The sequence below is a fragment of the Phacochoerus africanus genome, chromosome 2 (genome assembly GCF_016906955.1).
Source record: "Phacochoerus africanus isolate WHEZ1 chromosome 2, ROS_Pafr_v1, whole genome shotgun sequence".
Lineage (NCBI taxonomy): Eukaryota > Metazoa > Chordata > Mammalia > Artiodactyla > Suidae > Phacochoerus > Phacochoerus africanus.
The window spans coordinates 189,630,227-189,761,688 of record NC_062545.1 but is presented as its reverse complement, the minus strand read 5'-3'; the positions used below and the strand labels follow the sequence as shown (position 1 = coordinate 189,761,688).

General features: G+C 38.2%; 2 protein-coding genes, 1 long non-coding RNA gene and 2 other non-coding genes across 8 annotated transcripts; 2 read left to right on the top strand and 3 right to left on the bottom strand.

Annotated features, from left to right (window-relative positions):
* Positions 1 to 15,859: 15,859 nt before the first annotated feature.
* Positions 15,860 to 81,807, bottom strand: ARID4A (AT-rich interaction domain 4A). Its single transcript, XM_047767444.1, is given in 25 exon segments — positions 15,860 to 17,707; positions 22,757 to 22,903; positions 23,722 to 23,788; positions 23,790 to 23,929; positions 26,736 to 26,840; positions 27,105 to 28,238; positions 30,461 to 30,602; positions 31,708 to 31,792; positions 34,824 to 35,021; positions 37,732 to 37,982; positions 41,316 to 41,547; positions 42,223 to 42,320; positions 42,473 to 42,567; positions 43,907 to 43,979; positions 55,663 to 55,829; positions 56,211 to 56,287; positions 58,549 to 58,628; positions 63,873 to 64,005; positions 66,018 to 66,115; positions 66,205 to 66,284; positions 75,463 to 75,553; positions 76,667 to 76,732; positions 78,277 to 78,387; positions 80,521 to 80,577; positions 81,671 to 81,807. Coding segments are annotated over 24 exon segments (3,780 nt in total). The 5' UTR covers positions 80,527 to 80,577; positions 81,671 to 81,807; the 3' UTR covers positions 15,860 to 17,603.
* LOC125121642 (U6 spliceosomal RNA) lies at positions 59,592 to 59,698 on the bottom strand. The gene has a single exon (XR_007133529.1). It is a non-coding gene; the product is annotated as a U6 spliceosomal RNA (small nuclear RNA).
* A 433-nt stretch (positions 81,808 to 82,240) lies between the features above and the next one.
* LOC125119877 (uncharacterized) lies at positions 82,241 to 110,470 on the top strand. Of its 4 annotated transcripts, none has more exons than XR_007133200.1 (4): positions 82,241 to 82,416; positions 83,433 to 83,487; positions 85,052 to 85,139; positions 110,066 to 110,470. It is a non-coding gene; the product is annotated as an uncharacterized LOC125119877 (long non-coding RNA). The 4 variants fall into 4 exon arrangements; XR_007133201.1 differs by having other exon boundaries at positions 82,241 to 82,515; XR_007133202.1 differs by lacking the exon at positions 110,066 to 110,470 and adding an exon at positions 94,853 to 97,280.
* Positions 96,619 to 123,853, bottom strand: PSMA3 (proteasome 20S subunit alpha 3). The gene is made up of 11 exons (XM_047767443.1): positions 123,720 to 123,853; positions 119,924 to 120,006; positions 112,825 to 112,948; positions 108,969 to 109,070; positions 108,815 to 108,888; positions 105,809 to 105,881; positions 104,457 to 104,522; positions 101,295 to 101,341; positions 98,567 to 98,634; positions 97,163 to 97,227; positions 96,619 to 96,774 (listed from the first exon to the last, which is right to left on the bottom strand). Exons 1-11 carry the CDS (start codon positions 123,738 to 123,740, stop codon positions 96,730 to 96,732), a joined length of 768 nt encoding a protein of 255 aa, XP_047623399.1. The 5' UTR covers positions 123,741 to 123,853; the 3' UTR covers positions 96,619 to 96,729.
* Positions 123,854 to 127,516: 3,663 nt separating this feature from the next.
* Positions 127,517 to 127,589, top strand: TRNAK-CUU (transfer RNA lysine (anticodon CUU)). The gene has a single exon. It is a non-coding gene; the product is annotated as a tRNA-Lys (tRNA).
* The last annotated feature ends 3,873 nt before the right edge of the window (positions 127,590 to 131,462 follow it).

Sequence of the window (131,462 nt, the reverse complement as noted above, 5' to 3'; positions counted from 1 at the left end):
CTGAGCAAGGCTAGGGATCGAACCCACAACCCCATGGTTCCTATTCGGATTCATTAACCACTGCGCCACGACGGGGACTCCTTTTTTTTTTTTTTTTAATTAATTTTTTTTCCCTTTCTCTTTTTTTTTCTCTATTCTTTTCCATAGGTCTGGACTCTATTCTGTTCCAAAACAACATTTTGATTACTGTACAACTCCATAAAAATTATTGAAATTAGGTAGTGTTAGGTCTCCAACATGGTTCTGATTCAGAGATAATTTGGCTATTTTAGGTCCTTTGCATTTCCATGTGAATTTTATAATTAGCTTGTCAATATCTACCAAAAAAGCCTCTTGGGATTTTTGATTGGGATTGCATTAAATTGGAGAAGCAAAGAAATTCTTCACAATATTAAGTTTTATGACCCACGAACAAGGTACATGTCCTCATTTACTTACACGTCTTTATCTCAGCAGTTCTTTGTAGTTTTCAGGTTAGGTCTTTCCCATTTTTTGTCAGATTTATTGTAACCTATTTCATGTTTCTGTGCTATTGTAAATGACATTTTAAAATTTCAATTTCTGGACTTCCCATCATGGCTCAGCGGAAATGAACCTGACAAGTACCCATGAGGATGCAGGTTCAATCCCTGGACTCACTCAGTGGGTTAAGGATCCAGCGTTGCTGTGAGCTGTGGTATAGATCGAAGGCGCAGCTTGGATCTGGCGTGGCTTGGATCTGGCATGGCTGTGGCTATGCCCGGCAGCTGTAGCTCCAGTTAGACCCCTAGCCTGGGAAGCTCCATATGCCACAGATGCAGCCCTAAAAAGACAAAAAAAAATTTTTTTTTAATTAAAAAAAAAAGTGACTACCCCAAGTCATTACAATAAAATTTTCAGTTTAATAGCATCAGTGTTTCAAAGAGGTATTTGAGAAATGTTTGGATATTAGAGGAAAGGAGTACATAAGTTACATAAGTTAGGTTATGTAGATTATGAGAAAAGTATTTGTTTATATTCAACAGTGAAAAATAATATATTGGGCCTATTATACCTATAGGAAGGAAGGAAAATCTTAAGATTTCTGCTCAGATGAAGGAAGCTCAAAAGGGTCAGAGCATATGTAGGAGGGAAAAAGCACAAATCTCTCCTTGCTTTCACCAGGCTAAAAACAAAACAAAACAAAAACCACTGACTTGACTAAACTTGAGTTCTACTCTAGCTAACTACAGTGACCTTGGGTTTGCATGTTCCTTATGCTTTTTTTGGTTTGCTTTAGAAGACTGTTTTATGTTCAGTCTGCAGACATTTAAACTATACACCGTCAGGAGTTCCCACCACCCGAGCGTAGCAGGTTGGGTTGCTGCAGCACTGTGGGTTCGACCCCCAACCCCATGCAGTGTGTTAAAAGATCTAGCGTTGCTGCAACTGCGGCAGGGGTTGCACATGTGGCTTGTATTCAGTCCCTGGCTTGGGAACCTCCATATGCTGCAGGTGCAGCCATAAAAAAATTTTTAAAAAGTATACACTTATTAATTTTTACATATATACACACCCATGAAACCATCACAACAACTAAGATAATGAACACACCATGATCCCCAGAAGTTTCCTTTGCCCCTTTGTAATCTCTCCCTCCCACCCCACCTGCTCCACACCCCCTACCAAGTTTCCAGGAACCCAGTGACTTGCATTCTGTCACTACAGATTAATATGTATTTTCTAGAATTTTATATAAATGGAATGATAAAGTGTATACTTTTTTTTTTCTTTTTAGGGCCACACTCATGGCACATGGAGGTTCCCAGGCTAATCAGAGCTGTAGCCGCTGGCCTACACCAGAGCCACAGCAACTCAGGATCCGAGTCTCGTCTGCAACCTACACCACAGCCACCACAGCTCACAGCGGTGCTGGATTCTTAACCCACTGAGTGAGTCTAGGGATCCAACCCGAAACCTCATGTTTCCTAATTGGATTTGTTTACGCTGCACCACGACAGGAACTCCTGTATACCTTTTTTTTTTTTTTTTAAAAACTGGCTTCTTTCACTCAGCATAATTATTTTGAGATTCATCTAATTTGTTGTCTGTATTCCATTGCGTGGATATGCAACAATTTATTTATCCATTCACCAGCTGATGGACATCTGGGTTATCTCAAGTTTTTTTATTAATAAAGTTGCTATGGGGAGTTCCCATCGTGGCTCAGTGGTTAACAAATTCGACTAGGAACCATGGGGTTGTGGGTTCGATCCCTGGCCTTGGTTAGTGGGTTAAGGATCCAGTGTTGCCATGAGCTGTGGTGTAGGTCTCAGATGCAGCTCGGATCTGGCGTTCCTGTGGCTGTGGTGTAGCCCAGCGGTTACAGCTCTGATTCAACCCCTAGCCTGGGAACCTCCATATGCCACCAGTGCGGCCCCATAAAAGACAAAAAAATTTTTAAAAATAAAAAGTTGCTATGTATGGATAGGCTTTCATTTCTCTTGGGTAAATATCTAGGAGTGAAATGGCCTGGTCATATGTTTAAATTTTTAATAAATTGCCAGAATTTTTCTAAAGTAGTTTTACCATTTTGTATTGTCACCAGCAGGGTACGGGACTTCTAGTTCTTCTGTATCCTCCCAACACTTGGTATGGCTAAGGAGAACTTACAGGGTCTGAGATTTTCCTTAACAGGATTTATAAGCAATCATTCCTAACTTAAATAAAAAATGGTGCAGTCACACAAACCTTACTCCTTGATGTTTACCTGAGAAGGGAAAAAAAAAGTATGCTTACACAAAGACCTCTATGTGAATATCTATAGTAGCTTTACTTATAATTATTAAATGTCTTGTCATAGAAAAGTTTTTAATTTTAATGCAGTCAGATTTAGTTTAGGGCTTTTTTATTTTTTTATTTATTTTTTTCTTTTTGACATGCCCATGGCATGCATAAGTTCCAAGGCCAGGGATCAAACCCATGCCATAGCAGTGACCCAAGCCACAGCAGTGACAACACTGGATCCTAAACCTGTTATACCACAGGAGAACTCCTAGTTTAGGTTTTATTTGAGAGTAGGTTTGGATAGGGATCAAAGATGTCTGAGAGTAGTTAGCCCTTGGTGAGAAAGATGCCCCATCAAAGGAACACTACCAGTAAAATCTGTGTTCACAACTATCCTGTCAAAGCTTAGCTATTATAGGGCCAATATCGGAGATGGCTGCATCATGGAAATGGTTCATTCTAGAAATCATTTACTGACTTCCCAGGCACATTTGTCCTTGGAAACCATGCAAAACTTCAGCAATTTATTATCCCCCACCAGAGACCAAGATTCTCTAGAAAATAATAAATATGTCTTCAAGTACAATAGTAAAGGAACTAGTTGTGGGATTTGCAAATACGAGATGTCCAGTTAAATTTGAAGTTCAGGTAAATAATTTTATATGACATACTTACACTAAAAAATTATCTGTTGTTTGACTGAAATTCAAATTTAACTGGGTATCCTGTATTTTTATTTGCTAAATCTGCCAAGTCTAAACAGGTGAGACTCTTGAATCAGATTGTCTTACTATAACTTAGCCTTGGGAAGAAATCTAGAAGGATCAGGATTGTACTCACCTCCCACAAACACATCAAAAAAACACATCTACATGTAGAAAGATTCTCACAGAACATCTACTGAACGCTGGCAGAAAAACTTAAACCTCCAAAAAGGGCAAGAAACCCTCCACATCACTGGGTAGAACAACAACAAAAAAAGAGAGAGAGAGAGACAGAAAAGGAATCAGGATGGGACTAGCACACGTGAGAGGGACCTATCAAAGAGAAAAGGAATCATACCCTGGTGACCCACCTTATCAACGGGGAGATCGGCCGAGACGGAGGGAACCTCAAAGTCGTGGAGAAAAGCACAGCAGCTGGACTGAGGAGGACAAAGCAGAGTGAGATCCATACAGATCATCTGTACCACCACCCTGGATACCACAGCCTGAGATGCTCAGTCGGGGCTGAGCACTGAGACTTAGGCTCTGGAGGTCAGTTCCAGGGGGAGCACTAGGGCTGGTTGTGTGGAGACAGCCTGAGGGGTTAGGGAGCAGTATTCCACAGGCTGGGGAGTAGTTGAGGGAAACTGAGAGGAAGTCTAGGCCTGCAGGAGAAGCAAGGCACCATTGTTAGGGAGAGCAAGGGAGGAAGAGGAGGACTGCCATAGTAATCTCTTCCCAGTGCACTCGTGGGCTCTCAGAGGGCAGGGTGTCCCTGGCGCAGGCTAACAGTGGTGAAGGACCACTTGCTGGGCTACAGGAGACTAGGGCCTTTTGTGTGGGCTATGGGTTGCTGGGGACCTCTTTCGTGGGTTAAGGGCAGCAAGGGCTAAGCGTGACACAGCGCCTCTTGGGTAATCTATAGGTGGTGGGGACAAACCACAGCAGTAATCTCAAAAACCAGAGAGGGGCGTGGCCAGCCACTACTAGGGGGTCTATGAATAGGCTCCACCTGCAGCTCCAGTCAACTCAGAGGTTGGCAAAAAAGAGGGCACTGCAGCTAAATACCACTCATTGTTGCTCTCACTCCCCTGGAAACACACCAGCCCTGCTACTGCCACTGTCAAATGCTCTGGGCATTGCTTAAATCTGCCTTAGGCTCATTACCACTTCCCAGGGCCCTGCAACTAGGAGTAGCCTGCACTACTTTCCTGCAGGTCCTTGCTACTGTCAAGAGCCCAGGAACCAGGCCCTGACTACTAGCCCTGCCCATTGCCTCCTTCTCCCTGGAAACACACTCAGTACCTTATCAAGGGGATGACAGCCTGCTCACACTGAAGAAAAACAGCAAATATCCAAACTCACATGCCAAAAATAAATAGTGACCCCCAAACAAAATACAAAGGGGTGTTCTTGAATAGAAAAAGCCCTCAAAGACTACAGTAGTTTGTTTCCCTAAACTCGCAAAAAAAGAAAAATATAAGCAAAATGAAGAAGTTCAGCTACTATTACCAGTTAAAAGAACAGGAGAATTCACCTGAAGCAGCAAACAATGAAACAGGCCTCTGCAGTCTCGTATACACAGAGTTCAAAAATGAGATAGTGAAAATACTGAAGGAATTAAGGGTGAATACCAAAGAATTAAGAGAGGATATAATAGTAATGCAGATTACTTTAGAAAGGAACTAGAAAACATGAAGAGGAGCCAAGAAAAATTAGAAAATTCATTTGTAGAGATTCAAACTGAGTTAAAGAGCAGACTGAATAATGCAGAGGAACGAGTTAGTGACTTGTAAGATAGAATAATGTAACCACCCAATCAGGACAGCAGACAGAAAACCAAATGAAAAAACATGAAAGCAATATAAGAAATCTATGGGAGATACTATAAAGCAAGCCAATCTATGAATAATAGGGATTCCAGAAGGAGAAGAAAAAGAAAAAGGGCTTGAAAATATATTTGAAGAAATTATGTCTGAAAACTTTCCAAATATAAAGGAAACTGATATCAAGATATAGGAAGCACAGAAGGCCCCAAACAACTTGAACCCAAATAGGCCCACACCAAGACATATTATAATAAAAATGGCAAAAGTTAAAGAGAAGATTTCAAAGGCAGCAAAAGAAAAAGCATTAATTATAAGGGAACACCCATAAGGCTATCAGCTGATTTCTCTACAGAAACACTACAGGTCAGAAGAGAGTAGCAAGATATATTCAAAGTTCTAAAAGGGAAACATTTGGAGCCTGGAATACTCTACCCAGCAAAAATATCGTTTAAAATAGAAGGAGAAAAGAAGGAGTTTCTTCAACAAACAAAAACTAAAAAGAGTACAGCAATACTAAACCCATTCTAATAGAAATACTGAAAGCGGCTTCTCTAAATAAAAAAGAAGAAGAAATAGGATGGAGGAACTCATAATTAAAAAGCAATCACTTAAGCCAGTATACAAATCTAAAAAAAAAAAAAACCTGTTGTAAAAGTGACAATAAACACAAGGAACAGCAAGAGGACAAACATATAGATGTTAAAGAAGGACTTCAGGGAATTTCCTTTGTGGCCCAGTGGAAACAAATCCGACTAGAATCCATGATGATATAGGTTGATCCCTGGCCTCACTCAGTGGGTCAGGGATCTGGCATTGCCTTGAGCTGTGGTGTAGGTTGCAGACATGGTGCAGGTCCTGCTGTGGCTGTGGCTGTGGTGTAGGCTGGCAGCTCTAGCTCCAACTGGACCCCTACCCTGGGAACTTCCATGTGCTGTGGGTGTGGACCTAAAAACCAAAAAAAAAAAAAAAAAAAAGGACTTCAAAATTATAAACTGGGGAACAGGAAGTAAGAAAATCTAGACTTTTTTTAAGAATATGTTTGAGCCTATGTGACTATCAGGCTAAAGCCAGCAGATTTAGGAGGGTGTTAACATACTTGGAAAAACAGGGCAACCACAAATCAAAACCAAACACAACATTCACAAAAACTAAAAGGACAAAAGCAAAAATAAAAGGAAATCACACAACCAAAAAAAGAAAGGAATGAAGGAGAAACAGAATCAACTAGAAAACAAGGTTTAAAATGGCAATAAAGGAGTTCCCCTAGTGGCTCAGTGGAAACAAATCCATCTAGTAACCATGAGGTTGCGGGTTCAATCCCTGGTCTTCTCAGTGGGTTAAGGATCCAGCATTGCCATGAGCGGTGGTTTAGGTTGCAGATGCGGCTTGGATCCTACGTTGCTGTGCCTGTGGCATAGGCTGGCGGCTGCAGCTCTGATTAGACCCCTAGCCTGGGAACTTCCATATGCCATGGGTGCAGCCGTAAAAAGCAAAAAATAAAATAAAAATAGAACGATATGGCAATAAATACATATTTATCAATAATTATCGGAGTTCCCATTATGGTGCATAGAAATGAATCCAACTAGGAATGATGAGGTTGCAGGTTCAATTCCTGGCCTTGTTAAGGATCTAGTGTTGCGGTGAGCTGTGATGTAGGTCACAGACATGCCTCAGATATTATGTTGCTGTGGCTGTGGTGTAGGCTGGCAGCTGTAGCTCCAATTAGACTCCTAGCCTGGGAACTTCCATATGCTGCGGCTGCAGCCCTAATAAGCAAAATAATAATAATTATTACCTTAAATGTCAACAGACTGAATGCTCCAATCAGAAGACGGCGGCAGATTGGATTAAAAAGCAAGAGCCTACAATATGCTGTCTACAAGACACTCACCTTAGGGCAGAGGACGCATACAATTTGAAAGTGAGGGGATGGGAAAAGATAGTTCATGCCCATGGAAAATATAGGAAAGTAGGAGCTGCAATACTCATACTAGATAAAATAGACTTTATTTATTTATTTATTTATTTATTTATTTATTTTGGTCTTTTTGCCTTTTCTAGGGCCCCTCCCATGGCATATGGAGGTTCCCAGGCTAGGGGTCTAATTGGAGCTGTAGCTGCTGGCCTACGCCACAGCCACAACAAATCCAGATCTGAGCCGAGCCTGTGACCTACACCACAGCTCACAGCAACGCCAGAAACTTAACCCACTGAGCAAGGCCAGGGATTGAATCCCACAACCTCATGGTTCCTAGTCAGATTCATTAACCACTGAGCCATGACAGGAACTCCAGATAAAATAGACTTTAAAATGAAGGCCATAAAGAAAGCCAAAGAAGTACACTATTTAATGATAAAAAGATTCATTCAAGAAGAGGCTATTACAGTCATCAATATATATGCCCCCAATATAGGAGTACCCAGAGACATACAATAAACACTAGCAGACATAAAAGGAGAAACTGATAGGAATATAATAATAGTAGGAGACTTTAACAACCCACTCACTTCAATGGACAGAACCTCTAGACAGAAAATCAATAAGCAACAGAGATCTTAAATGACACAACAGAAAGGCTTAGACTAAATTGACATTTTCAGGACATTGCATCCAAAAAGTAATAATATATATTTTTTCAAGTGCACATGGAACATTTTCAAGGACTGACCACATACTGGGGCATAAAACAAACATCAACAAATTTGAGAGTATAGAAATTATTTAAAGTATCTTCTCTGACCACAATGGCATGAAACTAGAAATCAACCCCAGGAAAAGAAATGAGAAAAAACTGACTACGTGGAGACGAAACAACATGCTACTAAAAAACCAGTGGGTCAATGAGGAAATCAAAAGAGAAGTTTAAAAATAACTCCAGACAAATGATAATGAAAACACAATGATTCAAAATCTATCGGATACCACAAAAGCAGTGCTTAGAGGGAAGTTCATAGCAATACAGGCCTTCCTCAGAAAATAAGAAAAATCTCAAATCAACAACTTAACCTACTACCTAAAAGAATTAGAAAAAGGAGAACAAATAAAACCTAAAGTCAGAAGAAGGAAGGAAATGATAAAGAGCAGAGAGGAAATCAATAAAATAGATATTCAAAAAACATTAGAAAAAAATCAATGAAGCCAAGATTTGGTTCTTTGAAAGGGTAAACAAAATTGACAAACCTCTGGCCAGACTCACTAAGAAGAGGAGAGAAAGAACTCATACAAAATAATGAAAAAGGAGAAATCTCAGTGGACACTGCAGAAATAAAAAAAAAAAAAAACCATAAGACGATAGTATGAACAATTACATGCCAAAAAATTTGACAACCTAGAAGAAATGGACAACTTTCTAGAGACATATAGCCCACCAAAACTGAATCAAGAAGAAATAAGTCAATTGAACAGACTGATCACCAGAAATGACATTGAATATGTAATAAAAACACTCCCTACAAACAAAAGTCCAGGACCAGATGGCTTCATGGGCAAATTCTACCAAACATACAAAGAGGAATTTATACCCATCCTCCTTAAACTTTTCCAAAAAGCTGAAGAAGGAACACTCCCAGAGATAGTCTATGAAGCCATAATACCAAAACCAGACAAAGATACTACTAAAAAATTATAGGCCAATATCTTTGATGAATATATACACAAAATTCTCAAGAAATTTTAGCCAGCTGAATCCAACAACATATAAAAAAGATTATAAACCACAACCAAGTGGGATTTATTCCAGGTTCACAAGGATGGTTCAACACATGCAAATCAATCAATGTCATACACCACATTAACAAAAGAAAAGTCAAAAGCCACAAGATCATCTCAATAGATGCAGAAAAAGCATTTGACAAAGTCCAACATAGATTCATGATTAAAAACTCTTACCAAAGTGGGTATAGAGGGAGCATATCTTAATATAATAAAAGCCACTTATGACCAACCCACAGCAAATATAATACTCAATGGAAAAAGCTGAAAGCCTTCCCGCTTAAATCTGGAACAAGACAAGGCACTCTCACCACTGTTATTCAATATAGTATTGGAAGTCCTAGCCACAGCAATCAGACAAACAAAAAAAATACAAGGTTTTCAAATTGGAAGAGGAGAGGTAAAACTGTCACTGTATGCAGATGACGTGCTACTATATTTAGAAAACCCGGGGAGTTCCCATCGTGGTGCAGTGGTTAACGAATCCTACTAGGAACCATGAGGTTGCGGGTTCGGTCCCTGCCCTTGCTCAGTGGGTTAACGATCCAGCGTTGCCGTGAGCTGTGGTGTAGGTTGCAGACACGGCTCGGATCCCGCGTTGCTGTGGCCCTGGTGTTGGTGGGTGGCTACAGCTCCGATTCGACCCCTAGCCTGGGAACCTCCATATGCCGAGGGAGCGGCCCAGGAAATAGCAAAAAGACAAAAAAAAAAAAAGAAAACCCTAAGGACTCCACACAAATACCACTCAAACTGATCAAGAAATTCAGCAAAGTAGCAGGTTACGAGATTAACATTCAGAATTTGGTTGCATTTCAGTATACTAACAATTAAATATTAGAAGAGGAATATATAAATACCTTCTAAAACTGCACTCAAAAAAATTTAAATACCTAGGAATTAACCTGACCAAGGAGGTGAAAGACATATGTTGAGAACTATAAAACATTAATCAAGGAAATTAAAGAGGATTCAAAGAAGTGGAAAGATATTCCATGCTTCTGGATTAGAAAAATTAATATTGTAAAAATGGCCATACTACCCAAAGCTACAGATTCAATACAATCCCTATCAAATTACCCATGACATTTTTCACAGAACCAGAACAAATAATTCAAAAATTTATACCAAACCATAAAAGACCCAGAATTGCCAAAGCAATCCTGAGGAACGAAAGCCAAAAAGGAGGCAACTCTCCCAAACTTCAGGTAATATTACAAAGCTACAGTCATCAAGACATTGTGGTACTGGTACCAAAATAGACATACAGACCAATGGAACAGAATAGAGAACCCAGAAAGAAACCCAGACACCTACAATCAATTAATCTTTTACAAAAGAGGGAAGAATATAAAATGGGGAAAAGACAGTCTTTTCAGTAAGTGTTGCTGGGAAAACTGGACAGCTGCATGTAAATCAATGAAACTGGAACGTACCCTCACACCATGCATAAAAATAAACTCGAAATGGCTTAAAGACTTAAATGTAAGACAAGACACCATCAAAATCCTAGAAAAGAATATAGGCAAAACATTTTCTGACATCAACCTTACAAATGTTTTCTAAGATCTACCAAGGTAACGAAATAAAAGCAAAAATAAACCAATGGGAAGTAATCAAACTGACAAGCTTTTGCACAGCACAGGAAACCATCAAAAAAAAAACAAACAAAAAGACAACTTGCAGAATGGGAAAAAAGTTTCAAATGATGCAACTGACAGGGGCTTAATCTCTAAAATATACAAACAACTTATACAACTCAACAGCAAAAAACCAACAACCCAACTGAAAAATGAGCACAAGACCTGAGTAGACATTTCTCCATAAAAGATATACAGATGTCCAACAGGCACCTGAAAAAACACTCAACATGATAATTATTGGAGAAATGCAAATCAAAACTACTACGAAGTACCACCTCAAACCTGTTGGAATGGCCATCATTAAAAAAGTCAACAAATGGGAGTTCCTGTCATGGCTCACTGGTTAATGAATCTGACTAGGAACCATGAGGTTGCAGGTTCGATCCCTGGCCCCGCTCAGTGGGTTAAGGATCCGGCATTGCCATGAGCTGTGGTGTGGGTCGCAGATGTGGCTTGGATCTGGTCTTGCTCTGGCTCTGGCAAAGGCCAGCGGCTACAGCTCTGATTAGACCCCTAGCCATATGCCATGAGTGCAGCCCTAGAAAAAGACCCCCGCCCCCCCCAAAAAAAGAAAGAAAAAGTCAACAAATAACAAATGCTGGAGAGTGTGTGGAGAAAAGGGTACCCCCTATGCTGTTGGCGGAAATGTGAATTGGTACAACCACTATGGAAAACAGTATGGAGGTACCTCAGAAAATTAAATATAGAACTACCATGTGACCCAGAAATCCCACTCTTGGGTATATATCTGGAGAAAGCCTTCCTTGAAAAAGACACATACACTTGTATGTTCACTGAAGCACTATTCACAATATCCAAGACATGGAAACAACCTAAATGTCCGTCAACAGATGAATGGATTAAGAAGATGTGTTGGGAGTTGCCATTGTGGCTCAGCGGAAATGAATCTGACTAGCATCAATGAGGATGCAGGTTTGATCCCTGGCCTTGGTCAGTGGGCTAAGGATCCAGCGTTGCCTTGAGCTGTAGTATAGGTCTCAGACATGGCTCAGATCTATTGTTGCTGTGGCTGTGGTGTAGGCTGGCAGCTACAACTGCAATTCAACTCCTAGCTTGGGAACCTACACATGTTGCAGGTGTGCCCCCACCCCCCAAAAAAGGAAGTGGTATATATACACAACGGAATTCTACTCAACCATAAAAAGAGAACAAAATAGTGCTATTTGCAGCAACATGGATGGAATTAGACACTCTCATACTAAGTGAAGTATGTCAGAAAGACAAATACCATATGATTTCATTTATATTTGGAATCTAATATATGGCACAAATGAACCTTTCCACAGAAAAGAAACTCATGGACTTGGAGAAAAAACATGTGGTTGCCAAGGAGGAGGGAAGAGGGTGAGATGGCCTGGGAGTTTGGGGTTAACAGATATTGCATTTGGAGTGGATAAGCAATGAGATCCTGTTACATAGCACATGGAACTATATCTAATCACTAGTGATGGAACAAGATGGAGGATAATGTGAGAAAAAAAAGACCTATATATATATGGGTCACTTTGCTGTACAGGAGAAATTGACAGAACACTGTAAATGAACTATATTGGAAAAAATAAAAATCATGAAAAAAAAGAAATCTAATCCTTGCACAGAACAATCATTCATTATATTTACATAGAAGTTCCTTAAGTTTTTCAAAAGTAGAGCTTTTCAGTAGTTCCCATCGTGGCTCAGCAATAATGAACCCAAACTAGTATCCATGAGGACATGGGTTCAATCTCTGATCTTGTTCAGTTGGTTAAGGATCTGGCTACAGCACTGATTTGATCCCTAGCCTGGGAACTTCCACATGCTGCAGGTGCACCTGCAAAAAAAAGTTTATTGTGTTTTTCAACAAAGAAAAATATCATATGATTTTGTTAATAAATATAATGGACTAAAAAATATTTCTATGCTGAAAATGCTAAGTATGATGTTGTTAGAAATTCCCTTAGTGCAGACTCCATTTTAAGAGTCATTCAACCTTCAATAATGATGACTGCTATCACATACTGTAGTCTTCCTGTAATGGGATAAAAAGCATACTTCCATATGACCCCGCAATCCCACTCTTGGGCATCTATCCAGACAAAACTCTGCTTAAAAGAGACACGTGCACCCGCATGTTCATTGCAGCACTATTCACAATAGCCAAGACATGGAAACAACCCAAATGTCCATCGACAGAGGATTGGATTCGGAAGAGGTGGTATATATACACAATGGAATACTACTCAGCCATAAAAAAGAATGACATAATGCCATTTGCAGCAACATGGATGGAACTAGAGAATCTCATACTGAGTGAAATGAGCCAGAAAGACAAAGACAAATACCATATGATATCACTTATAACTGGAATCTAATATCCAGCACAAATGAACATCTCCTTAGAAAAGAAAATCATGGACTTGGAGAAGAGACTTGTGGCTGCCTAATGGGAGGGGGAGGGAGTGGGAGGGATGGGGAGCTTGGGCTTCTCAGACACAACTTAGAATAGATTTACAAGGAGATCCTGCTGAGTAGCATTGAGAACTTTGTCTAGATACTCATGTTGCAACAGAAGAAAGGGTGGGGGAAAAATGTAATTGTAATGTATACATGTAAGGATAACCTGACCCCCTTGCTGTACAGTGGGAAAATAAAAAAAAAAAAAAGGGAAAAAAAAGCAGTGTGTAAAACTACATGACAGTAATGGAAGAGGGAAGAAAAAAACAAAAAAAACTCATCAGTTTAAGAATATGTTAAGTTGGAGATTAGACTGTTAATCAAGTTTTAAACACTTTTTTTTTGTCTTTTCTAGGGCCACACCCGTGGCATATGGAGGTTCCCAGGCTAGGGGTCTAATTAGAGCTGTAGCCACCGGCCTACACCACAGCCACAGCAACTCGGGATCCGAGTCTCGTCTGCGACCTACACCACAGCTCATGGCAACACTGGATCCTTCACCCACCAAGTGAGGCCAGGGATCGAACCCGCAACCTCATGGTTCCTAGTCAGATTCACTAACCACCGAGCCATGACGGGAACTCTAGTTTTACACTTTCGAATGACTTTTTTTCTTTTTTTGGCTGTACATGTGCATATGGAAGTTCCTGGGCCAGGGATCAAACCTGCATCAAAGTTGCAAACTGTGCCACAGCTGCAGCAATGCTGGGTCCAGATCCTTAACCTGCTGCACTATGAGGGAATTTCCTCAAATGATATTTTAAAATCCCTTTATGAAGGGAACACCAAAGACAACTTTTAAATGTCTGACTTTGTGTATAAGGATTACTAGTGAAAAATAATAGCAACTCAAATGTAATTTTACTCAATTTAAGTTTCTGACCATCTTACTAAATTAAATGTTAGATGCTGGACCAGGCACTTTAATGGGATAAACTGGTGAGTGGATGTACTTAAGGAACTAAACATCTAACAGAGCAGAAAGACACAGGCACAAGTAAGTGTAATACAAGATCATTTGTCAAGTAAAATAACACATATTGAAAATGCTATCAGAGCATAAAAGAGGGTGATATTCTGGAGGCGGTAAGAAATCAGCAAAAAAAATTCTTAGAAAAGTGGCTCTTGAAATAACTTTGTACACATAGGGATGAGAGTGGTAGGGGAACAGAAGAAGCAAGAGGCAGAGATGGGCAGGTTCAAGATTAAGGCAGTGCCTGAACAGCTTTGCTTGACCTGGCTCCTGCCTCTTCTGCCTCAGCTCTATTCTGTTACCACCAGCTTCTCCTCCTCCTCAATGTGCCTTCAAATTTTACTCTCCTCCTCTTTTCTCCCATCTGTCTAGCCAATCTATAATCCTCCCTGGGGCTCGATTTTACTGTTGCTTTCTCTGCAAAGCCTTTCCAGACCACCTGGACCTTCAAATTAGTTGGGCTCTGCATCATTTTCTTGTGGCATGCCATAACTTCATATGCTAATCACATCTGCAGTTAAAAATTACCTGGGTTAATTGTTCAACATGTAGCTCATTAGATTATACTGTCCATGGATAGAGGGACCTTTTTCTGTCATGTTCACTATTATGTCTCCTGGGCCTTAGGACAGTGCCTTAGGACAATGCCTGGCACATAGCAGATGCTTGATAAGTTGTTGATGAATAAATTCTAAGAATATTTTTTATGTGTGGTTGAATATACCTTCAAATGCTTTCACAACATTGATAGCTGTTAAATTATAGGGCATTAAGAAAGGTATATAAGCAAATTAACAGCATGACGCATAAAGATTCCAAATTTAAAGCAATTCTTTAAGACATAGCATGTATGTGCTAAGTACAAATATCTTTCTTAATGAAGGACAGTAAAATTAGAAATCTAACATAAACAACAATAAAAGCACATGGTGCAATATTGAAACAAATCTCCATAATTTTCAAATAATTTGATTTTATCGATAGCCCCTTCCTTTTTTTTTTTTTTTGTCTTTTTAGGTCCACACCCATGGCACATGAGGTTCCCAGGCTAGGGATCAAATCAGAGCTGTAGCTGCTGGCCTACACCACAGCCACAGCAACACCAGATCCGAGCCACATCTGCAACCTACACCACAGGTCACAGCAATGCCAGATCCTTAATCCACTGATCAAGGCCAGGGACTGAACTCACTACATCTCATGTATACTAGTCGGGTTCGTTAACCACTGAGCCACAATGGGAACTCCACCCCTTCCACTTTAGACTGTAAAGACTATCTTAAAAAAAAATTTTTTTTTGAGGGTTTGGGATGGAAATGCTGTAAAATTTCGTTGTGATGATTGTTGTACACCTATAAATGTAATAAAATTCATTAATTAAGAAAAATTTTTTAGTCACATACAAGAGCTATCTACTAAAAATTTGGCTACATTCCAATGTGACCAATATCTGAATTTAATACCTAATCAGTACTCTTTCAAAATTAAATTACTTTCGTAATCCTTTCTAGCCCTCCAAATAAAAGGATTTCAACAGTGTCTATATACCCATTCAATAAATATATAATTTTCCTTTGTGTAGCAAGGTTCCAATACTTCATTACCAGATTTATACTGATTAGAAAGGACAAGATTCAAGCTGATAAATCATTAGAATATCTAATGTATGAATCTAAGGTTGCCTCCTGGTTCCAACAGTATTTGAATGACACTTTATATTGAATATGCTTTGTTTTGTGAAATCTGGTACAGTTAGAAAAAAAAACAATCACTTAAATGAAAACTAAAAATATAAAGCCTATGTTTAAAACATGGCCTTTATTAATACTGCCCACTGAGCTCCATTTTTATTTTACATTGAAATACTTCTGCTTTGCAAAGAAAAGACAGAAAAGTGCATTTTACAAGAGTACTTTTTTGTTTTTAATTCTCTGCGAAAATGGAAGGAATCTGAATCACAAGTTCACAATGTGGTAAAATGAAATTAAGAAACAATGATTTCAGTAATGCTATGCCATCACTAGTGTTTGGCTCTGACTTTGTTCTTGTAAATCAGATCCTGATATACAGTCTAGAGCATCTAGGTTATTACTCTACAGCATATTAAACACAGAAAAGGCGGTTTAAAAAAAAACCCCTTTCAATGTACAAACATGAATTTAAAAACTGATTTAAAAAATCACCTTTTTACATAATGTATATGGCAAAACTGCTTTAAATACATGATTTTGGAAGAATTATTTACAAAATGTATCAGTCTGTGAAACAATTCACAAACAAAGCATACATAGTTGCTTTACTTAGTTGTTGCATCTCAACTTTGGGAGATATAAATTTATTCGGCAGTATAGCAAACATAAAAACTGTGACAAAATATCTTAAGGGCAACCAAAAATTTGATCCTCAAAACAGTTTGAATACTAGGACTGCCAAAGTTTCTAAACGAGGACATACTTTAATGATCCAGATGCCCATTTGTAGTTCTACACTGTTAGAAGGACTGAGACAGACTCCCTTCAATACAGGCAAGCCGCTGCAGGCAACCTCCTGTAAGAGGGACAGCTGAGAGCTATTGTCATTCGAAGAGTGAATTAACCTAGAATTTTCTTTTTTTCAATTTTATTAATATTTTAAAAAATACATAAAAATACAACATCCAATGTCTGAATAAATATATTTAACAAGTTGCAAGATAATACCTTATTTTACACAAAATTTTCAGCTTTAGAAATCTTGTTAAATAACTTCATTGTTGTTATATATTTCATTTTTGTATTTTGTAACAAAATAAAAACTCTGAAATTACATAGAAAAAAGACAAAATATTTTTGTCAAGGGATAAGATAGTCCACTGAAAACTTATTCACAATTCCACTGTAAACATTAATAAACATTAAAATATTTGCATAATTGTGTGCTCAAAAATCCTATAAAAAGTGGAAGACTTATTACAACTGTAGTTTTCAGTCAACTACACTTCCTTTCACAATTTATTTTGTCCCATTTACACCTTAAACCTGGGCACACTGCTGAACATATACTTTGGCAGTTCTAAATAGCAAGTGCTTCCACAAAAATAAAAACAACAACAACAATAAAAAAACACAACATAAACCCCCTACTCACCAAGTGTTCAAATACATCTCAGTGAAAGTGCAGCAGTAACTATTCAGCTGGATAATATTTTGATGTTTATCATGTGCACTTGCTTGTCTATGATTTCTATAACACCTGAAAGCTTTATTATACAAATTCAAATTTGCTAAGTGCCCTTTTTCTATCTTCACAAAAAAAAGAAAAAAAGTTAAAAAGGAAAAATTATGACAAATATGGCAGGCTGCCTAAACTTCAATTATTAATCAGCTTATTTTTTGCAACAGAGAAAAAGAAAAGAGAAGGGGATAGATACAATTCAGCCTGGAGAAGTGTACAGGATATACTTAGCAATGTCAAACCAGTTGAGTGCTTTCTGTGGTTGTATTTCAGGGTTTGGGGATTTATGTCCATGGCAGCAAACTGCTGTGAAGGCAGACAAAATGTTTATCACCTGCATTCTACAGCAAGGACATTCTGGGGGGGCGATGAGGAGGAGGGACTCATTCCAGTGTCTGAAGAAGCAGATGACATGGAGGCTCCTGCATGAGACACTGTGGAATCAAAAAAGCTATATTAGACAGAAAAACTTCACACGCAGATAGCCAGTCACTGGCAAATGAGAAATAAATTTCTTAGTATTATTCACTTCAATTACAGTCTTCTTTGATGATGAGTGAAGGAATAACAAGATTTTGTCAGCAAAAGTTTTGTTTGGCTCAATTAAGTGGAATCAGTCTCTGGTCAGTCAAGCAAGTAACTCAGTTCAAAAAAGGCACGATAAAATATAAAGCTTAAAGAGATATAAACTCTTAAATCACTGCTTGCAAGAACCGTGAAACTCACCTTGTCCTAAACCAGAAGCAAGATCAGCCTGAGATAAATTCTCACTCTGGCAAATTCCTGCTTTATCTCGGGGTTACAGGACTATAAAATAATCCATTTATCCTAGAGAATTTCCTGTAACCAGTTATCCCACCCCAATACACCAATGGACGCAACATTCTCATCAGCACAAGTAGTAATGTAGGTCAGGAATTAGAATCATGGGATTAGGATGTAGATGTGGGTGAGAGTGATTAGGAAAAAAGTCCCCAAATGACTTGAACATAACTCTCCAAGAGCACGAAACATGGATTAAGGATCACCACTTGTACAGGTGCTTTGCCATTTTTTAGTTTTACTTTTATCTTCTTTGCAGAGATCTCCTGCCTCCTCCCAATTTTTGCCCACTTATTCCTATTTTACTTAAAGTTTTCATTTTTGTCTATTTAAGTACATCTCCCACAGGGTGTGTACTGCCAACATGTAACTCCTTACTACAAATTCTACTATGTATTCTAATATGAGAAGTTGCTCAGTGTCTCCCTTAATAACTCACTTCACACACAAAAAATTAGGAAAAGAACAAAGGAAAGAAGACTGTAAGGATATAATCTTTCTAGTTGTCTCAAACTGATATGACCTTTATAGGAAACTCAAAGAAGCTGAAGGTTCTCTGAAGAAATTTCAATTTGGTAACGTGTTCTTTCTTCTTCTTGTGTTTAAAAATTCTATGAAGACCTCTTGTTATTTACATCTTTTAAGAAAAGGACAAACTGGAGTTCCCATCATGGCTTAGCAGGAACGAATCTGACTAGCAGCCATGAGGACACAGGTTTGATCCCTGGCCTTGCTGAGTGGGTTAAGGATCCGGCATTGCCGTGAGCTGTGATGTAGGTCGCAGACGCAGCTCAGATCTGGTGTTGCTGTGGCTGTGGTGTAGGCCAGCAGCTATAGCTCTGATTTGACCCCTAGCCTGGGAACCTCCATATGCCTCGAGTGTGGCCCTAAAAAGACAAAATAAATAAATAAATGGACTTGTTCATTTTCTTATTTTTGATTTTTTTTTTTTAAGGGCTGCAGGTGTGGCATATGGAAGTTCCTAGGCTGGGATCGAGTTGGAGCTAGAGCTCCAGCCACAGCTATAGCCTCAGTAACTCAGGATCCAAGCCACGTCTTCGACCTACATACACCACAGCTCATGGCAACTCCAGATCCTTAACCCACTGAGCAAGGCCAGGGACCGAACCTGTGTCCTCATGGATACTAGTAAGATTTGATTTTGCGGAGCCACAAGGGGAACTCCCCCCACCCCCTGCTTTTTTTTTTTAACCTTAAAGAGACATCCCTCCTAGAGCCCTCTCCCCCAATCCATCCTAGTGCCAAAATAGCTGCTTTGCAGGCCTGCCATGCAGTGGTCATCCTAAGGCTTCCATCTTCCATCACCTTGAGATTTTCTTTACTATTCCCCTATATGCAATTCCAGTTTGTTGGATTTCATGTTATCGTTGTAGCTTGGCTTCTAGTTTTTAATGTTGCCATTGAGAAATCTGACATGAGAAACCTGATACTGTTTTGAGACCCAGTTTTTTTGTTTGTTTTGGGCTTTTTTTGGTTTTTTTGTTTTTTGTTTTTTTTGGTCTGCACCTGTGGCACGTGGAAGTTCCCTAGGCCAAAGATCAAAGCTATGCCGCAGGTGCAACCTATGCCACAGCTGTGGCAACACAGGATCCTTAACCCACTGTGCCACAAGGGAACTTCAAAGACCCAATTTTTGGTATGTCCCTTTATGGTAAGCTTTTAGAATCTTACCTTTATCCACAAGGTTCTGAAATACAATGTGCTTTTTTTTCTTCTTCTTTTTTGGCTGCCCTGCGGCATACGGAATTCCCAGGCCAGGGATCAGATCTGAGCCACAGCTGAAACCTACACTGCAGCTGCAGCAATTCTGGATTCTTAACAAACTGTGCTGGCCAGGGATTGAGCTTGTGACCCAGGGCTCCAGAGACACTGTTGATGCCATTGCACCACAGCGAAAACTCTGATAATGTGCTTTGATGAGATTTTTTTTTCCCCCATTTTTATTTTTATTTTTACAGCTCTACCTGCAGCATATGGAAGTTGAAGTTCCCAGGCCAGGGGTCAAACTGGAGCTGCAGCTGCAGGCCTACACTGCAGCCATAGCAACACCAGATATAAGATGCATCTGCTACCCATGCCAGATACTAAACCCACAGAACGAGGCCAGGGATCAAACCCACACCTTCACAGAGACATCAGGTTCTTGATCCACTGAACCACAACAGGAACTCCTCTCGCTACTTTTTAGAGGGGTCACAGTGAGTCCTTTCAATCTCATATCCTTCTGATTTCTTTGAGGACAACTTCTTCCTATATTCATCTACTCTTCTCTTGCCAGAAATCTTATGATTCAGAAGTTGGATCTCTCAGCCAGATCCTATACTTCTCTCAGTTATTCTCTTCTGTTGTCTTTCTGGCCTTCTACTGTGATTTCTTTAGCTTTGCTATCTAATCTATTAATTTTTTAATTTGTGCTATCATATTTTTAACTTTTAAGATCTACTTCATGTTCTATGAATTTCACTAACAGTTTTGGTTCAAGACTGCAATATCCTTCCTGTAACTATGGATGTTAGTTATAGTTTGTTGTTTTTATATAGCACATTGTCTTTTTTTTTCCAAGTTTTCATTCACATTTTCTGTTTTGGTTTCTATCTTTATGTAGAGGCTTTCCTCAAACATCTGGTCTTGTGGCTTCCATGTTTAAGACAGGAGCATTAAAAAGCTAATTGGAAACTGTACATGAGGATACAGGGCTTATAAATGTTGGGCACTGCACAGGCAGTGCACATGTAGTGATGTGCAAGGATCTTGCTTTTTGGTTTAGGAACCTCCAAATGCTAGTATCTATGTTAGATCATTTCTCTTGGGCTGACCAGTTTCTCCAGAGGAATCTTTCAGTCTCTTTTTTCAGGAAGGAGCATAAGCATGGTTACCAGCTTTCAAAGCACCAAGATAAGATCTTTGGTTGGAAAAGGGATAGGAGTCTCAGTTCAGTGCTGCAAACATGCACTCAAGCTCATTATTTTGGGTTTAGCACTTAATCCTCACCTTTAGCTGTGCTGGTGTTCCTGAGTCTGTCTCCCACCCTCCAACAGCTGAATCTATTTTCTGCTAGAGTTGGGGAAAAGGCAGTTTGCTTCACAGGGTGAGATGAAAGGATCCATTCTCTCCTTCCATTTTCAAACAATCTCCATTTTTCAGCCTCACATTTGACATTGCCTTCAGAACTTTTCTGAGGTGATTTTGCATGAATTAGCTTGTTTCTCGTTGCTTGTTTGTCCACTTCAAGGACAAACAAGCTTAGGATTTTAGCATTCTCTCATCTCCTAGGAAGTCAGAGTCCATCTGCTTCCCAGCTTCCAAAAGATAGTTGGCTGCTGACATTTTTTTTCTGCCATAGTCAGTCTGCTGTCCCATTCTCTTGTCCTTGTGGTTATAGGGCTTTTTATTTTTTTACTATTTTAGTGGGACCTGCTTTGAGGTTGATGATGATATGTCAATGTTTAACTAGAAGTCAATCCTATACATTTTTAGGGTTTAGATCAGATACTACTCTCTCTCTATGATTACTCCAAAGTCATCTCTGCTTCCACCAACTCCTATACTTTTTTTTTTCCATCTTTTAATGGTGGCACCTGCAGCATATGGCAAGTTCCCAGGCTAGGGGTCAAACTGGAACTGCAGCTACTAGCCTACGCTACAGCCACAGCTACATCTGCGACGTATACCACAGCTCACGGCAATGCCAGATCCTTTAACCCACTAAGCAAGGCCAGGGATCAAACCTGAATCCTCATGGATACTAGTCAGGATCTTAACCTGCTGAGCCACAACAGGAACTTCAGCTCCTATACTTGTTTTTTTTTTTTTTGGTCTTTTTGTCTTTTTAGGGCTGCACCTGTGGCATATGGAGGTTCCTAGGCTAGGGGTCTAATCGGAGCTGTAGCCGCCAGCCTATGCCACAACCACAGCAACGCCAGATGTGAGCCACGTCTGTGACCTACACCATAGCTCACAGCAATGCCGGATCCTTAACCCACTGAGTGAGGCTAGGAATCGAACCAGCAACTTCGTGGTTCCTAGTCGGATTTGTTTCCACTGGGCCACGACGGGAACTCCCTCCTATACTTGTTAATACCACTCCAAGGGCCCTTATCACACAGTTCTACTAGATATTAAGGCTTTGAGATCGAGAGCTGTATCTCATTCATCTCTGTACTTCCACCACCTGAAGGAGGGCCTAGCTATGGCATGTGTGCATTAATATTATAGAGCTGAATTATCTTCTATAGGAGTTGCTTAAGAAATGACTTATGATCCCAACAAGATGATCTCTTTGAAGATAAGCCATAAGCCTATTCATTTGATGAATCTCATCATAACAAATATAGTGACTCTTAACAAGCAACCAATAAATGTTTGTTAAACAATGAAAATCAGAGGGAGTAAGTGCTTTTTGAGAACCTACCACATGTAGTAAAGTCACATGTTTTGTACAATTGTTCACAGTCCCTGTCAAGAATCTCATTTTAAGTCTGTTGTTGATTGACTCACTTCAACAATAACAAAGAAAAAAAATAGGAATCTAAAAATAATAATAAAAATGTACTATATTCTTCAAAGAGTTACAAACCTAGATTTTCTAAAATGACAGTTTATCTGAAAAATAGGGAGAAGAAAAGTTATAATCAGATTACCTTCTCTGTCTTTCTTTTTTAATCTTTTTCTCCTCCTATCTATGGTTGCAACTTCAGACTTCAAAGACATGTAATATTTTCTGATTTCCTGTAGTTTTTCTTGGAGAAAAGAGATTCTCTCTGTACTGTTCATATTATCTAATTCATCTAAAAAGGAAAAAAAAAGTTATTTTGGATTTTAAAATAATTCTATGAGAAAAAAATGGCAGTTCTATCAAAGTCCAACTCATAAATCAACAAAAGCTTTATTTAGTTCATTAAAAACCTAACAGTAAACTAAATAAGGGTCTATAAAAAGGGAAGACATGGGAGTTCCCGTCGTGGCTCAGTGGTAACAAAACTGACTAGCATCCATGAGGATGCGGGTTCAATCCCTGGCCTTGCTCAGTGGATTAAGGATCTGGCGTTGCCGCGAGCCACGGTACATGTCGCAGATGCCATCTCAGATCCCATGTTGCTGTGACTGTGGCATAGACCGACAGCTTTGGCTCTGATTGGAACCCTAGCCTGGGAACTTCCATATGCCAAAGGTGAAGCCCTAAAAATATCCCAAATTTTCTATACTAAACATGTATACTTAATAATGAGAACAAGAAAACATCAACACACAGCAACCCTGCTCTATAATTGTAGTTATTTATCCAAATAGTGTCTTTGTATTGACGCTTCCCTCCATAATTATTTCCAATTGTCAGTACAAGGGTATTTAAGTTTCATCAATTAATATATATCCTGCATGTCTCATTCCACAACTAGAGATCTTTCTCTGATTAGTATTTATCAAGTTAGTATTATGAAAAGACAAAGATTTGTATTTAAGATAACCAGTGATTATTGATAAGACTATTTGGAATACCTAAATAAATGAAGTTGCTGCTAATCATTATTCCTTATTTTGACATTTTAAAATATATACTACTTCATAATATACATTCAAGTTTTCAAGTTTTCTATAAGCTTCTTACTGAGTTGAAAGCTCCACTTATATGTCCGAGGGGATGAATTCGGATGTTTTTCCTTCTGTTTATCTTTTTTCTCCATCTTTGATGTGAGGGGATATTCTTGCAGGAGACCGTACAAGCTTCTGTGGCTTTGATACACTAAGATGCTTTACTGGAGTACATTTACTTGAATTGTCTAGGGCAGGAAGATCTTCACTATCACTGCTTTGTCCTATAAAAAGAAAAAACTATAAATGATAAAAATCTCAAATATTAAAATGCACAGAACCAGCAAATAACACTTTTCAGTATCTAAAGCAATAAGGGCACAAATGTGCTAGGTTTATGACAATAAAAAGATGGAAATAATCTAAATACCCACCAAAATGGAAATGGCTTACAAGTATATACTATTGAATACCATGCTAAAGTTGCTAAAAAGAATGAGCTAGAGTTCCTCAGAATAAAAATGGCAGAACATCCAAAATATATTGTGAAATGAAAAAGCAAAGTTACAGAACCCAAGCACAGGACTGCCCCATTTAAAACAAAACATAAAAACAGCCCCAAAGGGGAACAACTCAAGCTATATGAAAAAGCACAAAGAAAGATCTTGATATATAAACATCCAACTTTTAACAGATGTGTAATGAAATGTGAACAGATTATTTGTTTGCAACTTTACATCTCTCCTCCCAAACCTGTACTTAGAGATGCTCTTGGTTTTCACTTAATAACAAATTAGACTTTTCTCTCAGTTTCAGCTCCTTTTTCCCAAATTCTACACCCTACTTCCACCCTCTTCAGCCACTCTAAACAGCACACTCTGCCTCATACTAAAAAGGCCAAGTTGAGAGTTACACACCAGTTTCCCAGCTCCTCCCCTGCCGTCTTTGTCCCTATCACCCTTTTTGGCCTCAAAAAGAGGAGACTGGTAATTCTGGGCAAACGACCTTCTTCAACTGTACTCTTGACACCATTTACTCCCAGCTCCTCTGGAATATCCCAATGTCATTCTGTCTTTTCTTATTTTCCCAGAATCTATGAACATGCTTAATCAAGCTTTCCCACTGGAAAGGGGGAGGAAAGGAGAGGTGAACCACCCCCTTCAACCTGGCTCTTTCCTTCTCTTTAGGGTCAAATTTCCCAAAAGAAAAATTCTTTGTTATCCTGATTTCATGTCTTCTAATCATTTGTCTCCTTGCTCTTGTTAGGGCCCCTGATACTTTCTGTTCACCAAATTCAATGAGTATATTTTAATCCTACTTGAATATTCCACTGCATTTGAAATGCCTTTCTTATTCAAACCAACTATTGTTTACTGATTTTCATTTATCTCTAATCAGCTTCTACTCCACTCTTCCTGGCCCAATTAAAGGGATATGCCACATAATTCTACTTGTTCCTTTTTCTTCTCGTTTTACAAATCTCCCACAGCAGCTTTATCATCTTGTAAATCCGTTGACAACTATCTTCGAAAAAACAGACTTTCTTCTAAGCTCCAGACTCTTATTTTCCCAATACTTATTTTCCCAAGCTCTAAATGTTTAACATTCCCTAAACTACTCTTCTAACAACCTGCTGCTTCTCCTGTGTGCCATGTGTCAGTTAACTAATTTCTCATAATCTAACTAATAATAATTGAGTCCTAGTGATTTTATGTCCCAATTCTCTTTAATTCATTCCTTCTTTTACTGCCTTAGTTAAGCCAACGATTCTTTTCAGAAAACGAAACTAGTCATCTCCTTTCTTTTTTCCTTTTTAATCTTTTCAACTTGCTATTTTGAGACAATCTTCAAACTTACAAAAAAGATGAACAGTCACCAAAGAATATTTTCTTGTCATTTGAGGGTAAGTTGCCTGCCACATTTGGGTATTTATAATGTTTATTTCTTACAAATAAGAACATTCTCCTTGTGTTAGTTATCTAGACATTAGCCCAAACCTTAGCAGTTCAAAACTACAAATGTTTAATATCGCACACAGTTTCTGAGGGTCGGAATCTGGGCACAGCATGGCTGTGTGGTCTGGCTCAGGGACTCTTGTGAAGTTTCAGTCATGCTTTAAGCCAAGGCTCTGGTCTCTGAAGGCTTGACTGGAGCTGAAGGATATGCTTCCAGGACGCCTCACTCAGATGGCATTAGTGCTGTCAGGAGGCTTCAGATCCATGCTGCCTGCTGGCATGACATGCTCAGCTGCTTACCATGTGGGCCTCTCCATGGACTGCTTGAGTGTCCTCACAACATGGCAGCTAAGTTCCCCCAGAGCAAGGGGATCCAACAGAGGGCAGGGAAGAATCTGCAGTGCCTTTTATGACCTATTCTCTGAAGTCATACTCCATCACGTCCGCTTTATTTTATTAGTTAGAAATGAGTCCCTAAATTTAGCCCACACTCAAGAGGAAGGAATTAGGCTTTGCCTCTTGAAGGAAAGAGTATCAATACATTTGTGGATATGTTTTTAAAACCACCACATTCCTAAAGAACTATAATACAACTGTCAAAGTCAGAAAATTAAAACAAGACATATTACCATCATCTACTCCTCAGATTCCATATAAGTTTCTCTACTTGACCTGATAATGCCTTTAGAGCAACAGGATCCAGGTGAGAATTACTACTGCATTTAGTTATCATGCCTCATAAATCTCCTTCAGTCTGGAACAGTTCCTCTTTAACTTTCATGACCTTGACAATTTTATTTTGTCAAGTTATTTCATGGAATATCCTTCAGTTTGAATTTGTTGCTGGTTCCTCATGATTACAGTCAGGTTATGCATCTTTGACAGGAATAATTTTTCTTTTATTCAAGATTCCTAAATACATTCCTCTAATATTAAACTGCTTTAAAAATAACTGCTATAAAAAATAACTGCAACTATCCCAGCTCTAAAGAAAAGCGACCAGCACCTTCAGATTAAAAACTAATGGAAAAATGGCTATTTTCAGAATATAAAAAACAAATTTTTTTAAAGACCAAGTCAACAAACTGTTGAAAATACTAATACCATATTAAAGCCAATACTGAAAAGCACCAACCTGCTCCATTCTTTTCATTTTTGGCTACAGCATTTGTTCGCTTTGGGGTTCGCTTCTGCTTTTTTGCCAGCAATCCACTAGTTCCATCGCTTGGTCTTTTCTGACCTGAAATAAAAGGAAAGAGAGAATTAGGGGGGAAAAAAAATCAAGAGCAAGTATATTCATTTGCCTGTCTGCTTCACATGAATTTCCATGTATATGTTTTTAAAAAGCGGGGAAGGAGGGAGGGAAGGGGAGGAAGAAAGAGAGGGAGGGAGAGAGGGTAGAAGGAAGGAAAAGTACTTAGCAGATCAACAATTCCTAAAACGCTTAGCTTACTAATTTTTGGATTTAATATAAAGGCTGATTTTCTCCCTAGGAAGTCCTTACCCTTCTCCCTGCTCTCTCTTTCTTGAACAATTATACTACAAGTACCAGAGGCAACACTGGTTTCAAATCCATTGGCTGATTCCCTCTCACAGAGACCTTCTTGAGATTCTTCAGCAATACTATCAACTTCAATGGTTATGTCACTCTCACTTTTTATACTTCGAGACTCATCTTGGCTGAGAGTAAGTGGTGAAGCTACTGAGAAGTTATGCTGTACTACAGGAGGTAGGGCAGGCGGAATAGAAACAAGAGAGTTAGACTCAGAGCTTTCCACTGCTACATCCTCAATGCTGGTCTTATCTTTTTCATCCAAATCATCCAAATCTACTTCATGGCAAACCAAGGTTTCAGGCCCAATCAGAGGCATTGCATCCTCCTCTTCTTTTAGTGGAATATTTACAGTTTCTTCAGCTGGACTATCAGATTTTTCCTTAGTCAATTCTTGAACACACTGGTTTGACTCTGCTATTAATGATGGCATGCCTTCATTTTCTATTTCAAAGTGTTGTTCAAAATTTAAGTTCTTCATTCCCTCAGATGCAACACAATCACTGGTCCTTTCTTGAGATATGCTATTTGTCATTTCAATTCCATTCTCAATTCTTATTTTTTTCTCTGGTGATGAGTGCCCCAGGATTTTACGTTTCAACTTTTTTTCTTTTGCACATTGATCAATTTCATCTTCAGCAGCAGAAGAAAAGTTTTTACTGTCTAATGAAAATTCTAGATTCTGAGCTTCTATATGAGGTTCACTTCCTGCTTCATCCTGGGTAAATGATGACACCTTGGTAATTTCTAAAGGAAGATCTTTTGTCTTGCTTCGCCTTCCCTTTCCTTTAGGAGATTTTTCTGCCTCTTTCTTAACTTCTTCTACTTGTTCCACTTTATTTCCAAAAATCTGTACTATTTGTTCATTCTCTTCAACTTGTAACTTCAAGGTTTCTAAAGGCTGCATTTGAGTCCTATCATTTTCTTTTAACATATGTGCAGCAATCTTTGGATTTTCTTCATCTAGTTTATCATCATTTAAATTTTCATTTTTTTCTAATTCTTCTTTAATATCAGGAGAAAGTTCTTCATTCATCAAATTCTTTTCTAAAAGGTCTTCTGTTTCACTATCAGATGAACAGGAGTCTGTTAAGAGGAAATATTACATTACAAATTACCAATATGATTTTATAATAAATACTCTACCAAAGAGAGAACTCTTTCGGCTGCACCTGCAAAGTTCCCGGGCCAGGGATCCAAACTGCACTAAGCAGTGACCCAGCTGCTACAGTGACAATGCCAGGTCCTTAGCCTAATGTGCCACAAGGGAACTCCCAAAACTCTTAATCATATACCTCCGAATACCTCCTTGTAGAAATTTCTGATATAAATCATACATTTGTGTCCAAAATGGAAGGGGGGATCTTAAATTAAAATCCATGTGAAAATATATTACATAGAAAACATTACACACTCTCAACTTCTTTAAGAGTTACTCTGCAATTTTTACTAGTGCCATATTTAGGCTACAATAATCCTTAGAAAAATCAGAGGACTTGTAAGATATGAAGTTAATATATTAAGTGGTTTGTTCTGACACCTAGAGGATACTGATTAACAAATGTGATGCCTCTTTTGTCATAAGAAAGGAATATGACACTCTACATAATTCTGAAAAGAAGATATGTACAAAATGAAAAGCTTGATTTCTCAAGATTTTAGAATTCCTCTGAATAAGAGACATGAACATATATAGGCCAGCTATACCTAAAGTCATTCTTTTTAAGTCAGAGGATTGTTTTTTGGTTTTTTTTTTTTTTTTTTTTTTTTTGCTTTTTAGGGCTGCACCCGCAGTATATGGAAGTACCCAGGCTAGGGGTCTAATCAAAGCTACAGCCGCTAGCCTGAGCTACAGCTGTCGGCCTATGCCACAGCCACAGCCACAGCAATGCCAGATCCGAGCCACGTCTGTGACCTACACCACAGCTCATGGCAATGCCAGATCGTTAACCCATTGAGCAAGGCCAGGGATCGAACCTGCAACCTTAGGGTTCCTAGTTGGATTCATTTCCGCTGCACTAAGATGGGAACTCTAGTCAGAAGATTTTTAAAATAAGAATTCTAGAAGCTGTGGAATATAAAAATTCTGCCCACATGGTGCTCCTGTTTTAAAGAAGTGCAAAAGAGCAAGCTTAAATGCACTTTTTGAATAAAAACATGTATAATTTTTTGTCGTATTATTACATACAGAATTTAAAATTAATTTTTTTCTCATGTTAAAAAAATGCTTTTATGAAGTAGTTTAGCAAGCCTACGTATAGTTTTGTAGGTTGTACAATGCACAGGTGCCCGAATCTAAGGCGGCGCCTTCCACCTTGTGGACATCTTCCATTTGTGTATTATGACAACCTTCCAGCAGATGGCAGTAAAGAGAAGGAACGATGCCCTTTTCTAACATGTATACAGTTCCACATGCACTCAGGGCAATCCTGCCATTCAGAAAAGCTTTCTTCCTAAAGGGAGGAAAATTCCTATATGACTATTTAACGTTTCTTAGATTACATGGAAAAATATACAGAGGAAGAAAAGTGGGAATAAAGGTAAAAGCGGAATAAAATATGTTCACCTATATTTATCACAAAACATGTTTCTTCCACATTAGTTTGTTCTCTCTTTGAAAAATACAGGCTCAGCTTTATTGAAAGATCCTAGGTAAAAAGCAGTAGATTACAGGAGACACTAATGCGTGCTTTGTAGGACAATGCAGCACATAGGAAGAGCCATGGCTTGTCAACCCACCCTCTATTAAAATAGAATAGTCCTATGATATTAACAAGAAAAGGTATTCCTAATTAAAGTAAAATGTCACTAAATTTAACTAAATGATATAGTAAAATAAACATTTTCTTCAAATCACACTTTGGAGTTTAAAATCATGTGAGATTCAGAGTTCTTGTCGTCGCTCAGTGGTAATGAACCCATCTAGTATCCATGAGGATGCAGGTTCGATCCCTGGCATCGCTCAGTGGATTAAAGATCTGGCATTGCCACGAGCTATAGTGTAGGTCACAGATGAGGCTCAGATCCTGAATTGCTGAGTGTCTGTGGAACAGGCCAGCAGCTGTAGCTCGATTTGACTCCTAGCCTGGGAACTTCCACATGCCATGGGTGCAGCCATTAAAGGACAAAAAACAAAATCATATAAAATTAAAAACCTAGATGACTTTCTATGAAGTTCTCACAAAAGTGAAGTTTTATTATTTTGATTACTGATTTTTTACAAATCAACAATCCTCAAAAGCGAGCACCTTCCATTCCATTTGACAGAGGTGAGCTGTCTGGCATATTGCTGCGAGCACTTCTGGTACCTGATTTTCCTTCACTGTTTGGCGTCTTAGACAAACCATACGGCATGTTTGGTGAAAGAGCAGATTTTAAAGGAGGTCGTCCCCGTTTTGACTTCTGCCTCTCCTCATCCCTCTTTTCATCCTTTTCACTGTCTTCTTTATTCTAGGTGGCAACGACAAAATGTATGAGAAGGACCTTATGAAAAATGAACATTCTACTTTTCCAAGGAAAACTATAACTCAGAAGTTAGTTATGTCAACTCCCGACCTATAATTATGGAAGAATTAAAAACAGTTTTCTAACATATTTTGTACTTATATGAATATGATGCTCTACAACTTCAAGCTGTAACACTGCAGTTACATTGTGAAGGTCAGAGTTCCTCATCACATTCCCTGAGGAAAAGAAAGATGTGTCGTTGTCTCCACAGCAAAGGTTGAAAATTGAGGGGGTGGGAGAGGGTACAACTGGCCAGTGAGTGCATGTTTTAAAATTTAGTATTAGCTTCTAGCATTTAAAAGTCAGATTTCATGTTTTAAAAAATACACTTGTCTTGAAAAATCCTAAAATCTGGCAATTCTGGGTCAGCATCCCACAGCAGAGTGGTTAGTTCCACCCTCTAGATGAGCAATATCACCTCTTTTTGTCATTCAGTCTTACTTGACCCCCTGTCTAGAGCACTGGAAGCCTGTGCCCTATCAGTCACTGTTTTTCCAAAACAGTGAAACTTTCCTGAAATAGTGTGGTTTAAATTTTTTTACTTTTTAAACCAGCTAAAACGGGAAAAATAAAAATCATTATAAAAATAGGAGTTCCCGTCGTGGCGCAGTGGTTAACGAATCCGACTAGGAACCACGAGGTTGCGGGTTCGGTCCCTGCCCTTGCTCAGTGGGTTAACGATCCGGCGTTGCCGTGAGCTGTGGTGTAGGTTGCAGACGCGGCTCGGATCCTGTGTTGCTGTGGCTCTGGCGTAGGCCGGTGGTTACAGCTCCGATTGGACCCCTAGCCTGGGAGCCTCCATATGCCACGGGAGCGGCCCAAGAAATAGCAAAAAGACAAAAAAAAAATTACTATAAGGAGAAAAAAAAATCATTATAAAAATAAATAATTTTTTTTACTTTTTAAGCTTCTGGCTTATAAGAGAGAAAAATCACAATTACTTCAAAAGCCTCAAGATGGATTATACAACCAAAAACAAGGTTTATAAAAAACACAATATGAATAATTCCTATACCTATCATAAAGGATATGGAACCTATGTACATACTTTAGCTTTTTTCTTCTGTTTTTTCTTTGGTCCACCTTTGTCCAATGGCCAGATTATCCTGTCGGCCTTCACCCATTCATCATACCTTAAAATAAAGAATATATTTTAAAAATCCGTAAGAATACCTTATTTGAAATGTATTCACCAAATAAAAACAACAAACTGAAGAGTCTGGTTCTAGTGTTAGCAGACATGGGAAGTGCACAGGTGCTGGTTGGCTGGTAACATGTACGCAAGCTGCCCTACCAGGTGTTTTGTGTACCTGCCATGAACAGTGCAAGGCAAGAGAAATTCTCCAGGCAAACAGGCTTAGAAGGAGAGCCAGCATAGGCAAACTCTAACTAGACTCAAGATTGTTTGACCTGCCTTTATTTCCACAACTCCCACACATATGAGCTTAATGAAATAAGCTGATTCTGCACTGAATTCATTCTGTTGTTTGAGTTATGCCAAAGTCAGTCAGGTAAATTCAAATTTGTTGTATGTTAAGTTCCCGACTATTTTACGAAGTCCTTTTCAACTCTTTTTCTCCCAGAACTCTCTCTAGCCTTCAATATTTCTAATAAAATTTTATTCTGAACTGTGTCACCTCTAAGATAAACTTTTTAGCCATTTTCCTTTAAGTTTATTCTTTTTACCTCAAGGTGAAAACTCATTTTTCCCCTTCCCAAAATACTGACATCACTTCTGAATTTCAGTCAATCCAAGTTAGTAATCAGGGGCAAATAAGAAACTGAACTTTCCAGAACCAAGTAAATATTCTTATATTATATAAATATTTAGGTATAAATCAAAATCTAAAATCTGAACATTTAAGCAAAAAAACTGCAGGAACCATGATGATGGAAGCAGACCTCACTTTGTTAACCCAGTCAATGATGAAGCCACACAGAAGGACAAGGTTCCCATATGCACAAGTTCAGCTCACAAGGTACCATGACTACTTGTACTATCTTTTAAAAACAAGCTCCTCCTAGATTAACCCAATATCTAGGAACACGGAAGGCCAAGGAAAAACCATCAACCATGTGAATAACCAGTTAGGTAACTAGCTAGGAAGATAACCAGTTGGGAAGAATATGAGCATATAACAAAATGACTGTTAAGAAGTTCCTGGGCCAGGGACTGAATCCAGGCTGCAAATGTGGCAACACCAGATCCTATAATCCCCAGTGCTGGGCCAGGGATTGAACCTGCATCTTCACAGCAACCAGGCCACTGCAGTTGGATTCTTAACCCACTGTGCCAAATCAGGAACTCCAACCTGTACTCTTTTCAATTGATGTGAGAAGATATACACTAAATTCCCTTTAATTTATTGAGCACTTACTAAGTGCCAGGCACTACTTGGCATGTTAATACAGATATTAGCACTACTTCTCACAACATCTCTATAGTTATTGCTTTGTTGTCCCCAGTTTAGAGAAGAGGGAATTGAGGCATAAGAGAGCATACACTGAGTATGTAGGGAAATGTTGGAGCACTCTGGCTCCAAGCAACTACAGGGCAAGCAGAGATACTGAACACATGAGACTTTCTAAAAGAGAGAAAAGCAGTCCTTGACATTCAGGAACTGGCCTGGTACTATCAGCTGTTGCTACAGAGCTGTTCTGGCCTTCACAGCCAGGGAGTGTTATTCTCCTGTTGAACATGAACAATTTCACAGAACATCAACATCAGACAGGCCTGTTTCCATGGCCATGATGGATCAAGACAAAAACAAGACCGCTCCCTACTCGTGTCTCAACACAGATAAAAAGGAACATTGTCCAAGCCACAAAAATGACCAAACGTCCTTTTTCCTTCTGAGTGACGGCTGCTGCTTTACCAATTATAGCACTAGCCTTGGTCTAGTCTTCTTTCCTTGTAACCAATTATATGGAATTACCCTCTCCACCTCTTGACAGCATCCCATCTAGAGCAAAGCCCATTTCTGTAAGCCCTCTCCAAAAATCACCTACCAGATGCTCAGCTCTAAGTCCTAAACATTTTTTTTTTTTTTTAGGGCTACACCTGCAGCATGTGGAAGTCTCTAGACTAGGAGTCCAATCGGAGCTGTAGCTAGTGGCCTATGCCACAGCCACAGTAATGCCAGATCCAAGCTGCATCTGTGACCTACACCACAGCTCACGGCAACGCCGGATCCTTAACCCACTGAGCGAGGCCAGGGATCAAACCTGCGTCCTCATGGTTACTAGTCAGATTTATTTCCACTGAGCCATGACAAGAACTCCTCTAACATTCTTTTTAAATTAATTAACCAATGTAAAATTATAACAGTGCTTGATAGGCTTGATTTCTCTTTTTTCTTTTTGGCTACTCCAATGGCATGAGGAAGTTCCCAGGCCAGGGATCAAACCTGTGTCACAGCCACAGCAGTGACCCAAGCCACAGCACTGATAATACTGGAGCCTTAACCTGCTGAGTAATGAGGGAACTGCTAGGCTTGATTTCTTTTTTTTTTTTGCTTTGTTTTAGGGCCGCGCCGGCAGCATATATGGAAGTTCCCAGGCTAGGGGGTCTAATCAGAGTTGCTGTGCCACAGCCACAGCAACACCAGATCCGAGCTGCGTCTGTGACCTAAACCACAGCTCACGGCAACACTGGATTCTTAACCCACTGAGCGAGGCTGGGGATTGAACTGCATCCTCATGGATCCTAGTCAGGTTCGTTAACCGCTGAGCCACGAAGGGAACTCCTGTTTTCTGATAAATGTAATAAACAAACAAACACACACACTCGTACTGTTGGGAGCCACAAGCTTGGTTTGCACAGGATCCTGGGCTCTTGTTGTTCCTAAAGATGGTACCCTGAGTTTTCACTGAGTCACCCTCTAATTGAGGTACCACGTGGTTCCCCAAGCTGTGTTCTCACCCACTGAACATGAGTAATAAAACTAACTTGTTCAACTATGGATGTGAACCTGGTAACCTCTGGCTGAAAGAACTGACATAGCTAGTAAAACAGTGAGAATGTTAGACATCTTGGAAAACCCAGATAGAAGGGATGCTTTATAAATACATATATACTGTTTGATTTAGTTCTTCAAAAGAGTAAACTGATCTTTTTGAATCAATGAAAGAAATTTCAAAAAAGATAAGACATTTCCTGCTTACCTGACGTTCCATCCATAGTAATGTACCAAATATAAAACTTCTCCATCATCAATTTCAGTGCTTTTAATACTGGCTTCATAGATTTTCTGTGTTTTCCCTCGTCCATATTTTACTTTCACTTTGGTTCCTGTTAGGCAGGGTTCTGTGTCTTCCTCATCTTCCTCCCCTTCAGAGTCACATTTGCTTTCAGTTTCTTCCCTGCGGCAAATTATAACATTGATAATAATACTAATAACTTAATGGAAAAGAATATAACTATGCTAAAAGAATCCAACATGTACAAGAGTCACAACCTAAGTGTCACCTTAATAACATGTCAGTGGAGGAGGAGAAGAAGGAGGAGAAGGAGAAGATTTTTATAGACTACTTACTAAAGAATTTATTTATTATGTAAAGGTGCACTGTGCCAAAAGTCAATCCATATTTCTTAAAGGCCAGTCAATAATCACAGTTAATGTGATGCAGGGTCAAATCACTTTTTATAAAATAAGAATGACATGCTTTGTAAAAGTTTCTAGGATTCATACTCAAGTGCCACCTTATATGTGAAAATGATCTAAACATAGTTTGTAACTTTCTGCAATTAAAATCTCCTTTACTATTTACTTTCTGCTCAATTCAGAATGGTTTTCAACTAAGACTAGATTTTGCTGGGCAAAATAGGGAGCAAGGGCTAACTCCATCTTTTAAACTAGTTTATATTTTAAAGGTTTCCCCATCCTAACAAAGAAACAATAGCTATTGCATATTAGTCACTGGTTAAGAACCATGGGATAATAGCACCAGGGGAACAAAGCTTTGCATATCTTGTTGGTTTCCATTTGTTTTACATGTCTCCCCTCAGTTTTTCCATGTTTTGATAATCAGGAATAAAGGAGACTCACACAGGGAGGTCCAACAGTATTTTTACAAATAAAACATTCTTTATTAGCCCTGCAAGGATTCAGAAGAGATCTGCATCAAAGGTCATTCTAGAGTTTTACAGGCTTAAGAGGAAGTACTGTGCTCTATGACAAGCATAGGGCATTCTTTAGGGACCACTGGGGGTCCCAACATGAAGAAATTTCAACAACCCATTAGCAGTGGGAATGTTTTCTTTCCAGGGGCACCTTCCAATTATATCCTGATAAGGTAATTTCAAAACACCACAAGAAACTACTTAAATCACAAATCTCTAAAGATAAAAAAGTTTCCCATTTCCATGATTCCTGCTATTGAATGAAAATACAGACTATATTGTATATTCAATTTTTATTTAATAAAAAGAAATGGGAATTTTTAATGAAATGTCAAGTATAGGACTTTTTTTGTCTCTAAAATACTTGTTTTATTTACATATTAAGGCTTTTTTTTTTCTTTTTTGCCTTTTCTAGGGCCACTCCTGCGGCATATGGAGGTTCCCAGGCTAGGGGTTGAATCGGAGTTGTAGCCTCCAACCTATGCCAGGGCCACAGCATCGGGGGATCCGAGCCACGTCTGTGACCTACACACCACAGCTCACGGCAATGCTGGATCCTTAACCCACTGAGCAAGGCCAGGGATCGAACCCGAAACCTCATGGTTCCTAGTCAGATTTGTTAACCACTGCGCCACGATGGGAATTCCCATATTAAGGCTTTTTAAACCACATCATGTGTTTATATGTGTATATTACATGCTTTATGTATTATAGAGATATTATAAAATAGACACATTGTGATGCTTATTTTTAACAAATCTTCAAACTATAATTAGGCCTTTTTCAGTGGTTTACCTTTGCATAAATTCATTGTCCAAATATTTAAAATACCACACTCATATTATTATACTCAACTCCAATTATTTCCTCCCACCTTCCCTAATCCTAATCATATTTCACTACAAAACTTTCTTTATTCACTAATCTAATTCACATGTAATTGTGATAGCTCCTGCACCTTTCTGTAATGAATCATAAAATTACATCTCCCACTCACCAATCATTCCTATTTTTCCAATTACATTCTCAATAGTTAATTTTCAGATGAGTGTCAGCCACTAGTGGAGGCAGCAGGCCACTTTCCCCAATTTTGCTTTAACAACTCAAATTTCTAGAAAATTTAGCATCAAATAGTCAAAAAATAACTATAGAGGAGAGCTTCTATACAAGTAAGTGTGTTATGCTGTTGTTGTGAATTAAAATTCATTTTTTAGTAGTATCTAAAAATTAGTAAATCCATGTGGCAACACAGAAATGGCCAACTGAACACAGTTGGACATTACTTTGATCTAGCTGGCCTGCCTAATCTTTAGTTATTTTTAAGTCAGTTCAGTCCATACATATATAATACATGGCAGAAAAAAAAAAAACAAAACCAACCAGTTTTCACTCAACAGCAAACAGGATGGACATTAAAAAGCCAAAATTTAATTGTGATGTGGGGAAAGAATGTATTTTCCAAACTAGAATCAGGGGTGCATGCCACTTATTCTAATACAGTAACTTGAAAAAGAAAAATATCTTAGATAAAGCTAACACACAGAAACATCTGCTAGTACTGTGCACCCATGTGCTTGTTAGCTTTCCCACATTGTACCTTTTTTAAAATGGAATTTTTGCTGTCGCTGTTTCCTCTTGTCCACTTCCTCCATTTTTCTCCAGCTCCCTTCCCTGCTGTCAACTGCAGGACCTTTCTTTTGACTGGGTGGCGCAGCCTTCTTTGAGGCCACTGTTTGGGGCACAAGTGCTATTAAAATGGTGCGACCAGTATATTCTCCAATTCCGTAAGGCAATACACATCATCTTCATAATGTGTCTCACCTTCATTAGACAAGAGGAACGGAAGTCCCAAGAAGAAAACATTCCCTCAAACCTGAATCTCTAAGCAGGAACAGAGCACTGCTGTGCCCCAAACAGGTGCTTTTGGAGAACAAATATAAGATAATGTACCTCTCTTGGCTTTTCTCTTCCTCTTCTTCTGAGTCTTTGTCAGAATCCTCCTGCTTTTTAATTTTCTTCTCCTTTTGCTTTGGTGTATTTTTTCTCCCCAGTAGCAGCTCATTTTCTTTTTTCTCTGCAGTTTCACAGTCATCATCTAAATCCTTATTTTCTGTATCATTATCTTTTAATTTGTCTTCTGTTTTCTCTTCCTCAATTTCCTTTTTAATAGAATTTGCATCTCGAGCAATTCTCCTTCGTCCCTAAAAGGTGGATAAAAGCTTTAAAATAACTATCACTACCAAAGAGGGAAGAAGTAGAAGAATGTATCTTTTTCTTAAACCTTCACAGCAAGGACTAGTCTTTTCTCTGGCTGGGACATGACACTGACAACCCATCAACTGCAATGTACTTTTGTCTTCCTGTCAAAAGCAAAAAAAAACAACCTATGTAAATTACTCAGTTGTGTCCAGGTCTACTATAATCCCTGGCTACGTGCTACATGAAAAATAAAAATTCTCTCCTTTGTTCACTATATTATTTTATCTCACTCTTAGTATTTCTCTACTGCAGTAAAAGTTATAAAAGAATTACTAAGTGTCAATGATGTAAGTTAATAATAATAATCAGTCCCTTAAATTATAGGCTTTTTAAAAGTTCTGGCATCTCTAATTCTGTTTATAAAGATAACATCTATGTATCACTGTATTTCAGTGTGATTACATTTTCAAAGGACAGAATTGCATCAATGGCCAAAAAGTGAGCTGATTTCTTTGAATAAGTACCTGGAGAGCTCACTAGGCCAGAGGTAACTCGTCAGACTTTATCAGCTTCTAGTTGCATGCTTATCTGACCAGGAACCTGTTTAGCCATAGTAGCATCTCCTAAATTCTCCTTCCGGCAGAGGCTTCTATACTCTGGCAGATTCCCCTCAACTGAGAATAAAGTGAGGACAAAAAAAAGCCAACAACTTTGGGAGCACTAGAATACTGTATAATTAATATTTTACTACAACAAATGTTTTGTCTAATTCCTGACTATGTGCTATTTAAATATCAAAAGTAGGTCTTCCCATCATGGCTCAGAGGTTAACAAATCTGACTAGCATCCATGACGATGCAGGTTCGATCCCTGGCCTCGCTCAATGGGTTAAGGATCTTGTGTTGCTGTGGCTGTGGCTGTGGTGTAAGCCAGCAGCTACAGCTCCAATTAGACCCCTAGCTTGGGAACCTCCATATGCTGTGGGTGCAGCCCCAAAAAGCAAAAAAGTAAATAAATATCGAAAGTAGAAAGAAAAAAAGAAAAGAACTTAAATTAAGTCCCACGAGGGCAGGAACTCTGTCTTATTCACTTCTGTATCCTCAGATCTAGACAGGGCCTGGTATGTAGCAGGTGCTCTTTCAATATTTATGAGTAAATGAATGAAAGCATCTGTTATCTGTCAAAATTGAGGTTTGTCCCAGAAATCCTATTTTTAGAATTCTGGCCTCTGTACTCAGATAAATGAGGAGGAGATTTTTACACTCATATTTATTGCAGCACTTTGTGTAATCATAAAAATTGCACAAAACCTCAAGGAAGGTAAATTTATGGTACATCCATACTATGCAGTACTCTGCAGATGTTTTACATAAAGATGAGGAAGGTCTTTATGTAACCACAAGAAAATACATCCAGAATACATATAATGGAGATACTATTCAGTCTTAAAAAGAAAGGAAATGCTGATGAAAAGATGGATGAACCTTATGATGAGTGAAATAAACCAGTCACAAAAGGACAAATACTATATAATTCCACTTATATTAAGTACCTAGAATAATCAAATTCATAATGACAGAAAGTAGAATGGTGGTTGCCTGAGGCAGGGAAAGGGAGGAATGCGGAGTTACTGTTTAACTGTACAGTTTTAGTTTTGCAAGATGAAAAATGTTCTGGAGATGGATGACGGTGATGGTTGTAGAGCAATGCAGTTAATGCCACTGACCTGTCCACGTAAAAATGGTTAAGGTGAGGAGTTCCTGTCATGGCTCAGTGGTTAATGAATCTAACTAGGAACCATGAGGTTGCAGGTTTGATCCCTGGCCTTGCTCAGTGGGTTAAGGGTCTGGCGCTGCCATGAGCTGTGGTGTAGGTTTCAGATGCAGCTCGGATCCTGCATTGCTGTGGCTCTGGTATAGGCCGGCAGCTGCAGCTCCACTTTGACCCCTAGCCTGGGAACCTCCATGTGCTACGGGAGTAGCCCAAGAAATGGCAAAAAGACAAAAAAAAAAAAGTTAAGATGATAAATTTTATGTTCTGTGTACTTGCGGCAATTATTAAAAAGTAAAAAAAAGAAATAAACCACTTAGGCTGTTTCATGATATCTACTAGAATATTAGATTTATTAGATGATAGAATGAAGAGTTTTAAAAACTGCTTTCTGAGCAAGTAGAAGAGAAAGTGATTTTACCTTTTCTTTCATTAAATATGATTTCACTGAAAACAAAGACACATTACAATTACTGAACTTCTTTGAGAATATGATAAATTTTTTTCTACTTCCAAAATTTGATAAATCCTACTATGTAGACATCATTAGACAATGATTAAAATAGGGTGTGACAATTCCTAATTTGGGTTATACACTGATGGAAAGGAAGAGTAGTAGAAGAGAAACACAGTGTGCACATGACTAGGAAACAAGGTAGATCACTAAAAGATGCCACAAGAGGTGTACAGTGTACTGCGGAGTAAAGAGAAAGAAAAGGTCTCGCCTGACTGAGGACACAGGTGTTATAAAGAGGAGATTCATTCACTCTACAACTATTTAATAAGTTCTTACACTTGCCAGGCACTATTCTAGGTGCCTGGGATCTCTCAGTGAATGGAATAAACACTAACCTCTGTCCTTGTGGAGTGTGCAATCCAGAGTGGGGTAAAATAATAAAAAATAAAGAGAGTAAGTAAATCACAGATAGAAAGGAGTTCCCGTCGTGGTGCAGCGGAAACAAATCCAATTAGGAACCATGAGTTTGCGGGTTCGATCCCTGGCCTCATTGAGTGGGTTAAGGATCCAGCTTGCTGTGAGCTATGGTGTAGGTCACAGACACGGCTCGGATCTGGTGTTGCTGTGGCTCTGGTGTAGGCCGGCATCTGTAGTTCTGATTCAACCCCTAGCCTGGGAACCTCCTTATGCCACGGGTGTGACCCTAAAAAGCAAAATAAAATAAAATAAAATTAGAGATAAACAGAGCAACATTAGAGGGACTGAGGGTACAAAAGAGAGGATGAAGCCTACAATTTTAATTTTAGATAAGATGACCAGGACAGGCTTCAGTGAGGTGACATTTTAGCAAAAGATTGGAAGTGAGTTATTTGAGACTGACCTCAGATGGCATGACTTGAACAGGCATAAACAGGGAACAAGAGGAATGGTTTTTCAGGTAGAAGTAATACAGAGAAAGGTACCTAGGCTATAGTCTGGCTGAAACAAAACTAAATTCTGGAAAATAAACTAGGATCCTAGGAGTATTTCTGTGTATATCTGAAAATGCCCATAATAAAAAAATTTAAAATAATGTGTAAACTAGATAAAACTAGTATTAACTACTTACCCTGGGAGATTTTAATTCTGCTTCATCTCGTTCACTTTCACTGTTTGAATCAATATTTTCCTCAGGTTCACTCTTCACTTCTACTAAAGGCATTTCTTGATCTACTTTTAGAGCCTCTTCCATGGATTCTTCTAAGTCTTTTTTTTCCTCTTTTACTTTTGGTTCATGGTGGTGGACAGTTCTGAATTGAATATTTGCAGAACGGCAGTATTCCTCAAAACCATAGAGATACCTAAACAAATAACATTTCATTTTAAGAAATCTTAGTCTTTACATTTAACTATATTAAACACACACATATTTTCGAAAAATAAAGCTCAAGCAAGCTTTTTTTTTAAGCACTTTTTCTGTAACTGATTTCTTGGTGTTTCATATACAATGATAGAGATATTGATCAGAAAATAAAATCTCTTTCCTGAAAAATATGATCTTGTGATGACTGAACACAGCTATCACAGTTTTGTTTAGAACGCCGTTCCTACAAAAGATAAAACTCTGTAACATGTAATTTTAGATTGAAATACTGCCTGCACCTCTAATTTTGAAAAGAAAATCAGAACAACATGAAATATGGAGTAAAGCAGACTGGGTGCACTGAGATTAACTGTCAATCACAAGCATCTATTAACCTAAACCTTTTTATACACTTTCCCTAACTTTAATGTTCTTTTGATATGTTCTTATGTAACTATTAACAAATTAAATGGAAAATTGTAAGTATTTTTCTTTCTTTTTTTTTTGGCTGTGCCCATGGCATGTGGAAGTTCCCGGGCTAGATACTGGGCCTGCGCCACAGCAGCAACCCAAGCTGCTGCAGTGATAACGCCAGATCCTTAACCCGCTGTGCCACAAGAGAACTCCTCGCTTATAAATATTTATTCTTTGATGAATAAACTATACTACTTACTTTCTATAAGCAGTTTTTACATTGTAGGAAGCAGCTGAATTCAAAATAGGAATGCCAAGGTCCATATAAATTTGCTTCCATACAGCACCACTATCAATCTGGAAAATTAAGTTTTTATTTGTTAACGTTACAAAGGGAAATAATCTTCACACTAACATTCTATGGTCATTAAGAAAATGTGTTTATCACCTATAGTACATATAACAGGGCAACATCAGACAATTTAGCTTTTCATTACAGTCTTACTTACATTGTCACATCCACCTTGATGATAAACCAGTCGGAAGAGTTTGAAGAGATTGAGATCTTTATAGCCCAAAACAGGTGGTTTGTTGATTGGAGTACCTTTTTAATATCAGAGAGTAGAAATACAAAGTTAATCCCAATGGAAAATGCTGAGAACAAAGTTTATCAATTTCTGATTTCCCAAAAGTATGACGGATTAGAGGCATATATTTGAAAAACCTCAAATTAAGTAAGACAACACAAAATATTCTCTATGTTCTTTATACAACATTGTGGTCATGTTTAAATTTATTTCCATGGAAAACTAATAAAATCCCCTCTTTAACTGCCACTGAATTGGATAAAACAAAATGAAACCTTGGGCCTGCCTGCAAACCATAGTCAATGATGTCGCTGTTTCAAGAAGCTTGGGTAAGAACACACACAATGGAAAGGGCACATTTTAAGCCACAGTTCCATTTTCACTGCTTTAACACAAATCTTAAAACCGTTGGCAGGAATCAAAAGGATCATTTTCTGAAGGCCACAAAATGTCTAGGACTGAATTATCTAAAAAGATTTCCATGACCAACAATAATGTCAACAAGTATGACAGGGGAGTTTCCTGGTAGTTAAGGAGTTAGCGTCGTCACTGTGTGGCTCAGGTGTGATCCCTGGCCTAGGAACTTGCACATGCTGCAGGCATGGCCAAAACAAACAAACAAAAAAAAAAACAAAGAAAAACACAGTATAATGATTCATAAAGGTTCCATTTCTTCTAACTTTATTAGAAATCCTACTCTAGATAGAGGCTAATCTATTACATTTTATTTATTTTTTAAATTTTTTTTGCTTTTTAGGGCCACACATGTGCCATATGGAGGTTCCCAGGCTAGAGGTCTAATTGGAACTACAACTGCCGGCCTACACCACAGCCACAGCAACTCGGGATTTGAGCTGCATCTTCGACATACACCACAGTATGTGGCAACACCAGATCCTTAACCCTCTGAACGAGGCCAGGGATCAAACCCACATCCTCACGGGTACTAGTCGGATTTGTTTCTGGTGTGCCACAACAGGAACTATCTATTATGTTTTATTTGTTGAGACCAAGGATCAAACTAGTTTACTTGCCACAAAAAGAGCATTAGTAATTAAAGGGTATGTAGATTAACAATATGATTGTTTGCTTTCTATTATTCAAATATTATCATATTTTCTGGTTTTATAAGTTCCAAGGAGATAAAATCTAATTATTTCAAAACTACTTTCCTCTATATTTCTACTCAAAATATATATTAGTAGTTGTTTTTATTCCAAATAATTATCAGTATCACCTATAACTGATTCTTAAGCTTGAAATCCAAATCCCATGATGCTAATGAAAATAATGTATAAACCTAAAATATAAGACAATAAAAGAAATGTCTACTTTTAAATGATGAGCATGAAATACCTCTGTCTTCCATAAACTTATAAAGCTGTTGGAGGAAGCTGTCCCTCTCTTCAGGATCAAGTTCTTCCTCAGGCTGTAAAGGTAAAATATATAAACACATAGAACAATGAATAGAAGGAGATAACACTCTTTGTTATTTTGTTTTTGTTTTGTGATCCCAAAGTAAGGTGATAAATTTTAATGAACCTCCCAAAATATGAATTTTCTCAAAATACTACATATTTTAATATTTTAATTCACGTTTGATAGAGCTGACTTGATGCAACTGTCAAGATATACAATCTCTACTCTTCAAACCATTTGTTACTCAAAACTTCCCCTTGATTATCACTGTGGGGACTAAAATTAGCCATAAAGAAAAGATTTAGGAATGGGGTGAGAGTGTTTTCACGTCATTTGGTATTTTTTAAAAAATCCTTCAGCGTTCTTTGGTGGCCTAGTGGTTATAGATTTGGCATTGTTACTGCTTTGACTTGGGTTTTATCCCTGACCCAGAAACTTCTGCATGCTGCAGGTGCGGCCAAAGGGGGAAAAAAAAAATCACAAAAGTTGGCAAAATACCATGTGGCTATCTATACAAATAAACCGATAGGTAAGCATAATAATTACAAATATATTTATTATTTTAAAATAAACCATATACATACAATTAAACTTTTGTTATTTGAATGAATATAAACGAGAACTTGCAAAGTCATTTGGACAGCACAAAATGTTTTAAAGAAATTTAAATTCATTTAAATTAGTCATATAAAATTTATTTAGTTCCAGACCACACCAGCCCCTTTTGTATCACACTGGCCCACTTTCCTCATTTGCCTTTCTAGCATGGCCTCTGCAGTTGACTTTGCAACCCTTAAAAATAAGACAATGAAAATTATTTCTCAGGAAAGGAAACTAGATACATAAACTAATGGAACATTCATGTAGAAACAACTACTCCTACAAATACCTATTTGTGTGTTATATTTAACTAATTATATAAACATAATGATTTCAGCTTATAAAAAATGGATTATGCATTTCAATTAAAGATTTCCTTTTCTGGGAGTTCCTGTGGTGGCGCAGTGGAAACGAATTCAACTAGAAACACGAGGATGAGGGTTCAGTCCCTGGCCTTGCTCAGGGGGTTAAGGATCCGGCTTTGCCATGAGCTGTGGCGTAGGTCACAGACGAGGCTCAGATCCTGCATTGCTGTGGCTCTGGTGTAGGCTGGCAGCTGTAGCTCTGATTGGACTCCTAGCCTGGGAACTTACATATGCCACAGGTGTGGCCCTTAAAAAAAGAAGATTTCCTTTTCTGATAGTCTACTTATAAACTAATATTTGAGAAAATTCTTAAAGTTTAACAATACTACGGATAAACAAAGAAAATACCTATATATTTCTTCCATATAAATTATCATAATTTAATCTCAGAGTACTAATATTTTTCTATGTTCTAAAAGAAGAATTCAGGCGTTTGTCTTTCAAAGCCATATTCAAATCAAAAGCAACCATCAAGCAATAAATATTGAGTGTTCACAGTACAGACAGCAACAGGCCCATTATACACACACACACACATATATTATTCTTTTTTCTTTTTTCTTTTTAGGGCCACACCTGTGGCATATGAAAATTCCCAGGCTAGGGGTCCAATCAGAGCGATAGCTGCCGGCCTACATCAGAGCCACAGCAATGCCAGATCCGAGTCTCGTCTGCGACCTACACCACAGTTCATGGTAAAGCCGGATTCTTTTTCGTTGTTGTTGTTGTTGTTGTTGCTATTTCTTGGGCCGCTCCCGCTGCATATGGAGGTTCCCAGGCTAGGGGTCGAATCGGAGCTGTAGCCACTGGCCTATGCCAGAGCCACAGCAATGCAGGATCCGAGCCGTGTCTGCAACCTACACCACAGCTCACGGCAACGCCGGATCATTAACCCACTGAGCAAGGGCAGGGACCGAACCCGCAACTTCATGGTTCGTAGTCGGATTCGTTAACCACTGCGCCACGACGGAACTCCGCAAAGCCGGATTCTTAACCCACTGAGCGAGGCCAGGGATCGAACCCACAACCTCGTGGTTCCTAGTCAGATTGGTTTCCGCTGTGCCACGATGGGAACTCCCCCATTATATATTTTAAAAAAAAATTCTTACATCTAATAATATAGCCAAGATCAATAAACATGTAGTTGACTAAAATTTACTTTTTAAAAACATGGAGTTCCTGCTGTGGCACAATGGGATTGGCAGCATCTCTGTGGCACCAAGACACTGCAGGGCAGGTCACAACTGCAGCATGGATCCAATCCCTGGCCCGGGAACTCCTTAGGGCATGGGGAGGCCAAAAAAAAAAAAAAAAAAAAGTCAATTAAAATATATATGATGGTCTAGTGGTTAGGATTTGGCACTTTAAGTGCTCTGGCCTGGGTTCAATACTTAATCTGGCAACTGAGATCTCATATCAAGGCACCGCATGGCCAAAAAAAACATACACACACACATAATTTTCAAAGCATGAAGTGGAGTTCCTGTTGTGGCACAGAGGAACTGAATACAACTAGTATCCTTGAAGATGCGGGTTCAATCCCTGGCCTCATTCATGGGGTCAAGGAGCCAGCACTACCGTGAGCTGTGATGTAGGTTGCAGGTGGCTTGGATCCCAAGTTGCTGTGGCTGTGGTTTAGGCCGGCAGCTGGGCAGCCACAGCTCTGATTAGATCCCTAGCCTCGGAACCTCCATGTGCCGCGAGTATGGCCCTAAGGAGCCAAAAAAACAGGCATGAAGTAATCAAGGGAAGGGCAGTAAGATATTCCAGTAGTTTTTTTTTTTTCTTCTTTTAGTACATTAAGAATGATTTAACACTGGACTACTTCGTTTAACCAAGTATAAGAAAATTTAAGTTGAAGTTCTAGTCAGCCTCAAAAGTTAGCAATACACAGACTCAACAGTACAGAATTAAAAGGAATCCTAATAAATGCTGAAATCAAGAGATGGCCATTTTTTCCGCAAGTAAATTAAAAATTTTGCTTTTGCAAGACTATAAAACAACTGCCAATGAGTTAACTCAAGAAAAAACTAATCTAGTAGCCTAAGAATCATTTCAGAGATTTAACTATAAAAGCTCCTGGTATGGGTAATAAAAATAAAAACAACTTACACCAGACTGGCTCTATGCTTTGACTGTCCCTCCTAATCATAATACTCTCCTCAGACTAATATCTCATTTCTAGTATTTATGATCTTACAGAATTCAAAGAAGACTACTGCATCCAGTATATGTAAAAGCCCCCTTTTTTTAAAAAAAAAAGCACTGATTTGAAATTAGTTTCTTCCAAAAGCAAATAAATAAAATGAACACATCAAGTGCAAACTAGGCATTTATTAGGGTTGTACCAAACATGGTAAATTCTTAATGATTAAGAATACAGTTTTATAAATAAAAATTGGTAGTTTAAATTCACCATGACTAGAAGTCAAATATTAGGAGTATTTTAACTACTGTGAGAAACCATGGCCATAAAACTGCATGTTCAGATGCAGTTATTCAGTGTAAAAACAAGATATAAATGAATAAGGAGTTCTACTTAAAAACTACCTGCTTGAGAGAAAATTCATTTTTGACAAAAAAAAAAAAAAAAGGAAAGATGAGGCTAAAAACAAAGTTTTACATTTACCTGATGGTCTCTGAAAAAAATCAAAATTGCTTAATCTCTTTCAATCTACAATTCTTTATAGTCATTAAAAAAATTTAAAAAAAGCTGTCTTTTTAGTCACCTTAGAGTAAAATTGCATGTGGTAGAAAATGCCTCCAACTAGAAGACTCTGCCTTATGACTCATACGGAGGCTTGTATTTGCTATCGCAGTGTGCCTTCCTCTGTGTTCATGGTATTTTCATACCTGCAGGGTCTCTTTCCTGGTCAGGAACCAGGGGTGTTGAATGTGTAAAGAGTTTTAGAGTGGGAGAGGGCTGTAATAAAGGAAGGCAGAGGAGCCTTTTGCCCTTCATTCAGTTAAGCATGTAAAGAGTAACTCTGTACCAGTAAAATGCCAGGGCAGGGAAGGGGGTTAATTGTATAGAAGAAATATGAATATGACCATAATTTCTAGAAATTTACAATTTTAGTTAGCAGCAATATACATTACCTAGCATTACAGGTAGTTGCATATCTATCTACACTACCAGATGATGAATTTTTAGCAGCTTGAATTGGGAATCTCAATTCCCAGACCAGGGATCGAATCCAGGCCACAGCAGTGAAAGGGCCGAATCCTAACAGTAGACCACCAGGAAACACAAACTCCAACATTTTGGATAGTTACCATGAATCACAGACTTTTGCAAAAGTACTGCAATTAAAATGAGCCATTAAGTCTGGCAGGAGGTGTAGAAACAAGCCAAATAGACACAATAGGATAAGTGCTGTGAATTATACAAAAGAAAACAGCAACAGAGAGCCCTTGTGATGCAGTGGGTTAAGGATCTGGTGTCATCACTGCTGCAGCTCAGCTGGATCCCTGGCCTGGGAACTTCCATATGCCATGGTTATGGCAAAGAACAAACAAACAAACAAAAAAACCGCACAGGAGCAAGGTGACAAGGTGTTTCTGCTGCAGATGGATGTGGGGATGGTGGTTACATTAGGAAAGCCCCAGAGAGTGAAGAGGAGACAGCCTAGGAGGCAGAGCAAACAGCACCAACATGAGGCTGGCAAAGGCAGGTTATGATTAGGAAAGGACTTTGTAATGATACATCAGAGAATCAGAACTGGATACTGTGGGTAGATGTGAGGTTTTAGAGAGCTATGAAGGAATGAGGTCAGATTTGTGTTTTTAAAAGTTCTCTGCGAAGAGTAAGTTTGACTGACTGAAAGATAAAGCGGAGCTGTCACAGTCCACAATGAGGAGGATCAATGCCTGAATCAGTCTTGCCACCTGATGGAAAAGATGACCCTTCTCCTGAAAGAGAGAGAAAGGAAGCACAGGAGAGTAAGAGAGAGGTGCTAATGCTGAGGGTTTTTTTTAGTTTATTCATGTTTGTAGTCCTCAAAGTTTCAATAAGTTCCATAAGGTTAGAGATAATGCCTAGTCACAATTTTATCATCAATGACTGGCATGTAGTTTTATTTTTATTTGGGGTCCTAAAATTAATTTATTCCCAGAAAAATCACATTAAAAAAAAAATCTTTTTAGGGCCACACCCTTGGCATATGGAGGTTCCAGGCTAGGGGTTGCATCAGAGCTATTGCTGCCGGTCTACGGCACTGCCTCAGCAACACGGGATCCAAGCCGTGTCTTTGACCTACACCACGGCTCACAGCAGTGCTGGATCCTTAACCCACTGAGTGAAGCCAGGGATTGAACCTGCATCCTCATGGATAGTAGTCAGATTCACTTCTGCTGAGTCATGATGGGTACTCCAGAATCACATTTTTATATTTCTAGTTTAAAAAAAAAAACTTACTGAGATGCAGTAGGAAGAACAGACTGGAGGAGGGTGAGCATGGATGTGGGAAGAACAAGTTGCTACTGCACTGGTCTAGCGGGGTAAGTGAAAAGAGTGGCTTGGACTAGGGTGACAAGAGTAGAAACTGAGGGACATGGGCAAATTTGAGAGCTACAGAGTAGGTAGAAGATAGGATTTGGTATCTCATGGGATAGGAAGGCAATAATGGGAGGATTAAGGTGATTTCCATTTATCTGGCTTGAAGAGTTGGGTGGATGGTGCTTCTATTCAAATGAATTAGGAACAAACATTGACAGGACAGGTTTGGGGGTTAAAGATGAGTGCAGTCTTGCAAACACTGAGTTTGAGGACTTACAAAATGAGAAATCCTCCACTGATAGTTTAATAAATGCCTGGAGTTAAGAAACATCTTTGATGTACATACAGATTTAGAGTCATGACCTCATTTCATTAGGAAGTAAACCAGAAAAAAAAAAAGTAATGTCACGAATGTCAGGTGATTTAAGAAGGCAGACATGTCAAAGACAGAAGGCAAATGAAATCATATCAAATACTTGTTGGATTTACCATAAGAATTTGTTGAAGTCACTGGTGACTTCAGGAAAGTTGTCTTAGAACTAGATGCACTACCGTAAATGAAGAGTGAATGGGCGGTGGGGAATCAGCAACAATCTGGTGGACGGGTTGGTAGACGGAATCCGGACAGGTTGCTGGAAGGCTGGGAGAGATGTAAGCATGTTTTTAAAAGCTGTTAAGAAGGATACAACAGGAGTTCCCATCGTGGTGCAACGGAAACGAATCCGACTAGGAACCATGAGGTTTCAGGTTCCATCCCTGGCCTCTCTCAGTGGGTTAAGGATCTGGTGTTGCCACAAGCTGTGGTGTAGGTCACAGATGCGGCTTGGATCTGGCATTGCTGAGGCTATGGCTGTGGTGTAGGCGGCAGCTGTCGCTCCGATTCCACTCCTAGCCTGGGAACCTCTGTATGCCGCGAGTGCAACCCCAAAAAGCAAAAAAAAATAAATAAATAAATAAAAAATAAAGCTACAACAGAAAGGAAAAAATTAAAGATGCTGGAAAGAAAAGAGATAGTTCATGGTACAAAACAGGAAGAAAAGAATGAGACTCAGAGCATAAAAAGAGGGATTTATAGAAGAGGACAACATATAATCATATAATCATGTAATTGTACATTAGGAACGAGAGCAGGCAGGTAGAGTTTAGAATTTTCTCCCAGTCTGAAGCTCCTAGTTTCTTTAAAAAGTGAGTGGAGTGGGGGTAGGGCTGCTGATTAATGGAGGAGATAATGATTAGATTATAGAAACTGAGAACTAACCAATAGTGTTCAAGGCCCAGTGAAATCTGTTAATCATAAAATTTAGAGTGGTACCATTTTCCTCTGCTGTGTACACTTACACTGAAAATTTCAGAAATCATGTCATGCATGATATATTCATTATGTGGTAAGACAGTGCTTTATAATTTCAGGAAACAGTTTTAACAACAACCTGCCTATAACAATTCAGTAACTTTAACCCCTATTTGAAAAGGGACATACATCTTACTTTTAATCATCAGGATGTGGTTCAGACGCTATCAGATCTAAGGCTTTAAAATCAGTCATACTATCACTATTACAAAATACTTTTATATGGGAAGTTTTTCTATAAATACATAAAAATGTGCAATGCTCATTAATCTGATTCAGTAATTCTAATTTGGTTAGTGTTACGCTAACATTGTCAAGAAAGGTTTTGCTAAACACATTAGCACCTTTCTGATTGCTTATTTAACAGGCTACACTTCAAGACTTCAGCAAATAACTTATATCTGAAATCAAGCTAAAGTCTCACGTATCATTAAAAATTTTAACTTTATAGGGCCTGCTTAGAAACACTTCACTGGCAGCAGAAGTTATGAGATATACATAAAATACTAACATGTCCTTTAATTTTCCTATAAATTTTATTGACATAACATAATTTTCCTGAGTTATCAAGCATTTTCTATAAGATTTATATCCAAAGTGATCCTGAATGATCACTAGCAAATGCCTTTATGGTTGACCCACAAAAAGGCATAAATACATACAAATAACTTGATTTAAACATTAAAAAAATTTCATGTCATCATGAATTAAAAAGTTCAAGCACGGAGTTCCCTTTGTGGCACAGCAGAAACGAATCCGACTAGAATCCATGAGGATGCAGGTTTGATCCCTGGCCTTGCTCAGTGGGTCAGGGATCCAGCATGGCCGTGATCTGTGGTGTAAGTTGCAGACATGGCTCGGATCCCACATTGCTGTGGTTGTGGTGTAGGCTGGTGGCTATAGCTCCGACAGGAACCCTAGCCTGGGAACTTCCATATGCCATTGGTGTGGCCCTAAAACAAACAAACAAACAAAAAACTCAGGTGCTTATGATTTTTCTAATGGTGGAATATAATCCGAGAAATTAAATGGAATAGTGAACCCTAGAAATTCAATCATTGGAGAACTGAGTGTCAAAACTTCTAAACATAAAAGAGCATTCCTCATAAAAATTCACTAAATTCTAATTTTCTTAACTAAATATGAAATTAGAGGACATTTCTGAAAGGGCCTAACAAATAATCCTACCTACAGCAAACCAAAAGGATAAAAGAGCTAAGACTAGTCAAATTTCCACTTGATATTCAATTTTCTAAACAATCACCTATTTGTTTTATCCTTAAACAACTCTTCTACATTCATCCAATGCAAATATAAGTCAGGAGTAAATGAATAACTGACATTACTATTTATGTTTACATGGGCTTTTCAATCAATTTCAAATCTCAAAAGGAAATTGAGTAATATCTAACACAAAAACATCTTAACAAAAGATATTTAGGTTAACACCCACAAAATATCCTCCAGAACCTTTTTCAATATAATTATTAATGATTTAAAATGTAAATCATCAATATACATAGGATCTACTTTCTGTAAGACTCAAGTCTTTGCCTGCTCAGTAATAGTATGAAATGTATTTCTTATACTCAAATCCTGAACTACCAAGGCTTAGGAATTCAAAATAATATTCAGTGCTCCTCTATGGTAAATTTCAAATCTCCTTATTAAGTCTATGTTATGGTACTCAAAGCATCAAATACCAAAACAATGTCCACTGTCCATTAACACTGCAGAAGCATCTAACACTTGTATGATTCCACTGCATAACACCAAATGGCAAGCTAAAGTACTGTTACAGTGGTTTACAGAATGTTATAAAAGATCTTTTTGATCACTGTCAAACAACATTAAATCTTCATGAAAAGCAGAGCATAATTACATTTCGGGAAGAAGATGATCTGTAATGTAATACAACAGCTTTGCCTCACTTATGTAGTCAAGGCCTGTAATGACTAAGCCAGGTAGGCCCTGACTTTTCAGATTTTAATTCATTCTATATCATACCCGTTTTTTTCCTTTGCTAAATATAGATTAAACTGCTTTTCAGTTTTATAATATATGAATTTTTTTTAAATTACTGATCAAGAATTACAGGTTAGAATGATTCAGCATCTAAGTCTTAAACCCAAGAGCAGCTGATTTTTTTTCCTAAAGCAACCAAATCTCACTCAAGAAAATCTACCTGTATGGCCAGAGAAAGAGAGAAAATTAGTTTCTATCAAATAATAAAGTATATCCTACGACAACGACTATCTGAAAAATAATTTTAAATCATCTTATAAATCAATGCCTACGTTGTGATTTTCCTTCATTTTTCAGTAGATGAAAAACATCTTGGTTCACTGAATTTTAACAGGTTCCCACAATTTAAGCAATATATTTTAAGAAGACACTATTCTTACAAAGGTCCTTAGCTTTTAAAATTTCTTTACTTATTACCTGCAAACAATAGGTAACAGAGCTTGCCTCTGCTCTTCATCCTTTTTTACTAAAATTTACTCACAGGTTAAATAAAACATTATGATTTTTATGAAATTAATATCTATAATAAGAGCACTGTTTACTACTTACTATTTTATAGACATCCTCTCTAACCTTACTACAAAGCCTTTTTTACCCTCTTTGTTTAAAATTTCAGGTTTCTGGGGGAGTGGGGAGTAGGGAAAATGCATTCTGAAAGGGACACCAATTAAAAGTATTAGAAAAAATAAAGAGACTAACGTATTACAGTATTTGGTAATATGAGAGCCTAACTTTAATGTTAATTTAAAAAAAAAAAAAGCAAAACCAGACTGCAACAGTTCACACCCTGTATATGTGGCCTATTTACTCTGAAAACATATAATCTATAAATAAATACAGATTAAATACAAAAATCACACTTAATATTTAGAATTTAAATATTGAATTTTGCCAAAATGTGGTTATCATTTTAATTTCAAAATCTATCTTGTAGTTCAGGAAAATAGCCTTCATCCTCTGATATTCTAAAAATAGACTCCTACTGTCTCTTTTACATGAAACAATTACGCTTGGTTACCAGTCCTAATTTATATCAGCCACATCATCAATACCTAAAATTCTTATTTAGCCTCACTTTTGGCAAGCAGAATGGTAATACAAAAAAAAAAATCTTACCTATACGCTGCATTTTCTTTCACATGCAAAATGGTTAGATTCCCCTTCTACTTAATCAGTACACTGTCTGAACATTTTTCAGTCTGACTTGCAAATATTTGCTTTCCCTCTTAGGGCATAGCATCCGCAGGGTTATACAGCACTACTTACATTCTCTTCCACATAAAAATCAGACATTACATGAAAGGAAAAGAAAGACAGCCCATTTCAAAGCATCTGGCAAACCTCCATTGGCAACCTGCCAAGCCTCTGCAAAACCTTCCTGTCTTTCCGAGCATGCTCACTTAAAACCAACAGCACGTTACTATGGCAACTCTGTAGGCAGCCTGTAAGTATGAACCGCCATTCTGATTTCAGAGTGCAAAAAACCAAATACTGCAGGGGAAGTAAAAGGAAAGAAATACCATATGCCCTTCATCACATACATGTATACTCATTTTGTTTCATAAATTTACATTTGTGTATGTACAACAGAAACAAGCATGCCACATTTTCCAAGCAAATATTTTTCATGCTCAAATAGGTCTTCATTTTCAGTAAACTCATTCTCTTTGTCTGTCCCTAAGCCCCTTTACCTCATAACAACCAAAAATATACTAGACAGTTTATCCCATTTGACAAAACGCTGCTGAACAGACAGCAATATTCATGTAAGCAACTATGTGGTATTTCCTGAATGATTTTCCTACAATTACATATATATATCCTCAATGACATAGTGATATTACAAAAAAAAAATCTATGATTTATCAAACTGTCAAATGAAATTTTTTTCCATTTACAAAGGAATTTTTTAATCCCTATTATCCTTGAGGTACTGTGAAATGTCTAAAAGAGGCAAGATTTCAAAGAGAGAGTTGAGTTCAGACCCCTGTTCTTCAATTTGAGCTGTGCCACCTTAGGAAAGTTATTTAATCTTTTTCTTTTTATTTATTTATTTTGATTATTTATTTTTGGCCATGCCTGTAGCATGAGCAAGTTGTCAGGATCAAATCTGCACATAGCAGCCACCCAGGCTACTGCAGTGATCTTTAACCCATTGTGCCAAAAGAGAACTCCTGATTATTTAACCTTTCTGACCCTCATTTTTAATTTTTTTTTATTACTTTTTAATTTTTTTGGTCTTTTTCTCTTTTTAGGGCCGTACCAGTGGCATATGGAAATTCCCAGGCAAGGGGTCCAATCAGACCTGTAGCCTCCAACCCAAGCCACAGCCTCTGCACCTCCGGATCTGAGCCGCATCTTCGACCTACACCACAGCTCACCACAGTGCCGGATCCCTGACACAATGAGAGAGGCCAGGGATAGAACCCACATCCTTATGGATACCTGTCAGGTTCGTTAACCACTGAGCCACAATGGGAATCCTGACTCTCATTTTTTTAAAGTAGAATAACTGTTACAACCATCTAGCAATAATTTAAATGAATTAACACATGTAATATACCTAAAAGTGACATTTCCTTCCTCCTTGATTGTTTGGAAAAGATGTTCAAAAAAAAAAGTTTGTACTTGTTGCTCATTTAACCTGAAAAGTTCTTCTTTGCATTATTTGTATTAGCTCGGATTTGCCCACAAAGCTAGGAGCCAAAACACTCCCCCTGCTCTGAATAAAGCTGAGCCAGAAAAAGACAGAAACAAATAATATAAAGACTCTAAACATAAGGAAATATATGCAGGTATGAAATGTCAAGTATTAAAATGTTTTTCTACGTTGCAAACATGAAATTTCACCTACCATCTCCTCTTCTTCTTTTTTGGCCTCCTTTTCCTTTTCTTCCTCATTTTCTTCAGCTGGACCATCCTCATCATCACTACTAGATGACTCAAGGATTTCACTTATATCCATTTTCCAATTATCAGGAACAACTCTAGTTTTTAAGAAGATGCTTGCTTTCTGTAGCCCTAAGAGTAAAAATGTACTTCAGCAGTTGTTATGGAATTAGCAGGGGAGAATAATAAGAAAGTATGACATGCAGAGTCAGAAGACCTGGATTCTGTTATTTCTAAACTGATACAGTAAATCTGAACATACTTCATAAGTTATATATTAACATTTATTTTTCTCTAGGGAAAACTGTCAGAAATGTTAATGGCAAAACATAAAAAAGTATTATAAGTCAAATACTTTATCTAGACATTAAAAAAAGCATTAAAAAAGAGTATATAACAACTATAAACAGTTAAAATAGCACTGGAGAATATTCAGTCTTGTTTGAGTCACTAAATCTGCCATTCAGAGCCACATCATGAAATAAATAATGGATTGACTCATCCTTATTTTACCTGGTTTAGCAGAGAGCTCAGATTCAGGTAGACTGAGAATATCTACTTCCTTGATATCCTTTCTTGGTATGGAATAACTGATTACAGAGAAGAATAAATAGAAGAGAAACAAACCATTATTAAGTGAAAATTATCCCTTAAACAGTCCATTGTTAACTAACACATAGGAAATATAAATCTCAGAATCAAAATTATTTTACCTACAACTTGTTTTTAAAAGAACATGTATAGGAGTTCCCGCTGTGGCTCAGTGGTTAACGAACCTGACAGGCATCCAGGAGGACCCAGGTTCGATCCCTGGCTTCACTCAGTGGGTTAAAGATCCAGTGTTGCCGTGAGCTGTGGTGCAGGTCGAAGATGAGGCTCAGATCCTGTATCACTGTGGCTATGGTGTAGGCCAGAGGCTAGAGCTCCGATTCGAGCCCCACCCTGGAAACCTCCACATACCTCGGATACGGCCCGAAAAAAGCCAAAAAAAAAAAAAAAAAAAGACCATGTATATCCTAAAGGGCAAGAGGTAATATAGGCAAAGCCAATATCTTAATTCTAAGGATTCGCATACTGACAGTACACTAATTTGAGTCTCACATTTACAACATTTCAATTTATATAACCCTCTTAGACACAGTATGCGGTAGTTTACATCAGCATGATGTTTCCCTTACAGTGTCTATGTTGATCTTTCATATTTCTCAAATTTAATATTCAGCTTAATAAAAAGTTTAATAAATTGTAATATTAAAATGTTTTTAGCACTGTAAGATCTGTCATGGTATCAAACTTTTCACAAAGAATTACAACTCAATAAGTATATAATTTTACATTGTTTTTTATTTATTTTATTTTTTATTTTTTGTCTTTTTGCCATTTCTTGGGCTGCTCCCACAGCATATGGAAGTTCCCAGGCTAGGGTTTGAATCGGAGCTGCAGCCACTGGCCTATGCCAGAGCCACAGCAACGCAGGATCCAAGCCGTGTCTGCAATCTACATCACAGCTCACGGCAATGCCGGATCCTCAACCCACTGAGCAAGGCCAGGGATCGAACCCACAACCTCATGGTTCCTAGTCAGATTCGTTAACCACTGAGCCACAACGGGAACTCCCAGTTTTACATTGTTTTTAAAGCAAAGTTGAAGTTATGGAAAATTTCTAAAAATGTGACTTTTAATCAAAATAAGTCAAAATAATTATTCTAATAATATAAATTATATTAAATTTCATATTCCATAATATGAAATAGTACCCATGATTAAAATACAGAATTCTTACTTTTTTTTGTCTCTTTTTGCCTTTTCTGGGGCCACTACCACGGCATAAGGAGCTTCCCAGGCTGGGGTTCTAAGTGGAGCTGTAGCCACCGGCCTATGCCAGAGCCACAGCAACACAGGATCCAAGCCGCGTCTGCAACCTACCCACAGCTCACGGCAATGCCAGATCCTTAACCCACAACCTCACAGTTCCTAGTCAGATTCATTAACCGCTATGCCACAAGGGGAACTCCAGAATTCTTACAATTAAAGAGAAAATCAATACTATGCTTTATTAAAAAACACTTTTTATTTAAATATTATTCTCACATATTGTTGTTCAGTTTTTGTTTTGTTCTGTTTTTGGTTGCCGCACCCATAGCACATGGAAGTTCCCAGGCCAGGGAATGAACCAATGTCACAGTCGCATTCTACACTTCAGCTGCGGCAAGACCAGATCCTTAACCTGCTGCGGCCTGTTGTTCAATTTTTATGTAAAAACGTTCAGGAGTTCCTGCTGTGGTACAGAGGGCTAAAAATCCAACTTCAGCTGCTTAGAGGCTCAAAGTTTGATCCCTGGCCTGGTATAGTAGGTTCGAAGAACTGAGGTTGTCACAGCTGTGGTTCGGATTCAACCCCTGACCCAGGAATTTCCATAGGCCATGGGTGTGGCCTTAAAACAAATAAAAAACAACCACAAACCCAGTTATTTTGGAGTTCCCACTGTGGCACAATGGGATCTGCCGGGTCTCTGGAGCACTGGGACACAGGTTCAATCCCCAGCCTGGCACAGTGGGTTAAGGATCTGGTGTTGCTGCAGCTTCAGCATAGGTAGCAATTGCAGCTCAGATATGGTCCCTAGCCCAGGAACTCCATATTGCTGTGGGGTGGCCCAAAAAGGAAAAAAAAAAAAAAAAAAAACTTCACTGATGTGGTACTTTACAAAAAGTCAAAACATACCAGGTAATAACAACTTCTCAATTCATGAAGTGATTAAACTTTTAAAAATAAAATCTTGATAACAAGAGTCTATCATTGTGATGACATTTTTTTCTCCCAATGTAATACTACTAAGTGATTCATTACTCACAATTTAGAATCAATAAATGACCGAATTAAACACTGGTCTTTTTTCACTGTGATATCATCATTACAGCTGGGAGATACTACCTGAAATATAAAATAAGAACAGATTGATCACTATTTTCTCTGCTCAAAGAAAGAATATATTTTAAAATAATAATTCTGGATCCTTTAACTTCTTAAAAGGATTACATTTGACAAGAAATAGGTTTCACTGTCAATAGCTTCCATCATTAATGAATTACTTATAAAAGATCATCTTATAATTTTTCTTTAGTATATTGGTTTTCCAGATATTTCACTTATCCAGTCATTAGATTATAAAATGAATAATCAATTAAACATAAATTGTTACCACTTTTAAAATATTAGGATTTAGTCTAAGCTAAACAGTAATACATTTGCTATGAAAAAATAAAATGTATAACCTATAATGAAAATATGGCATATAATAATTTTTTAAAATATACTTGAATCAGGATCTATTTTGAAATATGGCTATTTGTTTAAAATAAGCACTAAGTTCCCATTACCAAGGCAGATACAAATTTTAGTAATTTAAAAAAATGAGAGAAAATCTGACTAAGGAACTTTTTAAATTTTTAACTTTTTTTAAAAATGATTTTTATTTTTTCCATTATAGTTGGTTTACAGTGTTCTGTCATTTTCTACTGCACAGCAAATTGACCCAGGCACATACACATGTACATTCTTTTTCTAACATTATCCTCCATCATGCTCATCATAAGTGACTGGCTATAGTTCCCAGTGCTGTATGTCAGGATAAGTTTTTTAACTTTTAAAAAATAAATGTCTTAACATTAGTAACTAATGAACCTTTGGATATATTCTCTTTTTTTCTTTTTAAAATTTATTTTTTGTTAAAGTACAGTTGATTTATAACGTTGTGCCAATTTCTGTTGTACAGCAAAGTGACTCAGTCGTACATAAATATGTATATATGTTTTAATATTCTTTCCATCATGGCCTATCCCTGGGGACAGGATAGAGTACCCTGTGCTATACAGTAGGACCTTACTGTTTATTCAAAAAATCATGGAACACTTCACAAATTTGCATGTCATTCTTGAGCAGGGGCCATGCTAATCTTCTCTGTGTTGTTTCATTTTTCATTTATGTGCTGCTGAAGCAAGCACTGTACATTCTTTAAAGAATCTAGTAATTTTTTAAAAATTAAAGTCTATTAATCAACTGCTGAAATGCACCTGCTCAACATTAGCTCCTCCTTGGTAATCTAGAACAACACACAAAACCACGCAACGATGCAAGTGTTCTCTGCCCACACTGAGCAAGACAGTAGCAATGAATGATGATGTGCTGAGCCCTGAAATGTGGCCAGTGCAACTGAGAGATTGAATTTGTAATTCTATTTAACAGTAACTAGGTTACAATTTAAAACTTAAATGGCCACACAGTGCTCTTGGCTATCATATTTAAACAGCAATATGTCTGGACAATTAAAAATTCTTGGCAGTCATATCAGCTATCTTAACATCAGATGGCAATAAATATTTGTCTGTTGTTAGGTGCTGATATTTATTAGATTAATAATATAGTTGCATCTGCCGCAAGGAACTAACATTGTAATGGGGGGGTAAATACAAAAAATATACAAAAAGAATGTAACAGAGGATAATTACAGTGATATCACTAGGCATATGATAAAATAAAAACACCTAGGAGGAAGATTTAAATCTGACCTAGGGAAGGAAAATGTGTGGCAGCAAAGGCTTAAGTTTTAAAGGATGAGTAGGCACAATCCAAGGCTTAACTACCTCACTGTGAACACTCTGATGTCCTCCAAATTGTTTATCATCTCACTACCTTCCAACAATTCACGCACCACAACTGCCTCATTAACATTCCTACACTTGCAGCTCAAATAATGTCACTCTTGTGCAAAATTCTATGCAGAATTATGTCCAAATTTGTTTTAACAAAATGTAGTCTTTTATACACACATGTGTATCTTATGTATGGATTATGTGCTACTTTGACTCAATGTCACATTCTCCCATCAAAACAGCAAATTACTCTCAGGAAAAAAAAATCTACACAAAACATTAAATGAAGAATCAAAATGGTGATAGTTGTACAACATTGTGAATTTACTCAATTGTACACTTAAAAAAATGGTTGAAATTTACATTTTATGTTACATACATTTTACTGCAATAAAAAAATACTGACAAAATTAGAATTTAAGATCTATGTCAACCATGTATATCTATTGTTACTTTTAGAGGTAAAAGGGAACTTTCTGTGCCAGTTTTATTGAGGTATAATTGACAAATAAAACTATATTTAAGGTGTATATCTGATGTCTTGATATATACATTGTGAAATACTTACCATAATCAAACTATTTAACACACCCATCACCTCACTAAAAATAATAGTTAACATTTTGACTATGTGTATGGTAAGAATACTTAAGACCTACTTTTATAAGTTCAAATTTTTTTTAATTTTTTTGTTTTAGAGCCACACTTGTGGCATATGGAGGTTCCCAAGCTAGAAGTCAAATCAGAGCTGCAGCTGTTTGCCTACAACACAACCACAGCAATGCCAGATCCAAGCCACGTCTGCAGCCTACATCACAGCTCATGGCAGGGCCAAGGATCAAACCCACATCCTCACAGATACTTAGGTTCGTTACTGCTGAGCCACAGTAGGAACTCCAGTTCAATTTTTTTCAGATTCCACATTTAAGTGAGATCATGTTAGTATTTGTCTTTTAGTTCTGGCTTATATCACTTGAGATAATGTCATCCAGATTCAAACATGTTGTCACAAATGACAAGATTTCCTTCTTTTTAAAGCCAAGTAATAATATCTACACATAATGTATATATACATGGAATATTATATAGAATACATATATATGCGTATATCTCATATTTTCTTTTCCTTCTTTAATTCAATGAATTTTATCATATTTACAGTTGTACAACCATCACCACAACCTAATTTCAGAACATTTCCATCCCAAACCCCCAATCCGCCCTCGCTGTCCCCCAGCTGTCCACTTTGGTAACTAAGTTTTTCAAAGTCTGTGACTCTGTTTCTGTTCTGCAAATAAGCTGATTTGTATCCCTTTTTTAGATTCCACATGTAAGTGATATCATATGTTTGTCTTTCACTATCTAACTTTGCTTAGTATGATAATTTCTAGGTCCATCCTATTGCTGCAAATGCCATTATTTCATTCTTTTTCATGACTGGGTAGCATTCCACTGTATTTATGTACACATTGTCTTTAGCCACTCCTCTGTCCCAGTGGACATTTAGGTTGCTTCCATGTTTTGGCTATTTTAATATAGTGCTGCAATGAACACTGGGGTACATGTATCTTTTCGAGTCATGGTTTTCTCCAGATAGATGCCCTGGAGTGGGACTGCTGTATCATATGGTACCAAATTCTTTAGATGGAATTTTATAGACCATTCTGCCCTAGATTCAAATTATCTTCTGATTACACCCCTATTAAAATCTAATATGGATTCCCAGAGCACATAGTTCATGAACACATGCCTTGCTTTTCTGCTATTACTTACTGTACTTCCTCTAAGAAAGTCCTCTAGTGAAGCTCTGCTTAAACTTTAAATCCTTCAAGGCTCAGCTCAAAAGCACCAATTTCATGGAAGCTTTTTGTTGGATTTCCTTTAATATATGCAATGTCTCAGGACAAGATATCTTAATATTGAATATATGCTATTTTATAGTATAGTTACTTGGATTATTCTCTGCATTACACTAAAAAAAAAAAGCATCAAATGTAAGATTGATTCTTACATTGACTTTCACTTGCTCATCTTTTATTTTATCACCTGGGAAATGATAAACCTACTGAGTAAATAGAGGAATTTATTATTTTAAGATCTCTTGGCAAATTATCACCTGAGTATTCTGAATCCAACCAAGTTACCTGTCAGCCTGTACAACTGAAAAGTTCAGAGGATTTTTCAGACTTTTCCCATGTAAAGTAAATCTACTATATAAGAACTGAGTCATGTATTTATATGCACACTAGAAAGCTTAAAAAAATAGTCTCAGTTCTTTAAAGGAGTCTAATCTAATTTGGGACACATTTGTGCCAATAGCATTATTAGAGATACAAGTGATATCAAAGCTCAGAGAAGGGGCATACTTTTGCTAGGTAGGGGAGACTGAAGAGGAAAGTCAGAGGATAGGAGTAGGAAGATAGGTTTTACTGATGCCTCTCATGAAGTAATTCTCTTGCCCATCCTGTCTCATTCCTTCCTCAAGCAAGCAAAGATGAGTTTTCTCTACGAGCCTATCCAAGATTTGCCATTTCTAAAGCCTAGGTGTATGCTAGGTATATGCTATTTAGTTCCCTAATCCTCTTTGTCCTATTTCAGGGTCAACACCAAAAGTTTTTAAATAACTATATATTTAATTACTACATCATCTTGTAGATGTGTATAGCCAACTTCTTGAGGGCAATATACTGGAAGTCTCATCCTTCTGTTTCTCCATTTTGGCCAGGGATCAGAGCTGAACTGCAGTTGCGACCTAAGCCCCAGCTGTGGCAACGCCAGATTCCCAACCCACTATGCTGGACCAGGGATCAAATAACACATCCCAGCATTCCCAAGAGGCCACCGATCCTGTTGTGCCACAGTGGGAACTCCACTTCTTTCTCTTCTAAGGAGCTCATAACAAAGCTGAACTCACTGCAGTCCTCAGTAACTGCTAACTGATTTAAGGGGTAAAGGATTGGAGGAATGAAGTGTCTTATACAGGAGCAGTTAATAAAGAGCCTAGGTAGAGAGCTTACACTGAAAATGGGAAACAAACTAAGAATAAGGGATGGCCTACATGTCCATCTAAGGAATGCCTAATTGAGGCCTTAGGCAGAGGCAGTACAGGGTTTTATTTTGTGAATGAGACTATTGTGATTAAATCAGTATTTTACAATTTATCGATGAAAGTTACTCCTAGAAACCTAGTTTGAATTTAGTAAAGAAAGCATTCAGGAATCAAGTCAAGGAAAGTTGGAGGTAGTTACTAAAAATCAGGTGTGACGTGGAAATGGGAATAGAGTAAAAAGGGACCAGTGGGCAAGATCTGAAGGAAAAAACTGAAAGATCCCCAAAATACTTGGTTACAGAGAATTTAAAAAAGGAAATAAAAGACAGTAAAGTTTGTGGGACCTGGGTGGCAGTGCTCAATTTTGCAATAAGTCCAACTAAATTTGTGTAACACTTTCAAAACATTTTAAATGCTTTATGAAAATCCATGTTAAACAAATATTTTACATAAACTCTGCCAAGAAACCTTACTTACCAAAGCAGGATACCATTCAGTCTTCTCAGATGAAGATACCACACTTACAACTTTTCCTAATAATTCATCGTTGAGACGTCGCTTATCCTCATCTTCCTCTTCACTACTTTCTTCTTCTTTTTCATCTTCATTACTAAAAGTTAGAACAATTTTATCATGATTTTTGATATAGTCAGAGTGGTGTGAATTCAATGTGTACAAATCAATCTCTTATATGCATTACCCCAGAGTAGTAGCCTCTTCATTCATACTGAAAGTGAAGACATGGATACTTCCCTAGCCCCATAGAAGCAATCCTGAGCTGTCCATGGTAACTCTGAGTTCATGTCACCAGATCAAAGAGGATGTGGATTTAGACTCTCATGCCAACCACCAGCTGGGACAAAAAAGCTTTATCACCATATTTACTGTGCCAAATACATTTTAAGAGATTGCCCTTTTACTTTACGTATGCCAGATGCCAGATGATACAACTCTAATTTTCCTAACAGGTTATGAAAAGATCTCATAAAACGTATCAGAAGGCCTATGCAGATAACCTACCTGGGTAACTAAACAACTGGACAAACTCACAGTGAGTAAAAAGTTTACCAAACAACTCATCTGTACTCTTCGAAAATATCAATGTCACGAAAAGACAGAAAAAAGGCTGCGGAACTTTTCTAGATTAAGCGAAACTTAAGAACCACATAAACTAAATACAATGAATGATTTTGGATTGAATCTTGGAATCGGGGAATAGTATAAAGGCTTTACTGGGAATACTGACAAAATGGGAAATACAGACTATTAGGTAATAGCATTCTATCAATGTTAACTGTTCTGAATTTGATAACCATACTTTGGTTACATAAGACAATGCTTCAGTTATCACAGAAACAATTTAGGGGTAAAAGGTCATGATGCTTGCAACTTCCTCTAAATGGCTAAGCCAATTAAAATTATTATTAAGGAGTTCCCGTCGTGGTGCAGTGGTTAACGAATCCAACTAGGAACCATGAGCTTGCGGGTTCGGTCCCTAGCCTTGATCAGTGGGTTAACGATCCGGTGTTGCCGTGAGCTGTGGTGTAGGTTGCAGATGCAGCTCGGATCCAGCGTTGCTGTGGCTCTGGCGTAGGCCAGCGGCTACAGCTCCGATTCGACCCCTAGCCTGGGAACCTCCATATGCCGCGGGAGCGGCCCAAAGAAATAGCAAAAAGACAAAAAAAAATTAAAAAAATAAAATTATTATTAACTTAAAATAATTATATATAACATGTACATATATTTATAAATATATAGAAAGAGAGGAAATAGTAAAGTAAATGTGGCAAAAAAATTTAACAATTTAGTGGCTCCAGATGACTGTATGAAAGTTTATTGTATACTACAATTTTAAAATTTGAATTATATTTGAAATAAAAAGATTAAAAAACATGTACACTGACCTAAAATAGAAAAACCATCATATCAATTAAGGAATTTGGCAAAGTAACTCAAAACAAAAATAGCCTTTTTAAAAAAGGGGCTATGAGGAGTTCTCTTGTGGCGCAGTGTTAAGGATCTGGTGTTGTCACCACAGTGGCTTGGGTCATGACTGGGGCAGGGTTCGATCCTTGGTCAGGGAATTTCCACATGCCATGGGTGTGGCCAAAAAAAGGGGATGGGTATGTGTGTGATAATTATTCTTATTACTCTGTCCAAGAACTAAGAACAGGAGAGTTCCCGTCGTGGTGCAGTGGTTAACAAATCCGACTAGGAACCATGAGGTTGCAGGTTCGATCCCTGGCCTTGCTCACTGGGTTAAGGACCTGACGTTGCCATGAGCTGCGGTGTAGGTAGCAGACTAAGGATCTGATGTTGCCATGAGCTGCGGTGTAGGTCGCAGACATGGCTCAGATCCTGCATTGCTGTGGCTGTGGCGTAGGCCGGTGGCTGCAGCTCCAATTGGACCCCTAGCCTGGGAATCTCCACATGCCATGGGAGCGGCCCTAGAAAAGGCAAAAGACAAAAAAAAAAAGGAACAGAGTCTGCTCAGGGCAACATGTCTAAAACAAGGATACAAAATGCTATGGAAAAGCTACCCAAACAAATTTAGCCACCCTCGAAAGACCATTTGTTGAATGTTTTAATAACTGCACTGTCACTGCATATGAAAGCACTCACACAGGTAGCGAGGAGGACCTCCTTCCTCTGTTTGTCTTCTTTGCAATTACTGGAGTTCCAAAATGCTCTGGATTTGTTAATGGAAGCTGGTCAAGTGTCTGAACAAGAAACAAACAAATGAAATCACTTTTTGCCTCTACCTTAGTAGCTGTTATTCATCTCAAAAAGTCCCTCCGTGTCACTGTACCTCGCTCTCGGCAAAATGCCGCTCTCCTTTTAGGCAAAGTGAGGTGCGTCTCAGTGTTCGCTCATCACCATCATCAAACACTGCAATAAGCATAAGATATCAGAGAATGTATGCACATTAAATAAAATTTAACTGCACAAAATGCTATTATGGCTATTTATCTGGGGCTTAAGAATGATTATTTGTTAGCTATGGTTTAAGACCTTTTAAAATACACACACTACATTTTTCATTCTGTAGATACTGAACACACACAGGTTAATGGCTGACCCCGACTGCATGTCTCCATTCACTTTTTCAGTTTCTATCACTACAGAACCACCATCTTAAACCATCAGCAACCTCATCCAAGCATAGGTATTATACTACCTTTAATCCTAGAAGAATGAGCAAACACCTGGTTAAAAAAGTATTATGGGTTTTTCCAGAAAAAGATATCAGTGGAGTATCTCTAACATTCAGAAACTGATTTCTGAAAATGCTGCTGGCTTATTCTACTGCTATTTGCATGATAACCTACTATAACAGAAGCACTGGTTGCCAAATTCTAAAGTTTCTTTGCTAGAAGAGGATGCAAGCTTAGAAATAAAAGCTGAAACAAGGAAAGACCAGAAAGATGAACATTTTTCTAATTCTAAAATATTAAGTCATAATTGCACAGAGGCTTTCTCAAGTTTTTATTTCTACTACATGAAAAAGAAATCACACTATTGGGAACTATGTGTAAGTATATCAAGGAAATGGAGGTAAGGAATTAAAACATTTTATCACTAACGCTCTCCATGTATCTAGTTATAAATATTATTTTGATAATGTTATAGGTTTAAGTTTTCAGAAATGTACTCTGATCTTAACATCTAACATTTACAAAGAAAATGTTGTCAGAAAATACCTGATGCCCAGAATAAAATAAGACAGAATTTCTACCTCAGATACTTAAAATGTATATATACATCGGCAAATGACTGTATGTATCATGGAAAAAAAATATGCATAGGAAAGCACAGACACAAAGATGATTATTAAGATTTAATCCCAATTTTTATCATTTTCGGTTGTCTTTCCATTCTAATGCGAAGAAAGGAAAATTTTACATTACTTTAATACTATCTTAAAATCTTTACATTGTTATCTACATAATTACAATCCTGAATTTTTTTGTTTTCTTTTGTCTTTTTAGGGCCGCACCCTTGGCATATGGAGGTTACCAGGCTAGGGGTCCAATCAGAGCTGTTGCCACTGGCCTATGCCAGAGCCACAGCAACACCACAGCTCGTGGCAATGTGAGATCCTTAACCCACTTAGCGAGGCCAGGGATCGAAGCCACAACCTCACGGTTCCTAGTTGGACTTGTTTCCACTTCGCCACAACGGGAATGCCTGAATTTTTTTTTTTTAATGGGTTATTTTATTAGCAAACACTTTGCCTTCAAATCATAAACTTCTTTTTTTCTTTTTCTTTTGGCCCCTCCACAGCACATAGAGTTCCGAGGGCAGGGATCAGATCTGAGCCACAGTTGCAACCTATGCCACAGCTGCACTGTTCCAGGCCACAGAGATGGAACCTGCGTCCCAGCACTTCAGAGACACCACTGATCCCACTGTTGCCACAGGGGGAACTCCAAACTTGTATTTTCATACTAGACACTTAATTATGTAAGAGCACTCAACTTCATTTTTTTTTTCCTATTTATGGCCTCACCTTTGGCAAATGGACATTCCAGGCCTAAACCACAGCCACGGCAACACCAGATCTGAGCCACACCTGCAACCTACACTGCAGCTTGCAGCAGCCAGATCCTTAACCCACTGATTGAGGCCAGAGGTTGAGCCAGCATCCTCAGAGTCAATGTTGGGTTCTTCACACACTGAGTCACAACAGGAACTCCAACTTCTTCAATATTTATCAGTCAGTTCTTTCTCCTAGGCTAAAAGTACCTAGTTTAAGTTCTTTTACATGCAGGAGACAATGCAGAGAAAATTAAAGGCTCTTGAAGCATATAGGTTAAAGAACCATAATGAGGAAGTTCCCTTGTGGCACAGTGGGTTAAGGATCTGGTGTTGCCACAACTGTGGGACAGGTTCAATCCCTGGCCCAGGGACTTCTATATGCCACAGGTGCTGCCAAAAAATTAATAAAGAACCATAAAGATTCCACAAAATCAGCTCCATTAATACATTGTCAGTGATGCAGAAATTCATGGCCATCTACAGACTCAATAACAAGATAAAACACAATATCCTCCAACAATTATATCATTAATCTACACTTGATTAACAGTTCTCTAAACGTCTGTATCAAAATAAAGATTCAGGAGTTCCCATTGTGGCCGCAGCGGAAACAAATCCGACTATGAGTTGAGGGTTCAATCCCTAGCCTCGCTCCAGTGGGTTAAGGATCTAGCGTTGCAGTGAGCTATGGCGTAGATCATAGACGTGGCTCGGATCCTGCTTTGCTGTGGCTGTGGTGTAGGCCAGCAGCTGTAGCTCTGATTAGACCCCTAGCCTAGGAACCTCCATATGCCACAGGTGCAACCCTAAAAACAAAAGAGAAAAGACAAAACAAAAAAATGATTCACACGGTGTCAACTATGATAAAACACTGTTTTTTAAAAAAATTCAAAATCATGAAATTATCATACCAAACAAAATAATTACTCTATTATTAATGTCCATGAGTATGCTCAAGAAACAAATCTTGAAAGTTTCCAATTTCCTTGATACCGACAATACCAAAGATGGTGACAGTGGACATACACATATGTACTCACATACAGTACATTAAGTGGAGGAAGGAAATGAGAATGTACCAATCACTAATATTAAATTTAGGCAACAAAATCTTTTCCACAATGTTTATTATTAATCAATGCCAGCCCCAAATCAAAATGCTGTGATGAGAAATTTCAACAATTTAATATTGAGTTGCTGTTTTGTAAAATACTCTTTTGAAATACATCAGATTTTTGAAGGGGCAAAAATTAATTTCACTTCAACACAATTTATCATAGGTAGAAATAAGGTAAGAGCCAAAGGGGATTAAGGTATAAACAACCACTTTACAGTTTTACATAGGAACCCTTCTGATTTCAAGTGAACAAAGAGAATTAAAGAAATTTTTTTTAAATCACTAAACTATACAAAGGTATGTATTTGAGTACTTTATACAGTTTGTTGAGGCACGCAACTTCTTAAGGTCTACTGAAAGACAAATCCAACTACATAGTGGACCTATTTAATCATGAAATCCTTGACTATCAAAATCATTAAGAAGTTCCATCTGTATGAAGTTTCCTCTATAACTTCCATGTTAGAATCATCATCTAAAAGAACACAAAATTTGAAGGCATTGAAGAGTGACTGGCATTTTGATAAGAGTGAAATAGGGGTTCCCGTCGTGGCACAGCAGAAACGAATCCGACTAGGAACCATGAGTTTGTGGGTTCGATCCCTGGCCTCGCTCAGTGGGTTAAGAATCTGGCGTTGCTGGAGCTGTGGTATAGGTTCACAGATGTGGCTTGGATCTGGTGTTGCTGTGCCTATGGTGTAGGCCGGCAGCTACAGCTCCAATTAGACCCCTAGTCTGGGAACCTCCATATGCCACAGGTACGGTCCTCAAAAGACAAAAAAAAAAAGAGTGAAATAATTAACTTGTGTATGTAGTAAATTTAGATTATTTTGGTTCAGGATGTATATACTACAGCATGCCAAGAGAAAAAAAGTCAGACTCTAAGTATTTAGGAATTACAAGACATTTCTTGTACTTGCCAAAATGGCATTTGAATAGATTATTCACTGAGTGGGAGAACAGATACTACAAAAGTTGTATCTTTATTAATATTTTGCATACAAATATTAATACCTAATTTGAGGATAATGAAAAAGCTAAGACTCTCTCCATAACATTAATCATACTAGACAAAATAATGCTAACACAAATATACAAAGCCTAATTCTAGCTGTTGTTAGAATTCAAAGAAACAACAGCAAAAGGGATTTAATCTAACCACTAGATACAAAAGATCTAAGAGTTCCCTGGTGGTTCAGCGGGTTAAGGATCTGGTGTTTTCACTGCTGTGGCCTGGGTCGCTGCTGTGGCCCAGGAATTTCCACATGCCACAGGCATGGGCAAAAAAAAAAAAAGATCTGTTATCATGGCACTGTTAGATGCTGGAGAATAGTAAGATAATAACAACAGTAATTAAATTAACTTTATCTATCCAAAGATACAATTGGCTACTACTTATTAAGCTTTTACTATGTCTTAATCCATACAGCAGCCTCTACAAGGTAAAAATCACACTATCTTCCTTTTATAGATAAAGAAATTGACAATCAGAAGGTCCATCTACGAGCTACAATACGTAGTTAAGAGGGACCAAAATGAGTAATAAATAGGTATGAAGCAGAAGCATAAAATGAACACTGTGGAGAAAGTTAGAAATTCTTTTTTCTTTTCTTTTCTTTTTTTTTTTTTTTTGGCTTTTTAGGGCCACACACATAGCACATGGAAAGTCCCAGGCTAGAGGTCAAATCAGAGCTGTAGCTAACAGCCTACACCACAGCCAGAGCAGTGAAGGAGCCAAGCCGCATCTGTGACCTACACCGCAGCTCACAGCAATGCCAGATCCTTAATCCACTGAGAGGGGCCAAGGGATTGAACCTGTGTCCTCATGGATACTAGTTGGGTTCGTTACCTCTGAGCCACAATGGGAACTGCAGAAGTTAGGAATTCTGACTTGGCAAAAATAAGTATTATTGTTACATCTGTTTTATGAAAGCTATGATTAACAAAATCTATCACATAATAGAGTAAAAATTTTTAAACTAAAAATATACGGATACCCTAGGTAAGACCAATAGTTTTGTTACTCATAAAATCATCTGTGATAACTACAGAAATCTCTTAGCAACCAAAATCAAAAACTTCAGGAATCCGGAAACTTAAGAAATTAACATTCCAATGTATAATTACATTAACAAAATATGGGAATGTGAAGTCTTACAAAAGGCTATTTAAACAATGGGTTAAAGCCTATCACAGGACTGAACAGATTTGTTAGCACTTTTTTCCTTAATGAATTATTTTTCAGTCAATTGAATAACCACTTGGCTTTGAAAACATTTTGTGGTTGATTCTCATTATAAGAGGTTCTAATCAAGTTAAAAGCCTTATAATCCTTCAGCACATTCTACAACAGCACATTTACTGATTTCTCCTCTACTCTTTTAACTTAGAACTTCCATGAGATCTGAAACAACTGATGTGCAAAACAATAGTTACAGGCACGGGAAAAAAATCCCAAATCTTAAAAAGCATTTGTCACAAAAATATAGCAATGACAGAAAAGATTCTAGTTTTAAATTTGATATATGATGTATATTTATGTACACTTAAATATAAATTATTTAAATTAATAGCAACTTTTTCCTTATTTCTCAAATTCCAAATTGGAATATATTTTTATGTTCCAAAAAAGCAAAAGGAGATCCTATTGTGCTATAGTGGGTTAAGAATCTGAATGCAGTGAGTGACTCTGGTCACTGCTGAAGTGCAGGTTCAATCCTTGACCCAGTGCAGTGGGTTAAAGGATCCTATGTTGCCACAGCTGGGGGGTAGGCTGCAACTGTGGCTCAGATTCAATCCCTGGCCCAGGGACTTCTATACGCTGCTGGTGCAACCATCAAATTTTTAAAAATTAAAAAAAAAAGGAGCAAAAGAACAGTTTTAGAATGTATTACTGACATTGTATTTGCCAGGAATTAAAGGCAACCCACAAGTGAAGATATGAGTTCTAATTTCAATCTTGTTATATTCCGAATGACTGGGCAGATAAGAACACACTTCCATACATTACAGATTCCTTATCTTTAATGCAAAGATAAGAACTACCAAATGAATAAACTATGCTAGGAAGCACTATTTTACGATAGGAAGAGGAAACACTTCCAAGTCTCAAAAAACAAACAAAAATCCATGAACTGATTCTATTTATTGTGCACTATGAGAGGGAAAGGTGTTCTTAGATCTTTTAAAAATTGAATTATAGTAAATCCATAATCTCTTTCAAAGTTGGTTATTCAGCTATACGTGGAAAAATTAATACAGATATTATATAAGGAATTAAAATACCACTTTCTTAATATAACTTTCGATCATAAATAATTATAACTCCTATTTGATCCAAACTAGCAGTGTGGTATCCCCGTTTGTTTCATTTTTAATAATCTGACATAATCTCAGGTTCTCTTTAAAAAAATAATAATTTAGACCATTAATACAACCTAGTGTAACGTTCTGATTCTACCTATGTAACACTTTGCTAAGAATCAGAAATTAACAAAAATTCCAGGAGTTCCCGTTGTGACTCAGTGGTTAACAAACTCGACTGGTATCCATGAGGACAAGGGGTCAATCCCTGGCCTTGCTCAGCGGGCTAAAGACCTAGCACTGCCACGAGCTGTGGTGTAGGGCACAGACACGGCGCAGATCTGGTGTTGCTGTGGCTGTGGTGTGCACCAGCAGCTACAGCTCCAATTCGACCTCAAGCCTGGGAACCTCCATGCGCCACAGGTGTGCCCCCCCCCAAAAAGTTCCAGAGAAGAGCGATTAAACCCAGTAAGTAGTAGGTGCACAATTAATGAAAAATACAGAAAGTTCACAACCTGTGAGAGATCACACATTTTATTTTGCCATCTTTTAATACTGATTGATATGTATGTGGTCTACATCCTTTAATACCTAAACATTCTTATAGCAGAGAGCTATACTGGGTATACTTAAGAGGGTAGTGCCAAAAAAAAATTAAAATTAAAATTTTAAATTTAAATTTTTAAAAAAGTCAAGAGTAGTGCCTCTTAACCTCTTAAATCCTAAACATTTTGAATTTTTCTCCCAAATCAGTCTGTTTGTACAAGTGTGGTCTGTTTTTCTAAGTGTGTATTATCTGCATTAGATTAACCCAATGTGCTTATAAAAAGAAAGATTCTTGGGTTGCCAACCCAGACCTACTAATTTGGAGAGATTTGGGGTTCCTCATTTTTCAAACAAGCACCAAGTGATTCTTATGTACAGTAATAATTAATACATGAAATTAAGATTCTAAACTCTTTGAGAACAAGAATTATACAATTTCTCCTATAACTACCTATCATAGAAAGTCACCAGAGAGAATGCTCAGTAGCAACTAGTTTTCAGAAATACTAAAATGCCATTCATGTAAGGGATAAAGACTGCCATTCATAATTGAAGGATAATTCTAGGGTGCAGAAATTCAAGATACCTGAGTATTTCTTCTGCAGAGGCATAAGCATTATGTCTGTAAAACATCACAAGTATTGTGAATGTAACCTTGATGTTGAACACCAAACAGGATGCATATTAGTATCTGAACATGCATCATATAATTTCCCATGATTCTACACACATCAATTCCTGTAATTTTTACCACTGCTTTAATATAGCAAAATTGTATTTACTTAATCTCTAAGAGTTATTAACATTAAGCTTAGTTTTTAAATCTCTTACCATTTCAACAGCCACAACTAAGCCTCCTAGAAATGTATCATTCAGAATAATAGCATCGTTGTGAACCAACACTAACTTTTAGGAGGTCCAAGGAAAATCAAAATGGTTAGAAAATATTAGTGGCATAGAGCAAACCACTACTACTAAGAGAAGCCACAGAGTAAGACACAGGAAGTACAATTTTCAATCAAAGTGCATTCTTCACAGCTTTGAGCATCAACTAGAGATGAATGATTTTTATCCAAAGCAACAAATCAAGTAAACTAAAAATCAAACCTAAAGGGTCATTTCTTTTCCTCCTACAGGGAAACCACAACACTATAACTACATCTCTTATACCAAGACATAAATGTAAAAACCAAACAATGTTATAGATATTTGGTGTAAAGACAAAGATTGGATGTTATCCACAGAACTGTATAATCTGAAAGTACTGAGAAAAGATTTAGAAATGTTAGTCATTGCTATTCTCATCAATGTAACAGAGCAACTATATAGGTACCACATTTAGGTTGTCTTTTACATGTGTTATGACAACTGTTGCTACTCACTAAAGTTTTTTTTTTTGGTCTTTTTTTTTTTGCTATTTCTTGGGCCGCTCCCGTGGCATATGGAGGTTCCCAGGCTAGGGGTCGAATCGGAGCTGTAGCCACCGGCCTACGCCAGAGCCACAGCAACGCTGGATCCGAGCCTCATCTGCAACCTACACCACAGCTCACGGCAACGCCGGATCGTTAACCCACTGAGCAAGGGCAGGGACCGAACCCGCAACCTCATGGTTCCTAGTCGGCTTCGTTAACCACTGCGCCACGACGGGAACTCCTCAGTAAAGTTTTTGAAAGCCAGTATAAGCTTATGCATGAAATATTAAGAATGCATTCACATTACTAATATATATATATATATATATATATATATATATATACACACACACACATATGTCTTTCTTGAAAGATGTTACTTAAGAGAGTTGTAACTACCCTGAAAATCAAAAATTAAACTATGATCACCTAGGCTTGAATCTACTCTGGTCGGAATTGTTTTAGTCTGTAAATTCTGTGGTAACATCTATATTACTTATTCTTATATAAAACAGGCAGCAATATGATACAGACTGCAACTCTGCAATTTTAATTCTAATGTCGGAAAAAGTCTGATTATTTACAATACTAAGTGATACTGACTTTTCTAACGGAAGAAAAAGAATCCTATAATTTAACTTTCTTGAAGAGAAATAACAAGACAACCTAAAAAAGAAGTACGTTGTTGGATAAAATAGCTGTAAGTGTCCAAGTTACTATAGAGAGTTTATTTGGGTTTTTTTTCTTTTTTTTTGTCTTTTTAGGGCTACACCTGTGGCATATGGAAGTTCCCAGGCTAGGGGTCGAATCAGAGCTAGAGCTACTGGCCTGTACCGCAGCCACAGCAACATTAGATCTGAGTCACGTCTGTAACCCACACTACAGCTCAGAGTGAGGCCAGGGATCCAACCTGAGTCTTCACAGATACCAGTCAGTTTGTTACCACAGAGCCACGACAGGAACTCCCAAAAGATGACTGTTTTTTTACTATCAGGGTGTCACTGAAATTTTAGCCATCTCTATCAAATAAATTGACAGATAAGAGCATATATTTCTCTGCCAAGATAATGATTCAATGTATTTATAAAACAGAAGGATATATATGAAACCCCTAATTAAATCTTATATATTAAGTTACCTAACTACTTACCCACAGTATACCAACTAGCATCTGTCAACTTGCTGATAACAGCTTCCTGAAAGGATCCATCAGATGTCCTTGTTTCAACAATAGCCCCAACCTAAAACACAAAAGTGAAATTTCATCACCAAATTTAAACAAACCAAATCACTCCTACTACTATATGACCTGGGTTAAAAAAAAAAAGTCTCTTTATGATACTTCTACCTTACATTGGGTTAAATCTTTATCATTTATAGTGCTCATACACTTATCATGCAATTCAAGTCCCCAAACATTTGGGCATAAGTTAGGTAGTTATTATTATCCCTATTTTACACATTGAAAATTGTGGCTCAGGGAGAGAATATGAAAAGGGACCAGGATGAGAATCCCATCTTTAAAGTCTTATTTCAGAGGGTTTTTTTACATTATATTGCCGAAGAAAACTGAATATAAGAACCAAAAAACCACTACAATAGCAAAAATAGCTTCAATTTTCTTTCATAGAAATATTGAATATCAGATTCAGCATTTGTATTTAAGGGACCTTTCAGATAAAGGTTCACCTGGAGAGAGAGGGATGGACCAGTTGACCTTCTTTCAGCTTCCAGACCTTTGTATATCAGATATTAACCAAAGTGGTACTCTGACATAACAAAGATTTATTACATAAACAAATGGCCAGAAATGGATAGAAAACATAATGTAGGTATTCAATCAACATAGTTTATTTTGCAGGTTAAAACAACAGAAGATTCAGACTTACAATACCAACATATTATTTAGCATGCTAAACATCTATGGCAACAATATGAAAGACAAAACGAGGTATTCAAACCAAAAATTCAAAAAAAAAGGTAGCCAAAACTCATATTCATATACATTAAATTACCCTTCTGTAAGATGTTTAAAATTCTCTTTGGGGAGGCCACACCCACAGCATATAGAAGTTCCCAGGCCAAGGATCGAACCAAAGCCACAGCAGTGACAACACCAAATCCTTAACCCCCTAGTCCACCAAGGAACTCCATGTTTAACATTCTTAAACTAAGGATACAACTATTGCAATATCTTAATATCTATTAGTTATACAATATCTCATTTGTATTTTTGTTTTCGGATTAACATTTATTATAACATTTTAAGTGTATCTACAAATGTAAAATTCAATAAGTCACTGAATGAATTTATGATTCATCATTTCAGATTGTAAACTGAACAAAATACGTACTCTTAAAGGACCCTTTACTTGGTCATCTTGCACCAACTGTGTAGTATTATCTTGTTTCAGGAGTACCTAAAAAACATTTTTGCACAATAATTTGCATGTTAATTTTAGAACAATACATTAATAGTAACACTGGAACAAAAATGTCTTTGGTCTATGCTTTCTTAGCATCCTAGGATTACCTATGGTATACACTGTCTAGTATTTTTGCTAATCATCTCTTTCATTAACTGTGAGCTCCTTGAAGGAAAGTCTTCCTTCATCACTACATCCCCAGTAGTTAGCAAGTGTCAGTGCATATTACAGCAACTTAACTATAGAAGATTTATAATCTGCAGTGATTAGTGTAAAACCTAACACTGCTTTTGCTGCTTTTTATCAACTAGTCATAAAGGTTTAGACTGTCAGCAATGTATTTAAAAAATAAAATAAAACAGAAAAAAAAAAAAGAGAAAACCCAAACCAGTATGGAACTTTACTACCTACAGGCAAGGTTAACAAATTAAAATCAGAAGTCTTCTAGTGCTTTATAAAGTAAAACTAAATAATAATCTAATATTCAATTCAGTCACAAATAAGTGCTTTGTTCTACTACAGACCTGCCCACAAATATAGGGTAACCTGCTCTATTAAGAGAGTGGGGTTAAGGGAGCTGGAAAGGGCATAAGTACCCAAATAAGAGGAGATTTCAAATTCTAGGTAATTTATGTATGATAAGTTCTTCCCAAACAATTGCTGTATTTATTTTATTTTATTTATTTTGCTTTTTTTTTTTAGGGCCACACCTGCAGCACATGGAGGTTCCCAGACTAGTGGTCAAATTGGAGCTGCAGCTGCCAGCCTACACCATAGCCACAGTAACTTGGGATCCGAGCTGCATCTGTTACCTACACCACAGCTCACAGCAATGCCAGATCCTTAATCCACTGAGCAAGGCCAGGAATAGAACCAGCATCCTCATAGATCCTACTCAGATTCATTTCCACTGCACCAGAATGCGTACTCCCATGGATAGTATTTTAACAGAGGCAGTTTGGAATACCTCTCATTTTGAGTTCTTTATTTCTCAATTCTTTTTTTCTTTTTTTTTTTTTTTGCTTTTTAGGGCCACACCCACAGCATATTGAGATCCCAGGCTAGGAGTCCAATCAGAGCTACAGCTGCCAGCCTACACCACAGCTGCAGCAACATGGGATCCAAGCTGCATCTCATTAACCACTGAGCCACTAAAGTAACACTTTTTTTTTTTTTTTTTTTTTAAGGCTGAACCTGTGGTATATGGAAGTTCCCAGGCCAGGGATGGATCAGAGCTGCAGGTGAAGCCCATGCCAAAGCAACACCAGATGCCCAGCCCACTGAGCTGGGACAGGGATCAAACCCACATCCTCGCAGAGACAACATCATGTCCCTAACCGGCTAAGCCACAATGGGAACTTCTATTTCTAAATTCTTAATTGCTTTTTCCCTATAGTTTTATATATAATAGTGCTCTTACATAGAAATGATTCACTAAGCGCAGTGCTTCAATAAATAAAATGTTGATTTGCAGTCTCCCCATTCCCAACTCTCTTCAACTGAGTTAATAAAGCTGTTGCATTAAAAAGGAAAATTACCTTAACTTTTACCAGCCTTTTCACAGTCTTAATCTTTGCCTCACAGAAGGCACCTCGGTACTTGGCACTGACCTCAGTCCCCACTGTCAGGTAGGCAGGCTCATCCGCCGCCTGAAGAAAGGAACAGAAAATGTGAATGTCACTGTTTTCCCTTATTCCAACCCCAAGTCTCTTCAAAAGGTTCTGTACTTCAAGTAATAAGAACATTATTTGCTTATTAATGTCATTGATAATTTGAAAAAAAAAACCCTAAAGCAAACACTTTATTAGCAATCCTTTGCTTTATAAACTATATCCTCATAACATAACACATTTGAAATTGTAACTAGAAAGTATCAGTAGGAATATATAATTTTTTTCCCTCCAGGTACAAAATGAGTCAACAATTCTATAATAGATAGAATTTAAGAAATTTTAACTTAAAAATCCAAAAAAATTTTTTTGTCTTTTTGCCCTTTCTAGGACCTCACCAGCGGCATATGAAGGTTCCCAGGCTAGGGGTCTAATGGGAGCTGTTTCTGCCTGCCTACACCAGAGCCACAGCAACGCGGGATCTGAGCTGCGTCTGCAACCTACACCACAGCTCATGGCAATGCCAGATCCTTAACCCACTGAGCAAGGTCAGGGATCGAACCCGGAACCTCATGGTTCCTAGTCGGATTCATTAACTACTGAGCCATGACGAGAACTCCAAAAAAAAAAAAAAATCCAAAAAATTTTAAATTAAAAATCCAAAACAATTTAAAAATCCAGAAAAGTTATATTCATATTAAGTGTCTCATAAAACTTTAAGTTATTCAGTTAATGGACTCCTGAAAATTTTGTTTTCAAATGAAAAGAAATACTGTTATTCCAATTAACACTAACAATACATCATGATTAAGTGTTTGTTATTATAGCTACATAAAGGCATCTTTTTGGATACACAATAAATGTATGGCTAGGAAACGAAGACAACCCTTTTGATAAGCAGAGCATAATTTAGAAAAATCACTGGCTAAAAGCTACATTTTAAAGGGTTAAGATATGAACTGATGCCTCAAGACTTGTAGCTGTACCTACAAGATTCATCACACTAATCTTGGTATTTAAAAAAAAAAAAAAGCTTCACAAAGAAATGTCTATTTTTAGCAAATGGTCATGATCAGAATGATACACTGAAAGGTGTGAGAAATTTCACTCCACCATTCATTTTAATCTTGACAGTAACAAAATGATTGCTATCTCAATCTGTCATTTTTTTTAAAAGTTACGTGTACTCAAGCTCAATTCAACACTTCTAAGTACAAAGGTGAAAGTCTATAGAGAAATATTTTTAAGTAGAAAATGATTTTTCATTTTCCAGTAAGTTTTCTCAACTAACATTAAAGAAGATACATGTGTCAAGGAGATACATCTCCTTCAAGGAGAAAAGAACACAAGAAAAAGTTTGGGAAAATACTGTTTCAGAGCTTAACACACTGAAAGTTAATGAGTAAGGAATAAAGTATCTTTTAAAGTTAGTGCATTTACAACTAGGGCAAATTAAAGAGAAATACTTTTGGCAAATAAGTAGATGACCGAAACATTCAAGGCCACAGAATTGCAGGATTCTATAACTTCTTTACCTTTAAACATCACATATGATGTTTGCAATATTAGTTCCAATATTAATTGTCTTCTGAAGACTTTTATTTTAGTTTGAATATGTTTAAATACTATAAAGACTGAACTAAAATTAAGTATTAGTAATTATAATAATTATAATATATAATAATACTTAGTATTAGTTCATTTTCAAATATTTTAGCCACGGAATTTCACCTTATCCCCAGAAGAAATGCTATCTCCCTGACACAATCCACATGTTCCATCCTTAGAAAATCGCATTGGCACTGGGGAAGAAAAAAACAAATTTCAGAAAATCCCCCAAACAACCAAAGCAGGACAGAAGCTTTACTTCTGCAAAGGTTGCTGCCAACACAGGAAGTGTTTAAAAATACTAGCCCAATGGACAACAATGGAAAGGCTGCACCAGCCTTTCCAAAGTGCTAACTGCTTCGGAGAGGGGACGAACTGACCGCATTTAGACACAATGATCATTTCTCACCCAATTCAACATGTCTTCATTTTCAGAAAGCGCAGCTTAGTAATCAATTTTGAGTAGAAAAAAATAAGGAAAAGAAAAATGACATTCCACAGCTCTAGCCTCACGACAGGCAGTGTCCAGGGCACGAGGTTCCGAGCAGCGTCGACTCCACTTACCTTCATTTTTACTGGTGATCTGTGGGGTTCCAGCTCAACGAGCTATCTTCTCTACCGCTGGAACCAAGGGGAGGGGAAAGACGGGCACAGAATCAGTCAACAGAGGGGAGCGACTCGGGGAAAGAAAGTAAACAAACGCCTGCGGGGAGGGGCAGAACCCTCACCAGGGAAGGCGAAAGAGCCCCTCCGAGGGCAGCCAGGACGCAGGAGCCGGAGGGGCGGCGAGAACCCCACGGGCGCCAAAGGGCAGCGGTTCCGCCTCAGAGTTCGCCAGCGGCCCACCGCGCCCCCGCCTCGCTCGCCACTTTGACCCGGAACGCTCAACTCAGAGCCCCAGGACGGCTCGCTCCGGAGAAGGGCAGGGCGCCGTTGGGGCTTCCCCAGGTCCCCTGCAGGCGCGGTCGCCGAGCCTCCTCCCGGCCGCCCCCGGATACCCCGACTTCGGCCCGCGCCCCGCCTCCGCAGCTCGGCCCCCTCGGCCCGCCCCGGGCCCGCGGTGGCGGCAGCGGAGTGTCACGGCGCCATTGCTCTCCTTCCTCCGCTCTGCACCATGTCAGGAAGGAGAAGCGCTTCTTCACCCCAAGGGGCAGGGGCCGCGGCCTTCAGCTTAGAGGCGCGCGAGGAAGGGAAGACCCGCGAGGGGGAGGGGGCTGGGGGGGGGCGGAGAGGAGGAGGGGAGGTGGCCCGGACAGGGTGTGGGAGGGGAGGGGAGCCGAACGGCAGCAGCCGCCGCCTCCTCCCCGCGCCCGCCTCAACTTTTTGTACAGCCCAGAGCGGTACCAGCCCCCAGCCCCTCGGGTCCTGCCACGGACTCCGGGGGGGAGGACGCGCCGTGGAGTTAGAGGCCGGCTCCCCTAAGCAGCCAGCTTCTCGCCGCGCGGAAGCAAACTTAGCGGCGCGGCCAGCCCCACAGCCATTTTCCCGGGAACCCCGGGAAGCGGCCGGGGAGGCAGCTGCAGCGGCTGTTCCTGCAGTTGCTGCCGCTGCTCCACGAACTGCCCCTTCACCTGCGCTTGTCGCCCCGCTTGCCAAGCATCCCCCTCCCCACCTCCAAAGCTTCCAACTGTACCGGGACCCCGGGCAGCAGCACCAGCTGCTAGTACCGCTTCGTCCATTCAGTATCGCCCCCGCTTTCCTTCTCCCCACCTACCAACTGAGGGTGAAGTGGGCGCTGTCAGCTCCCGAGTCCTCCGCCCCACTGACCCCCGTGGGCCCCCCGTCCGGGCAGCACCACTCTCGGCCGCCGCGGCAGTTCCTGCGCCCGGTTCCCTACTCGCCCGATTTACTGCCACAATCCACCAAATAACAAGCTGTTGAGCAGTCTCGCTTCTACACGAACTCCTATTGGCTGCTCATGACGCCGAAGAGTTTCGGATTGGAGCTCGCTACCTGCCGTCCTCATTGGATGTAGCTCTGAAACTTCCCGGATTGGTGCGAAAAATAGCAGGTAGGACATCTTCCACTTATGATTGGCTGTCTCCGAAGACTAACGTTACTGGAGAATCAGGTATTGAGTTAGTAAATCCTGAGAAATGATTGGTAAAGAGGACTCCGGATGTGCTTGACTGAGCACTGATTGGTCAATTGGGGGGGGTCAGGAAGAGCAGTTCGGCACGAGGATTGGCGGTGGGGTGTCCCATGGAAACCGAACCCGGCGCTGCGCCCAGGACTTGCACGGGGGCGGGGCAGGTCTTTCCAAGACGCCTGCGCCGAACCAGCTTGTCGGCGCCATTTTGTCTGGGCAGCGGTGGCTGCAGCGCTATCGCTTTTTATGTTTCTGGCCAGACGAGAGCGGATTCTTTAGTCTGTAGATTCGTTTTTTCTGCGGCACCCATCCACCGTTCTCTCCAGGACAAAACCTAGTGAACGCTGGAAGAGTCGCGATCTGCCGGAAAGGTCAGTTCGAAGCTGTGGTTGTCCGGTGGGCTGGGGGATGGCGCAGCACTGGAGGCACCGGCACCGGAAGTGAGGGGGCCGCGCGGCAGCCATGGCCGGGTATGTTCTCCCTGCGGCGGGGAGGGGAGCCGGGAGGCGGGTTGAGAGGGGGCGAGGCTTCCTCTCCCGCTGCCAAAGAGAAAGAGGCGGAGGAGACGAGCTGGTCTTTTTTTCCTGGCCGATCCTTTGGGTTCCTCTTCTCTGGGAGCAGTACTTCCCTTCTTTGGAAGTGGGTTTCGGCAGCTTGTCATACTCTGTGATCGAGTGTCACCAGTTATAGGCTCCTATTTCGGGAAGACGGGGAAGGCAAGGTTCTTAGACCCTCCCTACCTGGGGAGAGGTGTTTCCTCGTGCTCCTCCCGCGATGAGGCAATAAGGAAACTGGGTTTGGGGCGCTGAGGAATTCTCTTGGCAGCAGCCCTGCTACCTTAGACGTGCAGCTGTGCCACCCTTCTGGAGCCTTATGCTACTTTGGGGGAGGAAATACAGGGACTGAAAACTCCTGACCTAACCCTTATCATCACTCCTTAGAGGAAAGGTCCTCCCGGGTAGGACTTTGTTCAAGGCAGCTGTTGAGCTTGTTATGATCTTGTGTTGTTTTCAATAGAGCAAAATCACATTTGAAATTGGGGAAATAAAGTATTAATTAGCAAGTTGAGTTAAAGAATGAAATAATTAAATATGTAAAAATCAACGGTAGTCCACATTGACTACATTTACTCGTTAAGAGAATATCTTAATTGAGTCAATTTTTCATTCACAATAGTGCCTTTTCTTAGAATTACTAGAAAAGTAATTTTTTAGTTAAAATAAATGCATGTTAGTATTTCTATCGAATGACCTTGTCACACTGATGTAAATAGCTGTATAAAATTATCTTCATAATATTCTTGATTTGAAGCTTCTTACTCATGGGGCTCCAGACTAGAAAATGATTGAATGATTTAACAATTTATTGAGATTTTTTTTTTTGGCAGTTGGTCAGAAGAAAACAGGACAGCTCGGTGACAAATACCCGAAAGTATTACTGAGGTGAGCCTGCCTGAAAAAGTTTTTCTGTGGACCAGTAAGTAGAACCATAAATAGCAAAATGAAAAAATGGTAGTTGAAAAGTGTTTGTTTGGTCAAAGGTTCAAATAAGTCTGTATAACTAGCTTCCTGATGTGATACTTTAGAATGAAGTCCCCAGATTAGGACATACTTATGAGTCTGTTTACTCAATTATGCCTTTCCCATTTCTGGATTTTTTAAGTGCTTCATATTTTTATCAAGAAACAGTATGAACATTTTCATGATTTTTTTCCTCCATATTTAAAATTTTGGCATATAGAAAAGATATTTCAGTAAGAGTTTAGAAGTGATTTTTTTTTTTTTTGGTAAAGAAATTATGAAACATATAAAACTGCTCAACTTCCCCTGGGGGTAATCACCTATAATTCCACTACCTAACTTAAGACTGTTATTATCTGATCCAAATAACACATGTCACTGGGCATTTGGAAATTCCCAAAAAGCCAAAAGAAGAAAAAAAAAATTTCTTGTATTGCTGCCACCAAAAGGTATATACTGTATGTTTATCTTTTTTTTTTTTTTTGTCTTTTTGCTATTTCTTTGGGCCGCTCCCGTGGCACAAGGAGGTTCCCCAGGCTAGGGGTTGAATCGGAGCTGTAGCCGCTGGCCTACGCCAGAGCCACAGCAACTCTGGATCCGAGCCTCGTCTGCAACCTACACCACAGCTCACGGCAACGCCGGATCGTTAACCCACTGAGCAAGGGCAGGGACCGAACCCGCAACCTCATGGTTCCTAGTCGGATTCGTTAACCACGAACTCCCCGTTCCATATGCTGTGGGTGCGGCCATGAAATTAAAAAAAAAAAAAGATCGTTGTCTTAGGAATAAATGAAAGAAAATTAATTTTAATAGAATTGTGATTTGTAACGTGTTTGAGTGAATCCAAACTAGTAGAATAGTGATTGTACAATATTAAAATTTTTAGTAAATGTTTTTATGAAGAAAGCTGTTTTTGAAAAGAAGAATGTTTTATTTATTCGGTCAAGGGTTCAAATGAGGCAGTTAGCTTCCTGACATGATATTTAGACAAATCTCAAAATTAGAACATCTCTGAATTTTTTTTACCCATTTGTGGTTCCTACTTCTAGATTTTTAATCACCCAACATCACTGTAAACACTTTCATGGTTTTGTTTTTTTAAACTCAAGGTAAAATACTTGTCATCTAGAGATTTCATCAGGAAAAATGTTCAGAGGTGAAGCAAAACAGGAGTTCTTGTGGTGCAGTGGAAACACACCTGACATCCATGAGGATGCTGGTTCAGTCCCTGGCCTTGCTTAGTGGGCTAAGGATCTGGTGTTGCCATGAGCTATGGTGTAGGTCACAGACAAGGTTCAGATCCACCATTGCTGTTGCTGTGGTGTAGGCCAGCAGCTGCAGCTTGGATTCGACCCCTAGCTTGGGAACTTCTATATGCTGCAAATGCAGCCCTAAAAAGAAAAAAAAGAAGTGAAGCAAAACAGTCTGTTCTGAGTGTGTGGGTTATGTAAAAAACTCAAAAGTAAGAAAAGTCTTTGTCTTCTAGAGTAAGCCTTATTTCGAGGAAACATGAAGGAAAGTGTTCCAGATTTTAAAAGACCTGGATCAGCTATCTGTTGAAAATTCTATTTCTGGTATGCAGTTTTACTTAACTATTCATTAGTAATCAAGATTGGCCATGTTACTATTATATGTTTGCTTTTGAAAAATGATAGGATTTGTTCCACTGTGAAGTTATTTCTGTAAATGTCTGTATGTTGAAAAGTAGAACAGATTGTTTTGTTGAATGTAGCTGCTTTCCTAATGATTTGTTAAATTTTTTGAAAAGTTAAATGATTTGGTTATTAACACCCTTTGCTATTTCTACATTGTCTTGTGCCCTAGATATCAGTGCGTATTTTATGACCATTCATAGACACTGAGTTTCTTTCATATATGATGCAAACAAGAGCATATGTTAGAATTTGGATTCAAGTCATCTAGGTTACTTTGTAGCATTCCTTCCTGGCAAGGACCTGTGCTCCAGGAGCTTACTATCAGTAAAGGGAAGACCGTAATTAAACATGTGGAAGTTAATATAGTTACTTCAAAAGGTTTGGTCAGTTTAGATTAATTGAACTTTTTAAAGTTTTAAATCATGGCTCCCTACAAAAATTGATTTGTCAAAAGATCAGTACACAGTTAGCTCTAATTGTTTTTAAAAACACAAATTGTAGTACCAACAAAAAGCCATCATTTGTTGAGCCATCATTGAAGGCTTTTCAAGGTTAGTGGTATGTAGTATGTAAAATTAGAAGAAGGGAAGTCATTCTAAGTGAATGGAGATTGTGAGCAAGGATGCAGTTACATAAGAAAAGCCATGTTTGGGACAGTGAGTAAACCAATTTGGAGAGGATGACTGATTAAAAATTACATTGGGAAAACTGTGTGAAGCCAGTTGGTCAAGGTTTCTAGAATTAGCTGCATATCAGAATTGTATGGGTGCTAGTCCTTTATAGATTTAGGAACATCTAAAAGGCCTTAAAAGCTGGGATGTGGCAGAAAACAAAGATTGTATTTTGTTTTGTATTATTTTTAAACTTTACAGATCAAAGTGGACTTCACCATTCACTTCTAATCCCACCCTATCATTAGATTTTTTAAATGGCCTTCTTCCTGTCTGTATATATATTCTGTCTTTAGACTTAGGGAAGTTTTTATTTTCTTTGTTCCTTAACATAGTAATAGGCATTCATTGTCACTGCATGGTCTTCACAATAATGTTAATGTCTGAAAACATTCTATCAAAGTGTTTTATCTTTAACCTCATATTTCTATTCCTCGACCATTTAGGTTTCTAGCTCTTAAATACTGTAGTTATCATCTATGTTCATACAGTATTTTCTGTTTTTTGCACTGTTCTTGTAGGATTGATTTAAAAGGTCACCATATGGGGAGTTCCCATCATGGCTCAGCAGAAATGAATCTGACTAGAATCCAAGAGGACGCAGGTTCAATCCCTATCCTCAGTTCAGTGGATTAAGAGTCTGGCATTGCTGTGACCTGTGGTGTAGGTCACAGATGTGGCTAGTATCTGGTGTTGCTTTGGTTGTGGTGTAGGCCAGCAGCTACAGCTCCGATTTGACCCATAGCCTGGGAACTCCATTAGCCAGGAACTTCTTTGCCTAAAAAGACAAAAAAGGAAAGAAAAAAAAAAGGGGGGTCATTGTATGAACATTTTTATGACTCTTAAAACATTGCCATGTTGTTTTCCAAAAGATATAATTTACCCTGTCACCTTCCCTGTGAATTTAGCTACCAGCATCAAGTAGTCTGTAACTATAATCATTTGCTAAGTTAAAATATGTTGAATTTTCTTTCTCTTTGTAACATTTTTGTTGTTAACTGTGAAGCGGGCTGTCTTACCATAATTTCACTTTCTGATTCTTATTTGTAGACAAGTTGTCTATTCAAGACTTCTCTCCATTTATGTGTTAAGAGTTTGATATTTTATTCTTAAATTCTCTTGAGTTTATTAGTGGTAATTTGCTGTAGATATTTTCCATAAAGACTTCCTGTTCGATTTTCATTATTTTTGCTGAGGGTTTTTGAATAGATACAAAATGTATTACACTATTTTCTACATTCTGACTTTTAATTCCATTCTTCCATTAGACTTTTTGGTGCTTTTATTAGGGCTTTCTTATTTCTGGTTTTGAAAGTACAACTTGAAAAGTTAACCTAAATTAATAAGTAAAATAAGTGCAGGAAAACCAGATGATCCTCAAACTAATTTAAAGAAAGGTTAGTTTTTCTTTCTTTTTTTCCTTCTTCCAGTTTTGAGATATAATTAACGTATAGCACTGTGTAAGTTGTGTACAGCATAAAGATGACTTAAATCATGAAATGATGACCACAGTAAGTTTAGTGAATATTCATCATCTTATACAGATAGAAAATATTTTTCCTTGTGATAAGAATTCTTAAGATTTACTCTTGAATTCTTAAGATTTACTCTTTACTCAGCTTTCATATATAACTTACAGTGGTGTTAGTTTTATTTAACATGTACATTATGTCCCTACTGCTTATCTTAAAATTGAAAGTTTGTGCCTCATCTAATTCCCCCCTCCTATTCCCCACCTATGGTAACCACAAATCTTTTCCTATGAGTTTGTTGAAGTATAATCTCCAGCACTGTGTTAGTCTCTAGTACCTGCCTCATCTGTAAACTAAGGATGGCAATAGAGCTGACCTAGTTAGGATTAGTTTTAAGTGAGTTAATATATGTAAAGTACTTAGAATTATGCTCGAAACTTAGTGTGTATAGTGCTATTCCAAAATGTCTGTCATCCCAAGAGAGATTTAAAGAAATTTGTTATTGTATTTACATACAGAAACAAAGCATCTAGACTCTGCCTCCCATTCAGGACCTTCCTGAATGTTGTATCAATCTCTCTCTCAACTTACTTCCTACTTCTTCCCTTCAGGTATTCTTTGCTGTAGTCGCACTAGAACTATCCTGTCTTCCCTATAAAAGCTCTCTATTTTCCCAGTTCTTTGTTTTTATTCATACTTTTCCCACCACCTGGAATGTTGCCCTATCACCACATGTTCACAAGGTGCTTTTTAAGTGATGCTTTCCTTGATACCTCTGCAACTGTAGTAATCTGTCCATATGAATTTCATTTATTTGCTTTTACATGATTCCTACCACTTTCTATATTGCATTTTAGCTTTTTGTCCACTCGTGTCCTTCACTAAGTTATGACATCTTATAGACAGAGAACTGTACCTTATTGGGACTTTTGTAGGTTTAGGACCTATCACTGGCCTTGGCACTTAGTAGAACTCATTTGTGGAGCGACACTTTATAAAAAGGTATAGTAAGCTAAAAGGTGACATTTAATCAACAACTCTTGTCAGTAAAAATGTGCTTTGTCAGTTTTTGTAAACTAGGAATATCTTGCCTGATCAGTTACTTAAAATGAGATCACTTGAGGTTTAGGAATTGGGTCAGATTCCAGAATGTGTGTGGGGTAGATCACTCTGGGGACTAGCCACAGGTCAAAATTTTTATTAGAATGATTTCATGTTATTTTTTAGAAGGGTAAATATGTCTAATTAACCACCAGAGGGATTGTTTTCTGGTAGTAGCTGATTTTTCAAGATCTGCCCACCCACTCATCTTCCTCATCCCCGTGATCCAAATTTGCAAAAAGTTTAGCCTGAACTCAGGGTACATCTGCTTCTAGTAACAGAATATACAAACTATCTGGCTCAGTCGGTTATTAAACTCATAATCTCACTCTCCAAGTGCATTTTTCTTGTCACCATACTATAATGCCTTTAGACATGAAAGTAGGAGTAGTCTGAGAATAGGAACTGGATGAGATAGTTCCTCTTTATTTATTTATTTGACCATCCCTGTGCCAGTTCCCCGGGCCAGGGATCAAACCCATGCGGCAGCAGTGATAACACTGAATCCTTAACCGCTAGGCCACCAGGGAACTCCTTGGTGAGATATTTCATGAGGACACTCACTTGATCTTTGGTTACTGATATATTGATGGCATCTATGCCACTAGATTTAGAAGAAATGGAAATGGTGGGAAATTGGGAGATATGATATCAGGCTCAGCCACTCTCAACCCTTTTGAAATGACCCACATTTTGTCTATGGAATGTGTATCTTCCAGGCTGCTCTTGCCTTCTGAGAGGTCCATTCTGTCTCCATAAATCTACTTTTTACCTATCCAAAAATATGTATCACTCAGGCTCATAGTAGGTATTCCTAGAACTAAAGTGTAAATTATGTACTCTTAGCTCAAAAATTCTCAGAATTTTTACAATAGCTCAGTGGGATGTTGGATTGAATAAATATCCTAATATGGAAACATTGGATTTGAAAGACCAAATGTTCTGTTTTCTGATCATAAGTCTGTTCTCATTGGTTGGGTACATTACTCTGGATGAGTGTTTGCATGAGTATAAGGGACATGGAGCTAGGTATTTACAGCTCTTGATACTTAACAGTTCCAGTCCAGCACCATAATTTTCAAATAATCCCTAAGCATACTTCTAATATTTAATGGCAAGTGAATTGACAGCCCCTGAAAATCAGAAGTATCAGACATTGACTTCATAATTTTAGCACTTACGGAAGTTACTGCTAGTCTTATCACATAAGGTCAAATTGACAGAAGCTTTGATGTCCTACCTACTTCACTGTTTTATATACAAGTGGTAAAACAGATAAATAAAGCTAAACAAGGTTATTGATTAATTTCATTATAGTGAGGTTTCTATTCCACGTATGTATGTGTACTGCCCATACCTACAACAAATGAAAGTACAGTGTACTCCAGTATTTTCTCCTGTAGATTATTAAAAAACAAAACTGTGACCCAAAAATTGGTTTTGATATCAACTGATAAAAAATCGATTTTATGATTTACTGTGGGTCTGAACCTATAGTTTAGATAAGTGTTTTACATTTGTTTGGTAGCGTTATCATTTAGTAGTCACCGTGTTATACTGCTGTACCCTTAAGTGTGATGTCTTAAAAGTAAAGATGCAGGAGTTCCTGTCGCTGCACAGCAGAAAGGAATCCGACTAGGAACCATGAGGTTGTGGGTTCAATCCCTGGCCTTGCTCAGTGGGTTAAGGATCTGGCATTGCTGTGAGCTGTGGTGTTGATCGCAGACATGATTTGGATCTGGCGTGGCTGTGGTTTAGGCTGGCAGCAGCAGCTCTGATTCGACCCCTAGCCTGGGAACCTCCATATGCCGCAAGTGTTAATTAATTGTATCTTAAAATGCTTTAGCAGTGGAATTGGGGGTGAGGGATGGCAGCTGGAAGAAGTCTTGGGGGAGGGATTCTTTCTTAAGATATGTTTGGTAGTGTATTTCTCTGCTAATTCTAATGGCCCACTTAAGGGTGGATATTTGTATTTATTTGTAGTTAAGGTATTGTATTTATATTCACATCCTTTGGCAAGCATAAGCCAATGATTTTCCCCAAGTAGGTTTCCTTAAACCAAACCAAAATCTTTTTTTGATTTTCTTTTTTTCTTTTTGTGTTTCTTAGTCTTTATGTGCGGTCTCAAAACTCCTTGCCGTGTTTGTATAATTTTGGTGGCTTAGATCTTGGTCATTCGGCGTCAGAACTGGGGATTCTTACATGAAGTAGCGTAACAGAAAAGCCATCTTCCTGTTTCTGATTCCTCTGTGTTTCATGTGATACTGTCTTTTTAAGGCCTTTAAATTACCAAGGGAACCTTGGTAACCAAGGCAAAGTTTTGCTGTTTTCTTCTCAAATGTATAGTTCTGCATTTTTTTTTTTACATAGTCATGAAGAACTAGTCTATTAGCAGTAAATGCTTGAGCCGCAAAACTTGCTTCTCTGTGCTGCCAAGCACTTCCTGTTTTGTCAGATTTCCATTTAGGGAAAAGAATGGATTTAGAGAAGATGAATCTGAGTTTCATGTTTAAAGCACCTCTTCCGAAATTCATTTTGAAAGCTGTCCAAATATCTAGATGGAAGGGAAAATGGCCCTTCATGTCTACACATGAAGTCATTTGTCAGAAAGCTTCATGTGGGTTCCTACAATAAAACAGTTGACAAGGAAGAAAAACTTTTTGTTGTCAGAAATAATTAGTGTATGACTTGCCAACATTGGTGGCTTGCCATTTCGGCTTTCCATGTCAAACAGTTTCCGTATGAATGAGTCATGATGTTGCCCGTGAAGGAAGTATATCTATATTCATTTCTAGTAGATCTTTGCTCTGGACATGTGTGAGAACTGCATTCTGCTACACTTAATCCATTTTTCAGGAGGAACAGGTGAAAGGTCAAATGGTAATTAGAATAGAAATGTGCCACATTGTGAATATTGACTGTCTTTGGGGGAAAGGTTGCAGTAAAATGATGTTAATCTTTTGTTAGTAAGATAGTGAGTAAATATAACTTTTAGTTCTAAACAGTGAATCATCTGTGACTTATGTTTATCCTATGAAGTGCACTTCTAATTGGGTGTTAATAGAACATGTCTGTAGAACATATTTTCAATGTAAACCTGAATCCCTTCATATTGCTCGTAGGGGAATCTTGCATTAAGATTCCTTTTTTTTCTCTTTTTTTCTTTTCATTTTACAGCCAAACCTCTGGTGTATGGAAGTTCCTGGACTGGGGTCAGAAGGGAGCTGCAGCTGTGGCCTATTCCTGAGCCACAGCAACACCGGATCCGAATTGCACCTTTGACCCACCCCACACAGCTCACGACAATCTCAGATCCTTAACCCACTGATCGAGGCCAGGGATCAAACCCGCATCCTCACGGATGCTATGTCAGGTTCTTAACCCGCTGAACCACAATGGGAACTCCCTGTTAAGGTTCTTCTGCAGGAGTGTTGTATAAAATTTTCCTTTACCATACTGACCTGGCCTGTCTTAAGTCAGAGCTGTTCTTTCTCTTGACCTGTCAGTAAAATATGAAAGATGCTTTTTTAATCTCTGAATACTTAGGCAGTTTTGCCCTTATCAGCTCCCTGGCTCTTTATCCACCCTCATGTTGGAAATGTTCAGAGAACTGAGGCTGAATCATAAGGTATTAGAAACCATCTACTGAAGTTTCTACCAGATACTCTCTCTTTTTGTGATCTAGTGATGTGCTTATATTTCTGAGGCGTGTATTTCTTTAAAGATCCAATGGGGAAAAAGTTTTCCCAAGTATCCATCATGCCCTACAACTTCATCCTCCATCCACACATACATACATAAACACACACACACCCTTAATTTTTCTCATAAATTCACTGATTAGAGAGCTTATCCACTAGATATTCAGTAAACTGGCCCCAAATTCCCTTCCTTGTTTGTCAGGGTTTGCCTTCTGTTCCCACTCTCTTCCCAAAGCACACATTTATGGATCAGAATATATATACAGGGAATGTATACTTATTACACTCACACATATTTCCAATATACCTTGCTAGTGACTTTTAAATGTGTTTGTTTTTCCAACTAGAGAAAGAATTATATATTATTTAGCTTTAAGTTTTCCTGGCAGTATGATACATTGTATCATTGCATTTACATTTGAATCTTTACTACTATCACTTGATTGCTGCTCACTCTTAAATTTTCAGTCTTCTAAAATTCCATGTCATGGTTCCACAGTGAAATTCAAATCAGAGTCCTAATCACAAATTCAAGGTGTGTGAGGACCCTTGCTCTTCAACAGTCTTTATAATTACACTAGCATTTACTCTATTACAGAAAATTTATTCTTGAAGAGATATGTATAATATGGTGATTACTTCTTGAAGGGGTAGGATGGTTAAAGAAGGAATATTTTTGTTTTTGCTTTTTAGGGCCCCAGGTGCAGCATATGAAAGTTTCCAGGTTAGGGGTCAAATTGGAGCTACAGCTGCCAGCCTATACCACAGCCACAGCAACTCAGGATCCAAGCTCAATTTGTGATCTATACCACAGCTCGCTGCAACACCAGATCCTTATTAACCAACTGAAAAGGCCAGGGATCGAACCCACATCCTCATGAGTACTAGTCGGAATCATTTCACAATGGGAACTCCAGAAGGAATTAGTTGTGAATTGTCTGAGTCTTTTGCCTATTTTAAGAAATTGGGTTGTTTTATTACCTCATTGAGAGTTCTTTGTATATGTTCTGGACAAATGTCCTTTGTCTGATAGGTGATTTGCAGATATTTTCCCCTAGAGTTTTTCTTTTTATTCACTTAAAGGAAAGCAGCTTTTAATTTTGGTGAAATTGTTTGTCATTTTATTTTTTTTTTTCATTTGTATATCATGCTTTTGTTGTAGTCTTCCGAACTCTTTTTAAAGTCAAAGTCACAAGATTTTCTGTTTTCATTCAGAAGTTTTAGTTTGAAGTACATTTTGGCTTATGATCACTTTGAGTTAATTTTTGTATATGGTACAAAGTATTATGGCCTGGGTTTTGGTGTTGGTTTTCCATTAGTAATATGTCTGTTCCATTAATTGTACAGTGAGTCTTGAAATAAGATGGCATGGGTCTTGTAAATTTTTTTTTTTTCAAATTGTTTTTTAGGCTAACCTAATTCCTTTCCCAAATTTAGAAATAGCTTGTTGATTTCTTTACACCCCTCCCCCCAATAATACCTTTTGCAAATTTGATTGGGTTTTATATCCAGTCTATAAATCAGTTTAGGGAGAATTAATAATAACACTGAATCTTCTAATCAGTTTATTTAGTCCTTCCCTCATCAACATTTTATAATTTTCAAAACAAAATCTTGTATAAATTTAAATTTACATCTGAGTATTCCTGTTTTGTATATCATTTTAAATGGTATTTAATCCTCATTTTATAGAGAACAGAAGTAACTTGCCCAAAGTGACAATTATTAAGTGACAAAACTTATATGGAATGTACATTAGCTTATAAACCACCATCCTTCTTTTAATTATGACGCTAGTTTCCTTATGCTGAAAGTGTGGTTACAGTGGTGGCAAAGAGGAAGCCCTGTCTTATTTTAATAAGAAAAATCCCATTACCATGCTACTACGAATGAATAGACCCAAAGTTTATATATTTCCTGAGCTTAGATTTCCCAAATCTATTCAAATCATAAACCATTGTCTTAATTTAGAAACCTCTGATCAGTACATTTCTGAACCAGTGTTTTTAAATAGTATACCTTACCCTGTAGTTAACTAGTATGAATTATTTCAATTTTTAAAATGTATACTTTAGCCTTTGAATACCTATGTGTGCTTACCAGTAGCAATTCAGTAATTTCTTGGAATAATTCCCATGGGAGGGCAGGAGAGGAGAAATATATTTATTATAGTAAATTTTGTTACAGTAAACACTGTAATACAGACATATACCTGAGTCAGTAATGGAACAGAAGCCTTACTTTTTGGAGTTAAGAGCTGCACTCTTATGTTTTGGAGTTCCTTTTAAAAAAAAAAGTTTGAAAACTATTAAATGGGAAACATGTAAAGGGTTTTGAGAGGGAGAAATCTGTCAGTTATTTCAGAAGGCTTTCTTTCTCAGGTGTGGGAGTCCTTGGAAAGACCAGGTAGGAAATAGCCTTGGCATGGCAAATACTGTACATACATGGTAAAGTGCTGCAAAGTAAGGTTTATTTCCAAAGGGGAGGAATCTCAGAGTTATAGAAACAGTATTAGAATTGAGTGTTTTACATTAAGACTTGACTTTTTTTTCTTTTGTGAATTTCTTAATAGCATTTGATGAGTAGATTTTTTTTATAATGAGAAATATTAATCCCAATTTTAAGGGTATTTTAAATGTTTTGGTCACTTAATGAGGACCTACAAGTTGATTTTTCCTATTTTTTAGGTTCCTTTATGAATGATAGAAATGAAAGCAAATGGATAGTCTTATCAGATAAGTACTTTTATACTCTAAATATATTCTATTATTTGTAATTTCTAAACCAAAAACTTGATTCTTTAAAACTTTTTTTTTTTTTTTTAGGTACCAGTATCAAGAAGTTTACAGTAATAAGATATTCAGCCTTTTCTGAAAATAAATTTGTAACATTGTCAAAGTAAAATATAGCAACTTTTTTCCCCCCTCAGAGATTAATCACATCTCAGTGGTGTGGTTACAAAGTTGAATTTACAGTTGAATTTAAGATTATTTATTAATTCTGTGTATAGTATGTAGGAAAACAATTGTTAATTTCTTTTATAATACCTGGAAGGCTAGGTATATCTGCTTAAATAGTTCTTAGAGTTATCTGATGTATGTTTTGAGGTGGCTTAGCTGCTCATATATAAGTTTTTTAAAGAACTGTTGTCTTTTCTTTGAAAGAGGGTTATTAGCTATTCCAATGTGAATTTAAGAACAGATGTACTCACAGTACAATAAAAATAGGAGAATCTTATGCCATTCATATGTTGGAAGTTGGAAAAGTGTAGACTGGCCAGAGATTAGCTTATTTAGGATAGCTTATTATCTGTCCATAGATAGATCCAACTTAATGTTGAGGTGTTTGTCCAAGGTCACTACTGTCATTCCAACTTAAATGTATGAGTCATAAAATGTAGCAGGTAATTTGACCATGTAGCCATGGTAATGAGATACTGGCTTTGAGTTGTTTATATAGTAGTTAACTATTCACATAGTGATTTGCTATTTAAACTACACAGATGCTCAAAGTCTACCACACCACCCTGCCGCTTGCTCAAAGTCTACCACACCACCCTGCCGCTAAACTCAGTGACTTAGATTACCTTCTTAGGAAAGCCTGACAGTTGAATGGAGTGATACTGGCATGAGCCCAATAATGGGGGTGTGTGTACCTGGCATACTTGGCCTAAGTTCAGTTTCTTCCTGCTCTAAGTGCTACCATTCCTTGAAGGCCACAATACCGATTATTCCACTCAGCAACGGTTCTGTTGACAAAGCTCTTCCATATATATTCTAATTTATTTAGCATAAAAAAATTTTTTATGGCCTCGCCCACAGCATCCAGAAATCCCTAGGCCAGGGATCTAACCCTAACCACAGCAGTGACAATGCCAAATTCTTAACCACTAGGCCATCAGGGAACTCCAAATACTATTTTTATTTGAACTTTACAGATCAAGAAATTTCCTAGGTGACAGGTGATAGGGTTTTGTGGATCATTCCTCCCCCCCCCACGCCTGGCCAAGGCTCGTGAAAGTTCCCAGACCAGGGATCAAACCCACACCATAGCAGTGACCCAAGCCAGTGCAGTGACAACACTGGATCCTTAACCCACTATGTTGTAAGAGAACTCCAAAATTCTTGACTCTCTAACCTAAAACATCTTTCTTCATGCATTACACCTAAAGGTTAACAATGGCTGATGACCAACAGTCATGTCAGTAAATAACAAAATTGGGCAGTGGCATCAATTAACTGCCTGCTAAGTTTGTAAGTATTTCTGTATACAGGATATGATCTTTAGATTCCTAGATGAGTGATGAAATGGGGTTTTGAATTAATCTGATTCCAAAGCCTCTGTTTGCAGTAGTTTAAGGAATTTTAAAAGAGGCATAAATCTACATTCTAGTACTGAATAAATAGTGCTCAGATATCTCCAACAATTTGTCAGATATTAACCAAACTTCAACTGTTATAAGACAAGAATTTAATGAAAACTGGTAGTGGGTATATAGTAATCCACAGGGCTGAATAATACACGGGACTGTATTAGAAATTTAAAATAGATGCTGAAGTAGGTGTTACATGTTATCATCATCTGATTCATCTTCTTCCTTCAAAGATTCCTGTTAAGAAGAAAATAATGTTTAAAATAAATTTTTAGCATTGCTGTAACAACCTGACTATAGGTAAAAAATGAACAATGGTTTAGAATAAGACAGCCAAGTAAAGGATAGCTAAGTTTATCTTGCTCTAACAATCAATTACTATATTCTTGATAGAATGCTCACTATATGAAAGCATTAAATGTCCTGGAAAAAACCCTGCCATTTTCACATGCACGAAAAAATTCTTTTGGAACCAGGGCAGCTTTAATCCCCATTGAGGATAACCTAGAAAATTTCTATCCTTAGCTCAGCTAAACTCTTCTTTAGTGTTATTTAACAGAATTCAACATATTCATCATATTTCCATGATACCTTCAGTTCGAATAGTTTTCATGCTGTGGCTTACCTTAGCGTATTTCTCTGCCTCTTCCCTTATATCTTTTGGAACAATTTCATGTCTTCCTTTTGTTACTGTAAATTAAGCCATATATATATATTGAAGTGAATTAAAAATGAGGACTATAGTTGTGATTTGCAATACCAAGCAATCTAGCCAACAATCCACAGGAAATACCAGGTTGTTTGAACTTTTTGTTTTTCCTACATATTAAATGTGCCCAAATTTAGCTCTTATAACAAATAAATTCTTCTGTGACTTACCCTCACGTGGCTCAGCGAGTTAAGAACCTGACTTAGTCTCTGTGAAGATTTGGGTTTGATCCCTAACTTGCTCAGTGGGTTAAGGATCCGGCATTGCTGCAAGCTGTGACATAGGTCAGATCTGGTGTTGCCGTGGCTGTAATGTGGGCCACAGCTGCAGGCTCTTGCCTGGGAACATCCATATGCCACAGCAGGTGCAGGAGTAAAAAGAAAAGGAAAAAATAATTCCTGTGCATTCAATTCACAGCATGATTAGATTTTAAAAGCTGCCCATGAAGCCCTATGGTTGCCATGCTAGAAAGGAGAAAAAAAGAGTACCTCCTAAATTTGTTTTGGCTTTATTTGTATTAGAAAGGCACCCAGTGGTCAGAATACATTGTGGCCAACATCTGTTAACACAGTTAATAAGCATGTGAGTATTTGATGACTCAGCAAGGCAGCTCTTATGTATATTTATAACAAATGCTACCTATGTGTACCAAAATAAATGTACAAGATGTCCACAGATGCAGTTATGCATTTTAGTGAAATACATACGCTGGAAAGAGCCCAATTCTATCAGCAGAAAAGATGAACAAAGTGTGGTATATTCAGACAACAGAACATTATAGCAAGTCAATTGAACAAATACTACTATACATAACACAAAATGATTTACACAAATCTGTTAAATCAGGAACAAAAATAGTGCTGAATTCCATTTATATAAAATTTGGAATTCCCTTGTGGCACAGTGGGTTAAGTATCCCATGTTGTCACTGTAGGAGCCAAGGGTGCTGCTGTGGTATAGGTTCAATCCCTGGCCCAGCAACTCATGCATGCCATGAGTGTGACCAAAAAAGAAAAAAATTAACAACAGGCAAAAACTATCTATGGTGTTAGAATTCAGGATAGTAGTTACTTTGGGGGAAAGGTGAGAGCTATGATTTCAAGGAGGCATAAGGGGTTATATCTGGGAGGCTCATTTATCTGCTGACCAAAGCAGTGGTTACATGAGCATAATAACCATGTTGTGAAAGTTTATCAGTTTGTTCTTTGTGTACTTTTATTATATGTATATGCCATTATAAATTCTTTTTTAGAAAAGTACCCAGCACTGAATTTAGTATAGAAGACTCTGAGAGCAAATAAACATAAAGAAAAAACTTACTTTCACCAACCCAGCTGAGCTCTAGTTCAAAAGCTTTATCCTTAACTTCATCATGTACTATGTAAATTCTAGAACAGAAAAGGGAAAATTAACATTCATTTGGTCATCTATAAACATAGTTCATGCACCTACTCAATAAGTTAGAATAGTCATGCCTAATATAAATATTAATAGACTATATACATAATCTGTATTACACAAGGATTGATAAAAAATTAAAATCTTGCTACAAAGGATTCAATATATCTTAAACATTTACAACCAAAGTTGTTTATTTTGATAATTCTTTTAGAGACAGAACTAAAAGATATCTCATAAGGAACATATATTCAAATAGGAAAAGGCCATCACTACATGTGCCTTTTCAAGATATTTCTTTCTGCTCATTAATGATTTTATTTAAACGAATTCATTAGTTTACATCTAGTGGTCTCTTCAATCTGCACCTTCTTGGCAGAATATTTTTTTTTTTTTTTGTCTTTTAGGACTGCACCTGCGGCATAAGGAGATTCCCAGGCTAGGGGTCAAATCAGAGCTGTAGCTGCTGGCCTATGCCTCAGCAGCCACAGCCACAGCAACGCCAGATCCAAGCTGTGTCTGTGACCTACACCACAGCTTACAGCAATGCTGGATCCTTAATCCACTGAGCAAGGCCAGGGATCGAACCCACATCCTCATGGATGCTGGCTGGGTTCGTTAACCACTAAGCCACAACAGGAACTATGGCAGGAATATTTTTATTGACTATTCTCTATGTCCCTTAACCTGGCCTTGCAGTAAACAAGGGGGCACTGTCACATAAGATTTTTTTTTTTTTGTCTTTTTGTCTTTTTGCTATTTCTTTGGCCGCTTCCACGGCATATGGAGGTTCCCAGGCTAGGGGTCTAATCAGAGCTGTAGCCGCCAGCCTACGCCACAGCCACAGCAACGTGGGATCCGAGCCACGTCTGCAACCTACACCACAGCTCACGGCAACGCCGGATCCTTAACCCACTGAGCAAGGGCAGGGACCGAACCCGCAACCTCATAGTTCGTAGTCGGATTCGTTAACCACTGCGCCATGACGGGAACCTCCCATAAGATTATTTAAAAAGAAAAAAGTTTTTGAATATCAGAGCAAACAAAGCTTTCTTATTTTATCTTTTCCACCATCTTACACACCTTACTTTCTGTTTTGTTTTGTTTGCTTTTTAGGGCCACACTAGCAGCACGTGGAGGTTCTCAGGCTAGGAGTTGAATCCAAGCTGTAGCTGCTGGCCAACACCACAGTCACAGCCACACGGGATTCTTAACCCACTCAGTGAGGCCATGGTTCCTAGTCAGATTCATTTCCACTGTGCCACAATGTGAACTCCTTGCACACCTTACTTGGGAAGGTATTCCTAAAGCCTTGCTATAATATGAAACAACATCTTAATTTTCTAGAACTAAGTAAAAGATACATAGTGCTCCATTGATTAAGTGATGAAGGGATGGCTTTCCTACATGAAATGAATCGGTGTTAGTGTTATACCAAAACATAAAAGGTAAGGGCTGGTTTCCAGAAGATTTCTCAATGAAGGAAATTGAGTTCATGTTAAACTGTTGTACAACTCAATGAGGACTATTCACTTTTTAAGTAGTTCTATCCTGTGTCAGTTCCTAGTGTCCCTAGAATCATAGAATGGATTCTGCTTCTTCAGAACTGGAAGGGGGAAGGGTCTCATGGGAAAGGGGTGCGGTAGCAGGAGTGGTGGATCATTAGTACAAAATTTATAAAACACTTGATGTTTTAAGGTTTTGTTAAAACTATGAGTTTAAAGATTAAGAATACCATTCAAATAAGTATATTATAGAACTCTAAAGGACTTTTTTCCTTGCATGTATTATTAGATGTAAAACTTCACAGACACTTGCACAAAATTCTGAAATACCAAATGCCTACACTGATCTAAAATAATCATTAATTTTGAAGCACAGTCACTGAAGTGTACTGGCTTTATGCTTACTATTACTGATACATAGTGTATGTACTCTATGAAGCTGTAATGTCAACCACTGCTTCAGGCTTTATTAACCTGTTTCTAAATGTTTTGAAATGCTGCTCATCTTGTTCCAAGAAATCTTATGATTTAACCTATTTTTCTAAATCTAATAGGTGATATAAATGAGTCAGTTTCTTGGTTCATGTAGAAAAATAATTAGCTGTGGACCTTAAAACTGTTACTGTTACTCAGACTCCCGAGACTTACAAGAAGTCAAAAGCTATCAAATGAAGTCCCTAGAGATTCACTGTATCTTCCAGTTCTTGATTTCTGTCAGCTAAACAGGAGTATATTTTGTCAAAATCTATTTTTTCCCATCCTATTCATTGTTACTTGAAGTATGGATATTCTCCTTACTAAAGCTTCTTAGAATGTTGAATCACCTTCTGAAAAGTATGCACTATGTTATTTCCAAACAAAACAGTCTCTTAGAATTAATGTATAAAAGTAAGGTCAGGTGAAGTATTTTTGTCAATGCTGGTTCCCACTGTGGCGCAACAGGATCAGCGGCTTCCCTGGACGGTTGGGACACAGGTTCAATCCTTGGCCCGGCTGGCCCAGCACAGTGGGTTAAGGATCCAGCGTTTCTACAACTGCGGCTTGGATCTGATCTCTGGCCCAGGAGCTTCATATGGCCCGGGACAGCCAAAAATGGGGAAAAAAAAGAAATATTTTTGTCAATGCTAAGGAAAGTTTCAACTTACATTTTTGCAACTTCTTTAACAACATCACGGCAGGTCATTTCTTTCATCTAAAAAAAATTAAAGTTATGAGTCAAAGGAAGAACACTCCTCACTTGTGTAACTTTACAGATTTTTTTCCACAACTTTTATCAGCAACCATGCTGCTGAGAGAGATTCTCAGATACAAAACCAGGGAAATGCAGTTGCCATTGTGGCTTAGCAGTAACGAACCCAACTAGAATCCATGAGGATTCGGGTTCGAGCCCTGGCCTCACTCAGTGGGTTAAGGATCCAGCGTTGCCATGAGCTGCAGTACAGGTCACAGGCACAGCTTGGATCCCATGTTGTTGTGGCTGTGGAGTAGGCCGGTAGCTGCAGCTCCAATTTGACCCCTAGCCTGGAAACTTCCATATGCTACAGGTGCAGCCCTAAAAAGCAAAAAAATTTTAAAAATGAATGTAAAAGAAGATAAAACCAGGGAAAATAACCTAAAATCCAAAAAGAATCTAAGTTTTTGCTTTTTTTTTTTTTTTGGCTGTGCCCATAGCATGTGGAAGTTCCTGGGTAAGGGAATCAAATCTGCCCCATGGCAGCAACCCAGGTTGCTTCAGTGACAGAACTCTCTAAAAGTTCTTTATTCAGTTTAATGTTTTTTTTTTAATAATTATGCCAAAACAGATATTCTGGATGTCCCCTGGGCACCACTAATCTTGTGAAAAGTATTAAAATTTATAAAAAATCTGTACTCCTCTATGAATGTGTTTACAGGCAGACCTGATGTTTAAAAGAGCAGCAAAGATGGAGTCCCCTGGTGGCTCAGTGGGTTAAGGATCTCATGTTGTTATGGCTGTGGCTTGGGTTAGATCCCTGGCCTGGGAACATCCACATGCCACAGGTGCAGCCAAAAATAAATAAATAAGTAAATGGTAAAGAAATGGGTTTTTTTCTCCATAACCAATTCGGGAAAATAAAATGCAAACAAAACAAATACTTTCTATATACTAGATACAGAGGAATGAAGGAGTGAGATAAGTTGTCTGTCATGAAAACTATTCAAGACAAAAATGAAAAACGTTGGGAAAGCTTTGAAGAACCAAGATTTGAGTAGATTCTTAGAACACAGTTGGATTGGATTTGATTTTAAGAAAGATAAGTGAAGTGCACATTTGGAAATTAGGTAGAAAAATAGCCATTAGATGCCCAGCAGAGAAATGTGTATACTATAGGTACTGGAAGTAACCAATGCAGGATTTTTTTTAGATATATGGGTTTCTAAACACACATGACAAAGTCAAGAAGCAAAGAGCAAACTGATGCTCATATTCTGGATATGTTGACTGAGGAGAATGGAAAAAGGTGAAAAATAAGGAATAACCATATAGCAATCTAGACAAGGTGATTTGATTTCTCTCTAAACTAGGTTCATTAATACTTTCTGTATTTTAGTATTTAGAAAACGTGATGCTCTAGCCACAAGGAAAAACAACAAAAAAATCATAAAGGCTATGGGACCAACTGTAAAAGCAAATGGCATGGGCTCCTTAAAAAACTAATACTGGAATGAAGGGAAGACTGTTAGAGGAGATATAGCAAACAAACTCAGTGTATGAACCTTCATTATATCATGGTTGAAAAACAGTTAAAAATGACATTGTTGAGATTATTGAGGCAGTTATTATGGACTGAATATCAGGTGATGTCTTAAGTGTGGTAACTGTATTAGTCTATGGAGATGAAAGCTGAAGCCTTTAAAGATGCAGTATCATAATGTCTGCAATCTTTGTTTCAAATAGTTCAGGAAAAAACATAAGTAAAATATTGGAAAATAATAGCTTCTATCTAGATGGAGATTATCTGTTGTACGTGTCTTTTCTGATGATTAATTTTTTTTCATGTTAAATTGGGGGGTGAAGAAAAAGAAAACACCAATCTTCATACTTTGCCCTTACAAGTTAAGTTCTATAGTAAATTAATTGTAACTTACAAAGGCAAATCTGAGCAAATTCTAAAAACTATATTTTAAATGGCAAATAGATTTTTACATATGTCAATGAAGTTTATTTCATAAAGTGATACTGTTGGTAAACAGAACATGAGCAGAAAAACAGACCAGAGTAATGATTTAGAGCAGGATTGGCAAACTCTTTTTGTAAAGGTCCAAGTAGTAAGTATTTTAGACTTTAAAGTCATTGGAATATGGTCTTTGGTCTCTGTTCCAACTTTTAAACTTTTCAACTGTTACACCAGTGCAAAAGCATCCAGACTGAATGTGATTGTGTTCCAACAAAACTTTAAAAAGCAGGCAGTGGGCCTCAGTTTGCTAACCTCTAACTTAGAGCATATTTTTCACCGTTAAGTGTACATGTTCTCAGGTGAAGTGATCTTTCTCAATTCTTAGCTATGATTTGTCAGTGTTCCCATTCCTTGCTGGATTTAACCCCAGAGAACAAAAGGAAAGTTAATTGTTCTAAAAATATTTTTAATCCATATGCCATAAGTGTGGCCCTAAAAAAGCAAATAAAAGGATAATTAAGTTGAATGAGGTAATTAGTTGAGTAGGGTTCCAGGACAGCATTAATATTAAATGTATATGAAATTTTTTCTCACTGTAATTTCCCAAAATACTGATAAATCATAAGCCTGTCTTTTAGTAAAATTTCAGATAAGCAATAAGGAGTTGGTAGATACTGTTCCAGTATTACCAATTTATGGCTAAAAGGAAAACCAACACATTTCTAAGAAAACTTTTTCATACCAATAGATGATGGGATTCCATGCCTTATTTAGCTGGAAACAAAGGCAAGAGAAGCAAAAGTACAGACTCATAATGTTGAAGACTTCCAAAGACAAAAACTATGCTCCAGAGAGGAAGTGACACAGTGAAACACCAGAGTTATCAACCTAAGGTTCACAGGGCTCCATGAATTTTGTGAAATTATATGAAAATTTCTGTTTTTCTGGATTAAGGGTTTATAGTAAGCAGCCATCAAAATAAAGGGATCCATGATGTAAGTCTATAGGTATGATGCCACCTTTACTATTTAGCCACTAAATGGTTCAGAAAGCGCTACTCAAAACAGCAAACCACAGTTGGAGTTAAAAAAGGTGTACTTTGTGGTGATACAACCTCAGTACATGAAGATAATGTTTATAGCAAAAATTCAAGCAGTAAATATGTATTACCTGAAGCTTTTCAATTTCTGTCTTTGCAGCTTGCCTGGCTTTGCCAATGGCACAGCCCCAATAACCCTATTTAAAAAGAACAAACACCAAAATATATATATATTATTAAATTAATATAATCATTATTGATTACTCTTTCTATTTAAAGGTTAATGAAAGTATGTTAAATAACATTCAAAAACAAATATAGAGAAATATAGTCAAAAGACATTTTAACACCAAGGGGCTCAAAAAAATTAAAGTATCAAATTTAAGTCTAGAATAACATGGATTATTTTCAAGAGGTATAGCCAAAGAAAAGCAAATTATGTCATTATACATTTAATGAACTAGACATTTTTATAAGAATGAAAAAATCTCTATCATTATGACAATGAAAATGAAGTTTTTTTTAAAAATTTTAGGATACCCGTTTATACTTGTGTAACTATACTTGTATATAATGACAAAACATAAAGAGCCTTCATTTTTTTGTATAAAAAACAAAAATCTCAGAAGACATTTAAGGTTAATTAGAGAAAGGTCCAAGAAATTCCATTTAAAATCCTTTTTCAAAAGGGACAGTGTTTGGGAGTTCCTGTCATGGCACAGCAGAAACGAATCCGACTAGGAACCATGAGGCTGTGGGTTCAATCCCTGGCCTTGCTCAGTGGGTTAAGGATCCGGCATTGCCACGAGCTGTGGTGTAGGTCACAAACGTGGCTCAGATCTGGTGTTGCTGTGGCTGCGGCATAGATCAGCAGCTGTAGCTCCGATTAGACCCCTAGCCTGGGAATCTCCATATACCATGGGTGCAGCCCTAAAAAGACAAAAGAAAAAAAAAAGGGAGGGTGTTTGTGGCTCAGGAGAAAGGAATCTAATATCCATGAGGACGCAGGTTCAATCTCTGGCTTTGCTAATCGGGTTAAGGATATGGCATTGCCAGAGTTATGGTGCAGGTTGTAGACATGGCTCGGATCCCACAGTGCTGTGGCTATGGCATAGGCCGGCAGCTACAGCTCCAACTGGACCCCTAGCCTGGGAACTTCCATATGCTGCAGGTGCAGCCCTAAAAAGACAAAAAAAAAAAGGGACGGTGTCATATTCATTTTTAAGAGCTTAATATGTACAGTTATAAAGGAAATAACAAAAATTAAAAATTTTATGTCCACTATGCAGTTTCTGTAGTAGCATACTGAAAGCCATAAATCTTTTCCTCCACCTCATGTCCATATTCTTACTAATGTTAAACAAGAAAATGTTACCTTCCTTGAATGAATATTAAACACATATAATCCAAATATATGACTTAAGTGCTAATGAGATACTATTAAACTAGAAATAGATTTTTCACATGATTTAAAACTACTCACATATGAAACACCCGATGGGTCAATCATGTAGAGTTGTGCACCATCATTCACACTGTAAGACCCCAACATGAAACTGCACAAAAGTAAATTAATAATTTTAAACCATCATTCTTAAACCATTAAAGTATTAAAAATATGGTGATAAAAATGCAATTATACTTTCTAAGGTCAACTACTAATTCCCATGTAACTCATAGTAAGCACTTTGACAATTATAGTTGGATAAAAACTAGTATATATTTGAAGTAGTTCAAAATTCATGTGCTTTTATTATTAAACTTTCTGATGAAATTCTCCTGAGAAGACAGCAGTGTAGACAGAAGAGTACTGATAGATGGACAACCAATAAGAGGGCCCAAAATGTAAAGACATAACCAAGAAAAAGCCAAGGGGACAAAATTCCTGATGTGAGAACAAACTGAAATCTACCTGACGCTCTTGTTCCGCCCTTCTCTCTTTTTTTGGCTACTCCCCAGTATTCCACCAGTTATTTTTCTGGTCATAAACCAAACTGGTTCAATGTACTTTCTGTGCTCAACACATTAAAATTAGGGTATTAAACAATCATACGAATTACTGATGTTTTGAAATTACAAGTAGGAAAAAAAAAAAAAAAAACCAGCTGCATCTAATGTTATTTCACGTACAGAACTCCTTAACAGCCAACTCCCATTTAAGATCATTTTTACCAACTGTTTAAAAGTTTATGAGAGTCAAAAATAAACTCAAAATGGATTAAAGACCTAGATATAAGACCAGACACTACACAACTCTTAGAGGAAAATGTAGGCCAAACACTCTGACACAAGTGACAGCAACATCTTCTCAGATCCACCTCTTAGAGTAATGACAGTAAAAACAAAAATGAACAATGGGACCTAATCAAACTTAAAAGTTTCTGCACAGCAAAGGAAACCCTAAACGAAACAAAAAAGACAACCCACAGAATGGAAGAAAATCTTTGCAAATGAATCACTGACAAGGGATTAACCTCCAAAATTTATAAACACCTTCTGCAGCTCCATACCAAAAAGACAAACCACCCCATCAAAAAATGGGCAGAAGATCTAAACAGACAGTTCTCCAAGGAAGACATAAAGATGGCCAAAAAACACATGAAAAGGTGTTCAACATCACTCATTATTAGAGAAATGCAAATCAAAACCACGAGGTACCATCTTACACCAGCCAGAATGGCCATCATCAAAAAGTCTACAAACAGGAGTTCCCGTCGTGGTGCAGTGGTTACAAATCCGACTAGGAACCATGAGGTTGCGGTTTGATCCCTGACCTTGCTCAGTGGGTTAAGGATCTGGTGTTGCTGTGAACTGTGGTGTAGGCTGCAGACACACCACAGATCCCGAGTTGCTGTGGCTCTGGTGTAGGTCGGCAGCTACAGCTCCAATTGGACCCCTAGCCTGGGAACCTCCATATGCCACAGGAAGCAGCCCTAGAAAAGGAAAAAAGACAAAAAAAAAAAAAGTCTACAACAATAAGTGCTGAAGAGGGTGTGGAGAAAAAGGAACCCTATTACACTGTTGGTGGGATTGCAAATTGGTGCAACCACTGTGGAAAACAGTATGGAGGTGCCTCAGAAAACTAAACATAGAACTACCATTTGATCCAGCAATCCCACTCCTGGGCATCTATCCAGAGAAAACCATGACTCAAAAAGATACATGTACTCCAATGTTCATTGCAGCACTATTTTCAATAGCCAAGACATAGAAACAACCTAAATGTCCATTGACAGAGGAGTGGCTAAAGAAGGGTGGTACATATACACAATGGAAATATTAGCAATTAAAAGGAATGAAATACTGGCATTTTTAGCAACATGGATGGACCTAATTATCATGCTAAGTGAAGTCAGCTATACAATGAGACACCAACATCAAATGCTTTCACTGACATGTGGAATCTGAAAAAAGGACAGACTGAACTTTGCAGAACAGATGCTGACTCACAGACTTTGAAAAACTTATGGTCTCCAGAGGAGACAGTTTGGGGGGTGGGGGGATGTGCTTGGGTTGTGGGATAGAAATCCTGTGAAACTGGATTGTGATGATCACTGTACAAAAAAACTAAATAAGTGCAGCTCAAAAAATAAAAAGATAAAGTATGTCAGAGAGATATTAATGAGAAAACTGAAGTGTCCCTATAGTTGCCTAGTTAATAATGACCACATGGAATACATTTAAAATCCATTTGCAATTTACTGAAAATTTCTGGGTCTAGTTCCAGAAAATTTTTTCCCTAATTTTACTGAGAAATAATTGACAACTATCACTTTATAAGTTTAAGGTGAACATCATGATGATTTATACACATTGTGAAATGATTACAACAGCTTTAGTTAACATCCATCATCTCATACAGGTACAATTAAAAAAAAATTCCTCCTTGTGATGAGAACTAAGGACCTACTTTCTTAAAAATTTTCCTTTTTATCATGCAGCAGTGTTAACTGTAGTCTCATGTTGTACATTACATCCCTCATACTTATTTACCTTAAACTTTACAAGTTTATATACCTTTTGACCACCTTCCTCCAAAGAATTTATTATAATCAGATTAAAATATTACTGAGTTAGGTTTTATCCTCAGTTCAAATCTGCATAGCCTTTCATTTTTCAAAGTTTTAATTTTTACATACAACATTTGATTTAATCATTGCCCTAATACTTCTTGATTACAGTTGTTTTGGGGGGATTTTTTTTGTCTTTTTACGGCCACACCCACAGCATATGGAGGTTCCCAGGCTAGGGGTTGAATCTGAGCTACAGCTGCTGGCCTACACCACAGCCACAGCAATGCAGGATCCTTAACCCACTAAGAAGGTCAGGGATCGAAGGTATCCTCATTTATGCTAGTCGGATTTGTTTCCACTGAGCCACGACGGGAACTCCAACAGTTAATTTTTTAAGGGTATAAAAGTCTAATAACATGCTGGGAAAACAGATACTACAGTACAGATATGAATGAATATCTCACAAAATTTCATACCTGCAGCCAAAAGGTCTAACAGCACTGTAGAGGGTATAGGCATGTACATACATGGCCACTCTGTCTGCAAGATGCTGTGGGGGGAAAAACAAAAGAGCTTATTCATACTCTTTTCTTACTGTTCAAAAGGCTCCTCAACATGTTACCAACTTACTTTTAGTGGAATGTTATATCCAAAGTTAGACCTAAAGTTGGAAGCCTCTTCTCTTGCAATGTCTGCTAAAGAACGAGCATCTGCCAACAAACCTGCTACTGCCTAAAAATAAAAAAATAAAGAAAAAACAACTATCAATTCAGTAGGTAACATATCTATCACAAATCACGGGAAGTATGTACTTATTACAGGCTTATTTGATTTTTTTTGTTTTTTTAACAAGCACCATTATTGGAATAAATTTTTTTGGCTTTTAAAGGTCTTTACAAGGCATTCGGCATTTTGATGCTTGAGTATGGGATTATAATTTGGGAATTTACTAAATGTGACTTCAGGGGGAGTTCCCGTCGTGGCGCAGTGGTTAACAAATCCGACTAGGAACCATGAGGTTGCGGGTTCCATCCCTGCCCTTGCTCAGTGGGTTAACGATCTGGCGTTGCCGTGAGCTGTGGTGTAGGTTGCAGACGCGGCTCGGATCCCACATTGCTGTGGCTCTGGCGTAGGCCGGTGGCTACAGCTCGAATTAGACCCCTAGCCTGGGAACCTCCCATATGCCGAGAGAGCGACCCAAGAAATGGAAAAAGACAAATAAATAAATAAATAAATAAATAAATAAATGTGACTTCACTGTTTTGTTCAGTGATCACCTTCAGAAAAAACCTTCATGTCTTCCCATTTACAGCTTTATTATGAAGAATAAAACAACAGGAGTTCCTATAGTGACTCAGCAGTTAAAAAACCCGACGAGCATCCATGAGGACACGGGTTCAATCCCTGGCCTCGCTCAGTGGGTTAAGGATCCGGCACTGCTGTAAGCTGTGGTGTAGGTCACAGACACAGCTCAGATCCTGTGTTGCTGTGGCTCTGGTGTAGGCTGGCGACCAAAGCTCCAAATGGACCCCTAGCCTGGGAACCTCCATATGCCTGAGGTGCAGCTCTAGAAAGACAAAAAAAAAAAAAAGGATAAAACAACAAAGAGAATAAAACCACTGGTTTTGGTCAGGACTGATCTTTTCTTTATTTGAAGTATTCTATATTCAAAGTTTATTAAAAGTTTTAATCTAAAACGCACAATTTTATGTCTCCTTCTTTTTCAGCCTACTGACTACTAAATCGTAATGCCAAACCAAAATATGACAAAGCCCAAATTTTCCAAGAATAGTGGCTTAGAACTGCAATTACCAAACCTTGTGCTGAGATACCCCAGGGCACTATAATGAACTCAAGAGTTGTGGACGTTTTAAGTTTGGGGAAGATATTTGTTGAAGTAGTTCACAGTTTTAACATTAGAGCATTCTGTACTCCTTTCAAAGCTATGGTATCATTGAGAGAAGTTGGGTTGCTGTGATATAAAATAAGTACTGTGCAATAATCAATGCCGAAGAGGAAATGGAGTGGGGCTGGGGCATAGTATCTAATCCAGTTTCAAAGTTTTAAGTAGTTGTACACTGTACATTAGTAATTGTGATTGTTTAAAAATAAAAATATTTTTCTTTGCTAAATGTGTATTTTTTTTCTTACAGCTACTAAGTTTTTAGGACATGAACACTTAGCTGTTTGGACCTTCAAATATAATAAACAGAACCATTGGGTATTTTATCTAGGGAAGTGATGAAAACAAAACCAAAAAAATTATTGAAATACTTACAGGTATAAAGAACCAAGAAAGTCTGGCAATCAGTTGGCAAAGAAGGTTTGCAGAATTTAAAATAAATGCTGTCAGAATTTTTAATAGTCTTATTTTCTAATATTACCAAGTAATAGTAATAACTATGAAAATCTTTAACACATATTGAACACCCATTACACGCTCAGCATTTTACATAATAATGCACGAGGGGAGGTACTATTACTAACATAGTTTTGGAGGTGAGGAGACTGGTGTTCAGAGTAACTTCCACAAGGTATATTCAGCTAGTTTAAGTTTTACCATTTGAAAAATCTTCCCTTGCTTTGGAGAAAACTTACTGTGAAGTCTAATAATCTATCAAATTACTTGATGACAACTGTGGAGACAGAACGTTATCCTTCATTTTCTCCAGCCCTCCTCAATGTCTCATGTTTTGCCAATTCCCAGCTATAAGGAATGCCATCAATTTCCTGGCTTTAAATAACAAGTGGGACACATCTGAAAATTCTAGAACAAAAATTTTTTCCATCACTAAAGTGCCTACAAGGCTATATGGTTTTTGTTTTTTGTTTTTCAAAATACACCTACCTAAAGTTTTTACTACATGAAACAATGCAGGATTCACTAGTTTCCTGCCAGCTAGGTTACAATAATAAAATCTGTTCAGGAGAGAAAAGTTTCAGAAAATAAAGCAAAAAAAATTATTTTTATCTTATCTGTAGCTTTATAGTTTACTGGTTATATTTTTACCAGTCGTTCTTATGTTTGTATATAACACATCTCATTGAGAAATAACAAAGCTACTAGTATTGCAGCAGAATGAGTAGATCAAACAGGATCTCACCCTACAGAATGGGCTCTGGAGTCACACACAGACCATGCAGACCCAAGTATGAATCACAGCATATTTAGTCTATTTCCCATCTGTAAAAGTTAATTACTTTTATTGGAGTGTCAGGATTAAATGAGATAATTTATGTGAAAAGCCTCTAACAGAGTACCTGACACACAGCTGTTCTTGTTTCCTCTTTGCCTTTTCATAAGCAGGGTTAAAAGTCATTCCTTTTTTTTTTAAATTGTTTTTTATTGAAGAAAGTCTGGCATCTAAATAAAATGACTTCAGTATACACCAGTAATTTCTTTGTCTTGGCCTGTAATTGTACAAAGCAATCACTCAAGATTCCAGTGGCATGAAAAAAATATAGATGCTTATGAAGCTACTAAAAAGGATGTGTTCACTTTTCCTTTCATCAAACATCCTTTCATGATGTTCCACACTACTATAAAGGTATAACATCTTTAGTGTGACAGTGATCCCCACAAGGACTACAAAAAGCAGATTCTTAGCCTCTCCAGCAAATGCCTTCATTGGTGATCTGTACTGCCAAGATTTCTTTTCTATACATACTTCTCACTCCTCTCCCTTCCTCCTTTTTAAATTTATTATTATTATTATTTTGCCTTTTAGGGATGCATCTGAGGCATAGAGAAGTTCCCAGGCTGGGGTCAAATCAGAACTGCAGTTGCCCAGCCTATGCCACAGCCACAGCAACATGGGATCTGAGCCACATCTGCGACCTACAACCACAGCTCATGGCAATGCCAGATCCTTGACCCACTGAGTGAGACCATGGATCGAACCCAGATCCTCATGGACACTGGTCGAATTCATTACTACTGCACCACAACAGGAATTCCTCCTCTGCTTTTTTTTTTTTTTTTTTGTCGTTGTTGTTGTTGCTATTTCTTGGGCTGCACCCGCGGCATATGGAGGTTCCCAGGTCAGGGGTCGAATCGGAGCTGTAGCCACCGGCCTAAACCAGAGCCACAGCAACTCGGGATCCGAGACGCGTCTGCAACCTACACCACAGCTCACGGCAACGCCAGATCGTTAACCCACTGAGCAAGGGCAGGGATGGAACCCGCAACCTCATGGTTCCTAGTCGGATTCGTTAACCACTGCGCCACAACGGGAACTCCACCTCCTCTGCTTCTTAAAGCAACTTGAGTTTTCATATATATCTCCAATCAGAGGAATACAAACTTTCTCTTAGTGAACTGTTCAGAAACCACTCTCTATGATTACTTCTGTGGCTGTTCTCTGATCTGTTTCTGCCTCAATACTATAGTAATAAATGGGTTCTTATGATCACATTTTAATATATTCCTATTAGTTCACAAGAAATTGGACAAGGCAAAATGGAACATTTTTAAATGTGACCTTACCATTCCAACATGCCGATCAACATTAAAAAGTCGTTTGTTGGATCCTTCTTCATAAAGTTTAGAAAGGACTAATTTTTCCACCCCAAAGACAACGCCATCTTTACACCTGATTCCAATAGCTGTACTGAAACAAGCAGAAGAAAATCAATTTAACTGAAAAAAAATTTTGTAAACCTAAGTTAAAAAAAAATAATAATAATAATAGGAGTTCCCATCATGGCACAGCAGAAACAAATCCAACTAGGAACCATGAGGTTGCGGGTTCCATCCCTGGCCTCGTTGAAGGGTTAAGGATCAGCGTTGCTGTGAGCTGTGATGTAGTTTGCAGACGCGGTTCGGATCCCGAGTTGCTGTGGCTCTGGCGTAGGCTGGTGGCAACAGCTCCAATTGAACCCCTAGCCTGGGAACCTCCATATGCCGCAGGTGTGGCCCTAAAAAGACAAAAGGCAAAAAAAAATTAAAATAGGCAAATTTGTTTCTTTTTTCGTCTTTTTGTTTTCTTTAGGGCCATACCCTTGGCATATAGAAGTTCCCAGGCTAGGGGGTCTAACTGATCGTCAGCCTACACCACAGCTCATGGCAACGCCAGATCAGATCCCCAACCCAGGGGATTGAACCCATGTCCTCATGGATACTAATCGGGTTCGTCACCACTGTGCCACCACAGGAATTCCCTGCAAATTCATTTCTTAAAGGATATTAACTCTTTAAATATATCTGAAAACTAGAAGGGGCAAACAACAAAATGTAATGATCCATAAAAATGATCATTTGACAAAAAACATTCCTATCATGACATAGAAAGGTATTACCACATAAGTGAAAAAAGATGCCAACAAAATATGTTCCAAATGGTACAGTGTCTATAATATGTTAGCCATATTATAACAAATGTTGATTAAAGTCATGTTGTTAAAAATTGTACATAACATGCATGCAAAGGACAGGCTACATATAAACTAAAAAGTTAACAGTGACTAATGTGGGTGGAAAGATGATAATTTTTTTTCTTTTGCTTTTTCTGCAATAACCATGTGTTGCTTACAGTAAGTATATAAAAGAATAAAATATATATTTTGTACAATTGCTTAAAACAAAATAGATCTTAAATCTCAAAACAATCTAAAGTAAAATGTGGAGAAATTATATATTGCCATTTTAAGATGAAAATACATTAATTACTTTAATCTTCTAATCCTTTTAATAAAGTGAATGCTAATCAAAAACAACCAGAAAAATGAACTGACCAACACACAAATTTTCTTAAGAATCTCAGACATTCCTTCCACAACACTTCAGGTATCTTTTCAAGTTTAAACTCTTTGGCCCAGGATTTCCCGTCGTGGCTCAGTGGTTAACAAATCCGACTAGGAACCATGAGGTTGCGGGTTCGATTCCCGGCCTCACTCAGTGGGTTAAGGATTGCCGTGAGCTGTGGTGTAGGTCACAGACTCGGCTCAGATCTGGCGTTGCTGTGGTTGTGGTGTAGATTGGCAGCAACAGCTCGGATCAGACCCCTAGCCGGGGAACCTCCATATGCCTTGGGAGCGGCCCTAGAAAAGGCAAAAAAAGACAAAAAAAAAGACTAAATAAATAAACTCTTTGGCCCAGCTTTCAAAATTCCCAAGAATCTGCAAAACCCAGCTTAGTCAATTCCTATCATAAATCCTGTGCTCTACTGAATTCGACCTCAATGTCATACCTCAAACACCTTAACGTTCACTTTTGTGTCTTTACTGAAATTATACTAACTCTAGAATACACTTCCTCCTCACCACTACACATTTAAATAAATTTCCACAAACTTATGAAAATTCATTTAAATAGTCTCAGGCAGACTTTCCCAATTGTTCCAACTCATCACCATCCTTACTTTTCAGAATCTAAAATGTTCTTTATTCTAAACTAAACATTCTCAAAGTGTGGCCTATAAGGTCAAAATTACTTCTGTAAAAATAAAAAGACATCATTTGCCTTTTCCACTTTGTGTTTGCACTGATGATACAAAAGCACTGGTGGGTAAAACTACTGGCACAAATAAGGCAGGGATGACAAATAGCAGTAGTAAACTACTTCATTGCTACGCTCTCACAATTTAAAAAAAAAAGCCATTTTCAGTTAAGAATGTCCTTGATAAACCAGCAATTAATTTTATTAGATGTCAATATTTGAGTAACTGTCTTAATTATCCTTAGAAAATGGAAGGTACTCAAAGTATTTCTGCTATACATCAAAATACAATGATTGCCTAAAGGAAAAAGCACTGATAAAAGTAAACTGAATTGTGACTTTCTTTATGGAACATCTGTTTTTACCATCAAAGAATAACAACTATGATTATTTCCACTTAGACTTTTTTTTCCTAAAATAACAAAGTAAGTCTGTCGTCACTTCAAGGAAAACAACTGACAGTATTTTTGTTGTCAGTCTTAAAATTTGAGTTTTCAAGAATAAACTGGAATTTTAGAAAACATATTTACCACTGTGAGCTTGTCTGCTTCCCAAAACTTTTACTGTCAGTTTAGCGGTGATATTATTAAGTGTGATGTTTCTGATAGCTTATAATGAAATATGTCTAATTTGGAAGGTCTGCTATAACTCAGTGAACCAATATTTAGCAAATGACCTTCTCACAGTATTATCAATCATGCATGGGTAAAACATACAAAGTGCAAGACAAACCAATAGATTCTTTTTTTTTTTTTTGTCTTTTGTTATTGTTGTTGTTGTTGCTATTTCTTGGGCCGCTCCCGTGGCATATGGAGGTTCCCAGGCTAGGGTTGAATCAGAGCTGTAGCCTACACCAGAGCCACAGCAACGCTGGATCCGAGCCGCGTCTGCAACCTACACCACAGCTCACGGCAACGCCGGATCGTTAACCCACTGAGCAAGGCCAGGGACCGAACCCGCAACCTCATGGTTCCTAGTCAGATTCGTTAACCACTGCGCCACGACAGGAACTCCAAACCAATAGATTCTAAATGTAAAAGTACAAAAAGTTCATCATTATTTTTTCAGACACCACACAGCAACTAACCTTTAAGAAACTAATATCTGGAGTTCCTGTCGTGGCACAGTGGAAATCAATCTGACTAGGAAACCAAGAAGTTGTGTGGAAGGATCCGGCGTTGCTGTGAGCTATGGTGTAGGTCACAGACCTGGGTCAAATCTGGTGTGGCTGTGGCTGTGGTGTAGGCCTGCAGCTATAGTTCTGATTAGACCCCTAGCCTGGGAACTTCCATATGCTGCAGGTATGGCCCTAAAAAGCAAAAAGAAGAAAAAGAAGAAACTAACACCTGTTCAGTTTTGTTTTGTTTTTTTCCTTTTAGAGCCACACCCATGGCATATTGGAGGTTCCCAGGCTAGAGGTCGAATCGGAGGTGTAGCTGCCGGCCTACACCACAGCCTCAGCAACGTGGGATCTGAGCCTCATCTATGACCTACACCACCGCTCTCACGGCAACGCCAGATCCTTAACCCACTGAGGAAGGAAGGATCAAACCCGTATCTTCGTGGATAATAGTCGGGTTCATTAACCACTGAGGCATGATGAGAACTGTTCAGTTTCGATATAATATCAAAAACCAACATGCATAAAAAGCTATTAAAGTACCCCTAACTTTTCCAACAACATACCTATATGAAGCCTGATTTGTCTCACACACTTCAACAAAAGTAACAACATATTGAAGCAGAAGCAGATATGAGACTGTTTTATATTAAGCTTCAAGTAATTACTGAGGTTTACCGAAATATAAAACAATGCCACTCTTCTATTTTTTTTACATTTTGGAAAATAATTTTAATTAAAAATGTTATTAATGCTACTTAAATATTTTAATAAATGTTAATTTATTTAACATGTAACTGTTTATTATTATTTTAAATGAATATATAAGCACTTTTGATTTTATCAGTTTTAATTTCTGATATGGTAAATACTGATGAACCTATAGCTTACATAAGTAAATGTTCTTTGAGGTCCTCAGTGATTTTCTTTCGAGTATAAAGGGGTCCTAAGACTAAAATTTAGAGTATGCTTTTGTTCTAAACAATCTAGCCTTACAGTTAAGTTGCACATATTCCTTTCATGTCTTGATTCCTCAATGAGCTAAAGGAGAAGATTCTAACTTAATCCCTTTTTCATCTGCATATTACTTTCTAGAGGCATACTTTTATAAAATAGTTATGCTATACATTTTTTAATGCTTTTAAGTATTCACTTCTGTAACATTAAATATTCGTTTTGGAAGTTCCTATGTTTAACATAACATACTCAAACACCGGTGACTTGGGGGTGGGGGGCACACCTATAGCATGTGGCCAGGGACTGAACACATGCCACACCAGTGACCCGAGCTGCTGCAGTGACAATGCTGGATCCTTAACCTAATGTGCCATAACAGAACTCCCAAAACATCTAACTTTTAAATTCTCAAGATTAGGATTTCCCTTGTGGCCCAGCAGTAAGGATTAGGCATTGCTACTGCTACGGCTTGAGTTTGATCCCTGGCCAGAGAACTTCTGCATGCCTTGCGTGTGGCCTAAAAAAATAAACATAGAAAATAAAAAATTGCTGGCGTTCCCGTTGTGGCTCAGCAGTAACGAACCCAATTGGTATCCATGAGGATGCGGGTTTGATCCTGGGCCTTGCTTGGCAGATTAAGGATCAGGTGTTGCCATGAGCTGTGGTGTAGGTGGCAGACACGGCTCAGACCTGGCGTTGCTGTGTAGGCTCCAGCTATAGCTCTGATTTGACCCCTAGCCTAGGAACTTCCATATGCTGCAGGTATGGCCCTAAAAAGACAAAAATAAAAAATAAAAAAAATTTAAAAATAAGAAATTTCTAAGATTAAATTTCTTTAAAAGAGTTTATCTCCTTTTGATGCAAAAATATAATCTTATATCAAATTATTTGGTTAAATGTTTCCTATCAGTTTTATATGCCAGACTCAAGAAAATTCACAATCTAATTTTTCTATTTTCCACTTTTCTATATCCACAATACACTTCAAAATTTTCAAAAATATTTTTAATATATTCCATTCTTATGGTAAGGTATGTGAAAAGGTTAGATGGCCACAGCCCAATTCTACAGACAAAAAAATAATATTCAGAGGACTAAACAGTGGACCCTATATAATACTACCAGTAAGCAGCAGCTAGAAGGGAAATTCACTTCTTCTGATCCTTATCCAATATTCTAACATACCGGGTCATATAGTTCCCTTTAAAAGAGGAACTTTCCTATTATAGCTGGTTAAAAATCATAAAATTAAAAAAAAAAAGAGGAACTTTCCTACTAATTTTTTCTTTTTGCAGGAAAAAAATATTCATTTTCTTATGTTTCAACTTTTAAAAATTAGATTTCTTCAAGTTTGCTTGTTTTTTTTTGTCTTTTTTTTTGTCTTGTTTTGTCTTTTTAGGGCTGCACCTGTGGCATATGGAGGTTCCCAGGCTAGGGGTATAATCGGAGCTGTTGCTGCAGGCCTACACTGCAGCCAAGCCAGATCCGAGACCTATACCTCAGCTCACGGCAATGCCGGATTCTTGACCCGCTGAGCGAGGCCAGGGATCAAACCTGCACCCTCAAGGATGCTAGTCAGGTTTGTTAACCACTGAGCCAAGACGGGAACTCCAAATTTGCTTAAACTTAACAGTTCTAAACCATATTTGGAAATGCTTTATAGAAAACAAACTGCAAAGATCCTCATAGTCTAGTCTCAATTTTCTGGGTCATTTCGAAACTTATCTCCAAGTTTTCTTCTAGTCAAGACATCCACCTGTTTTTACAGCAATGAAAATGCAAGAATGCAAAGGAAGAGAAGAAAAATGATAATTTCCTCAAATCTTCCTCTAGCTCCCTGGTCCAAGAGCCTGTCTTCCTTCATCAGCAATAAAATATGTGCCAACTTTTTTCTTGAATCTGACTCTGAACTCTTATCAGGCTTTGTATACAATGACAAATAGAGTTCAGCCTAAAATTCTTAATAGCCTTACTTATATTATCAGATACTGACATTAAGTGTCAATATCTCTAATAACATTTAAGCATAAAATAAACTAGTTTCATTAACAAATCCTATAAGAAGACTTAAAATGTATTTTTGCACAAAATTTTTTTAAATACTATTTCATAAACCATTAGAAATCCATACTCAGAAGATGGTACCAAAAAATGAACATTTATTTATGCAGTAACTACTGAGGGCTCTGTGCTAGCACAGGCAAAGACCAGTTAGTCTCTACCCCATGAAACGTCCATAATTAAAAACTGAAGATACTGGCAGAAAGTGAAAAAAAAAAATGTGTCTAATGTGGATTTTTCTAAATTCTAGAAACATTTCCCTAATTATACAAATTTTCAATATAATGAAAAAATTGAGCTCAACACTGTACATTAGGCCTTAAAAAAATGTTTTTAAGAGCTCCAGATAAGTTATGGAGAAAATTTTTAAAAGTCCTTTAATTCATCCCAAAACTGTTTTAGACTCAAAAATACAATGATAGTAAGTATAACTGATTGCAAAATTTCTTCAATAAAAGACTCATAAAATTTGTCAACAAGAGACCAAGTGCACTGGTTATTTAAAGCACAAGGAAATAAGAGCTCAGACAATAAGGTCACAATCCTAGCAGCCAAGGAAAACAATGATATAAATCAAGAACTGGAAAAAAGGAAAAAGGGCTAGCAAAGATGATGATGAATTTGTTTTGTTTTTGGCCACATCTTCGGCCTGTGGAAGTCCCCACACCAGGGATGGAAGTCACAGCCAGAGCAGTGACCCAAGCCACTACAGTGATAATGCCAGATCCTTAACCAGCTGAACCACAAGGGAACTCCAGTGGATTTGGTTTTATATACTTCACTTGAGACATGGTGGAATGTCCACGTGGATAATCCCGGAATCAACTGGAATATAAGACTGAAGCTCATGGAAAGATCTAGCCTAAAGAGAGTTCTGGAAATGCCTAATAAATTGACATAGTTTTAGGGTTATTTTGTACCAAGAACTATAACAAAGCCTAATCAAAAATATAGGAGACACTTAACACCTGGTTAAAATATTCCAATTTCAAGTAAAATAGTGTTTCTTACCTACTATTTTCCACAGCCTTCATAGCATATTCAACTTGAAAAACTCTTCCATCAGGAGAGAATGTAGAGGCTGACAGGTCATACTAGGAGGAAAAGAAAATAATAAGTTTATAATGATGTATCTTTGGCAGTAGTAACTTTACAATTGTTTTTCCTAGATGGCTTTCACATTAGAAGTGTGTTAAATCTTGGAGTTACTGTCGTGGCGCAGAGGAAGCGAAATCTGACTAGGAACCATGAAGTTGTGGGTTCAATCCCTGGCCTCACTCAGTGGGTTAAGGATCCAGCATTGCCACGAGCTGTGGTGTAGGTTGCAGATGCGGCTTGGATCTGGCGTGGTTGTGGCATAGGCCAGCAGCTACAGCTCTGATTAGACTCCTAGCCTGGGAACCTCCATATGCAAAGGGTGTGGCCCTAAAAAAAAATACAAAAAGACCAAAAAAAAAAAGTGTGTTAAATCTCAACAAAGATTGTGCTTTGAAGAGGAAGAGAAGCAAGTCAGAGCAGCAATATTAGCTAAGGGAAAGTGACTTGATTTCTGCTACTGAAAAGCAAAAGATACAAGTCAGAACTTTTCCCACTGAACACAGCTCAGTTTTTTAAAAATTACTATGGCAGAAACAGCACTGGAGTTCCCGGGCCAGGGATCAGATTCCAACCACAGCTGTGGCCTAAACTGCAGCTGTGGCAATGATGGATTCTTAACCCACTGTGCCAGGCTGGGGATTGAACCTCCGTCCCAGCACTCTCAAGATGCTCCTGATGCCGCTGTGCCACAGTGGTAACTCTGAGAGTCACAACATTTGAATTCATAGTTGTTGCACTAACAAACTGAGAACCTTAGACACATCATTTAACATTTAAATATATTTAATAAGCACCTATTATATATTAGTCACTACAAGGAAATAGAAAAAATACTCATTCTGGAGGTCCTTCATTTTCAAATCAGACCACAAGCAAATCTAGGTGCTGGAGATACAGCAGTAAACCAGAAAGGTACTATGATGAAAAGAAGACAGGGTGAAGCAAAAGTCTCAGGGACTACCATAGACTACAGAGCTCAGGGAAGGCACTTCTGGGGCAGTTACATTTAGTTATTCAGGATGAGCCAGATCCGAATAATAGCTAGCCATTTAGCATATGGAAGAGGAGCTGCCCTGGCATTTCCTGTTGTGGCACAGCGAAAACAAGTCTGACGAGGAACCACGAGGTTGTGGGTTCGATCCCTGGACTCACTCACTGGGTTAAAGATCTGGCATTGCTGTGAGCTGTGGTGTAGGTCACAGACTTGGCTCAGATCTGGTATCACTGTGGCTCAGGTGTAGGCCAGCAGCTACAGCTCCGATTAGACCCCTAGCCTGGGAACCTCCATATGTTGCAGGTGTGGCCCTAAAGACAAAAAAAAAAAAAAAAAAAAAAGAACTTAGGGTAGAAATAAACTGAATACAATCAAGAAAAAGAAATGAGGCCCCTGTTCTTGAGCACCATTAATGGTAAACAGAAGAATAAACTAACTGTATCAGAGGCAGCTAAGGGCCAAACTAGGTTAAATCTTCCTAGGCTGTAGTAGGAAGTTTTACATTTTATTCTAAATGCAATAGAAAGTCAATGGAGTTTAAGCAGAGGGGGCTATATCTAATTTTTTTAAAAACATCATTCATCTGGAAAATGAATTGTAGAGGGAACGAGAGGAGGGTAGAGATCAGATATCCAAAGGTAGTGCCTTAGACTACAGAAAAAGAGAGGTGTAATTTAAAAAAAAAAAAAAAAAAAAAAACTTACTAAAGGTTGGCTCCAGGAGTAAAGTAAAAAAGAATTTTAAAAGTGCATTACTGATTTTTTTTTCCATCTGAGTAACTAGAATTGGACCACTGAAATAAAAATTGTAGGATGTGCCAAATGGCAAGAGAAGAAGAAAACCCAGAGATCTACTTTGGATATGTAGCATAAAATGCCTATTAAACAATGAAGTGGAGATAAATGTCAAGAAGACAGGTCTTCATATCCGGAATTCTTAGTAAGAACTGAAGATAGGAGCTGTCTTCAAACCGTGGTGCTTCATGAGTCTCTGTTAAATGAAGATCCTTAACTCTACCACTGTAAAACCAAAATATCTCACATGGTTATATGAAGGGTTTGTAGAACTAAACACTCAATCTAGGATATTAACGTAGTTGGAAAGTCAATTAACTACAGGGAATTCCCATCACAGCTCAGTGGTTAAGGAACCTGATTGGTATCCATGAGGACACAGGTTCAATCCCTGACCCAGTTCAGTGGGTTAAGGATCCAGTGTTGCCATGAGCTGTGGTGTCACGGATCAGATCTTGCGTTGCTGTGGCCCTGGCCTAGGCTGGCGGCTACAGTTCTGATTGGACCCCTAGCCTGGGAACCTCCATATGCCTCGGGTGAGGCCCTAAAAAAAGACAGAAAGACAAAAACAAAAAAAAGAAAGAAATGATCTGGAGTTCCCATCGTGGCGCAGTGGTTAACGAATCCGACTAAGGACCATGAGATTGCGGGTTTGATCCCTGGCCTTGCTTAGCGGGTTAAGGATCCAGCGTTGCCATGAGCTGTGGTGTAGGTTGCAGACACGGCTCTGATCTCACGTTGCCGTGGCTCTGGCACAGGCGGATGGCTACAGCTCTCATTCGATCCCTAGCCTGGGAACCTCCATATGCCGCAGGAGCGGCCAAAGAAATGGCAAAAAGACAAAAACAAAACAAAACAAAAAGTCAATTAACTACAACATGCATTACTGAACATCTACTAATCTAAAAACGATATGACAATCTCAGCATCTGATAACCGAATGGATTAAACCATTTCAAACTTAAGTTGCCTACTGTCAAACTCGGAAAACTAGTATTTGGGCCTAAAGGTGAATATCAAACTCTTCCGAACAGTGGGAATGGATGAACTGAGAAAACCCAACATTCAATGCTTCTGTTGCAAACAACTAATAAATATTTCTAAACAAAAACTGTATTTTCTAAATAAAGAAATACATAAAAGGAGTAAGCAGAAGACTGCATATACGCAGTACGTTTATCAAAGGTTTTAAAGTAATAAAGCCGAACAAGTTAACAAATCCACCTCCAAAATCCTCAACAGTCTGTCTATTGAGTCAGAAGCGGTTAAGTCAGCAGCTAATCATTTAAACACTAACGGCACTGATACCTCAAAGTGCTGGTAAGTAATTTGTACACCAAAAGCTAGGACTACAAAGAAAAAAATGGAAAGGATTCTTCAGATTGCGCTTCCTTACTAATTCTGACAAGTTTCCAAGGACTCACACAGAGCGGTGCAACAGCACACTCGAAAGGAAGTCGTAGAGAATCTCCGTGAGTCAGCAGCATCCTAGGAACTGCAACGGCGGTCCCTGGAAAGCTGTGGCTCAGACCCTGGAATCCCAAGCCACCTTGCCCTACTGGTTCTCAAGAGGCTAAGAGTCGCCCAAATCCTTCACAATTTCAGGCCCCACGAGGTTCCACTTTCGGTTTCCCTAAGCGGCTAAGGAAAGTGACTCAGCAAAAGGGGGCTCGAAATCTCACTGCTGCGCCGCCAAGCCCGCTACACCTGAGCTGTGAAGCGTCAGGTCCGAGTCACCGCAGACACGAGCTCAGCAATCAGCGAAGGAAAGACCTCAGGGCCCCGCACAACTGGAAGCGGCCCACTTGCCCCAAGGCAGTCCCAGCGCACCCTAAGCTGGCGCAGCCCAGGCAGTGTGTCCACGTTCTCTTCTACGCTGATCCTTAGGCTAGACTATCACGCCGAGAAACAACGAACTTACCCCAGTGCCGATTGAGCTCATCGTGCTAAAACCACCAGGCCGCCTAAGGCTTCAGGCCCAAAGCGATCCCCTTACACCTCAGTACGCAGACTAGTAACAGGCTCTCTCATTGGCTGTTCTTCCAACCAATAGTTTTCCTCTCTGTGGCTTGTTCCTGGATCCTTACCCACAGAACAGAGAATTGTGGGGAAAGGGGGTGGGGAATGCGCGTAGCGGGCAACGCGCCTGTGCAGAAGCAGCGGAGGTCGGGTTAAGCAGGGTTTATTCCTTCCTCTTCGGTTTCTCTCCGGAGGGTTGTTGGGGGACTTTGAGTCTTCCAATTGCTTGAAAAGCTGTTCCAGTCCGTTTCCTAGGAGTTATCTCTTCTCCTTTGCTTTTTCTTCCCTATTCTTTCTTAAAGCAAAGTGGAGAGATGTTCTTATACTCTTCCAAAGGCCAGAGGAAATGGTAGAGGAGGCGTCTCCACGCTTGACGTCCTGGTTGTAACCCAGTTATCTTGATGGCGTCCCCTTTATCCACCCCTCCTCACAAGCAGGAAGGAAGATGGACTCTAAGGGTATCAGCTTTGAGCTCAGATCGGAGTTTTATAGAAGAATTAGTACTCTTTCATATAACTACTTAATTAAGAATAAGACTGAAGATTATTTTAACTCAGTATTCAGTTAAACACTGCTGATAAGACTTAAGAATTTGTACATAAACTATAATAAAAAATTCTTTAAACGGTAAAGAAGACATGACCTCCCCTCTTAATGAGTTTACATTTAGTGGGAGGAAATAGACAACAAAGAGTAAATAGGCAAAATAGTTGCACCACGTGGTAAAAAAGAGACAATGGAAGTTTGAACTTTAGACCTGTTTATTAGGGAATTACTTTGTAAAAGGGGGATATTTAAACTGAAACTTGGGATTGTTATGGGAGTATAATTCCAGTTCCATGGCTGTCGGAACTGTCGGGTCAGTATGGCCTGTCATAGTGATTAAGTGGTGAGAGTGACAGGAAGTGAAATCAGAGAGGTGGACACGGGGTCAGATCTTGTAGTGGTTTGGATTTTAATCTCCGATTTTAAATGGAAAACCATCAGCATTTTTAACTGCTAAATACTTCTGTGTGTATTTCCCCAAAAAAGAACATTATTTTACATGCCCACAGTACAACTATGAAAATCAGAAAATGAATAATGCTTTTTTCTAATCTACAGGCTTTATTTAGATTTTGGAAAATCTCTCAATAATGCTCTTTATAGCAAAAGAAAATACAAGATAACACACTGCATGCAGTTGTCATGTCCCTAGTCTCCTTTAATCTGGAAAATAATTTAATGTTTCTTTATGTTTCATGGCATTAACACTTTTGAAAAATAAAAGCCATTTCCTTTGCAGGGTATTCCAAAGTTCAGGTTTGTATGACTTTTTTTCATGATTAGATTCAGGTGATGCATTTTTGTCAGGAATACCACAGAAGTAACCTTGTATTTCTATTAGGAGGCACATGCTGTCATTTGTGTCCTTACTGATGATGTTAACTTTGATCACTTAAGATTTCTCCACTATAGTTTTTATCTTGCTCTTTGTAGTTAATGAATATCTTGTGAAGAAATACCTTGAGGCTATGTAAATATCCTGCTACTACTCAATCTTACACCCGCTAGTTATAGTATCCTGTGATTCTTATTTGAATTATTATGATAATGGTTGCCAAATGGTGATTTTCTAATTCCATCATTCCTTCCACAGTTACTGGCTTTCTTCTATAAGGTTATCAGTAGGTTTTTAAGCAGACTGATAGATCTAATTTAGTTATTAAATGATCTCTCTTGCCTCTGTGTGAGGAGTGATGAATACAAGGAAGGATAGAAGCACAGAGAATAGTTGGAAAGCTATTGCAGTCCTGTGGTCAAGCCATAATGGAGAGTGTGTAGAGTGGTAGCAGTGGAGGTGGAAATATGTGGATGGATTTTAGATATGTAGGGCTTGCTGAAAAATTGGATTAGAAAGTAAAGGAGAAAGAGGAAATTCAGTTGCTTCTTCCTGCTAATTAAGCACCATAATTAAAGTTAGTTCTTATTCTTAAACAAATAGATAGAAGAAAGGATTTGGATATTCTTGGAAGACTAGCATTTAATTTGCCTAATCCTCACTGAAATATTCTGGTTGCAATTTTTCATGCGAGATCCTGAGTTAGACCATTGTGGGCCAAGAAAGTGCTGAGGAAAGTTGAAAAGAGTTCACCCTGAAAGTAGACTATAAGCAGTCCAAACTTGTTTAGGGAGCCAGTTAAACTTTTAACATGATTTGAGTGCCTAATGGTCTTTGTCTATTCACTAATAAGAATTTGAAGCTCTTTCTGAACTTGTTAGTTTAACTGCTTACTTGGGGACTGGATTGTTGATTTATCTTGTAACTCAGAAGAATGCATTGAATTGTGTGGCCTGAGGATCTTGACTAGTGCCTGATTCATTAGCGGATTTAAAAAGTATGAGTATGAATGCATTTATTTTAATTACTTTACTTTTGGAAATAGTGCATATAAAATTGCTGTGTAATTTACACATACCATTCTTAAAAGGTGATAAAACTTTTGAGATTATCATAGTCTGTTTATACTTCCACTTATTAGAATACATAACAGTGCTTTTACACATGGTAGGTGCTTAATAAATGTGTTGAAAATGCAGATAAATACAAATTCACTTACCAGTTACATTCTGCCAAGTTATAAAATAGTCAGAATAAACCAGAGTTTGCAATTGCAAGAAAAAATTGTTAGTGAATAATTACATTAATATTTCAAGCCTGAAAATTTTAAACATTCTGCTTAAATCTTAAGTGCACTTTAAAGAATCTGAATGTATATTATGCCATACCTTATTTTTGTGTTTTAATTAAGTAATGCAGGAAATGTAATGCCCAATGTGTTTAACTTCTAATACTGTTTTAAGGGTTTTAGGGTTAGTATCCTAAGAATTCTTTATTTCAAGTTTACAGTTAGGGTTTAGCTTGCTGTTCTAAGCAGTAGGATACACACCACCCCCCCATCACAGAAATGTGCAGAGTTCTGTAGCTAGAGAACTTCATTAGTATCTCAGGGTATATACATTTCCATAGGAGATTATTTTATTCTCTCAGTCTGTCAAAATTTGGTCAGAGTCAGTTCTCTTTTTCTCCTAGAATTACCATTCTTTACAGAAGACTCAGTGACACTGTAATCCTTTCCTTGTTTTTTGAGATGGATGGCAAGAACAACCTCTGAGAGACCTCTCACTTGTCAGGCAGCCACTTGAAAGAGGTGGTATTTTAATTGAGCCAATATCGTTTTCCTCAATTTAACTTTCCTTGACTAGGTCATATTAAAGGAAAACAGCTAAGCTCTACTGTTCTTCCGTGGGTGTGTAACTAACTTTTTCGAGGTTGGAATTTGTTTCTTTAATGCTGCGCCCCAAATTCTAGGACTCCATTATGCCATTTGATAGAAGGGGAATAGTCGCGACATGTTTTTGTAATGAAGATAACGAGTTGGGCAGTAAATATTTTAAAACACTAGAGATTCGGTGATTCTGTAATGACAGACTTACCCTAAGTTTTCAACTCTCTTGGGATACACACGCAATAAAAAGGATTAAATTTAAGTACAACTAGAGAACTGTTTTAAAGAACTGAAAAAAGATCTAATTTGGAAGTTACTATCTAATAACATGACATAAATTTTTTATATAAATAAAAAGTTATAGGGAAAGAAAAAGCAAATGTAGTTGAACACTCATCAAAGAAGAAAAAATTAAACCTATCACCCAAGCGCCCGGCTAGCTCAGTCGGTAGAGCATGGGACTCTTAATCCCAGGGTCGTGGGTTCGAGCCCCACGTTGGGCGCAGCTTTGCTTTTGTTAAAGAACCTAAATTTCCGTAAACATTTTGAGGTCTTGCCATAGTGTTATAACTGGAAAAGGCTTTTTAAAAACCGGATTACCTTAGATACTTTAAATATTGGCCAAACCTCTGGAAAAAAGACCAGTTTGCAAACGAAACCGGTCTCAAACTGCGCTTGCGCACTTACAAGCTTAAGGTCCTCTTTTCTGGGATCCCTCCCCTACCTCCTCCTTAAAGCACAGAGGAAAATGAAAGGCCACTGCTTAAGGTTGAAATTGATTTTCTGCGTTACTGTGCATACGTGTGCCTAATTGCTGATCGAGGGCAGTTTTTTATTTTATCAGAACAAAATTACGAGCCTCAATTTTGGCAGCTTTTCTAAAACTTTAAGCGATCCGATGTAAAAGCAGAGTCGGCAGACTTGGAAGAAAATGTGTCTTTTTTCTTGTTTATTTTACTGTTTCTTCTCCATATAGATAGGGCTTTCCTTCTCCGGGGGTGGGATATGTTCTCCGGAGAAACAGAAAGTGAGAAATGTTTTATTCTGTGGTCACATCTCTACAGCCAGGGCACAATCCTGTTTTCTTCCATTGTTCGTGGTACTATATTTAGAATTTATCCAACTGCATAGGTTTTAGGAAGTTAATATTCCTGTAGAGGTGAGGCTCTTTGAAACAGAAGGACGAAAGAAGTGAGATGTGAAATTTCGAACGGGCAGTTAGATATTGTGGGGGCAGGACTTCCGTCTTTTCCCTCTTCACTGAGAACTTTTAAGTAATCAGGAAGAGATTGTCCACACCACAGCCAGCACATTCCAAGATCCTACCACCTGGACCCTGTAGGTGAACAGTGCTTGTTCCTACCTTAACCACTAGTTCCTGTACTCAGCGTGTTACCCACCAGCTTTCTTCCTACTGAACGACCAGTTTTCCTCTCTTGGTTTTTTCCTTCAATATACAAACATGTTGCTATTCCTCCATCTTAAAACAATGAAAATTTGTTTCCTTGCAGGCTACCATTCTATTTCTCTGTTCCTCTTTGGAGCCAATTGCCCCCACAGTTGCTTAAGCTCACCATTCCTCTCCCATCTGTTAAACCTGGCAATGCCCTTCTGCCAAAGACCAAAAAAACAAACAAACAAAAAACAACAACAAAAACCCACCTATAGTTTAACAAGTTTGGCTTATTACCTCTTGCGATGAGGGAGACCTGTGGGGTATTTAAGAGGTTAGAAAGAAATTGTAGGGTCTGGACTCTAGTTGGGTGATTTGGGGTAAGGTCTGAGGAATTGAGAGTTCCTTCTGGATTGGCTGTTCTCAGAAAGCAAAGGCAATTCTATGCTGCAGCGCAATCTTATTTATAGGGAAAGCAGACTCAAGGAAGGATAAAGCTGAACCCAACAAAGGCACTTATTTAGCAAGAGAGGATGATGTTTGGTGTTTTGAGTTGACAGTGACCGACATGTCAACAGTGAATGTTCTGTGAGATGCCAACTGCAGGTCCAGCCTTCCCCACTTCTGACCAACCCACTGTAAATCAGGGGTTCCCACTGATCCTCTCCTCAGGTTTGATCATGTCCTAGAATGGCTCACAGAATTCCAGAAAATGTGTACTTATTCCTGGTTTATTCTAAAGGAGTAGCTAAATGTGAGAGATGCTGAGGAGTAGGTATGGGGAAGGAGCGTGGAAATCCCATGTCCTTTCCTGGCATGCCACTCTCCCAGCACCTGAATACAGTCATCATCCTGGAAGCTCTGAGGACCCTGTAGTGCAGTGACTTTTCTGGAAGCTTTCTCACATTGGCATGATAAGTTATCAATTCAATTTCCAATCCTTCTCCTCTCCCTGGAGGATGGGAGTGGGGTGGGGCTGAAAGTTCTGTTTCTAATCATGGCTTAGACTTTCTGGTGACAAGCCCTCATCTTGAAGCCACCTGGGAGCCCCCCAAGGGTCAACTTATTAGAACAAAAGACACTTCTACTACCAGGAAATTCCAAGGGATTTAGAAACTAAAGTTCCCCCCATCACTCAAGAATTTACAAGTGTTAACTGTCAAGAATTAGGGGCGGAGGAGTTCTCGTGGGGTGCAGAGGAAAAGAATCTAACTAGTATCCATGAGGAGGCAGCTTCTATCACTGTCCTCGCTCATCAGGTTAAGGATCTGGAATTGCTGTGAGCTGTAGTGTAGTTTGCAGAAGTGGCTCCAAACCAGTGTTGCTATGGTGTAGGCTGGCAGCTGCAGCTCGGATTTTGACCCTTAGCTTGGGAAACTCCGTATGCTGCAGGTGTGGCACTAAAAAGCAAAAAAAAAAAAAAAAAAAAAAAAAGGAATTAGGAGCAGGGAACAAATTTATACTTTTTATTGTTACAATTGCTTAATTTGTTTTTGAGTCACTATGAGCCCAACCCCAAGTACCCTATTGTAATTGGCAACTACTCCACTATCCACTCCACCCTACACTACTTTTTCTTTCTTTTTTAGGGCCACACTAGAGGCATATGGAGGCTCCCAGGCTAAGGGGGCAAGTTGGAGCTGTAGCCGCTAGCCTATGCCACAGCCACAGGAATGAAGGATCCAAACCTCATCTGCAACCTACCCCACAGCTGACTGTGACACCAGATCCTTAACCTGCTGATTGAGGCCAGGGATGGAACCTGCATCCTCATGGATGCTAGTCAGATTTGTTTCCACTGAGCCACGAAGGAACTCCCACTTTTTCTATAGAGGGCATCCTCTTCTAACTTGCATTATTCTCTCTCTCTTCACTTTCTCTTGCACTCTTGGAATGTAGGTCCACAGAAGCAGGATTTTTGTCTCTGCTCACTAATATATCTCAAGCACATCTGGCAGATGCTCTGTAAGTATGTGTTGAACAAGTGAATTAAGAAGAAGGGTATATTAGTTTCCTAGGGTTGCCATTAACAAAGGATCCCAAACTGGCTTAAAAGAACAGGAATATACTGTCTCACCATTCTGGAGGCTGGAAGCTTGAAATCAAGGTTTGGACAGAGTTATGCTCTAAGACTCTTTTGAAGAAACTGTTCTCTTTTAGACTTCCAGTGTCATCAGCAACCCTTGGTGTTCCTTGGTTTGCAGGTGCCTAACTCCAATTTCTTCCAATCTCTAGACACCTATCCCTGTCTCTTTTACAGGTTTCCTTCTTATGTTTCTGTTTCACATGGCATTTCCTTTTTTTTTTTGGCCGCATCTATGGCACGTGGAAATCCCCAGACCAGGGATCTAACCTGTGCCATGGTTGCAGCCTACGCCACAGCTGCTATGCCAATGTCAGATCCTTAACTCGCCGTACCACGACAGAACATCATTTTTCTTTCATATGACACTAGTCATAGTGGATTAGGGGCTGTAATAATAACCCCATCTTCATTTGATGACATCTGCAAAGACTTTATTTCCAAATAAGGTCACATTCACAGGACTTCAACACATTTCTCTGGAGCACACAATTCAACCCCTAACAGAGGGCTCCATTCCTTACTTCAGCCAGTGGCTGTCTGCCACTTTATAGTTACCTATAAAGCTGTATTTCAATCAAAGATCTTATTGCTTTGCATTTTTCACTAACGAAAGTCTTCTCACAAATAATCCAAATTCTACAAAAAATAACTTTAAGTTTTTTTTACTACAAGGGATAATGTTATTAAATACTAACTCCATAAAATTGACAATTAGTAGACAACTATTCCTGGCCATCCCACTGGGAGTTTTCAAAGTTAACAAATGGGGCTTCGTTCTTATGGAGCTTATATTCCAGAAAGAAAGACAGAACCTGTATAGAAATAAACACAAGGTGAAATTGTAAGTGCCTCAGTTATAGACAATGGGCTCATGGGAAAGAGTGCTGCTTTGGGAGA

Excerpts from the sequence above, each read along its gene's own strand:
- PSMA3 (XM_047767443.1), bottom strand. The coding sequence starts at position 123,740 with ATGAGCTCAATCGGCACTGGG. Across the intron at positions 120,007-123,719 it reads TGAGCTCAATCGGCACTGGG|TATGACCTGTCAGCCTCTAC; the intron begins GTAAGTTCGTTG and ends TTTTCCTCCTAG. Across the intron at positions 98,635-101,294 it reads GTTAAAGAAGTTGCAAAAAT|AATTTACATAGTACATGATG; the intron begins GTAAGTTGAAAC and ends TTTCTGTTCTAG.